Source organism: Prenolepis imparis, unplaced genomic scaffold (assembly GCF_030444845.1).
Source record: "Prenolepis imparis isolate NDT839.2.m4 unplaced genomic scaffold, iyPreImpa1.0 SCAF_14, whole genome shotgun sequence".
In the NCBI taxonomy this organism is placed as follows: Eukaryota; Metazoa; Arthropoda; class Insecta; order Hymenoptera; family Formicidae; genus Prenolepis; species Prenolepis imparis.
In genome coordinates, this window is record NW_028141172.1 from 6,121,026 (window position 1) to 6,238,574 (window position 117,549).

Genomic DNA, 117,549 nt, shown 5'->3' on the forward strand with positions numbered 1-117,549 from the left:
TTTTAATAAATTTATTGTTAAATTAATTACACATATTCAAAAGATTAACTCATCATTAATCATTATTGCATAGTTGTTGAGCTGAACTCAATATAAATGAGAAAAAAAAGATTTCTTTAAAAAAAATTGAATTCTGTACATATTAGAAAGGATAAATGGCATTTTTATCGTTCCTTTTACGTCGGAATGTACAGCCACCGTGTTTATTATTTTGCTCGTATTGGAACAAAACCCAATTTTGGGGGTATCTACGTGTGAGGCAAAATCGGATACAAAAAATATAAAATTAAAAAATTAGATAATAAAATAAGCAAGAAGACATTTTTAGAAGAAAAAAGGATGTAGCATTTTTTGCAATAATTTGTACTCAATATCAATTAAAAGCTAGATACAATGCATTAAATGCCAAAAGTAGGCCCACAAATCCTGCAATAATGTAGAGCAAAAGATTTGTTTCTGTTTGTGATTTTTGTTCATAGAATACATTTTTTATTATATTATCATTTAAATAAATCAAGATTTGTAATTATACGGTGTTTTACATGCTTTTAAATTGATACCCGGTTATACCCTACATATAGGGTAAAAACCGAATATTTTGACTGCTTCAAAAAATCTTGTTCTTGATAAGCAAATATTTTTTTCAGCAACTATAGCCTCATTTTCTCATAGTTTAAGGTTCACTGAACACTACTAACGATTAGTAGATTTTTTTGTCTTGTGATCTTTGGTAGGAAGATGACAAATCCAAAAAAGTACCCGGTTTTGCCCCACTTTCCTCTATATCAGCTACTTGGTGTATGAAATATTTATAGAATTAACAATTTTCTTGCCTGCATCTTAACAATTATATTTTTTTAAATGTTACATAAATTTTTAAATAAATCAATTTTTAAATGAATTACACGTAATCGAAAGATTAACTCATCATTAATTATTATTGCGTAGTTATCGAGCTGAACAGTATTAAATGAGCAAAAGGGAATATACAGATTTTTTTAAAAACAAATGTGTCGCTTAGCAAAATTGACTTCGTATTTTAAAACTGTATTTATTTTCCTAACACAATACAATACTCGAAACCTTAAATTTAATCCATATCTGGCATTGTGCTTCAATTATCATTTATATACAACCAGATCTATTACATCCTTTTTATCGTGAGGAAAAATTTATTTAGAAATATTTGCTTCTTATTTTATTTTGTAAGTACATTATCGTTCTAATTTCCTTCTTTTTTAATTAAAGATTTTTTTTACTTCAAATGATGCAAATTTTAGCATAATTTAGCTATTATTATTGAGTTTCTATGAGTATATGTATAGTATATAGTTCTTAGAAAAGGTACACAAAAAATTGAGCAATCGCAAGATGAATGTTGCTAAAAGTCGACTTTCCAATCTTGCAACTTTTACATAATTGCGCAACATGCATTTATTTTTTGTTTCTTGCTTTTCTTCGTAGGTCATTTTACTTGCAAATATGGAAGTGTATATGATAAAAGAACAGTAATAGCGGAACATCTCGCATTAAGTAATAATCTCGGAATAGCAGCGAGAGAAGTTGAGCGAACAGACTTACCTGTGAACAGTGTTTGCTGTTATCTAAATAAAATTATATAGATGATCATCTAGATGAAATTTTGGCGTTATCTTATCTTTATATAGATAATTAAAAAATGTATTATCTATATCTGCATCTTATTGTTACATAAAAAAAAGTGTTATCTTTACTAAATGATCTAAAATAATATTCAGATAATTTGATTTAGAGTTTCATAGCACATGAAAATATTTTAAGTAGTAGAACTTGAGCAGTAAACGATAAAAACTTATAAATAAAAAACTATGAATATATTTTTATATCTCTTTTATAATTTCCATTTTTTTTATTTTACATTACATTTTTATTTATTTACATTTTTTAACTGTTTACATAAGCGATTTAAAAAATAATATTATCTGGAAGTTATCTAGATGAATCGTCATATAATTTTATCTTTTATCTAGATATGTTTAAAACAAAATCATCTTCATCTTATCTAAGATGAATTTACATATTTTTATTTCATCTTTATCTAGCTAATTTTAAAATCATCTAAGCACAACACTGCCTGTGAAATACGTGGCAGAAAAATATAAACTCGACTGCGCAATTTTAAATCTAAAAATCTATAAATATTAGAAAACAAAAATAAAAGTTTGACGATGAAAGGCCCAAAATTCATGTTGCAGTAAGAGATGTTATTGAAAGAGGTTTAAGGCTCCTGGCTCCTTTCTGACCATGTCGAAATCGTGACATCAGAGGCGAGAAAACACACGCTAAAATTTCTTAGATGCCATTTCGAAATAAAAAAATATTTCGATGAAACAGCACTTCAGATGGCTTTAGCACACTCTTAAAAAACCCCGAAAACTATCCTTTCCCCTTTATAATCAATCAACAGCTGTAAAATGTAATATAATGAAGCCCAGTCCGTCTGGTCTTTGCACATGCGCAGTCATTCCGCATGTCAAAGTCTGATATCTCGATCATTTTACAGATGTTGATTGATTATAAAGGGAAAAGGATAGTTTTCGGGGGGTTTTAAGAGTGTGCTAAAGCCATCTTAAGTGCTGTTTAATCGAAATATCTTGTCATTAAAAAATGGCATCTAAGAATTTTCAGCGTGTGCTTTCTCGCCTCGACGTCACAATCCAATATGGCCGCGGTGAGCACCCAGGAGCCTTAACATATGACAAACTTTCAAAGCATTATGGAATTAGTTTCAAAGCATTATAGCATTATAGAACAGTAAAGTAACTCATAATTGGGGATGTTTCCGCACTAGTGCAGTAAAGTGTAAGTCATAAAGTTACTTTTCTCGCACTAGTGCGGTAAAGTAAGGCCTATATTGAATCGTTGAGAAATATAAGCCACTTTCTGCACGCTTAACAGCAATCGAAAATCGTACAAGGAAAATACGCGTTGTAAAAATTTATTAACATAAAGAATAACAGCTTGTTACTACGTTTTGCATTTATTCAAATATAAACCATCATTTTAATGTTTTATTTGTACTATATAAAAAATCTAAACTTCTAGTTTTCAAACTTGTATGTATATAGCAATATAGTTAATTTAAGAAAATTATTAAGAAAATATAATAATGATATTCCTTTTACATTTAATTTACATTTATTGAATTAACATCGCAACTGACTGAATGTTTCTGAAATCCAAATATTTTTAGTACGTATTTATTTACAGAATTTTCACTTTTGTCATATATATTGTGTCATATACATATACTATGCTAGTTGATATTTACATACTTTTTCTTGAAAACAATTATGTATTCACTCTTTAAACCAATTGATTCTCTTTTATTATTTTGTGTTTAAAAATATTGAGGTAAAATCATCGAAAATTGAATATTTTACACGGGATATTTTATAGTTCATTAAAAAATAAGTAAAAAATTAAAATCACATTAAAAAATATAAAATATCTCAGAAAATATATTTATTTTGTGATCATTCTATCCTTATAAGTTTTTATGCTGAATATGGCGAGAAATTGATTTATGTAAAAAAATTAAGGTGATGTAATTAAAAAAAACCTAGGTTAATCTCTAAATGATCTTGAGAAACGTCTCCCAAAGACAATTCTATTATATCCTCTTCGAAACTTTACAACTTTTGCCTAATACATTTTTTTTCTAAAAACCCCGTTGTTTCGAGATATTTGTCTGATAAGATTAAAATGGAGAACATCCTGTATATACAATAATATATATATTATCTTATATCATCTGTGTCGAAGCTTCAAATCAAAGTGATAAAGTTTCCAGCGTGAAAGCGTGAACTGAAGTAAAACTGGTCAAACATATATATCTTATATTATAAATATATATATAATATTATCTTAATCATATATATATCTTAAAAAGTAAGTCTCAATCTAATAGATGTGATACATTATCACCGATCGCTCTTTATATGTCTGACGATTACGTACTTGACCGCGTCGCTCGATTATTGCGTAAATATATTATTCACTGGGTGGGAAAGACTCAGATAAAAGCGACAATGTTGCTTACACACGAGCTAGTAACATTAGTGCAAAATAACGTGTCGATACGTTCGTTTGTCAGTACCAAGTATATACATAATGGCATTCGAAAGTGTTATGTTAATGACTCTCGCGTGGATCGCCATAATTTATCTCGTCTGTCATTTTCGTCGGTCGGTTTCCGTCAAAATGGTGAAAACCCTGCCCGGTCCAAAAGCATTGCCGCTTGTCGGAAGCGCCTTCTATTTCGTACGGAGAAATCCTGATAGTAATGAGAGACAATATAATTAATTTATACAAAATTTATTAAAAAAGTTAATTTATTTACTTAAAAAAAAAATAACTAAAGAAATCGGCATCTTAAAATTTCTTAAAGTTTTGGTACTTTGGAATAAAAAATTAATTTATATTATATTATAATGAAGTATAGACGAAGCGTATTTGTGCAAATATATTTTTCTAAACTTAAAAAAAATTTTTTTTTTTAGAAATTCTGGGTTCTCTAGTTAAGCTTGTGAAAAATTATTCGTCCCCGTTTCAAGTTTGGATGGGCAACAAGTTATTTATTGTAATATACGAGCCGGATCAAATAAAGGTAGAGAAACAGCTCTTATAAACGTTCAATAATATATACATACATATGTATATAAAAAATTTCTTTTATACATATATGATAATTTTCTATAATTTTACAATTATTACGATTTATAATATTTCTGATTTAACTGAAGTAATTTTTTGTTGGAGGTCTATGTTAAAATAATATCAAAATAAATAGGCAATAGAGATATTAATAAATTTGTATGGTACGTTATAGGCTATCCTACAAAATAGCAATTGCTTGAATAAGAGTGTATTATATAAATTTATTGAACCAGTACTTGGTAAGGCATCATTGCTAACGTCTCCAGGTAAGATACATATATTTTTAAAAGTCGAGCTTAAGTTAAATTATTTTTAATCATTTAATTTACATAATAAAGTAGTTATAAACAATTTATATATATAGGATTTAAAAATCATACATTATTCAAAAAAGAAATAGGGAAAACTTTTCATACCCTAAAAATTGGACTATTTTCAAATCGCTGAAACTTAGCAAAAAATTATCGTATAGAGAAAAAATTAAAAAAGCATTATGAAGCTTGAAGTTTTAACTTTAACGCGCTATTGATGGTTTTAAAAAATTTTGTTATCTTTCTTGTTCTGTGCTTTAAAAAAGGACACATTATTTTGTTTCTTAAAATTACGTATTTTTGACACTTAGCAGCTCGATAAAAAAATTTCTCTCGATAAATCCAACTCAAGTTCCATAAACTACAATGTTTTGCCTACAAATGCTTTTTTTTACTTTCCTATGATTTTTTTGACCGAGTTACGATTTTTTTGAAACTAAACCTATATTTTTCAGAACAAGGAATAAAAATATAGTGTTATATTTTTATTCCTTCTTTATATAATTTTGTTGTAATATTTATTTTAGCATCTATATGGCTTAAGAATCGAAAAATATTAGTCTCAGGCTTCAATTCAAATATGTTACGAAACTTTTTTGATATATTTGTCGAACACTCTTTAATATTTACGGACAAATTGGAAAAAATCGAATTAAATGGAAGTGAGATTGAATTATTTGAACCTATATTCCAGTGCACTATGACAATTGCATGTGGTAAGGCCAAATATAATTTTTAATCTTTTTTTTAATTATTACCGCATATTATAAAAGACATCTTACAAAAAACACAAAATTATAAAAATATAAAAAAAATTAGAAGCTCTAAAAGAGAAAGAAAGATGCAAAATATATGTTAAAGATTAAATAATATTACTATTGAAGAATTAGTTAAAAATTAATATTTTAAAGAAATATTGTATACAAAAATGTGCAATAATTTATCGTAACAGAGTATCATATCTATTAAATTTGTTGATTATAATTGAAAATTCGCACAAAGCTCGAATCTATTTTAGATCATTTAGATGATCTATAATTCGCGACAAAATTTAAAACCAAATATTATTTTACGTGTCGTGTGTAATATAGAAAACATTTGAAGAACTGTTGAAAATTTTACAACATATACAAAATACATATCAGAATACACATATACATTAAGATATGACACATGTGATACATAAAATTATAATTAGAATTTTATCTTAAATCGTGAATTATAGATCGTGGTTTTTTACAGCGTAAAAGTGTTAATTTTTTTATCGCCTCGAAAAATATTGTTTTCTGAAGTTCACTTTACACGGTCGATAATTTGCGATAAAATTCAAAGTAGAATTTTAGGTCACATATCTTAATATACATATACATGTATGTGTATATGTATATTCGAATATAAATTTTGTAATATATTAGTTGAAATGTTTGTTATATTACACGCGATAAAATCATAAATACAATAAAATTCTGTATCAAATTTTATGTAACAAATTAGAGATCTAAAATAAGCTTTAATTATTTAATGATGAGATCCACGAAATATATTGCAAGGAATATATGTGTGTGTGTATGTATACATTTATATTTATAGTAGATATATACATATATACATTGCTAATACAAAGTGTTTCAAGATTAACTTAAAATAAGAATTTAGAATCTTATATATGTATTGAATGCATTAAAAAATATTTCTCGGTAATGTAATATTTGTGGACGGTTTTGTTTGTAATTTTAACATGTACAATTATGGATATAACTCTGTATTAATTTTTTGTAACCAAAAATTTAATTAAGTTTGTTAATTTTCTTTTATATTATATATATTATTTTATTTTCTATTATTTATATATCATTTTTAGCTATAATTTTAGATGTTAATGGCCGAGAAATAAGTTTATATTATAAATATAATCAAATATAAACATATACATATAATTATATATAAATTAACCATATACCTATAATGCATAGTTAAAATTTGAAATAACAAGTTTGTTTTTTCATGCGGAATTGTAAAGATACTATAATTGGCGTCAAATGGGATTTACGATCAGACAAAATCAGTCAAATCTGTAAAACAATAATAAGGTAAAAATATAGTTTCCTTGTAATTATAATTTTAAAATCTAATAATTGACGTATATACCTATAAATAGATTTATTTAAAAAAAAAGATTTTCTTTTACATATATATTTTCATAAGAAATAGGATTTTTAAGAGAATTTTTTATATATAATTTATTATATATTAAATTATATAAAATTATTTTAAAAAATTATATAAAAATTATATATTATTATATTTATATATTTTTGCGTTTGTGAGTCATATATTCTCGCAGAGATGAAAGACAAAGGGCGCAACAATGTATAATTATTATTAATTTATTATATATTATTAAATTATATATATAATTTTTATAATTATTAAACTTTTAAATATATGTATTATACTTTTAAATATATCAATCTTAATGTCTATATTAATCTTAATATATTTTAAATTAAAGTTTTTATTATAAATAAATATTTTGGATTAAACATTATAAAGAAAAGGAGAAAATATCTCTTTTCTGAATTATATGCGAGAAACTTAATTATTGCAATTAGTTTAATACACATTTTTATATATGATAAATTTCAAATTTAAAAGAAGAACATTTCAGATGCAAAAGAAGTTTAAGCCGCAGATTAAAGAATATATTCTTGTATCCTAATGTTATATATAATCTCACTGGTTTCGGACGTGAACAGCAAAAGGATTTGAACTTCATATATTCTTTCGTGAATGAGGTATTCTGTACATATATTTAATATTTAAATTTACATATTAGCCCCCATGAAAAACACATGAAAAAGTTTTTTATTTTATAACTAATTGTTATACAGATGATACAGCAGCGACAATATGCATTAAATAAATCGGAGACTGATGAGAATAAAATAACTCGTAAGTTCGTTAATATTTTTTTCTTCGCACATTTCGGTCTCTTTGTGTGATATTATATATTATTACGATATTATTTATCAATACTTGCCATGTGGCAGTAAAATAAATTTTATCTAAAGCTATAGTTATAAAACGTGCTAAAGCAACCTTCATTTACTGATAATTTTTTCTTTCTTTTTTTACCTTGAATATTAATCTTTTTAAAAATAAAAAGTATAGTTATATAGTTTTTTTTGCACACACACACATCTTCTAGGGAAGTAATTGATATACTATATTATATTCTTTTCTGTAAATATAGACAGGACAATTTGCGATATGCTCTTGGAAAAATTTCACGAAGAAACATTCACGCAAGAGAATATTTACGATAACGTGCTTACGATGTTAGTAGGGGTATGTACGATGTCTCTATACGTATGTTTATATTCATAAGTAAAAAATAAAATTTGTATTAAAAATTTGTATTAAATTTATTTTTAGGCCAGCGACACAATCGCCATTACGATGAATTTTGCGACCTTTATGTTAGCGAACTTCCCGGAGATACAAGTATGTATACATATATGTATATACATTCGATAAATTCATTCAAAGGTGATTAATTTATCGCTCGCTTCATAAATCATGTATTCTATAAACTGATAGAGTTTTAAAATATTGAAGATTTATTTTAAGTATTAATAAAAAAAAGAATTTGACACAAATTATTCAGGTAAATAACTTGCTCAAATAAATAGCATATAGAACTTAAATATTTAATATGGTTTATGTATATGTAATTATTACATAATTATTACATGTATAAAAGAGATAAGAAAAATTACTTTATAAAAATAAAACGAGTTACAATTTTTATTATTTTTTAAAACGCTACACACACACAAAGCCAAATTATATACAATTTAATATTTTTAAATATTTTTTATATTAAAATATAACAAAAGTAAATAAAATTTTGATATTAATATCACTTATTGACATAAAGTGTACAATAATTATGAATCTTAATATTTTAATCAGAAAAAAAATTGTAAAGAAATTTTTAAAAATTCTTTTTAAATTTTTTTTTTAATGAATTCGTAAATATGGCCAAAATTAATTTTTTTTACGTACATAAGTGATGTTGAAAAGAAAATTTTCCTTAGACCATATATATGATAGTTCATTATTTCGTTCTTCGAAAAAATTATGCTTGAAATATTTTTTGATCTCGTCAAAATGAGAAGATATAATTACATGCCTTTGTTTTGAGGCTCTATTCTATTATATATTGCGTACATTTATTGGCACTTATTTCCATAAAAAGGAAAAAGCATATAAGGAATTGTTGGGGATTTACGGCGTGGAAAATCCCAGGTCCGCACCAATAAAAAATGAGGATCTACAGCAGATGGATTATTTGGATCGCGTTATTAAGGAAACGATGCGATTATTCCCTGTGGTACCTATAATCGCACGACGACTAACAGAAGATTTAAAAATGGGTTTGTTCATAAATAATGCACATACACAATTCATGTATATAATTTGCAATACATTATTTACTAAAAATCGCAATTTCCTCGTAATTAAACCAATATATAATTAAACCAAGAAAAACGAAAACAGAAAAAACGTAATAGGTGCAGGATTACTAAAAAAGAACTATATTTTTTTTATCAATTTTTCCTAATCGTGAATTACAAGCAAATTAAAAGAATATTGATAATAAAACATCTTATTGTCAGTTTTAATTTTAAATAGATATTTAACAGAACCTATATATATTCGAGTATTTTATAGAGAAAAAAATATACTTAATATCAAAGCTTTTTCCAGAATTGTGCAAGTTCGAATTAATTCGGGCAGAGCTTTTATATTTTATTATAAAAAATAATTTTTTTGCAATTTTGTTGCAAGAAAATGTGCATTAAACTAATTGTAAGAAAAATAGAACGAAAAACAGAAAAAACATCCTATAACAGATGCATTTAGTAAACAGGACGATATTTTTTATCAATTTTCCTAATCATGAATTATTACAAGCAAATTAAAGTGAAACATCTTAGTTTGAATTTTGAATAGATATTTAACAGAAACTATAGTCGAGTATTTTATAGAAAAAAAAACACCAAAATAAAAAATGCTTTAAAGATATAGCAAAAGAAATGGATTAAATGGATTTAAAAATGTCATTACAATTTCTGCCAAGAAATATCATTTTGTAGACCAAATACGTTTGTCTTGTAGAATTAAACATAGATTATTAATCTGGATTCTATTGCTATTATATGTATATTATTACATTAAAAACGCCTAATTACACAAAGAGATTTATGTTTTATAGGAGAGATTATTTTGCCGAAAGATGCTGATATTATCATAGCACTGGGAAAAGTGCTCCGAAATAAAAAGTATTGGCCAAATCCATTAACGTTTGATCCGGATAGATTTCTTCCAGAAAGATTGAAAAATTCTTATTCGGATTATTTTATACCTTTTAGTAATGGGCCTAGAAGTTGCATAGGTAGGCACGAATAAATTATATATAATACATTTTTTATAAAATTTCTCTATTTTACCTCTAATTATGACAAATTCTTTCAGGTATGAAGTATGCGATGATTTCCATGAAAGTTATACTAGCGACTTTGATACGAACATTTGTGTTTAAAGTGGATAAAAGTATCACGATTGATAAGATAAATTTAAAGTTTGAAGTTCTACTGTCTCCTACTGAGCCTCTGAAAGTCAAAATTGAAAGGCGGAATTTTATATCATAAAGAATATAATATGTACGAATATATTACAAAATACACTCCGCCCAATAATTAAGGGATAAAAAAAAATTGTCTAAAAAATAGGTAAATTTTAAATAGCTGTAACTTTGTTTTAAAAAATGAGAATTTAAATTTAAAAAAAGGGATTCAAACCTTGTGAAATCTCTACTTTCGAAAAGTCACAGCTGTTTTTCATTTTCTTCAATTCTGATATTTTTTACATACAGAAAACAATGAATTTAACGAAATAAAAAATTTTCTTCTTATTTTGTAGACGTGTCGCATGCACAAAAAGATTTGAAAACATTTTTTGATATTTTCGCATTAAAGTCTGAAGTTTTCCCTGCAAAATCGTTTTTAAAAATTTAAATTTCGATTTTTCTTTACCAAAAAAAATTTTATCGAGAATTGAAGAGACAATGGTAATTTTCACTTTCACAATTTTCACAATTGATCGTTCATAACTCCGTTAAAAATTATCGTATAACAATTTTAAAACTGGATTCTTTAAAGCTGAATCTTCGCTCTATCTCTATATAGTATATGATATATAGTGGGCAAATTTTTTTTAACTCGTGAATTTTTTTACAAATAGATGAAAATAACGAAAAAATTCGCGAGTTTTCTCTTTTTTGTTTGTTGAAACTTCGAAAAAAATACGCGAGGTAACTAAAAAAATTTTATCGACTGTAATTTTTTTGTCTCTTAGTACCCCAACCTTGACAAAAAAAACACAGACTTGCTGTAATAATTTCTTTAAAGTGACCCGTGTTCAAAATGATCGATGCGTACAATATGTTAAAAGAACTTGATTTACTTTGACAAAAAAAATAAAATCTGACAGAAAAATCTCTTCTCCACTTTCTAACATAATCTTTTAACTGCTTTAATATAAAAATGAGAAAATGTAAAGTTGCATATCATTTCTAAAATTACCACCGACGTCAGCTTCACCCAGAGCTCACCATGTGGAAGTTGTACGATTGGATTTACATAAAAAAAAATGCAATGACTTTTTGGCCAACCTAATAGTATAATGTTCTTAATTAACTATATATATTAATGTAATATAAAAAATGTAAAATAAAATAAATATATATAATTGTAAATTACATTAATCTATGCCTTTAAAAATTTTGTAATAAAATTTTGAATGATAAACAAGATTAAAGTGTTTTCAAGAATTTAAGCATTTTTCGTCTGGATTTTAGTTAAAAATTATCTAAAATCTTATAAATAATAATTTTTTTCAAATCTTTAACAAAGCATACACATAATAAACCTGGTTTTTTTTCTTTTTTCTTTCTTTTTATTTCTTTTCAATTAACGGAGGTGTTAATATAGCAACAAAGTACATATCATATACACTTTATTATGAATATAATTAATATACGGAACTAAAATAAGTGCTCATCGTTTCTTAATTCTTATTTAATTCGAATATCATAATAAAGCACTAGCAATATAAAAACAAACAAACAAATCAGTCATTTTCTCAGCTATCAACAATATGTAATTAAATAGCTATCTATAAAATGTGTTTATATCATACAATTGGAAGGCGTAATTATAAATATGCGTTGACTCGGATAGCAGGCTGAGTAAACAATGTATTTTTTTCATATTGCTATTATGATTGTCATTATGATATTCAAATTCAATATTTCAATAAGAATTAAGACATAATAAACGCTCGAATTAATTTAGTATATTAGTATTATCATAATAAAATGTATATAATATGTATTTTGTTACTGAATATCACAATAACGATTCTACGAGTAATATAAAAAAAAAAAGATATCCATCGTTTTCTCACTTGCTATTCGTCAATAAAATATAAAATTATTAATTACTATCTAATTGAAGTGTCTGTATCTCATAATAGAGAGCAGAAAGCATTGTACAGAAACACAGTGCATTGCTTAATGCTTCATACTTAGGCATGCTGTATATTATACATGGGCGCCCATGGGGGGGGGGGGGCAAAGAGGGGCGTATGCTCCCCCTTGGATTTTAATATTTTAATTTTTTCAATTTGGAATGATTTTATAATTGTCAACCAAATAATTTTTTGTTTGAAATTTATATAAATATATATCGAAATAGTGAATAGTGCCTGTACGAGCCAACAATAGGTGTTATGTATCTTATTTTTTAATCCTTTGTCCTTCACAACTTGAACAAAAATGGTGTGTGTGTATCACACGTGTACACCATGTACACACACACACACACACACACACACGCACGCACACGCACACCTGAGTATATGTACACCCTGCCCCCCCTAGAAAAGTTATAAGGGCGCTTATGATATTATATATCAGACGGATATACATCGACTGTTTATCTGTACTGCATGTTACATATGTTAATAAATATAGTGTAATATGCTATGATGTGTACTATATGTATTTATACATGTGATGAACTAATAATCATCATTGCTAAAACATAAGCTTCGCCTTCCAGAAATCGTCTTTCCGGCACGGCCTGCGGAGACATTTCGCTATTCGTCAATGCCACAGCATAGAAGCTTTCAAGTCGCCTCAACGCATCGGTTTTGGTCACGTGGTGGTCTCCGATACTTTCCTAGAACGACCGCCCTTCTTGTGCTTGACGGACTCGCCATCGTTGTCCGACAGAGACGAGTCCCTGAGCGACTTGCGGCCGCGACCGACGTTCCTCTCTTCGTTTTCCGAACCTAACGACTCCCGATTCGACTTGCGACGCTGACGCTGCGGTGGCTGATTGTACGCATCCATCGTTTCGCGCAGGTGCTTTCGCTTCGCGTCCCAGACCATCTCCTGCCGTTGGGCAATATCGGGATATCTAGGATACAAATAAGAACGATGAGCGTGAACACTTCTAGCTATGTCGAGAAACGTTTAAGATATTTTAGGAGAAAATATTAAGGAGTCAATGAGATAATTACGTGTTGCAAAAGTTCAAGTTAGGTGGCTGTTTCAATCGCCAACCCTTCTTCGGCTCGTGTATCCCGATTTCCGCAAAGATTTGATTGATTTCATCTGATGGCAACTTAATAAAGGATAAGACGGCGTTTCGCTTGAGATACTGGTGCTCCGTAAATAATAATAACTGCAAAATAAGTATAATTAATCTTTTCTCTTCTTGAAGTCTCTATTGCATTTCATTAAAAGCATCTTCTGTTTTTAGACACTCACAATGTAATCGCGAGCTTTGCACATGAGCTCGGAACTTTGCACAGAGACGCTATCCTTAGGATATATTAATTCACTGTTGACGACCCAATTACCCTGCACCAGCACAGCCACTTGTTGCATATATTTCAGCACTGTTCTCGGATCATGTTCCGCTGATAAAAACTCGCATAACATCGTGAAGGATATAACCTTTACTGCAAAAGAAAAAACCAACTCTTCTTATTCTATCAAATTTTCGTATGTCATAAAAATCTATTTATTAATCAAAAATTAATAGTTATGCTGAAATAAAGTAGAAAAAATTACATTCAATATATATTAGTAATATTTGAAAAATTGTATACTAAATATAAATTAATATATTACAATAAATTATTGTTTAACATATATATACATGGATCTTTATATATACATGTATGGATATTAAATATACAGGGTGTCCGGTAATAGTCACGTCAATCGTCGTGTGCAGATTCCTGGGATCATTTGGAGACGATTTTTCCTCAGCAAAAATGTCGAGACACCAATAATTTTCGAGTTATAAGCAATTGAAAATAAAGGGTTTTTCGCAAACTAAGCCTTGTGGAAATAAAATAATAATAAATTCACATTCTTCAGTTAATTTTAGGTAGAGTTTACTTTAATAGAATTTTAATTTAAGGCTTAGTTACAAAGATACATGATGGCAAAAATTGAAAACATGCAAAAAATAATGACCTTCCTCGACATTTTCGCTGAGGAAAAATCGTCTCCAAATGATCCCAGGAATCTGCACACGACGGTTGGCGTGACTATTACCGGACACCCTGTATATACATGTATTGTAAATATATATTTTATATATAAAATGTAAGAGTTAGTTGTAAAAAAAATATCTCTTCATTTAAAAGGAATTATATTTATTCTTTTCTTTAAATTTGATAGAAAAAAAAGGAAGAAAGTGTTTTCCTCACCATGTTTCATGATTATCCCGAGTTGGTCCAGCAGAGACCAGGTTGTGATGGTGTGAAAATCTGCTTGATTATCATACTCTCGCGAGTTACATTCCTCAGGTACCAATAGAGACAGATAATTCTTCGACACTAAATTCAGGTTCACAGTTTCGTCTGACGGACAAAACATCTCCAGCCGCGTCAACTATAAAAATTAAATGTAAACAAACTTAAATATCATTTCGATTTAATAAATTTTTGATTTTATGAATACCATTAAAGAAAACAATTTTGTATTATCTAAAAAAAAATAAATAAAAAGAAAAAGAAAATTTTTCATCAAAATTTGAGCATAGTAATAGATGTATTAATTTCTTGTATACTAGAATTTTATAAAGTACACGTTACAATGCTTTATTTATTTCTTTGCACTATACATTATTTACTAAATTTCTATAAATTAAAAAGAACATGTCTTTGTTAATGCATAAATAAAATATATTATATAAAATTATATGTAAAATTATATACAATCTCATATATAAAATTCTAGTATACAAAAAAAAGTATAACAATATATTATAGTGTCATTATATATTAATATTTACCTCAGTTTGCGTATGGTAAAACGGTATGTAATTCGTGTGTATCCAAGGCTCCTCCTGACTCTTCTTGGTGTGATGTTGAAAAGACTGTTCTTGCATCCTCTTCAGATTATCTGGCAAATGTTTGGCGAATGTCACTTGTACCGGCGCGTCGTCCTCGTCCTTATCACCGTCTGTATTTTTTGACAATTAAATTTATTAAAATTAAATTTATATTTCTCGTTCGTTTGTACCGTGTTCTAGAGATTTAACACAGATTATATAGATACACATAAATTCTAGCTTATGAATTCACAGAGGCAGATTTTCATTTACCTTCTCCTGTACCTTTTGCCCCATCTTTGCCCCACTTGTCGTTCTCATGCAGGTGATCACACTGTAATTTCATATGCAGCATCCCGTTCAATGGTGTGATATGTAGCTCATCGTCCTGAAAGACTCCAATTGTTAAATTCGAGCAGTCGGACATTGTTCGTTCTGAAGTCAATACGATCTTGTCCATCAATTCGCTACAAAAAAAGGATAATTTTAATAAATTTAAAATTAATACAATTTATTTAGATATAGATATATCAAACTCTATCAGTTTCTCAATATATCAAGTACAGCTTTAAAATATCATAAAAAAGAAATATTAAATTATATTTTTATGTAAAAATATCCAATTATAATTTTTTCAAAAATATACATTTAAAAAATTTTAAAAGCTTTTTAATTTAAAAATTTTTCACGTATATAACTATCTCTTTTTAAAACAGACAATTCTCTGTTATAAAACAATTTATAACAGAAAAATTTCTTTCAATTTTAAACAATAAGTTAGTTACAAACATAATATTTTAAAGTAAATTTTTTAAGGCCGGTATTCATAGTCCGATCTTATATTTAAGATCGTCTTAAGTCCGAGCTTGAGATGCTACGCAGCCATTTGATTGGTTGAATGGGATCTTAAGTCATCCTCTGACTAGACTTAAGACTAATGACTAATCTTAAATATAAGATCGGCCTATGAATACCGGCCTTAGTTTTTTTCTTATTTTAATGACAGAATTATGTGGCAACCAACTATAGATTTAAGTTTATTATATTTGGCTTTTAGTTTTAGAAAAGTGAAAAAATTACTAGCTGCAAATTATAAATTCTTCTTCCACCAGTTAATCAAAATCTTTTAATCCTGTAAATACCTATCAAATATTTTATCTTCATCCTTTTTAGATTTATCAGCAATAAGAGCCAATTGTTTCCCCATGCTGCTATCGTAAGACTGTTCATTCAGCGTGTCTATTGCAAACTCCATGTTGATCTTCTTATTTTTAGGCTTGATAGAGGTTTTTAAGATGCTAGCATTAGCGTAGCCATCAGTGACATACGCAGGATACTGCACAAGATACAGTTTATCCGCCAGAGTCTTCGACAAAAACACAGGTATCTGAAAAAAATTGCTTTTATTATTTACGCATAAACAAAAAAATTAGATGCATGATATCTCATGCGAGGAGCGTGCTAAGATAAAAAATCTTAATTAAATTTTAATCAGAATAAAGATGAGACTGAGAAATAAATAAAGTAAACAATATAACGTCGTAAACAATAAAATAGAGCGTAGAAAAGAGAAATAAGAAAAAAAAAAAAAAAAACATTAAATATGCGCGTCAAATATGTCATATATGAAAAGTATGTATAAATATTTTTAAGAATGTTATGCATGTAGATTTGTGATCTCTATCGCATATAATATGATAAGAGATAATTAATAAAAATTAAATTTAAACTACTCACGCGAGAGCAGCGAAACCCTAACCCAAAAGATTCGAAGATTAATGTCGATGTTGAAAATAAGATAAACTAAATATTTACCAAATAAACTGACCTCTTTGACGACAGGATCGTTTTCCATCTTCGCAGAATTCATCTTCGTCGTTTTTCATTAAATTATTTTTTCGAAAAAATTTTAACACACCTCACACCGTCATGTACGAATGCACGCCGGAATCTTTCGAATAATCTAACCTAACTCGAAATTATCTACAGCGACACTAGCGATCGGTGGTAGAAATTTTTTCACCGGACCAACCAATCGGACGACTCCGTGTTAAAATTGACCAATTGACGACGTGGACAAACTGTCGCTCCTTTTGCGCGCACGCGCAAAGCGACTTCGATAGATTCTCGCTAAAGCGCATATCTTCATGTCTGAAGCATATCTAGCCTAGCTTCATGCTGTCGCTTCATTCGCAAGATTTTCCGTTATCCGTGTGCATGAAGAATCTATTCTTCATGTCCGCGTGCAAGATTTCTCATATTCCGCGTGCAAGATTTTCCGTTTTCCGCGTGCAAGATTTTCCGTTTTCCGCGAGCAAGATTTTCCGTGATTCGCGAGCAAGATTTTCCGTGATTCGCGAGCAAGATTTTCCGTTTTTCGCGAGCAAGATTTTCCGTGATTCGCGAGCAAGATTTTCCGTTTTCCGCGAGCAAGATTTTCCGTGATTCGCGAGCAAGATTTTCCGTTTTCCGCGAGCAAGATTTTCCGTGATTCGCGAGCAAGATTTTCCGTAATTCGCGAGCAAGATTTTTCGTGATTCGCGAGCAAGATTTTCCGTTTTCCGCGAGCAAGATTTTCCGTGATTCGCGAGTAAGATTTTCCGTTTTTCGCGTGCAAGATTTTCCGTTTTCCGCGAGCAAGATTTTCCGTTTTCCGCGAGCAGGATTCTCCGTTTTTCGCGTGCAAAATTGTCCGTTCTACCCTTTCAATATTGTACGGCGCGTCATCCTTATTAGAGTTTTAGGACTCTAGTCCTTATATTATCGTTGTCGCGCGAGCAAGTTTATCTGTAGCCGGATGATTCATCATTCGTCATTTTACTCAAATGCGATTTAAGCTCCGAGCGATATTTAATTAACATTTATATATATATATATATATATATATATATATATATTTCAAATGTAAGAAAACCAGCACCAAATTGAGAAATAATGGGTGGACAATAATTTGCCAAAAAAAAAAAAAAAAAAAAAAGAATTGAAAGAGGACAAAAAAATTAAATTCCATAAGCAAACAACTGACAAAATGTTAATCATATATATATATTTTTTTTTTCTTGTTAATATATATTACTTTTCTCGTTCAACATTTTTAAAATCACAAATTTGCTCCTTCAACATATTTGTCAAAATTAATATTAATTTCTTCAAGAGTCTTTTTTCTTCTTTTTCTATTTGGTTGCTACCGAGTGGTTATATAGTTATTATTTGTTTTACTCAAATAGTTATAAACAGCTCTGTATAACCTAACTATATTTAATTAAGTTAAATTGAATATAAATAATTAAATTTGATAAATGTTATACTAAAGAGAAATTTTGTAGTTGTCCGTTTAATATAATATAATATATATATAGATTTATTTCATTAATATAGCGTAGGTTGAAATATTGAATTAGTAAATATTCGAGAGATATTAAATCTTCGATAAGTTCCAAAAACAAAAGTTGATCAAGTACTTGAGGATTTAATATACATATATGCACTCAAAAAAATTAGTCTAAATAAAAGACACGCACGTTAACGCGTTTAAAGTTTGAAAAAGTATACATATATGTATACGCAAATATATTTGTATTTATACATATATAAATAAGTTCTTTTTATTAAAAATGATTATTAATACGTGATAATTAATTAATTATCCTGTACACAAAAATATAATATGTAAAAATAGTTTTATATATCAATAATAGAATTTATCGCCCCTTTATTTTCACATAGTTATGTTAAAATATATATAGTAGAGTGGAAGAGTGTGCAATATACAAGAAAAAAAGTTATTTTACAGAAAAACACACTTGTTTCAGAATAAAAAAGATTCAGAATACAGAGATCTATCTTACAAAGTAATTAAAAAAATTTTTTTATTGAAAAATTTAGTATATAACATACAATACATATGTATATTATATATATTTTTTATAATCAAATTTTGAATACAAATTTTATCTATAAGTACAATCTACATATAAAATTTTAAAATATAATTATATGTATAATTAAAAATAATAATAATTAAATATAATTTTATTTTTTCTTTAGATTTTTATTTTCGACACTATTAGATATTAATCAATTTATAACTTCAAACTAGAATCGAGAAGGAATCAAGAAGGAAACAAAGGAATTTTTAAATACTTTGTATATTAAAATTGATATCACAATTCCTTTTTTATTTGTAACATCTTTTTATTTTCCTTATTTGAATTCAGACAGAAGAGAGAAAGCTGCACCGATTATTGGTTTTCATTGTTACAACTACAACATTTCAACGAAATATTAATCGAATGAGTGACTAGGCGACGGGAAGTCGCAGTTCCCGTCTTGATATACTGATTATTTACAAAAAGACGGAGAAAGAACAAAAACGGTGTGCTGTACAAATCACTGTACAATCAGGTGCGTTATTGATAATCGATATATTCGCATTCACAACATCATACACTTTACATGACATCGCGACTTAAATATATATTGATGAAGAATTTTTTATTTAATATATTTTAATTTTTTATTTAACACAATTTTTTTATATTAATACATATTAATATTTTATCAATTCTGTATTCAGATAAATCTCATATTTATTTTAAAAATTGAGGAGAAATTATAATAAAATATTTGGATCGATGTGTTTCATGTCACTTTTGATTCAAATTATATTGAAAATTGATATATATATATATATATATATATATATATATATATTCGGCAATTGATTACTTTAATCACCTAGCTTTAGCTAGTAAAGATTATTCCTTTGAATCTTTCTTTTTCAAAACTTATAAATTAACAAATTAATCATTGATTTATCATAAATCTACTTACAATACACACAAAAATTTAATTAAATATTTTGTGTCTATCATGTAAAAACGAATGTATTTTTTATAACTTTTTTTCTCATATTTTTATAATACTTAAAAAATTAAAGTCGCGAGTCAATATTACAGCATCTTATTAAATCACCGTTGCAAGAGAAATCTCATCGATTACGCTCGTAAAAGTATAATTCTAAAAATCGATAGATTTCCTGTTATCCTAACTATTTACATTCTGCAACATAATAACGAAGATTATGATCCTCTAAATTTTCGATCATTCGCAAAGTACTGCGAACTTTTGCAGAAATTAACAAAAAAAAAAAAATATCTTCAACAATACCAAAATATATAAAAAATAATTAAAATGCTAAAAATAATTATCTATACAGAGTGCTATCTATACACATTGCTATTTTTCGAAAACCAAGGCTTTCATCCATCGAAAAATGTTTTATATAAAAGTTGTAGGATTTCAAGGGGGATGTCTTGTTGTAAGCATATAGTTTTATTCCTAGTTTTATTATTTATTAATAACAAAATATATAGTTATTTTTTTTAATGCAGTTACACATTGCAAATTCTTTTAATTACAAGAGCATGGTTTTCTTACACCAATCGATTTATCTCTATTATTCTTATAAAGAAAATTATTAAGGCAAAATTATCGAAAAATGAGCATATTACGAGATAACTTCATATCTTTTGTCAATATATCAATATGAATAATAAAATATTTCGTAAACAATTCAATTTTTGATTATTTCACTCTAATAATTTTTTACGAGAAATATAATGAGTAATGAATTTATGTAAGAAATTATAGTAATTCCAATTAAAAAAGTAATGATGATCTCAAAAATGTTTCCACTTGGAATAAAACTATCCTTATGACCCTCGAAATCTTACAACTTTTGAAACATTTTTCGATAGAAACTTTGGTTTTCAAAAACAATGTGATATATGAAATGGAACATCTTGTATAGTATATAAAATAATGGAAAAAACATTTAAAATCACTATCATATATATGTCAATTTATATAAATCTCTATTAAAATTATATAAATAATTTAAATAGCTTGTAATGTAGAATATTTGATATTTTTTATACATATAAAAATAATTTTCAAAATAAAATTTTATAAATTTTGATAATATAAAAAGATGTAATCAATTTCTCATTTTTTTACACTTTTGAAGCAAAATTATAAAAATATTTACGTTTTTAAGTATATCTTAAGTTTCACGGTAACTTTAACAAAATCTGCAGAACTTCTCGAACGATCAAATATCATCTCCGTCAATCACTATAAATTAATTAATCGCTGACACAAAAAACTTCTTTCATGGCATCACTACGCAGTTCAACCCTTCAATCGACAATTTAATCATCATCCAAATTATATTCAATTTATTTATTAAATAAAAACCTCTTTTATAAACTGAATAATTTTCATTATTTGTTAAACTTCTGAACTTTATTCAATTCACAATTCTTAAAATTGTTATCATTTATCAAATTACTATATTAAGTATTAAGCCTAATCTACAATGGCAGTAAGCAGTATAGAGTAAGCAGTAAGCAGTAAGCAGTATGAAATGGGAATTGCCCATTTCGTTACTCCCGATCTTTACATCCACTAAAAACAGTATACTCTCTATTCCTACAGCCTTGTTATTGCCATTGTATACTGTTTTTAGTGGATGTAAAGACCGGGAGTAACGAAATGGGCAATTCCCATTTCATACTGCTTACTGCTTACTGCTTACTCTATACTGCTTACTGCCATTGTAGATTAGGCTTTACAGAAATTAAATATATATTGTTAAGATAAATTTAATAATTATCCAATTAATTTATTACATAAACAATTTTCGTGATTTTCTTTTCTAATAACATGATAATTCTTAAATATTATTTTGTTATAATCATTTTTAAATAGCATATTTATTAGAATGCTTTATTCATTAAATATATATTAAATTGTGATTAAATAACGATTGATTGAAGGGCTAACGCGAGCGTACAAATGAAATATCACGTCAGCGTTACAATAATATGCGAGCTCAATATGAGCCGTCGTAATAATTCGACTCTCAATCTTATAAATTGGCTATCTTATTATTATTATGCCGTATTCTGTTCGAAGCGGGAGGAACTTTTGGATTTTTAATCCCAAAATGCTCTTCAGGTGTCTCCCTGAAGATTTTAGAAATATCAAAATCCATTCGTTGATTAAATCAATCCCGCAGACATAAAAAAAATCGCTATTTTTTATTTATACATGTTTAGGTCAGCGGCTACGAACATTAGTTATGGGAGCGAGCAAGCGGACGATCGATTTTGTTTATACAAGGTAGATTGAAAATCAACCCAAGCCCAAGAGGAAATTCACGGGATAAAGCCAAAGTGGATCAAATCTACTCTATTTTTAAATTTCGCTTTAAATACATGAAATCATATTTAAAAAAAAAACCTTCTAAAATATATCTTTGATCCACTTTAGCTCTACCTATACCTATATAAATTGGATAAAGAACGGATTGTTGCTGGTTTCGTTGTGTTGTTTCATCAGAAAGAGAGAGTAATATAGATAACGCACGATGACACACAGCAGCTGCGTCTTCTCATCCATCACATACGACTAGTTTGCACTTTAGGAAAATTGTATAACTACTGTTCCTCTTAATAAATAATACTTAAAGATTTACAATTGAATTTCCTCTCGGGATCGCGCGATTTCTGACCTACTAGAAAACTGTAAATCGAGATTCGATTCGGGACTGATCATGAATATAGATTTAGTAGTTGAAGTCAAGTTGTTGAAGAAGTATTGGGAAAAACTCGCTGAATAATCGATCGCAGGCTGGCTCGTACCTTTCGTAAATCAAGCCGACGTACTAATACTAGTTAATTACTCGAAATACGGCGATCTATCGACTATATTAAGTGCGCAGAAACGTACAAGGCAGAAGCTACGAGATAACTCGCTTTGTCGCACCCATGTAATCGCGGTTTCTTCGCGGTATATCAGTCTCGTGAGAAAGGCGCTCGTGGAATAAAAGAAGGCACTTCGTTCAGGCATCTTCTTCAGGCACTTTCTGATATGTCAGCTATATCAATTAAATTCCGACCCCTGTACTCTGTTCTTCTTCCCTGAACATATTTTCTTCAATCCTTCGCCAGCTCTAAATGGATTTTGCTCGCACTCGTGTTTTTATCACTCTCGTCTTAGCGTACATCAATTCTCTTCACATCTTTCTTTTCGCTTCTGTTAATCTCTCTTTCATATTTTTTCTCCTTTTTCTCCTTTTGACTAGAGTCTCTTGTTTTTATCAATCATTTTTTGACAGATTTTTATTATTGATAATTGTCGGAGACTCTTTCTCAAGACAGGCTTTTGGCTGTTAATAAACGTAGATGGTCTTCAGCTGATCCTTCAGTTCGGGGGGAATGGCACAGGTATCCGACTCGGTTTTTCGTTTTACCAACCGACGCCAGCGTCCGCCGAGGTTCTTGCGGAAGCCCTTCGCGAATCCAGGCCGATGTGACGGCAAGGCGTGTACAAGAGTATCCTGTAAAACCGGAAAGAAGATCCCGTTTTACATTTGTGCCATTAATCTTTATTATATAATTTGATCAATATAATATCGTGTGGGATATGTCATATGTCATCAATGTTTGCTGTTATTTAAATAAAATTATATAGATGATCATCTAGATGAAGGTTTAGCGTCATCTTATCTTTATATAGGTAATAAAAATATGTATTATCTATATCTGCATCTTAGATGAAAAAAAATGTTATCTTTACTAAATTATCTAGAATAATGTTCAAATTATTTGGTTTAGGGCCATAGCACATAAAAAATACTTAAGCAGTAAAAGTGATAAAAACTTATAAATAAAAGTATAAATATATTTTTATATCTCTCTTTTATAATTAAAATTTTTTTTATAACTGTGTTTACATAAGCGATCTTAAAAATGATATCTGGAAATTATATCTAGATAAATCGTCATATAATTTTATCTTTTATCTAGATATATTTAAAACAAAATCATCTTTATCTTATCTAAAATGAATTTACATATTTTCATTTCATCTTTATCTAGCTAAAGCACAACATTGCATATCATTTATATCATATGTACAAAATTTGAACATAAATGTATAATATTTGGAAAATAGAACATCCTTCTTCTTAAAACTAAAAAAATTACTAAGTAGTATATTTTTGCCGTTTTATATTAAATACGCACTGTTAATTATTATATATTATATTTATATTGAAATTGTCATAATATTAGTTTTCTCCATTAATGATTTGATCTCGATCGAGTCAATTATAAATTTAAACTAAAGCACGTGTATGTTACTGCGCTATATTTCGTTATGCAAAATTTTAATTTTATGTATCTATTGTAGTTATACTTCTTTGTCATATCTTAAATAAAACGACACGTACTTTAAAAAAAAAATCCAAGCTTAAGTCAAGATTCTACTCGAGTAAAATCCATTTAAAATCGAACGAAGAATAAAAGATTTCGTTATTTCCAAGTCTTTCTCTTTTGTAATTATTGAAAGATTATAAGATTAAATATTTAGCGGTTGTAATAGTTAATTGTCGTTTAAACAGAGTGTCTATACTCAAATCTTGTAAAAATATTCCCCGAGAATTCTCTAATCTTCTTAGGTATTTTTGTTTAAAATTCTAGATAAAGTAAGAAAATTTGTAGATGCAGCTTAGTAAAATAAATTTCTTTATTATATGCGCTTTCTAATTTCTATTCATACTCTTACAAAGGATTATATACGATTGCTAACTTGACAATCAGCAGATTATCGACCACTTGTAATATAAGAGTAAGATTATCAGACACCCAATTTTTGAAAAAAAAATTCCTTGTCTTAAAGTCTTAAATTCCATGAGAATTCCCGGATTTTTGAAGGTAAAAAAATAATTCTCTAAAAAAATCTCTGAAAAAGTTTTCCAAGGGATGGTACACTCTGCCTGATTTGCATTGTTAGCTAAAATTGCGACGATTCTAATCCTGCCAATATCGCAAACGAAGGATATTTTTTGAAGAATGTCTCGACAGCTGCAACCTATTCGGGACTCGGCTGGTAAGCAGGGATACTTATATAGACGCCCACCGGCGATGCTAAATTTAGCGTCAGGTCGGAGAAGCGTCAAGAGTTGCACCCATTTCACCGATGTATTTATAGATACATTTTATCGCTCTTTATTATATCTAATGAAATAATATTATCGCGAAACTACGTAAGGTTAATTACAGTTATTATACTGAGAATTTACGATACAGTGTTATCAAACTTATTATTAATTTCGTTTGATGATATAATAAGATTATATTCCTGTTAAAATATAATAAGATTATTTTCTTGAATTTGACGATTATTTCAAGTGTCTAAATTATAATGATTCTCAACTTTTTTTGCTCCGTGCACCTCTTTCATCATTCATCAGAATGTCATTCCCCCTCCTCTCCCCTAAATTGACTCCAAAATAATATGCATATAAAATTGAAAATATTATATTTGTTTTATATTAGTACATATACATTTATTACTTACATTATTTTTATAGTCGATTTTACTTTAATAAACAAAAAGTTCAATAAAATGTCAGTATTGTAAAATTTTAGGACTTGTAAAACCTTACAATTTCCTCTACAATTTCAAGAACCTCTGGTCTAAAACCTACTGTTTTAATTTTCCGTTTCTAAATTATTTTATCTAATCGTTAACTCTACATGTAAATTTTCTCATTGCAGAATCAAAATAAATTATGTGACAACTTTTGTGCAATAAGGATAAGCTCTTTAAAGAATTTTGTTATTTTTTACGTTTACGTAATAATATCAAAAGAAACGAATAAATTAGGAAAAAAACAATATCATTCCATTCGTCGCGATCGAATCGGCTTTCCACGGTAGGTTAGGTTAAAATAGTAAACAGCACTCTACAGCCAATCAGTGATCGCGGCTCGAACAGCGGGAATAATCGATCGTCTACGATGTAGCATGAAACTATGATGGCCGCAGGTCACTGTTCTGACTATCGATTGACAAACAGACTTTTCTATTTTTAGTATTATGAAAGATATATCAGAAATAATTGAAATTAATAAAATATATTTTATATAAGTTTGTGTTACTAATTTTTTTCAGAAAAAGATTTAAACTTTGGTACAAAATCACAAATTATATATTAAATACAATGTTGCAAATTCTACATTTTAATTAATTTCAAGTTAATAATGGTCTTCATTTAAAGATTAAAATTTAATATTGAAGATCAAAGTTTTGGATTGTTAAGTTAAAACATCGACATCGGTGCGTGCACATAAAGAAGCTTGTAAGACACATTATTGTGTGTGTCTTTGTCATAAGAAAGTCACCCTTATAGAATTTCAGCCGCGACTGCGTTTCTACCGCTTTCTACGCTTGTGAATCTTTTTTGGATATCTCCAATCGACATCGCATGTGCTCGAGTCATTGAACAGTGTAGCAGGGACAAACCAGTAAAATCTGGTAATACTGGCTCCACCGGTTAGTCGGTTAGCCGTTGCGACGGTTAGATCAACCGATAGATCGCGAGAAAGAATGATCAACTATTGTCTATAGCCGTTTTGATATCATCGATTCCTGGATTTATGATTAGCGATCCGGTAAAACAATCGAGTTAGGGAATTTAAAAATGTTTTAAAAATCTCGATATATTTTTAGATAAGTTAAAAAACTTAGAAATTTGAAAAAAATTAGATTTTTATCTTTCATTGCATTGTGTTTTACTTTTAAGCAAATAATTATAACATCAATAAATAGACAATTTGAAAAGAACGATGGAAAGAATGATGTTAAATTTCCAGATTTTGAGAACCACTGAACTGAGATGATAAATACACTATATTTAAAGTTAACGCCACTGACCTAAGTTAATATTACCGCGTAAATGGCTCAAAACACAGAAAATACCTTAAAACGATATTCTCTTTTATTGTTATATCTCACAGAAAAACATATAAAAATATATTAAAACAATTTTAGCATATATAATTGTATACATATTAGAATGTACGAAAGACCATATATATCTTATCCATTATATCTTCTACATTTATATACATATAATCAATTTTACGACAATTATAAAATATTAATATTATAATTTCGGTAAATTTTCAATTTTTAATGCTTTCTTGTTATGAATGAATATAAGAATATCATTTTCGTCTTTTTATGGTATTAAAATTGGAAATCAAATTAAATATTAAATTTAATAAAATCTGAACAGTATTTATATATAATTATACTATAAGATTACAACAAAAAGAAAACAAAAGATATTTGAATTTCTAAATAAACGATTAAAAATTTAATGTTTTTCTGTTAGGTTGGATTAGGTTATTATTTTGAGTTCTTTTATTAATATTTATAAAAAAATTCTATCAAAAAACTTTATAAATATTTACAAGACTGATTTATACGATTATTTAAATATAATTGCAGAATAAATTAAAATATAAAAAATTTTAAACATGGCGAATAAATCTAGGAAAAAGGAAATGTATAAATCAAAATAATTTAAATACCGATTATATAAATAGCAACTTAAAGTTTCCAATGTTGTATTTTTCAAAAATATATAAATATTGCTCTTAATAAAAAGTTGGAAATTTCGAAAATAAATTGAAAAGACTCTGATATATAAATATAAAACCAAGTATGAAAAATACTAATAAGAGCCAGATACAGATGCTATTAGGCGCAACTAAATACCCTCATTAACCTGGCACCCCCACCATAAAAAATCGGGTTCAGCTATAGTGCATAATTAAGTGCTAATTTGTTGCTAATTAATTGCCCTAAGCGCGAATTTTTTGCTCCTACCGATTAGCAGGAAAACGTAATTAAAGATGGGGGTGCTAGCTTGCCATTAAGCTAGCACCCCCACTTCCGGAAAACACTTATAGCGAATCAAAAATAAAAAAACCAATACATCAGAATTAATTGCTAATTAATTGCTCAAAGATACTGCAAACAGATTTTGAAAATTTAGAATTTTTAATTATGAACCATTATGCACCAATATGACATACTATGAGAGTAAAGTACACTAACGCAATTAATTGCTGCTATGATTTTGGTCTCAAAATGTTTCTTTAATTAAGTGCTCTTAAGATATGCAGCGTCGAATTAATTGCTCTACATTTTACTTAGAAAAATCGACCCGAAAGAGTGGCGGTGCTAGCATGCCCTCAAGAGTAAAGTACATTAATGCAATTAATTGCTGCTATGATTTTGGTCTCTAAATGTTTCCCTAATTAATTGCTGTTAAGATATGCAGTATCGAATTAATTGCTCCACGTTTTACTTAGAAAAATCGACCCGAAAGAGTGGCGGTGCTAGCATGCCCTCAAGAGTAAAGTACATTAACGCAATTAATTGCTGCTATGATTTTGGTCTCAAAATGTTTCTTTAATTAAGTGCTCTTAAGATATGCAGCGTCGAATTAATTGCTCTACATTTTACTTAGAAAAATCGACCCGAAAGAGTGGCGGTGCTAGCATGCCCTCAAGAGTAAAGTACATTAACGCAATTAATTGCTGCTATGATTTTGGTCTCTAAATGTTTCCCTAATTAATTGCTGTTAAGATATGCAGTATCGAATTAATTGCTCCACGTTTTACTTAGAAAAATCGACCCGAACAAGTTATTGAATGTGTTCCTCAACGTTAGACATGTATTATAAAATATAACGACAAAAGACAAGTCATTATCCTTAAGACGAATTATGCCGTACAGTTTTTAAGAGTGTTATAAACAATTGAGGTCAGATTCAAGACTAATGGATTATTTAAATTTTGGAGAAGAATGATTGGAATTTACATGTAGATTTTACAGGATTTGATAAATGCAAACAGGGTTGAGAACCATCAACCGCGGGTATAAAATACAAGATATACAAGGTGCACCAACCTGATCGTTGTACAACGTGTATTGCGGCATGTGGGGGGGTGGATACGGGGGCGGGAATTGCCACGCGAACGGCTCGACGGGATTGGCGGACGGCGTCACCGTTGTCGCAGCATAGACGTGTTCATTACAAACACTGTTGAAATCGGTCGATATAGTGGTTGTGGATATCTGGGTGCAGCAATCGTCGGGGTGTGCCGGCGCCGTTCCAATTGTCGCAGGCGAAGTCGCTGTCTGCACTACCGTAGCTTCAGGGTGCACCGCATCCGTACTCGAATGATCCTCGCGTTTCCGCAGCTTGCTGCGGACAAGGCGGATCGCGATCATGGTTCCGTTGCTGCCGACCATCTTTCTTATATATATTTCTGGTACAGCCTCGCGAATTTAGTCCCGCAACAGGAAGTTCTTATGATTTTTCAATTCTCCAGAATAAACGAATTCCCAAAGTTTCGGAGGATCAAAGTTATAGAGACTCCGAAATTGGGGAAAGACAAAAAATGGATTCTTTTTTAAGTCTGGATCTTGGACATTTTTTTTTTTTCTATAATATCGAGCTTCTCTGAGGGGAATTTGAGGTTTTAAGATAAGATATTTATCTTTTTAAAGTAAGATTAAGAATTCTTAGAAAAATTGCAAACTTAGAACTTATACGTATCGCGATAGAGTTCTGCGAAGTGTAAGTTCTATGTATATTCAAGTTGCTAAGGATTTCCAAGATGCGCTCTGAGTTTTCTCTGATGAGCAATTCGGGAATTCTATAAGGAACGAGGAGAAACGTGTGCGTCAATGCTTCGTGCCTCTCAGTCTATCGTGTCTTTTTCTCTCTCTCTCTCTCTCTCTTATGTTTTTACATTGGACATAGCACGCGGAGCTGTCGTTATAAGTTTAGCCGTGTCTTTCTGTTCGTGTCGGGAAACGAGATCTTTTCTCGGTTTTTATTCTCTTTGATATGGCTCTCTACGGCTGATTTCAAAGTTTAGGAATGCCGTGCGACCTTCTTTTTCTCCGATACTTTCGCATTCATGTTTTTCTCATAGATAAATGCAGATTTTTACCTTGAAGTTTCTCTCTCTTTCTCTCTCTATCTCTATCTCTCTCTTTCTATCCGTCAGAGTTTTAGGAACGCAGCAAGATTTTTTCTAGGTTATTTTTCTCACACACGCTATTTCCTACTTCCGTCTTGTTCTATCAAATAACCTTTACCAATGCACTTGCAATGCTCTTTTTCTCGACCTTCCGCTTCACTATACGACAAGGATATCACACTATTTACACTTGCGCGATACTCGCACTGACTAGGTTTATGAATCCTTGGCACTTGATCATCCGGAAGGATGTATCGACTTTTTTCCCCCCGTTTCTCCTTATATTACGCACGTGTGAACGCGGAATTGAAGAGGAACGGTACCACACGGCGTCGTCTCTCTGACTGCTAAGGAGGTACGCGGTAACGACGCGGAAAACTCCACGCTACCTTCCTTCGCTCATCGCCCGAAGCTAGCTAGCGCGCATCTGAGTCGAAAAACGACGCGTGCCTGTCTCTTATACGGCTCTGTGACGTCACGCTTGGAACGCGATCGCGATTGGTGCGTGTTCAATCGAATGGCCAATCGCGATTCCAAAGAAATTCAAACGGTACAACACGGCGTTTGCCCCCTTACCCTCTCCCTCCCGCTGTCCTCCGACCATCGCATCGCTTTACCATATATTTCGCGTGCGTCGTCATAGTTGTCGCGCCGGTCGCGCGACGAAAAGCTGACTGTAGTGGACTTGCATCTTTACGTCACATAATCATGATGCGTAACCGAATGACGGCGGGCTGTAAGCCTTTCATTTCACCACTTTTACTCAGTCAATCTTTTTATAATGTATTGTACGTTATTGCGATATTGCAATTTTATTAGCAATTGTTATTTAAAGTGTATTTTTAATTTAATATAAATTGCATATTCTGAAAACAATTTTTTATCAAAAAGAATTATGATACAATTTTTAATGTATAGGCTTTGAATTGTGGATTAAAATCTGGTTTTATTGATTATTTAATATTTATACGCAATTAATTTAACGCTCTGCTATATATTAAACAAAATAAAATTAAATGTGAAGACTGACTGAGCTAAAATTACTTTTAATTAAAATTCGAATTAAATAAAATTATACAGAGAGAGGAAGAGAATGATCAGATAAAGAGAGAAGAATATGTAGTATAAATCGTAATATTTTTAATTTAATTAATTATAAGAGAAGCGTGTTCAATTTAATTAAAAAAAAAACAAGTAAAATAATAAATAAATTTATCAAACGAAATAAAATTTAATTTATTAAATTAAATTTTATCAGAACAAAATAAGGGAATAATTGAATTATATAAATTTAATTTATAATTAATTATGTCAAAATGTTAAAAGAATGTGTAATAAGAAATAATAATTATTTTTTTAAAACTAATTTTTGTATCCATGATTATGCAACGGCAACTGTAAGAACGCTTTTATTACTTCACAATACACAAACAGCTTCTCGGTGTTATTCGCGCAGCGTTTACGCTGATCTAACAATAATAGCAAGGTCCTCATCTTTATATGTTTTTGCTATCACATAGATTCTCAAATTAAATTACATTGTATATGTGTATGTATCGGGCGGAAAAAAGAACAAAATAAATAAAAGAAAAGATTTACTTGAATCATGTGGTCACAAAACGCAATCTAATTATATTATAAATGAAAAAGAACAATACAACAAAAATAGATGTAAAAAACAAAAAATATATAAGCCTTTTTATTCTCAAACTTTTAAGATATATTGAATTAAATAAAATAGAGTAAAAGAAGATTATCAAAACTTCTATTTAATCTTGGCAATCTCTCCACTTATTTGAAATCTATTCTTACACATGACGATATAGGAGATTGATTCTCTGTCGTTGTGTCTGTTGATCTGAATCAGTTAGTCAAGATGGTTTTTCAACGACTATCCGAGATGCAGATACGCGAGAATCTATATATTAATCAGTTATCAATGTCTCTCACACAAATACGAGATAACATGTGCGAATCATGATCGGATTTAGCGCAAAACAATATGAAGAAACATTGAACTTCATTAAAAAAAAATTGCAAAATCTAAATTTCTTCTTTTTCATCGGATTTTTTTTTTCATTAATTGCAACTATTGTTGTTGTGTCTCCATCAACATTATATATAAATGCGGGAAGTCATTTACACTATAAATCACATATAATTCTTTTATTTGTCAAATTGATTCGTAAACAAAATATCGAACTGTGTATATTGTGTGTTTTTCAATATCTTTAAGTCAAAAATAAAAATTCTGTTAAAATTTATTCATCGCTATAAATCTGTTAAAATTTATTTATCGCTATAAGAAAGATATTCCATTTTAATTGATATATTCGAATATTTTCGAAATATGAAGAAATATATAATATTTTGTAAACAGTGTACATTTTCTGTTAATTTTATTTTAATATCTAAACACGTCAGAATCATGAGAAGAATTAATTGATACAAGAAATATGTAATTGTGCACTTATAAAAAGATGTGCAATTGCATCTTGCTGTGTGTGTGTGTGTGTGTGTGTGTGTTGTTTGTATAATGTAATACTTATGCAAAAATACAATCATCAATCGACGGATCATAATCCATACAAAATTTAGCAAATATTTTAATGAAAGAATGAGTTGATTATGAGAATCAATATCTGTTAAGAAAAATTACATAATTCTATTAAAAAAAAATAAAGATTATTTTCAAATCTCAGAACCATACTTCCAGTTGGAGAAAAAGAGAGAGGAAGAGAGAGAACAAAACTATATATATATATATATATATATATATTAACTATAAAGACTTCTTCACACACAAAATCCTACTTTTCTCAAACATTGTTTCAATGTTACTTAATTTTTGATTATATTTATAATTTTGGTACGATTCACTTGTGTGTGTATACAATATAATTTAATATAATATAATATATAATTTATTTTTATACAATTTATAATTTTTATATAATTTATGTGAATTTATTTTAAATCTCTTCTAAGCAAAATATTGTGTTTAAGAAAGGATGACGTTGCTTTGATATATTAATGAAGGAAAAACGGCGTCTTGACGATGCCTCGTGATGACGCGCGCGCATGCGTGCGCAAGAGCGTTCTGGGAAAGACACATCTGAAAGGGAAACTACGCCACGCATACACTACACAAATATATTGCTGTTATCTCTATTTCTGTCCGACGCACACCAGACGTATGTCCGTTTTGCCATTTTCAGCCACGCGTCTTTTGATATCTTGTGACACTACCAGATAGACGGAGATAGATAGATGCTCTCGAGTTTCGAGCTCTTGTTTTTTATTTTGTCTCCATTTTTTTTTATCTCTTTAAAAAAATATATTTATTTCTATACATTTTTCATATCACTATAAAACACGTGTTCACTGTACTATATTAAAAGCTATAAAAAAGAAAAAAAAAAAAAACTAATAAATCGAATCGAACACATATAAACACATTTTTTTGTAAATGATATTTTAGGGTAAAAAAAATAATAAGAACTGCATTAATGTGGCTTTTTGAGTGGATCCTTAGAAAAACCAGGCAGCAATGCCTACTTTCGAGTTTGAATCGTAGTCTTTTTCATAAGAGGAACCTCATGTGTGAATGACTCCAGCATGTGTTGAAGTGCATCCCTATTTCATAGACTTCTGTGCTTCTGGAATACTCGAAAAGATTAATTTGAGGAGTCGTGAGAAGGATTGTTTGGAATACTCCGAAGTGATCAATCTCAAAACTGCGAAAAGGACTTTTTGATACAACAAATCAACCGCGCGAATTAACAACCTTAATAAAATACATATTCAAAAGATGTCCATAAGACATCCAGAAGATACGTTTGGATGATAGTGACCGAAGATTTCAGGATGAAACGAGCGGAAATTGAAGATTCCAATTGTCATTTTATGGACAATTCACACATGACGATATTCTTATGAAAAATACTACATTTCTTAGGGCATTTTCTGGTTTTGCCAAAAATCTACTGAAAAATCCACATTGTTATTAATGCAATTCTTAATATTTAGCCCTATATTACATCTGTGTTACATCAAATTTTCTTAAGATTGGTTTTAGAAAAAATAATACCCATTTTATGCATATTCCTTTTAATAATAACTAGTATTTTATTAAACATAATATTTTTCTTAAGCAAAGTATCTGCACGTTCTCCAATATTTACCCCAATTTATTACTCCAATAAATATGAGAGAACAAGGAGATGGAGAGAGAAAAAACAAAAGAAGAGAGAGGGAGGATTGCTTTTGATAAATAGCGATTTTCAGCGAGCAATTCGTCGATGTGAGTTTAAAAGTAATTATTCGCAATTAGCGCGTATTTGCTTTGCGAAAAATTATTCTTATCACTATTTTTCACTTACATCCATTTTTTTCTCCGCGTGCATCTTAATACTGTATTTAACGTTGGTAACGAGGCTGTACCGTCATATACATATTTTTTTCATATTGTATAATTTTAAAAAATTTATAGCTAAAAAATTATTATAAATCTAATCAAACTAATATAGCTCTTTCTCACCTGATCGTTACGGCGAGTAGGACGATCAAAATGCCGACCAGAACCATAGCAATCAGCACCCCACATATCATGTAGATACTGTCAGTGGGTGGATCTGCAACAAAGATACTTTTTTGAAACAAAAGTGAAATGTTTTTTCACACTCAAAAAAAGTGATCTTTCAATTAATTTTTTATTAGTTATTGCGAAGATCGCCAAATGATAGAGGACTTTTCTACGTGATTTAACCCCTTTTATCTGCACATGAAAAATGGGGTGATTATTACCAGACGTTCTACATATATCCACAAATATTCCAAATATTGTAGCATTTTCAAAGACTCAAAAAGATTTTCTAGGAAACAAGAATCTAAGCGTCTATATATGTATAAAAATTGAAGTACCTATGTATATATATTCAAATATTCAACTAATTTAAATATCAAAAAATCAAAGAGTGTACCAAAGTCTAAGAAATTCAAAGCCCAATATTCACAAATATTTGAGAATTCAAGAATTTTTAGAAAATGATTTGTTAGTAATTAATCTAATAGAGCTGGTATTAATTTAATAGAGGAAATAATATAAATGATTTATAAACCATTTCGTTGGAATCATTTAAACTTGAATAGAGAAGGTTAGCGAGGAGTCGGGAATAATAAACCGATTGAGCGAACTCATCCGGTTAAGGAGGCTGGTTATTTAGTAAAGATCATTTTCCTCATTTTTTATCGCGAAAGCAAAAGAATCCGTCGTTCTTTCAAGTTCAATATTATCTTTGAATGAGTGCCAAAAAAAATTGCGTCGAAAAGAGCTGGGTATTCCCCGCTTCGCAAAATCGGCTAAATCTTCTAAGTAAATCAAACTGCAACGTTTTGTTGAATTATTTCTGAACTGCTTCAAAACAAATCGTGAATCACTTCATACTACTAATTCGTAAACGCGAACAATGCCTGTAAATATTCTTTTGTTTTGGACATAACAAAATAAAACACATTTTCAGAAATAAAGAAGTTTTGATAATTTTTAACGGAGAAATATAAAATTTATTTTGAACATAACGAAATCAAATAAAAGAAATTTCCATAAATAAAAAATTTTCTGATTTAAAAAAACAATTTTTTTAAAATCTTCATCATTCTTCTTTTCTATAGGACATATCATTTCAAAGATGTTTCAAATATATATTATTTTAAAGATTTTTTAAGGATATTTTTAGAATAATACACGTATATCTATAATTTTCAAACTAATGTATCTTATAAAAAATACTTTTATTTCTTATAAAGATCAGAAAATTGTGTTATTTATGGAATCTTTGAAACCATAAAATTCTATAACTTCATAAAATTCTATAGTTTCTTTTTTTTATTATTTAAAGTAGCAGAGATATTTTGGGTGGATAAAATTAATCGGCAACATATATTCACACATATACTATATTTATAATTATCTTTTTTAAGATTATTATAATTAAAATTGTAGAGGTCAAGTCATAGAGATCCAACGGATCTCTTATAAGTATATAGTAGAGTGATTTCCTTTGTGTATACATGGTAAGAATACATGTATTCCATGAATCAGCGTAAAATTCCAACAGTGCCAGACGTTCTGCGTCGTGTCTACGGATAATTTGGAACTCGTTCATTCGCGACGTAACAACATTGTCGTAAACAGTCCACAGGTTGCCGTCAGCTGACGCCGTTGGCAAACTTTTCGTGCTTCGCTTTACGCCGCATTTCGCCGAAATGGATATATAATTGTTAAAACATTTAAGAAAATCTCCTTTTTTACGGAGACTCCACTTATAATAAATAAAATTGTCAATTTTATAATAAATAAAATCATTAAAATATATTAGCATATCTGATCAATTTGAGCAAATATTTTAAAGAATTTCTGAACATTTTCACAAAAAATTAAGTTTGTATATGTTTGATTAATTTTAGTGAGAGAGTAAAATTGTGGAAACATTTCAGAAAATCTGAACAAGCGCGTCGTTGAAAGTTCACTTTGCAGATATACATATGTCCGATATTAAATTAGAAGTTGAAGAGTGACGTCTTAAAATGTTGGCTAGCTCTCTCTCTCTCTCTCTCTCTCTCTCTCTCTTTCTCTTCCTAAAGACAGACCTTTCATTGTATGTATATATCTTTCACATATATACACATACATACAATATGTACACGTGGGTAAATTCCACAATCATATTACTCTAAATATATGCAAATACTTAAGTAAAATATCAAATTATATTATAATTTACTAAATATATTATATATATAACACACTTTTTTATATATTAAATTATTTTATTTTATTTGTAACATTAATTTAAGATAATTTAAGATGATGTAACAATAATTTAAGAATATTAAATTTTCTATTAGCTTTATTAAATAATATTTATTTCAAAACTAGATGTCTTAATGAATTGAGACGAATGCTGGATCATTTTAAAGGCCATATTACACTTACGAATTGCAAGCTCGATTGCAATTGGGATTACAGTCGACGATTGCGGATTGACCAATCTGAGATAACTAACCTGTAATGTAATTGGTCAATTCGAAACCGTCCACCGTAATTCCAACTACCACCGAGCCGCAATATTAAGCAGAACCGACTAATCTAAAACAAAAGCGGAAAACTAAAGACTGTGTTACCCTTGGTCCACAATAGGAAATTTTAAGCCCTAAGCCTTAAGAAATTGACAAATCACAGTCGAGTATTCTCCTCATACTTGACTGTGATTGATTATTTCTTAAGGCTTAGAGCTTAAATTACCTATTGTGGGCCAGGGATTACACTACGGACTTGGTTGCAATTGGGATTATAGTTGATGGTTGCGGATTGACCAATCGGAGCAAACTAATCTGTAGTGTAACTGGTTAATCAATCATCAACCCTTAATCCTCAACTGGAATTGATTGTGAGCTGCAACACTAAGCAGAACCGACTAGCCTAAAACGAAAGAGGAAAATTAAAGACCGTACATTATGGGTTGTGGGTTTAGTTGCAATTGGGGTTACAGTTGACAATTGCAGATTGACCAATCAGAGCAAACTAATCTGTAATGTAATTGTCCAATCCACAACTGTCAACTGTCATCCCAATTGCATTGAGCTTGCAGTCCGTAGTGTAATACGGCCTTTAGTTTTCCTCTTTCGTTCTAGGCTAGTCGGTTCTGCTTAATGTTGCGGTAACGTAAATCGCCGCAACGTGACACGAACAGAAAATTCGGTTCACACAACTCGGCTGCGCAAACAATGTTGTTCCGCGATTCATGTTTTTCAGCACTAATGATGATGACGCAAGGAATTTGTGAGAAAAATTGAAAAAAAATGTCGTCGCGTCACTATCGTCATTATTATCCATTGTCGTATATTCTGGAAACGCATTCTCGTATTCTCGCATAACGTCAGAGCGTTAGTGTAATTTAATGCAAGAGTTATTGTGCGAAGGACGTTTAAAATGAGAAATGTTGGGAATAAAATTTCGCAATTTTTGAACCGAATAATCATTGCACCGTGCAATTTATCATCCAGTTGTCGCATAATCCGACTTATGACAGTACAATTGAGAAGCTGGATTATCCCCCTAAAAATAGCAGCATCGCTATTCTTATCATGAATAAGACGCTTATAATAAATGAAGAGCGATTAGTAACATAATAAATTGACTTAATATATCGCAACAAGAGACGGTTCGGTAAATGGCCTTCAGATATCTTATCAAAATCCTGCCCAAAAAGCTTCAAAGCTAGCTAAGCATACTAACAAAGAAAAATTTTTCAATATAAAAAACCATCTTCTCTGAAAATAAGAGAGGCAAGATGTCTCACTAAATCATGTTTTCGCTACTTCTTTTCGTTATATAAACCGATCTGGAGTTGATTTAAAAAATGTGATAGTTCCATGACACGTTCTATGTAGATAACTGTAAAATTTGTTTCCTAGTAAGAGCAACAGGTGACTCGTTGATTCGATCTATACGCTTTGTGTCATTAATCAATGACTAGATGACTTTAATCTCATTCTTCATGATTCACGCGTATCCGCCGTGATAGTCACATTCTCTCTTACCGTTTAGCTTCTATAATTACTTATATTATAAAACTATTTTATGTTGCGCTTTGATCACTTCGTCACGTGATCTTTTGATATCGAAAAATCAATCGACAATTTCTGTAATCTTTTGAAAAAATGTGAAATTTTATTTCCGGGAATTCGATATTATGAGAGATCTTTAAATGTTTAGATAAGCATTCAAATACATATAGAGATTGCTCGAGGCTTTCACATTTTTTAACAATATTTGAAATATTTTTTCAAACTAAAAGTTTTTCTCGAAAACTCTTGATTGAAATTCGACATATTTTTTAATTCAGAAACTTTTTATTTAGATTTCGCTGATCTTTAGTTTTCGAGAATTATTTCTAAAAATATTTTTAGAAATGTTCAAGAGTTTATCTTCTCTTTTAACAACGAAATTGAATTAATGTAGAAAAAAAAAAGATAATTAGAGTTATTTTGAAGAGGCGTTATTGAAAGAATACAAATTGTAACTGCAAGGAAAATTTCCATATCTTTGACAACATGAACATTTTTTTTAAAGATATTTTAAATACTGACAACAATGATAAAAAATGAAAAGTTGCTAAACTTGTTTTTGAATTACTGACAAAAATAAAGCAATATAATATGAGAAAGAGATAATAATGTCAAAAATATTAATATTATTCATTATTCAATTTATATTATATGAAATTAACATACACAGAATTATATTTAATGTTAGCAAGAATTATATAATATTAACTACCTATACGTGTATATGTGCATGTGTATAGATTCATCGTTACTGGCAATTTGCATCAGTATCTTCACTGAATATCGCATGACATTAAAAAAACATGATTTCCACGATCTTGAAAACAATTTTATTATTCATATGTAACGTACCTCTTTAAAACAAATAACTTTTTCTTTTTAAATCTTTTTTTATATTATTCAGATTAACGAAAATATGTGTTTAGGTGGGCTATCTTATATTTGCATGTGTGACATTAATCTTGTGAATGTAAATAATGCTGGAATCTGTAAATTAAAAAAAAAGACTTTTAATAGCCGACATTAATACGGAAACTGTAAGACAAAGATTTCAGCTGTCCGCATATCACAAGTTTATCGCGACCGCGTCATAAATTTAGACCGTATAATTCAGCGCTTTGCACACTATTCGTCTAATTGCTTACTATTATTAACTGATTGTACGAGTTACGGAAATAATATATGAACACACATGACGACGAATCCGTGGAACCGATCGAAGTATTCGATAACTCGATCAATAATATTCAAAAGACGAGAAACTTTGACTTTATTTGTAAACTATATTAAATAAGGAAATTTGCATAATGTAATATAACAACGGGTTGAATATATACAATAAACATATTAAATTAAAATAATGTTAAGTAAAAATTAATATTTTTAATATTTTTGGATTAAATAAATTTTTATGTTAAAGTGTTTTATTTAGAATCTATATATTTTTTTACTTTTTATAGATGATCTTTTAATATGTTATTTTTTTTAAAAATTATTCTCAAAACTTTTTGTTCTGTTGTTCTAATATAGTATGTATAAGATTTTTTAAATTTTAAAGCAACATACATAATTATTCGTTTCGTCTGATTTTAGCATAAATGTGACATGAATAGCGTAACTCGGTAACCTAAAAATTCAAAAAATTTTAAATTTTACAAAAATGTAACAACAAATAGACTTAATAAGTTATTTTTCATTATTTTAACTTAACAGTTATTTTTATTTAAAAAAAGCTGTTTCAAAAATTAAAATAAGAGAAAATAAGTTAAAGTAAATGAATATAAGTCAAATTCTCTTTAAAATTTTTTCACATATTAGATATCTAAAAAATAGCTTAAGATTCCATATATAGGATTAAACAAGTTACAATCAACTTATAATTTATGTTGATATTTATTTAAAAACTTTCTATTAAATACACTATTAAATGATTCGTTAATGTGTAATAATGTAATAGTAATTAGTAATATTAATATTTAATAATTACTATCATAGGAATAATTAGTACATATATCACTAATAAATTATTCTGAATTTCTTGTTAAAATTGTATGAGAAATTAATAACTGATAGAAAAAACTTTGAATCTTATGACATCAACATCTAATCTAATTAATCGATTATATTATCCATTATAAATCAATTATAAATCGATTATAAATCGATTATGAATCAAATCAATCAATTTAAAATTGAGTAAATTTGTTAGCGGAAATTTTCGTAGTAACTAACATTTTGTTACATCCAGACGACTTGAATGTGATACTAGCGTGAATTTTCATAATTATGCTGGGTTTACGTCAATGTAAATGTACGGATAAACAGTCATTCTTGTGCCAAGTCTTATGATATTTTGTATACGTACAATTGGAGTTCCAGAATTATCGTCAAGGCGCCATTTTACGTTATTTGTACCTGCTTTTTTTCTAAACTCTGTTACATATCGATAGTATATAGCTATTATTAAAATGTGACTGTATAGTTTAACATAACAATATTTATTGTACGCAGAACAAACTCACGTAATTTGATGACCCTGATTATTTCCGCATAAAAAACTATGGATAGATAAGGTGCATAAGTATTTTGAAGAGACGTTAACAAAGAAAAGAGACTAGTTTAATTTTTTTTAGAATTCGTTATGTAACATTTATTTTTACGCTATAATCGCCAACATTTAAACACATATCCTACATATCTAATTCTATATATATTCTATAATATAATTAGTCATTAATCTCGTCAACATATTTTTTGATCGACGAGAACATATTTTAAATACAAGAACAAATTGAAAGGTGTCTTAAATATTTTGGTATTTGTCCAAATGCGAGCAATTGAAGGGAAATGCTTTGTTAAAGCAATTGGATACTTCTGTAGTCTATTTTCGTGATGCTTTCGTTCGATAATGATTGTGCCATGACCTTCCCGATCGCGAATTACTGTCGTCTGACCTTCACCGCGACCTAAATCTAATGGCACCGATCAATGCCGAAAATGCTCTCGATCTCAAACACTCTAATTGATACTTAATATGTATATTTCCAATTAATTCGTAACTACGTATGAAATTGTGCCGCAAATCAGTAGATGACAGTCTGTAACCAACGATCATAATTAATTCTGTACGGTGAGAGATGATGTAACATTGTAGAGTGTCAATTTTTCAACTATCAATTGCAAATCACTATAGAAAAAATTTAAACAAAACTCTCTTCCTCTTTGTGTTGTTAATAGTTTTAAAATATTATGAGAATTTTTTCTATATTCATTAATCAAGTTTTTTTCATCGAACATAATATTTGAAATAGTAATTTGGTTTGTCATTTAATTTATTGAATTTTTTAAATTCAACGTCATGGAATTTTCCATTTTGCAAAGATTCACGTTTTTACACGAGACTAAGTTATACTAATCCATCAAATTTTATTGAGCTTTAACAGATAAGTAATAGATGATTCGCGCACAACAGTATTTTTTTTATTGCAGTTGTGCAAATAATCTTCTCACTTTATCAATTAGTATACGATCAACTGTCACAGTTAATTTATACTTACGTGTATATACTTATAAAGAATTAAACAAAGAATTGCAGGAACGCGTTTACACAAATTCAACTGTAAGATTTTCGAACAAGAAAATTATAAATTTATATATTTGATCTTAAAAAACGAATTGATTGCGCTAGTCAGAATTTATGAAAAAGGAGTTTATGTTATTTTTTTATCTGTTATTGTTACATTATTATAGAGATAATAAAATATGCTGATAATATCATAACAAATTCTCTGATATGTTTTGGTTTTTAAATTTTGTTTTTAAAACCCCAATCTTCTATTATTTATTTTCTTAGATTACTATATTTAAAATTATTAGTAATATAATTAAACTATTAAATAATTAAATTATTATTATTAGTATATAATTAAATTATTATTATCGCAGTATATAAATATATTAATATAATTAGTATATTTAATAGAAAAGATTCATATTATATACATATAATATGTAAAATTAATTCTCATTCATATATAATACATAAAATTAATATAATCATAAAAATAATGTAAATTATAAATAAAATTAATGAAAATATAAATTAATATACGATGACAGAATGGAAATGAAATGTGTACGTTTGTGTGTGAAAGAAAAAACATAAAATAAATGAGAAACAAATATTTAAGATACAATTTCATGATAATAAAAAATACCTCGAGATTTAATTTATACGTATTAATAAATAAAATAAAAAATAATATATAAAATGTATGAATTAAATAAAGTTGAATTATATATAAATTTAATTAAATAAAGATGCAAGTTAACAGAAGTTATATTTTGTTACGCATGCAATGAGAGAGAAGACTTACCAAGATGTGACAACGAATATGAATCTGAAACAATAAAAAAGAAACAAACACGATTAAATTTTATGTGAATTTAAATGGCCATGCAACTTGTGAAAGTTCAATTAATTAACATACGCATCTCTATCAATAATGATTATGATAACAAATACAACGTGATAACAAAGTGAGAAAGCCGCAACTTATTCCGAAATAATGCAGAATAAAAATAACCTAACTTAACCTGCAATCAATTTTTTCTCAGTAAAAATGTTGGGATAAAAAATTAAATTATAAATAAAAACTCTTTGTCATGATAAGCTCTTTAGATATATCCATGCTGTATTAATTAATGAATGCGATAAATAATTCTTTGATCATAATATATATATCAGATTATGGAACAACTCTTTTTATAATTAATTTTAATTATCAAAAAATCGCCACACGATTTCGACGAAGTCCTCTTTTGTTCCCTCTTTCTCGATTTTTTACTCTTTATCGAGGATTATTATAGAACGTATCGTCTGCGTTCAAGGCTTACTGTATCGACGTAGATGAAGTAGTAAGGGAAAACTTGCTTATAGATTAAAGCCGCTTTATGTATAATATCGCCTTTTTTCGAGGAGACATAATCGAAATAATCAAAAGACTTTACTCAAATTGCTTGACACTTCGGCGAAATTGATCGAGAGAATGATAATTAATTTCAAGTATAATTTCAAAGATAATCGTTTCTGGATCTAATACTTACTATAGTAAAATAATTATTTATAACATTAATCCTGCATAAAAAGTGCTGTGAGTTACACTGATTCATTCTGTACAATATTTCAATAATACATTATTTAATTATCTATCAGAATTGAGATTTTTCTGTGATTCTCTTCTCTTTAAAAATAATTAAATATTTTAATTAATATTTTAAATTTATAAAAAAATAAAATTAAAAAAAAATGATACGACTTATTCAACACAAAATTCAATTATTCATTGCGTCTGAAATCGAATTCTTTTGAAAGTGTTAATTTATCTTATGTAATGCAATTTTTTGGACTGACATTTCACAGGTGATACTCAACCAGCTGGTGATGATTTTCCTGATCTAATGAACGAAATTGTTTTTACACGTGGCAACAGATGTGTCTCGTCAATAACATATTCATGTTTTGACCTCGGATCAATGAAATATGAAACAAATGTCGATTATATAGATAAAGTTATTGTAAAATATTATCGCATTACGTAATAGCATCTAAACGTTTCCAGATCTTATTTTTTACGATCGCTTTCGCAAAACAATTAATATTGATAGGAAACAATTCTTTTTGTCTCCTTTAAAAATTTTTTACAATCACCGACAAAGACATTTTTTTATAAAAATCGATTTTGTGTGGGTGTCTTCCGAAATTTTCAGTGAAGCAAAAATAAAAAAGCAATAGCACTATTTTTTCGATTTTAAGTTCCTACCTCAAGTTATTCAATGCAATTTTTTTGAGAAGAACCACGTTGTATTGAATTATGTGAAATTAAAGATCGCATTACACTACGGATTATAGTTAAAATATTGACCAATTAGAATAGCTTATCTGATTCGTCAATCTATGATTGGTCAATCCGTAACCATCAATCATAACCTCAATCGTAACTTAATTCGCAATTCGTAGTGTAACATGGCTTTAAAGAAGAGAAAAAGAAGAAAAAGAGATTCTCATGCGTCATAACATGTACAGGCATCGCTCTAAGAGCCATTGTTTGCCACTCTAAATGCTGTGACTATTTTCGAGCCACGACCTGGCAAAGCGCGGAGTTTATATTCGAATGCACGAGGGTGAAAGCGGCAATATTTTCAGCCGCACGAGATTTGATTTAAAAAATCTGAGTTTCTCTCGTCGGTCCAAAGAGGATCGCGAAAGAAATACTACAAATGGAAACTGCTTACTCAAAAATCGAATCACGAACTCTTACCACAATTTATATTTTTTTTTTTTCAATTTTAGACAAAAACTGTAATACAAAACACTTGTAAATTATTGTAACAATATGGCAGCAAAGGAATCACTAATAGTTTGTAACTGGTTTTAAATGTCAATACGTTATTACGTGTTGTTTTGTCATAATATTATAAAAATATTGTTATGAACTTCCTTGTTGTTGCTGTTTAAAAGCGGATTTTCTCGGAATTAAGCATCACGAGTTTTATAATTGACATATAAACAAGTTTATACTAGAAGATATTTTTCTTTGTCAGTCGGCATTAATTGTTTCAAATATATTAATATTATCATGATGACACAATTAATACCCTAATTCTCAATCATTTATTAAAAATGAAAAGCGTATCTTAATTAATTGATGCAATGTTTGAAAATAATGTTAACATATATATAATACATAATATATATAAAAATATACATGTATAATATATATAAAACTGTATAAAAAAATGTATGAAAATGTATAATATATATAATATATATAATTATTATAATCTTTCTTTATTTCTCCTCTCACGACAAGTTAATATTATTATACAATACTATAATTAGAAACACACAAATAATTAACTAACGTTATATTAATAATGTGTAATATGATATATTTGCATGATTATGCAATATGATATACAATTGTTAATAAGACACGATTTTTATCGAAATACCTAATTTTATTTAAATATTGAGGCTATTTAAATATTGAGAAATACGATAATAGAAATACATTTTGTTTGTAATCAAAATATGACGTTACATAAAAACAACATTAAAATCGCGATATTATTAATGAGCTGAAACTTCAGATAACATTAATAAGTCTAATTGTAAGAAGATCAAATTTATGTAGATAAATCAGTTAAGTATTTTTTTATTCCCAAGAAACGTGGTGATCTAATAATGCAATTAATTCTTGTTTATCGTGTTATCGCGTTTATCACTGTATTACAATAGATACAGAAACATACAAGTAAGCTTTCCACATAATCGATCTGATTGTGCAAATGACTGATCCTATATAAATAAATGTTTGTCAAGTGTTTATAAATTGTCGTCATTTTCGCAATTTGCGAAATTAGATTTTTTTTCATTTACCTAATTACACCTCCAGTGGAAAATAATTATATCGTGTAAAGCCATTATCAAGTAAAACGAGAGAAAATAATTAAATTAAATGCAATATTAATAATTTAATTAATTAATTAATTAAAATAATAATTAAATTAAATTAATTAAAATAATAATTAAATTAAATTAATTAAAATAATAATTAAATTAAATTAATTAAAATAATAATTAAATGCAATTTTTAAAAATGTGTAATTTAATTCGATAAATGTTTTACAAGATAATGTTTTATTGTAGCGCGAAAAAGTAACACGGTCTTAACATATTAATGTTAATAAAAATAAAACAATATCAAATGTGACTTTTGACGCGACCATAAAAATGATCCTTCGTGTGTACTTTTTCGTTAAACTTATAGATTTTAAAGCAAATATGCCACCAAATCCGGCACGATTCATTAAAATTAGCACATATATATATTCACTACATATATATTCCTTCCAGCATGTGGGAAACATATGTAGCTTATGACTTTAAAAGATGTAATAGTCTCAAAGCTAAATATTGGATAATTATTGAGTCAGTCAAACAACTTGCAGAGCCCGAGTTTTTCGTGTTTGACTGGCTGTAAATTATAGTAACCGTCTATTATTTAGCTTTGAGTCCATTATATTTTTTGTTCAGCAGATCATAAGCTATAATATATGAGCAAACTCCCCAGCTGATTCTATCAAGATTCAATATTCAATTTCATCTAAGATTTTATCTAGGATTTTATATATCAAAAACCTCACACTAATCTCTCTCTCTCTCCTGTATAAAATTGAATCTTGGTAAGATCAGCTGGTTTTCTCATCCTCAATCCTATGTATTTGGTGTGAGGTCCTTTTATATAAGAGATATGACAAGTGAGCGTACGAAAAAAGACAGTCTGTAAATAATCCGTGGACAATAATTGCGGACATCATCTATAGGCTGAGTCCTTAGACAGAGTTGATGTGTACTAGGCTTTACGTTGACATAAAGCGAAATAAATCGCGTTTATGAGTGTATATTAGTATATTGACAATCTGAACAAAGATTAATGCTCTTTTTGTCTAGTACCGTTGTGACGAATAAACTGAGGATTTTCATATATTCGGTGAAAAAAATCTGTACATTTTGACATAAACGCGGTACAATAATTTTGTCGTGTTGAATTCAATGGAATATCCGCTTTAGAACTGACAAACGGAAAAAAGTGGATGCAGCGAAATCACGTTTTCCACTGACGTAACAGCGTGATCGTTCGAACGAGCGTTTCATTCTTCATAATTAAGCGGCAGGCAAGGTAGAAGTTATCGATGGCGGCGCATTAAAGGTTTCGCGAACAATTTCTGCAATGCTTTTGCAACTTGGCGTCGGCACGTGCGGTTGGAAAATCACAGGATTGCCGATTTTGTAAACCACATCGGAGTGACGTAAATATGTAAATTTGTTCGTATAACAAATATATTAAAAGAGCATATAAGAAATATAATTATGTTAAATTATACGAAACAGAGATAAATTGCAAGAAACTAGTCTAAGAAGCGAATCTACGATAAGATAAATATTATGTACTTTTATTCGTACAAGGTAAATATTTATCTTTACACCGCGTCTGGCGCTAATGATTTCCGATTGACATATATTGTCAAGGTTATGACTCTATATAATCTACAAAAAGTGTAAACTGTCACTTATTGTTTATTAATAAATAAAAACTCGAATGTTCAACTATTGTACTAAAAAATAAATTTACTTATTTAAACACCCTATATAATCTGGCTCGCATCGCCTGGCACTTTTGGTATACTGGTATACACATATGAGAAAGTATATAATTATACGGTTCACATCTATATGGGTTTGCATGCGCGAAGCGAGATTTATAATAGATATACAAAAAAATTTTTACATACACAAAAAAAAGTTGGAAACCTATATGGAACCATATAATTATAGACCTTATATCACACACACTGAAGACATCGGGCAATATAAATTTATTTCGTACAGATTTTGTGTTAAGAAAAACCTTTATTTTACGCATGTAAAATCTTTCTTTCACGCATTTTAAATCTTTGATTCTTTGAACATCTTATATAAAGACTTGCGTGTTTGCTAAACGTATGAGTAATAATACTTAATTATATACAATGTGTCCAGTGTTTGCTGTTATCTAAATAAAATTATATAGATGATTATCTAGATAAAATTTTTGCAGCATCTTATCTTTCTATAGATAATAAAAATATGTATTATCTATATCTGCATCTTAGATGAAAAAATGTGTTATCTTTATTAAATTATCTAGAATAATGTTCAGATAATTTGATTTAGAGTCATAGCACATAAAAATATTTAAATAGTAAACTTAAATAGTAAGCGATAAAAACTTACAAATATAAAAGTATGAATATATTTTTATATCCCTTTTAAAATTTACATTTTTTTGTTTACATAATCAGTCAAAAAATAATATTATCTGGAAGTTATCTAGATGAATCGCCATATAATTTTATCTTTTATCTAGATACATTTAAAACAAAATCATCTTTATCTTATATAAGATAAATTTACATATTTTTATCTCATCTTTATCTAGCTAATTTTAAAATCATCTAAGCACAACACTGAATGTGTCTAATACTAAATTTATCATTATTTTATGTATAATTTTGATTTGCATTAATCTTTTTGTTAATAACTTTTTAATAAACAATGAGCAATGGTTAAAACCTCTTGAAAGCCATTCACGGACATGACCTTGACAACATGTGTCAATCGAAAGATATTATTTGGACCTAACAGTGTAAAAGTAAATATTTACTATGATAACATATACGCTTTAAATTAAAATTTTTCTAAAATAAGAATCTTTTAAATTAGATAAAATAGATAAATTTCTTTCTTATCAATGAATATTAATAGCTGTCCTTTTTTTGTCTACAGAAATTTATATTTAGTTTTGAATCCGTAACATACACAATTCAAAGGTTTTGTATCCCAAGCTCTGTGACATACTTAAAAATATCAGATTTCAGGACAATCAAAGATGTAGATAGTGTTTGCAAGCTCATCCAAATCGTTGAAATATCTGCCAGGTAGATTGCGCACGTGGTGCATCGATGTTGCACATGCGACGGTTACACGCGTCTCGGATTATAACATACACATTTAAATTCGAAGTATCCTTACGTTCAGTCACGTACGCGGGTCGGAAATATTACACCGCTCGCGAAAATTAAGCATAATTATCGTTAGCGGACGATTCTGTAAATGACGATCTAGAATATAAAATTCCAGAGATCTAAAAAAATAATTAAAACAAATATAGGTTATATTTGTATAACCTATATTTATCCTGCAGTTGGAATTCTTGAGATTTTTCTTCTTCCTAACCTAACCCTAACCTAACCCTAACCCTAACCCTAACCTAAGTTTTAGCCATTGTTAGTCATCTAAAAAAAAGAATTCTTTTTCTTTAAATAATGTTAATATTCTCTTTTAACGATTTATTATCCGATTGTATACTTCACGCAATGTAAGATGTAAGACTCTGGACGTCTTGTAGAAAAGAATAGAGGGATCACATCTCTCGAGAGGACATTGCCCATATGCGTGACTTTTGTTGCTAGGCGCTCCGAGGTCAACCGTTATAATTTCCGCCGACTCTGTTCGGCGATTAGATATCCCGATCTAAATGTCCAAATTACATTCCGTATAGAATTAAATATTCACGGGATATACATATAAAAAAAAATCTTACTCTTCTATTACGTGTGTACAAAATGTTTTGCTTGAACAGAATTTTCATTTAATTGAATTGGATATTTAAAAGAATTTGTTCTCCCCCGATGTATTAGTTTCTACAAAGAAAGGAAGCTGAATTGGCTGCACTAGTTCAGAGTTTATCTTTTTTACTCCACATTGGAAGGAAAGAGATAAACTCTGAACTAGCCAGTTTAGTTGAAAAGAACAAACCTATTATCTATAAAACAAAACACGATTATAGTTGCCAGATGCTTCTTATAATTTGAACATCATGATTGATTTTATCCTAATCTAACCCTAATCTAAATTAGTTAAGAGATACAAACTATTATGTCTTAATTATAATTTATAATTTATTATAAATCTATACAAACCTATAAATCTTATTATAAACTTATATGTATAAACAGTATTATAAACCTTTATATATTATAATTTATAACTTTACAATCTATAATGTCGCTATTTTCTTAAGTTGAGAGTTATCCTGTAGGATTACAAATGAAATGTATTTATTCTTTTGCTTATACTTCACTTTCATTCGCATGATCCATTGTTTGCACAAACAGTTTCAATGCTCGTTTAAAATCTAATAGACTAGCTTTCCATCGGCCAATTGGTCGCAGCAATTGGTTAACCAATTAGAGCCAATTACATGCGTCACATCCTTTCCCGAGTGGACGCACGCGCGCGAAAAAGAGTCACGATTGTCGAACGTGAAATCTAAACTTCTCGCGGGAGCGCACGTGGCATGCTCGTGCATCACACACGGCCACTTCCTTCTGTTCCTCTCTCTATAACTAAGCATGCGATACCATTGTCTCGTTGCAGCAGCGCTTAATGATCGAATTAAGATGAGGACATGCGAATTAGATAACAACAAATTTTATACAATTAAAGTACGACATATATATATATATATATATATATATCGTGTAATTAACTATTATCATGTGCAATTAATTTGACGGACTGCAGCAATTTTCTAACATAAAATATGAGAATCATATCTCTAGTCAATATATTGACGTTTTCATTACCTAACACGATAAAAGTTAATTTTGGTAAAAAAAATTCTGAGATTGCGTTTAGAAAAAACAATGCAGTTACATCCTGCAGATGCATCATTGAAGAAAATATAATTATAAAAAAGTTAATTCAAACAATGAAATATTTCTCTATCATTTATTTCTATTTTTATATATATATTTAGAAAAAAGTTGTAACTTATTTCACAGAAAGAAGGGAGAGAGAAAAGAGACATGAGAGGGAGATAAAGGGAGAAAGAGAAGAAGAGAGAAAAAGACAAAAGAAAAGAGAGGAAAAAGAAGAGAAAACAAGAAAAAGAGAGAAAGAGAGAAGGAAAGGGAAGAGAGAGGAAGGGGCGAAAAGAAAGAAGGGGGAAGGGAGGAAGAAAAAAAGGGAAGAAACGAGAGAGGGAGAAAGAAACATTCTTTACTTTAGAATTCCTCTTCCCCTATATCTATAGGGTGCGAAAAAAGTAGTGAAATGCCTTGACATATATTTCGAAAATTTTATGAAAATATTTTAGAAAAATATTTTAAACAAAAATTGTAAGGCTTCAATTGATACATTGAATGGTAATATTATTTTCAAAGATCTTGAGTTACTTTGTGAAGGTCAGGTGAAGATCATCTTAATTTTTTAGTAAGAACTTTTATTGTTTATTAAATGTTCTTTTATATGTATATATAGTTAATCTCTCGAGATATTTATAAAATAATATGATTAAATCATTATGATCATTGATGGTAATTATCATAATCATCATCAACGATCATTAAATTCCATTGAGAGTTTTTTGAGTTATGAACCGTCAAATTTATGATAACATTGGCACTAGCATGACCTAAGATGTGCTACGTATAGATGCTACACAATCAGATTTTTGATATCATGTAAAAATCAGGACTCCGTAATTTGTTACTGCTACGATGACTAATGACACACTTTGGATTACGCTAATGCTGACTGTAAGTTTGATGATTTTTATGACTCAGGAAGTTCTTAACGAAAGAGAGTTTAATCGTACATTTTTTTGAAAACATCTCGATATTAGCTACAAGAATAAAAATTCAAGATGACTCTTACATAACTTTCAGTCATCCAATTCAGTCATAAAATGATCCAAGCTATTTGTTATATTATCACAAATATGCATATGATTTTAATGTTTCTATTTTATTATCGGTCGAAAATTTGATATCACAAATTTGATGACTTAATTTATTTTGAAACTTTCTAATGATTCCAGTGGATTTAACCGTATATGAAAATCGCAATTTTTAGTATCCTTTTAAATGTCGTAAAGCCATCTGTTAAAATTAAAAATTTGTGTTCTTCATTTTGTTGTCTGTATAAGTACTTATTATTATATTAATAGATCTTGGATCTTTACAAATATATTTGGCTGTTTTTACAACTATATAGACATATTCATATATCCATGTATATACTTACGTATATACACATATATATGTGTGTATGTGTGTATTTAACATTACTTAAGAAATTCGTTAATTTTTTATGTGATTCCTATTTTAATGAAAATATATAAAATATTAATAATTATTTTTTATCAAATTGAAATAATGCGAGAAAAATATCGTGATTATCGTATCACATAGAATTATTTGCTTTCAAAAACAATTAAACTTTCCGACACAACTGCACCTCATGTAACAATATTTAAACTGTTGATTAGACGATAATAATTAAAGATTAAACCAATGACAATAAAAAAAAGATTAAAGGTTATTAACCAATGATGTTGTAAATATTTTCGCAATGTTTATTTGTGATCGTCATTTATGTACTTCTGAGGCTCGTCTTCTTCTTTTTAAATGATTGAACATGAATTTCCATTAATGCGCACATGATTGGTGATGACGTAAATAGCGTAATCCATAATTCTTTAACGATTTGACATATCGAATTGCCGACTACACATGACTTGAGTAAATATTGATTGAATACAGGCAGAAGAGAGAGAAAGACAAAATGTAAACTCGATCAAACGAAAGAGCTTGATTAACGGAAAATCAACATGATTATTTACGCGATAGATCTTTGGTGGAATATGGTATTTTCAATGTCATTGTTACGATATGTGCAATAACAAATGTCTTCTAGAATAAAATTATTTCCATAGAACATATCTTTAACTCCATATTCTTAATCTGACAATTTTTTTAGGTCTAATTTTTTTCTCTTATTAATATTTGCGAAAATTTTATTTCTCTTGGCAAGTTTTTGAATGCTTTGAAAGTCTCTTTAAAAAGGAAATCTCATTAATGTGCTTTTATTGGACTATATATATATAAATATTTTATATATATTTTTCAGTCAGAATCGAATGTAATCACTCTTTCTGCCTTCTCGATTGAAAAATGTCAGCATTGGAAAACGCAGTTGGCGTTATTTGTTCTCCCGTCTCGTTAAGATCGGAGGTTAAGCGACAATTGAACCGCAGGAGGCGGCTTTAACAAGGCAGATAACCGAAACAGTAAGTATTGTTTAAAAATGTGCGAATATTTGTGTATTTATTGTATTTAAGTTTGAAATATTTTAATATTCGCAATTCTCCATAATAGTCATTGTGACAAAATATTAAAACATATACACACTTATATAATGTATACTTGTGTGTGAGTAATATATTATTTTTATTTTATATTTTCTCTTTAGAAAATATCATTATATCACTTAATTCTTTAATAATTTATGTATTATGACTATTATATTGCTACATTCCTATAATCAATAATTATTATATTCCTATTTCAGTTACTTCTATAGAAATGTATGCACAAAACCAATCTTATAAAAAAAGATTGCTTATTGTACAAAGTATGAAGTATATATAACTTTTTGTAACAAAATAAAAAAGATATTTTGCTTATGCGGCTTGAAATGTTTTTTTAGTTGAAAATCCGAGAATTCTTTTTAAATCTGTGCTAAGACCACTAAAAGTAACACTTAAAAAGTGAGTAAGTAAAATTTTAGCTATACATTTATTTTAAATTTAAATTTAAAAACAAACTATTTTACTATTTTAGAAATTTATATCAGATTTTAAAAGAAGAGAAAAGATGAAAGATTTTATATAAGAAACGCAAAATCATGTAGGCTTTTCTATCTCTTTCTTAGCATTCTAAATATTAATGCTTCTATTTTAGCTATACACATATATAATTGAAATATTATTGATAATGCTGTTAAAGATATAATCGTGAATTTTCTTGACGTATTTTTAATATCTGATTAAGTTAATTTTTGTTAAATATTTATCTGATTAATTATTTGTCTGATTAACTCATAAGATTGCAATCTTACGCAATATTGTGACGTGTGCAACGTTAACTGCGTTTCTTGAAATAATTTTGATATCTGATTTACGCATTTATTTGCGCAGCTTTTATGTCGAACGTTAAATGTGTATTACATACGTGTATACATCTATTTTATTGTAACAATTACAAATTTTTTATTTTTTTGTATTGTGTCTGTGATAGGTCTAATACGTTAAAAACATTTAAATAATATTGATTTGAGGCATAATGAATAATATCATTTAGTTCAAAAAGACGATATCAAATCAAAGCTGAAAAGTTGGAAAACATACCATAAGTATCTAATTACCATAAGTCAATAAATTATAAATTAAGAAATATTTATAATTTTAAAAATTAAATTAAAAAAATTAATAAATTCAATAAATTATATAGATATGATAAAAGTTACATTATCAATTGACGAATAGAAGGATCTCTGCTTTACCTACAGCAGATTCACATAGTAAAGTATGAAACAACACATACTTAATACTTGAATACTCCGCTAGAGGACTTTACAATTACTGATGCTGATTTTCACTTGTCTCTTTTCAAGAAGTTTCTTTGCATAATTTTATGTTTTTTTAAATATAATTATAGCAAATAAGAAACCTTATTATTTTAAATAATAAGATTAATTGTATATCAAAAAGTTACGCAATTAAAAATAATTACAATTTATTAAAGAAGTATTTTTTTACCATATGGTTTTTATGTAATAAAACCATAGGATAATTAATGATATGCAAAACAAAGCAACTACTGTGCCGAGTACATATACATATATACAGGTACATGTATATTATTGTAGTCGATTTTTCTAACAAAAATTTGTTACAAAAATCAAGCTGTTATATAATATTGAGTTGGGAGAGAAGTAATATATTTTCTCAATAGATGGCTTATATTTAGTGTTTCATTAGAAATAAACTTCACAATCTAAAGAGCAAAAGAAGAGCAAAAGAAGTTGTATTCTCGCTGTTTAATGCTTTTTTACTTCCAAAAAAGGAAAAACGCGAACGAAAAAAATATGTGCTGTATATGAAGAAGATGTCGTAACCGAACGTGTCAGAGATAATTTTTTACGAAATTTCGTGCTGGTGATACGACACTTAAAGATGAGAAATACTCTGATCGACCGGCTGTCGCTCATGACGACAAGATCAAGACGACTTTAATCAAGAATAATCAGCCGTACTCGTGTACGCGTCGTCGCGGGAGGTTGCAGAGACACTCCATTAATCACATACAACCGTCATCGAGCATTTGCATAAGCTGGGATACGTGAATTGTCTTGATGTATGGATGTCATATGATTTGTCTGAAAAAAATTTAATCAATCGCATTTCCATCTGCGATTGATTACTCAACGAAAACGATTCATTTTTTAAACAAATTGTGATGGGCGATGAGAAATAGGTTATCTACAACAACATATAGTGCACAAATAGTTCTGGGAAAAGCATTCAGAAAAGCTGTTGATCACTCCAAAGCCTGGACTTCATTTGAAGAAGGTTATGCTGCGTATTTAATGGGACTGGAAGAATGTCATTATGAGTTGCTTTCAAAAATGCCCAGAAGTGGTGAAAGAAAGGTTTTATTGTAAATGTTTTATTCCATCAGGACAAGACCTTTTACTTCTTTGGTTATTTGGGAAAAAATATTGCAATTTGATATGTTCTATCGTATCCAACATAATCATCAGTTATTGCTTCTTCGGATTACTTGTTCGGGTCTTTGCAAAACTTCCATAATAACGCGTTCTTCGCTGTGTTTGTCTTTAATTATTTAGAAAGAAAGATAAAGATAAACACATATTCAAGTCCCGCTTAAAGCCAAAATAACTTTGGTACAATCGGGTCTAAGATTTCTTTGGAGGATTGTGAAAACCATCTTCAACAGTTCTTCGCTGAGAAAACATCCGACTTCTACGCACGAAGAATTATGCAGCTACCCGAAAGATGGCAAAATATTATAGAAAATAATAGTCGTTATATTATTCGTTATATTATATATGTTGATTGAAGTTATTTAAATAACAATAAATTTGCTCCAATTTTGAGTTAAAAAAAAACGCGACGTTACTTTCCTTCTAATCTAATACCTGAACCTGAGATTTTTTCACTTTCCAGAATTTTTTATCCTTATAAAATAGTATATTCCCGCAATTTTTTCTCACTTTCCGAGGCTTTTTGTCTATAAAATAATATATGATTGTACAGAATTATATTTATTTATACTTTGCGACCGGCGACGAGGCATTTGCGACGTATTGTGTAATGGTTCTAGAACATTTTGTATAAAATATGCATAAATTATAAGAAGCATTATATATAATTATACATAATCATATATAATGCTTTTGATAATTTGTGCGTATTTTATACAAAATGTTCTAGAACCATTACACAATACGTCGCAAATGCCTCGTCGCCAGTCGCAAAGTATGGCAACTAGTTAAAAAGTGTTATTTCCAATTGCACTTGGCAGTTGTGGTTGTTAAAAAAAGTTAAAAATTAACCAATTCTCTTTTGGCAATCACAACTAGTCAAGCATAATCGGAAAGAACATTTTTCAATTAGTATAACTGCGACATATTGTAGAATATCCCTGTATGTATATTGTCTCTTTTTGTTAACGTGCTTATATTCGCGTGGATTGATCGATTTTTTAAAATTAATTTTTTATTAATTATTGCAAAGATTGCAAAATGTTAAAGAACTTTCCTGCTCGTCCGCGCATAAAACCTGCTCTATTTGCGCATAAAAGCTTCACCGATTATTATCGGATACCCTATATGTATACAGGTCTGATAATGAACGCATGAGCAAATATAAAGATGCAGTAAAATTTTTTAAGTAAAAATAATATTGTGGGAAATGTCTCTGTAACTATTCTCTAATGTCTAAATTATTTACACGTTATGTAATACGTTACGTATTGTGCATGCATGCAATTGTATGGAATATGAAATAGAATAAACTGTTATTAAGTGTGGCACAAACGCGATTGTAAATAGATGTAATTTACATTGCGCGACGCATATAACAAGATGTTTAAACCTCATTTCCCATAAAATTGTGATTTTAGGAAGCAATATTATCATATATGACTGGATTTTACATTAAACGCTCTTTAATTTTTTATTCTTACAAAATATTCAAAATTTGTAAAATTACTAAAGGAACTTGAAAAGCTTATGCTTTTCAAAAAATCTAAATACATAATCATAAAGAGTATTAAAAATTATAAAACTTTTTTCTGAAATAGCTTCTCATAAACCTCATGACTTCGATGTTATTTACTCGAAATCAAATATATTGAATCATGTTTAAGAGGTTGTATCAACCTTTAAACGTGCGAAAAAGAATTTATAAAAAAAAGACATGTCTCTTATTTTGAGCTTCTTCATATTTATAAAGTTTTTCAAAATTGCAAAGGGACTTTTATATGTTTTTTCTATCAGTAAATTAAGCCTAGTAGATTATGCTATAGTATTTAGTAGATTAAATTATAATATTTTTGTATAACATCAGTTATGTGTATGATTATAAAAATTTTAAAGATATACATATAAACTTATTTATTATAAAAATAAAGCGAGAAATTAGTTTTTATGTAAATTTTGATGTGACTCATTTCATGAACGCAACGCAAAAACTTGCATGCTTATATTATATTACTATGACAGCTGGTTTGTCACAGAAACATAAACTATATTTACAGCCAATCCTTTATTCACGTGAGATTAGACAGACATATTCGCGCTTGCGTATTCTCGGAAAGAATTACTGTCTCGTATAAGCATTAATTAATCACTCACTGTCGCGAGTTAATAACAAAACTTCTCGAGATATGTGTAGGTATCTGCGTTGGTTGCGAAAACAATGAGCCACCAAATATATATCCTTAATAATGTTAAAATTTGGATATAGTATTATATATTGGAATATACTAAAGCATTACAATAAATCTTACATTTTAATAATAATCTAACTCCTAACCCTAATTTTAATAATCATGATTTAATTGGCGGTGGTGTTCGATCAGCCGAGTGCATCAATTATGTGTATTATTAGTCTAGCATTAATCTATTCGCTCACTGGAAAATTAAACCAGTCGACCCTGGGCCAAATCTCAATAAACATGGTCGTCTTCTTACAAATTCTAAATTCTTTTGTCAATGCAATTCTTTTGTTCTTTCTTTTATTTAACACATTTTTTAAAAATTTTTTGTCTTCAATGGATCTTTACGATCTTGTGACTAGAAGAATCGCATCATGAAAAAACTTGTTAATGCATGTGAGTGTGGGAAATTCCTGGAGATACTTGTGGTTAAATGCGACATTAAATTATGATTTGAATCATTGAGACTTTATCAAATAGTTTCCAATTATGTTTAATTTAACTTAAAAGTTTTAATTCAAATACGAATCAGTGTCAAAATTGATAAATTTAAATTGTATTCATTTACATGTATATATGTAAATTTTTGCAAAAATCTAAACAAAATCGAATGTCTCTTATCAACTGAGAATTCAACAGCGGAAGAAAACCATAGACACCATTTCCTCAATTAAAGGACATATTTGATAAAAGAAATCTTATAATAATAAGAAATAAGTTACAAAATCATTGATTTCTCTATCAGATTCAAATTCAATGAAATATAACGTGATTATTGCATTTTCGCTGTAGGACGCCTAAAAAAGCTTAAAAATACGCATTTGTGGTCTTAAAATAAGACCAATGTAATAGAGGGAGTCAAGAGAAATAAAATTTACCGATTAAGGCTCTTGGCTCCTCACCGACCATGTTAGAATTGTGTGACGTCAGAGGCGAGAAAACACACGCTAAAAATTCTTAGATGCCATTTCGAAATAAAAAGATATTATATAGCACTTCGTTGACTTTTTTTTCCTTTATAATCAATCAACAGCTGTAAAATAACTGTAATATGAGACCCAGTCTGTCTCATCTTTGCACATGCGCAGTCATTCCGCATGACAAAGTCTGATATCATCTGATAACATTTTACGGTTGTTGATTGACTGTCACAGAAAAATAATAGTTTGCGAGGTATTTTAAAAGTGTGCTAAAGCCATCTTAAGTAGTGTTTCATCGAAATATATTTTTATTTAAAAAAGGCATCTAAGAATTTTCAGCGTGTGCTTTCTCGCTTCTGACGTCACAATCTAATATGGCCGCGGCGAGGATTCAGGAGCCTTTTAACTCTTTTTCTTTCGTAAATTTAACGACTTTCATAAAATCTTTTAATTTATCAGTTCCGAATTCGTGCGAAAAAACAAAAGATTGAAAAAAAGAAAATATAATTTTTTTTTAATTTGAGAAATTCACTCACCGGTGTCGTTTTCGTGTCCTTGAGGCCCGTCTCCCACATCCTCAGTGGCCGTAGAGAGTGCTGGAACAGAGATAAGGAAGGAACAAAATAAGATCAGAATAAGTGACTATCATTTTATATTAGGGGACATTGGTGGCAGGGACACACGGAGAGGGAAGGGGGAGGGGAACGAGGGGGAGGGGGAAGGGCGCGAATTATTAATGCGAGTTGCATCGTGAAGTTATGCGTCCTTGAGACAATCGCGATAACTTCCACGTTGACGGACATTGACGGGCATTAAACAATAAACATTAATATATTTGTAATATAATTTAATGTAATATAATTAATATACTTGTAATATAATTATATAGTCAGTGTTCTGGTTTCGACAATTAACTCTTTTCTTTGTTCAAAGTTATTTATGCGACGTGATTTTTGACTGGACCCTGAATAAAACCCTGGATGGAAATTAAGAGGTCGTTTGCCTACTCGATTATTAGGATTTCAGTGTAATAAAATTATTAACACCATTCGCGTCATACATAAGAGCGTCATCTTCGCGATTGAGAAAAGAAATATTGTTTAAAAAAAAGCCACACAAATGAAGATTACAAATATAAATACAATTATCATAATACACTTAAATCAAATTCTATTATCGATTTAATGTAACATTTTTTGCGTTTCTTCGCTACGAGAGATTTGATATAATTTTAAAGTAATAAGCAATTTACTATGTAAATGCGTAATAAAATATATTTTGAATTCTCGTTTAGATTTTAAAATAACAGCTTTTCTTTTATGTATAGAATATATTGGAAATTGTGATACAAGCAAAATAGAAATGATTCTACATACAAATGTATATCGAAATGTAGAATAATTTTTTTCGTAGCTTGTGTTAAAAATAGTCAGAATTTTCTTCGAGGTAATAAAAATAATAAAATATATATTATTATATATATTATATCATGTAAAATAAGACATTAATATTAATTATATATATATGTATTTATTATATATAATTATATATATATAATTATTATATATATATATATAATATATATTATATGTATATACATTTTATATATTATTATAAATTGTTATTATAATGTTTTTTTGCGCGTTAAGGAATTAATGAAATAAATTATTAAAACTTGTTTTGTATTATTTTAATCTATATTAAATTATATAATATTATTTACAAATACAAACTCAATAAATAGCGAGATTCGTCGAGTCAATTCTCATTGTCTCATTGTCAGACAAGTATACTGTATATTTTCTCTCGACAAAGTTGATTTATAGATTTTCAAAGTTGTTTTTCTCGAAAACAAAGCTTTATATGAAAGAAAAAATTATTCTACTATTCGATCTGTATTTGCATAAGAAATCAATTATTTTGCATATACACGATTTCCAATATGACTCTAATATATGACTGATATACATGGATAAGGTTTTATGTGAAATTGTATGATGATAAATGATTAATATCTTGAATATTCAATCAATTCGTCATTCAATCAATTCGTCATTAAAAGCTATTGGATCATAAATTTATTATTAGCAATTGTAATCATTTGTATATTAAAGAGATCTCTTTTCCAGTTAATAAATAAAGAAGTTTATATAAATAAATAAAAAAATAAATAAGTAAATAATTTTGTAAGCAAAAAGACATTGCTACATAAATTGTCGCATAAGTATTTAATTGTAACTGATATGTGCGTAATATTGTATATTTATATCGCGATACTTTACTATGTATGATATAACAAGATTAAACGAATAATAAACTGAAAATGTATAAGAAATATTAATGAATAAACATTTTGTGATACAAAATTTTTTATTTGTCAAGTGTTTTGTTTCAGAGTTACAGTATCTTAAAATCTTAAAAGATGTTTATCAAACACCTTTCTTGATAAGCATAAATATAATCAACATGTCTATGTTGTATTATATGAGTAATTGCATTCTTTTTATCGATACGAAAGCTTTTTGGCCAAATAATTATCATCTCCAAAAAAAAGATAATTCACTGATATTTATAATGTTTCATACAATCTGATTTTTTAAAATTTGTTTTGTTCACCATCACAATTATTTTTCGTCTGAATTCAGAAGTAAACAATAACAGCAAAGTAAAAATAACATAAAGGTACTCATGCATATATATGTGTTAAAACTATCAAATGTGTGTTTCTAACAATAAGTAGATTCTCTGGCCAATTTGAGATAATTTTTCTTTTCAATCAATTAATTTTAGGTGGAATTTACTTTGACCAAACTTTAATTTAAGACTTAGAATTAATTATAATGATTTATGATAAAAGATATATGTGATGAAAAAAATTGGGAACTTGTGTGTACAAAAAATGATTGATATTTCCCTTAAGATTTTCGCTAAGAAAAAATTAATTCCAAATTATGGAAAAAAATTATTAATAAATAAATAATAATAATAATAATAAATATTATTATTAAATTATTTATCAACGCATTTCGCACGCCTTCATGCGTATCATTTATTTCGATTAGTATCGGATGTGAAAAGCGCGCGCGTTAAAATCGACTGCGATATCAAAGAAAATCAATGTTAAGCGTCAAACTTTCACTATGATATAACGAGAACACGAAGTATACGGTACATCTGTTAAGTGGATCTCGATGTCCCTGAAGATGTTTGATTGTTAAGAAGCGACGTATGTGTGTTTATAAATTAATTAAAAATAGAAATTATTTTTAAGAAAGTTTTTTAAGAGAAATTAATAACAAATGTAAATTAAGCCAATTTTTTATTATTTAAAAATTTTTGAATTTGATAAATAAATTTCGTTAAATAGCGGGGGAAAAAAATATATATATATATTCTAAAAAATATATGTCAAAAATATATACTAATATATATATATATATATATATATATATGAATGTAGAATCGGAGGATCTATATTTTAAGACCTTTTTTTTGACTTTTATTATTTCCAGATTTGTCGTTGTAGCTACATTTTGTTCTATTGTCTTTTAACATATGAACTCGTATCAAAAAAAAAAGAAAAGAGAGAACGCCAACTACTAAGGGAAATTTACGACGTCCGCGTTTTTCATGCCTGGCCGTCATACAGAGGACTGACCGTCATATGGAGAACGCGAAGGGTTCGGTCTAGCCTGCGTAGACAATGACGGTCAGCAGTAAGGTCTTCCTCGTAAGGAAGAAATAGAGGCAGTCGAAAATTAGCTACGAGATGCGTAGGACGATCGACTCGAGTAGAGCTGTTCTCTCACATGTCATTTTTAAAGTCAATTTTTGTTATTTTACTTTCTAGTTGAATAAAGATTATCTTATACTATCATTCCACATCAATTTCATGTCCGCCGTAATTCCCATTCTACAAATTTTGGGGGCTCGTCCGGGATACGGTACAGAATACAGGAACAAACTGAAGTGAAGTGATAGTGAACGGGGTGCACCATGAGCAGCAACTCGCGAAGCAACTCGCCCTTGTCATCACCCCCGAGATCTCAAAAAAACGACGCAAAGTTGGCAGCAATGAAGACGGCTGAACTTAAAGAAGAATTGAGCTCGAGGAAATTAGAGACGACGGGCAAGAAAACCGAATTGCTGTTACGACTGAAAGAGGCGTTAGACTTAGAGCGCAAACGCGGTGCATCGACGAGCAATGATGGTGATCCTGCCAATGAAAATGAAAGCGACGAAGATAGCAACACTGCTGACGAGTATAGCGAGGACGACGAGACTGAGAATGAACACGAGGCAATCCGGAAAACTAAGAAGAAGAGCCGGAAAGAGTACAAGCGCATGTTTTCATTCAAGGATGTAGAAGAATCACTTGAAACGTTTAGCGGAGACGACAACGCGAGCGTAATAAAGTGGGTAGACGACTTTGAAGAATTCGCTGAGATGTGCAATTGGTCCGGCGTGTACAAAGTTGCATATGCAAGACGTCTACTTCGCGGTTCGGCAAAGATATTCGCCAATTTCGAGAAATGTACAAAGACGTGGGAAAAACTAAAGAGTGCATTGATAGAAGAATTCGGTGAAACAGTGGACAGCTATAAGATCCACCAGCAACTTTCACGACGAAAGAAGAAACCAGACGAATCGTTCCAGACATATGTATATAAAATGATGGAGTTAGCGACACAAGCTCAAGTTGAAACTCGTGCCACAATTAAATATATTATCACAGGGATTCAAGATGAACCAATCAATAAAACCGTGCTGTACGGAGCGAAAACTATTCGCGAGCTTAAGGAAAGATTCGTTCAATACGAATGCATGAAAGAGGAAACGAAAGGAAAGAACAAGCCGTCGAAGAATGAAGAGAAAAAAAAATATTTCAAACAAGAAGGAAACAAGACGACTGCCAAAGTCTGCTTCAACTGCGGAGAGAAGAACCACATCAGTAGAGATTGTCCAGATAAGGACAAAGGAGTAAAGTGTTTCAAATGCAATCAGCACGGCCATATCGCATCGAAATGTTTCGCCAAATCTACGGAGAAGCCTACTTCAGCATACGCAACATTTCAACAGCCGCGAGGGAAGCAGCTTAAAGAAGTAGAAATAGCGAACCAGAAGTATTCAGCGGTCATCGACACCGGTAGCGACTTAAGCTTAATGTGCAAAGGTATTTATACAAAGATAGGTGCGCCAAGGCTTTGCGGAAAGACGAAGTTCGATGGGTTAGGCGCGAGTAATAATTGTACCATGGGGTCCTTTGAGATAGATATGATTGTAGACGGCGGGATTTATAAAATAAAATTTCATGTAGTAGACGACTCGTTAATGAAACACTACGTATTAATTGGTGCAGATTTTCTAAATCAGGTAGAATTGCATTCTGTCGCGGGCCGAGTTACAATAGCCAAAATTGCGAGAACGATTCCGCGAGACGAGGTCGAAGTTCCTGAAATATTGAAAATTGATATTGACGATAGCGAGAGTTCGATAGATCTATCATACGTCACGGACGTTAGCGCGCGTGAAGAAATAAAAAAAAATCGTGCATAACTATCGGCCAAGCAAAACGCGAGAAGTAGGGGTAAGCCTAAGACTCGTCTTATACGATGAAATTCCTATTTTTCAAAGACCTCGAAGATTATCCCAATCAGAAAGGCAGGAAGTTGAGCGACAGATAGAATCCTGGTTAACAGACGGAATAATTTGCCCGTCCAATTCCGAATACGCGAGTCCGATCGTGTTAGTACCGAAAAAAAACGGTGAAATTAGAATTTGTGTAGACTTTCGAAAATTAAATCAGAAAATTGTTAAAGATCGGTATCCGTTGCCATTAATTGAAGATCAATTGGATCGGTTGCAGGGAGCAAAAGTTTTTACAGCACTTGATTTAAAAAATGGGTTTTTCCATGTTAACGTCGCAGAAGAAAGCCGAAAGTATACCTCCTTTGTGACTCCTACGGGACAATACGAATTTAGGAAGATGCCGTTTGGATTGTGTAATTCGCCGTCTGTTTTTCAAAAATACATTAACGCTGTTTTTAAAGATCTAATTGCCAAGAACGTAGTGCTTACATATATGGACGATCTAATCGTTCCGTCACAGGATATTGAAGAAGGCTCAAAGAATCTAAAGCTCGTGCTCGAAGTCGCAGAGCAGGCCGGTCTTAACATTAATTGGGCCAAGTGTAAATTTTTACAGTCGCGAATAGGATACCTCGGGCATATTATTGAAAACGGTACTGTTAAGCCGTCGGAGAATAAAGTTAAAGCTGTCGTGAAGTTTGCGGAGCCGAAGTGCGTTCGGGACATTCAGAGTTTTCTCGGTTTAACGGGATATTTTAGAAAATTTATCCCGCAGTATGCCCAAATCGCGAAACCACTGTCAAATCTACTCAGGGCAAATGTACGATTCACATTTGATGACAGAGAGAAGAGCGCGTTTAATAAATTAAAAAACATTTTGAGTAGTGGCCCAGTCCTACGATTATACAAAATAGGAGCCGAGACGGAGTTACACACAGACGCGTCCAAGTATGGTTATGGAGCTATTATGTTGCAAAGAGATTCGGAAAGTAACGCGTTCCACCCGATTTATTATGCAAGCGGAAAGACGTCGCCCGCTGAAGAGAAATATTCTAGCTACGAGTTAGAAGTATTAGCGATAGTGAAAGCATTAAGAAGATTCCGCGTCTATCTGCTAGGTATCTCTTTTAAAATCGTAACCGATTGTCAAGCGTTTACGATGACTATGAACAAGAAAGATTTGTGCGTGCGTGTAGCTCGTTGGGCCTTGCAACTCGAGGAATACGATTATAAAATTCAGCATCGCCCAGGCAAGAGTATGTTGCATGTAGACGCATTAAGTAGAAACCCACTACCCGAAGCGTTATTGATTGAAGAAAATGATGACGGACTTCTCGCCAGACTTAAGAAGTGTCAAAACGACGATCAAGAAATTCGGAGTGTGATTGAGCGCGTGGAAAGGGGAGAGTGTACTGAGTATTTGATAAAAAATAAATTACTGTACAAGGATGTAAACGACGATATTTTGCTAGTAGTTCCAAAAGCGATGCAGACCCAAATTATTCGGCAGGCGCATGAGCGTGGTCATTTCGGTATCAATAAAACAGAGGCAATAATGCGTAGCGAATATTGGTTCTCTGGTATGCGTGAGAAAGTTGAAAGAATGGTAAGAAATTGTATAAACTGTATTGTAGCTGAGCGTAAGCAAGGGAAGCAGGAGGGATTTCTAAATGTAATAGACAAAGGGGATATCCCGCTAGATACCTACCATGTAGACCATCTAGGGCCGATGTCGCTCACTGGCAAAAAGTACAAATATATATTCATTGTAATAGACGCGTTTAGTAAGTTCGTATGGCTATATCCCACAAAATCGGTAGATGCGGCTGAAGTAGTTAATCGTTTGCGTAAGCAGTCCGCGACGTTCGGTAATCCGAAAAGAATTATTTCGGATCGCGGTACGGCGTTCACATCTAGCGCGTTTCAAGAGTATTGTAAAGAAGAAAGAATTCAACATTTGCTGATTTCTACGGGAGTACCAAGAGGAAATGGTCAGGTAGAGAGGGTAAATAGGACAGTTATACCTCTTCTAACAAAGCTGGCGGCGCCGAAGTCGCATGAATGGTATCGACACATGGATGTGGCTCAAAAATACCTCAATGCTACCCCGAGTCGGAGTACCGGAAGGACGCCATTCATTTTACTTTTCGGATCTAATATGCGAATTAAAGAGGATCTCAAGATTCGTGAATTGATTGAGAACGAATGGATCGAAATGTTTGAAGAAGAACGTGACGAAATCCGACAGCGCGCAAAAGAGAAAATACGTAAGGTACAGGCAGATAATTGTAGAAATTATAATAAGAGGCGTAAGAAGGCCACAGATTATCGTGTGGGAGACCTCGTGGCAATCAAAAGAACACAGCTAGGACCGGGACAAAAGCTTCTCCCAAAGTTTCTCGCTCCATATCGGGTCACCGTGGTCATGCGCCACGATCGATATATAGTAGAAAAGGTTGGTGATCACGAAGGTCCGCAAAAGACCTCAACGTCTGCGGATCATATGAAGTTGTGGTCGCCAAATGATCAAGAAGATTCTGAAGATGAATAAGAACATCTGAGGGCAGATGTTAGACCAGGATGGCCGAATGTAGAATCGGAGGATCTATATTTTAAGACCTTTTTTTTGACTTTTATTATTTCCAGATTTGTCGTTGTAGCTACATTTTGTTCTATTGTCTTTTAACATATGAACTCGTATCAAAAAAAAAAGAAAAGAGAGAACGCCAACTACTAAGGGAAATTTACGACGTCCGCGTTTTTCATGCCTGGCCGTCATACAGAGGACTGACCGTCATATGGAGAACGCGAAGGGTTCGGTCTAGCCTGCGTAGACAATGACGGTCAGCAGTAAGGTCTTCCTCGTAAGGAAGAAATAGAGGCAGTCGAAAATTAGCTACGAGATGCGTAGGACGATCGACTCGAGTAGAGCTGTTCTCTCACATGTCATTTTTAAAGTCAATTTTTGTTATTTTACTTTCTAGTTGAATAAAGATTATCTTATACTATCATTCCACATCAATTTCATGTCCGCCGTAATTCCCATTCTACATATATATATATACTAATATATACTAATATATATACCAATATATACTAAAGAATATATACATACATACATATATATATTCAAAGATTTTGAAAATACAAATCTACATTTTGTCCTCCATATAATTTTTTAAAATGCGTTTTAACAGAGTTTCGATTATTTAAAAAAATTGCAAATTTTGATATTTCTCACAAAATATAATTGATTTTTTAAAATCAAAGAAAAAGGTAAACAAGAAAATTTGAAGGAAAACGACTATGTGGAGAATAACATTTATTTTTCTATATTTCAAGAATTTTTGAATATTTTTTTTATTTATAATAACTACTTTTTTAACGAAATCCTATCGATAACAATAAAGGACACAGCCTGCCATCATGTTTATTATTAAAATATACTTAAAAAAATTATTCTATTTTATTTGATTAATTTTTTTCATAAGATTTTTTAAATAAATCTTATTTTAATTGGCTAAAAAAAATCAACTTCTGAATAATCGCCGGAACTCGGTACGATTACACCTATTATGGATTGCACTTGATTGCGCATTATAGCTAGTACGTGCACATAATCACTATGATGCGTCAATGAATCGCACGTTACTGCGTGTTAATTAGCGAATCCCGGCATTAAATGCAGATGCAGACAACTGTATGCGTGACTGTGCATTTCAAACGGCGAAATAATTACACCGTTGCATAAAATGAATTGATATTATAGTAATATATTTATGTAAATGTATAATATATATAGTCACATATTTTTTTATGCTACAATAATAATTCTTCAATTGCAACTGACTGAAAATTCATGAAAATTTTTCGAAAATCAAATTTGAAACAAATTTTTATTTTATTAATAACAGTCTTATTGTTTATTGTATTTTTATATATTGTTTATGTTATATATAAACAAAATTAATTTTATAATAATAAATTAATATTAATTATTATAACAAATTATAGAGATACTAATAATATAATAATAATATATATATGTATATATATTATATATAATATGTACATATAAAGTGTCCCATTTTAATGAAAACAATTGTACATTTTCTAAACTTGACGTCATACAAAAAAAAATTAAAATTGAAGCAGAAGGCTCCGATATTGAATATTCACAAGTAAAAGGAGGAAGATATATTATGTATATATATATATATTTCAATACAAATTGTCATTACTCGTGTTGTTATAAAACAGTTTGCGTAACGAACATTTTGTTTATTTACATATGTATATATATATACATATGTATATATGTATATATATTTATTTACATATGTGTATAAATATCTTCCAGTTATAATTTTGTTTTAAGTTCAAGAATCATAAGAGTAAAAGCGCCTATTCCTATCATTATTTGTACGGACGACAAGTTTGGTAAACAAATGTTATTGTTCGGTTGCTCGCGTGAAAATGCATATTATACGCAAATTGCGCGAATGTGATCGAACTCGGCGGTGTTCTTGAATCAAAACAACGGCCAGTTCAAGGATCATCTCGATCTCGGCGATCAGATGTCCTCAATGAATCGAGCCAGGCGTTTCCTCAAGGCGAGCCTCTCTTTTATTGCCTGCATTCGAACAATCCGTAATTTGTGTAGTAACGGATCGAATGAAGCGAACACACTTGTTCCTTTCTTCATTTGTTCAGTTCTCCTCGAAGAGTTCTCTTCTTGAAAAGCATTTTAGAATTTTTACAATGAATAACTAATATGCATATATAGGTAAACCTTTACGTTATTGTACTCTTCCTCCTTTTGACCTTGATGTTGGCGTGTACACATATGTATGTTTTCAAGCTCATCGCGAGACTAAGTAATCTTTAAAAAATATTAACTGTCCTTTTTTTGCATTGTTTGTAAAACTCTTTTGCTTCCGACATTTTTTAATAGCTCGACATTTTTTAATATCTCTTGTAAAGATCCGTATGAGTGTTCATTTAAGTATATATATGTATGTATAGTAATACCAGAGATGTGCATGATTTGAAATAGATGCATGTAAAATGGAAATTCAAAATGTAAAATGTTTATTTGTAAAATTTGTATTTTGCATTTAAAATACATTTTTTTCAAAAATTATTTTACATTTCCATTTAAATGGTTTTCATTATCCATTTTCTATTTCAAATGCATTTTTCTTGCAAACTCACAATTAATCGAGATATCAATAATATGTATGTAGAACGCAATGATGCCACTGATATCATATCCTCATTTTAGAATCACTGATTCTAATTAAAACATTGTAGAAGGAAAATGGGAAATTCCCTTTTTGTTTTTCTGAAAGCACGTTTTAATTTTCAAAGAACGTTACAATTAAAATGTCATTTTAAAAGAATAAAATCGAATGCCTGTGAATAATAGAGACAAACATTTTATATAATCCCATATATGTATAAATATTTATGTATTATAATTCAAGTTTATATATATTAAAAGAAATGAGATTTATGTATGAGTAATAATAGTGAGAAATATAAATAATAAAGAATAAGAATTTAAATATAAAAATAAATATAAAATTATAAATATTATAAAAAATTATTTTTATTTTAAAAATATTCATTATTTTCTATTTTCCAAATTCATTTGAAATAGAAAATAAAAAATAGTTAGAATCTTTTCATTTAAAAATGCAAAATGCGAAATGCTATTAGACATCCATTTAAAATAGGAAATGAAAAAAACGTATTTTTTAAATAATTCAAATAATTTTTTTTAAATATCACTACTTTTATATTTATTTATTTATATTAAAATTTTTATTTTTTATTATTAATTTCTTACTAATATTTCTTATATTTAAATTATTATTTTTTTTATAAATTCTTATATATATCTGAATTACAAAAATTGAATTACATAAACATTTACATACACAATATGAGATTACATAAAATGTTGTATTGTTTACAGACATCCAGGTGTTCTTTTAAAATGACATTTTAATTGCAATGCTCTTTGAAAGTGGAACGTGCTTTCAGAAAAACAAGTCTTTCAAAGAGGGAATTCCCTACTTTCCTGATGCTATGAGGTTTCATAATTAGAACTAGTAATACCAGACTGAGTCGTCATTATGTTCTATATACATATTATTAATATCTTTTAATGATATCGATTAATTGTGAATTTGCAAGAAAAATGCATTTGAAAATAGAAAATGGATAATGAAAACCATTTAAATGGAAATGTAAAACAGTTTTCGAAAAAATACATATATTTTAAATGCAAAATACAAAATGGAGGCATTTTACATTTTATATTTCCATTTTAAATGCATCTATTTCAAATAATGCAATTCTCTGAAAAAGGCATTTTCTTCTCTATTATGAGCGGTATCTAATTAAGCGGTTATCTAATTAATGTCCATAAATACTAATCATTGATCATCATATCGACTCGCTCGAGATTCAGGAATTCTGCAAACATTATCGGATTGCGTGTGCCGGATTTCTGTAGGAATTTAGAATAATGTGTCGATTACGTGACGGCGATGTGAAATGTCTCTCTTGCATTCCAATGGAAATGCTGTTAGGAGCCGTGTTATGAAACAATATTATTTAATATAAATGTAAACATACAAGGTAAACGCAATAATAATAAATCGTAATGATACTCGAAGAATATTTTATTATTATTTTTTATTCTTGAATAAAAAATTGTAGTAAAATATGTTTAATAATTCACACACTATAATATGAGTCAATATTGAAGTTATATTAAAATTCACCGAATGGTCAATTATGATGATTGAGAGTATTAGAGTTAATTTACTGACATACACCCTTGAACTTTTTAATCGCTCGACTCTTTTGAAGCTATTTTGATGCTTCGAGATGCCTCATTATCATACTGGAAATCGGCACGAGCGGTTCTACGATTTATTTAAACAAGTCTCGTGCGTTAATTTCGAAAGGATGTTGCAATCCAGACATGTTATTCAGCGGATCGATTGCATTTGGAAATCCATACAGGGGCGCACACAAAACAATAACTTTTGTCTCATTTGTATCATTTTGATCGTAGTGTTGTATGAACGTAAAATTGACAGCGAAATATTATTTATTTTATTGTGACGAAAAAAACAATATTCCTGATAATGTTATAAACGATGTGAATTGTGTCTAATGCATTTCTAGCATTTATATAATATATGAAATATATGTCATTATAATAAAATGGAAATAATATATATCTATATATATAATTGTGTATTATTTACTAAATACAGATTATACAATATAATATATAATTTAATATATAATTTATATATTTAATTATATTAATTATACATATATATATAATTAATATTATATAAATATATAAATTATTAAATGTATATAATTATATATATATATATAATTAAATTTTTAAGTGTAAATATAAATATAAGAAATTATGTAGTATTTTTTGATTGTGAGAGATAAGATTTCAAGTTTCTGTTTTTTATAAAAAATTTTTGCCTGCGCTCCTGTCGAGATTATTTGCGTGTTTGAATGGAACTGTAAGCGATGCCACAAGCGAAAGATGGTGAGAGGCGATCTCGGGATTATAGAAAGTCTTCAAAACAATTTTTAACGTGCATTTCGCATCATCGGAATAAAGTGGAGCGAATTGGTTTCTTATAAGAGAAGTAACTTTTGGTAATTTATTAAAAATGTATCTTTCGATATGTCTTACGACTTTATAAAAAAAATCTAGAAATATCTCTAGGAAATATTCAAGTATGTTATATTGTTCGAATAGCCCCAAATAATCTAATATTTAAACGTCAAATGTCGGATTGTAATTTTAATATCTAAATATTTGATTGTTTAACTGTCAAGATTTATAATACTCGTTAAATGTTTACATGCATAAATGTGCAGATATTTAGATATGCCATTCAAGTATATGATAATGTATCAATTTTTAAGTATGTATAATGTATATATATTCTTGCTTATGACAATATTTGAGTATTTAAATGTCCATCACGGGTATCCGAGCGATCTTTGTTATTTGGGCTACGTACTTGGATGCCAAGTATCATCAGTAAACAAGAAGAGAGGTGGACAAAAGATGAAATATCAAGTGAATAGTAGGAAGTCAATGGAAACATCGTGTGGTTACAGCCGGCTTTCATTTGCATACGTTATAATATAATTGGTTACTTTTGCAACACGCATTCATAATTCAAATATTGCAAGTGATAGTTTCTGACCTCGAAAAGAAGAGAAAACACAAGAGGATTCAAAATATACTCCAATGACAAACATTAAGAATTTTAAATATACCTATTACACACTTTGTGAAGCAGAAAATAACTTTGTATTTAATTTTTAAATTAAAGTTTTATTAAATTAAAGTTTATTTTAATTTTTAATGTACATAATATATTTTTTTTTCCTTAAGGCTCCTGGTATCTTGCCGACCATGTCGGAATCGTGACGTCAGAGGCGAGAAAATACACGCTATTTTTTTTTAAATGCCATTTCTAAATAAAAACATATTTGCATAAAATAACACTTAAGATCTCTTTAATACACTTCTAAAAAACGCCGAAAACTATCCTTTTCTCTTTATAATCAATAAACAACTGTAAAATGTAATATTATGAGGTCCTTCTGGTCTTTGCACATGCGCAGTCATTCCGCATGTCAAAGTCTGATATCTCGATCATTTTAGGGTTGTTGATTGACTGTCAAGGGAAAAGAATAGTTTTCGGCGTTTTTTAGAAGTGTATTAAAGAGATCTTAAGTGTTATTTTATGCAAATATGTTTTTATTTAGAAATGGCATCTAAAAAAAAATAGCGTGTGTTTTCTCGCCTCTGACGTCACGATTCCAATATGGCCGCGGTGAGCACCCAGGAGCCTTAAAAAGTACGTACTTTTCCTTAAAAAAATATATATGTTATAATTCTACATTTTACATTTTTTCGTACATTCTGTATATATGTATATCTCATGTTATATATTTCATTTTTTATTATATATATTATATAGGTACATATATAATAAAAAAATTTATATATACAGGGTGATTCATTTTAACCTTAACAGGCAAATATCGAAAAATATGGGAGATACGAAAAAATGTTTCATACAAAAGTTGTAGGATTTCGAGGGGGACATCTGATGGTGACCTTGACTTTGACCTTGAGGTCAAATCCTACAACTTTTGTATGAAACATTTTTTCGAGATATTTGCTTGTTAAAATTAAAATGAATCACCCTGTATATACACAGTATGTACATATATAATGTATGTATCAAATGTTATATATAATTTACATATAATTAGCTAGTTTGTGAGCTCTTTCATATTTACGTTTTAATCACGAGAATTATATGAAGCTTGCAAAAAGCGGCTAATAAGATTAAAAATGTAACAACTATGTGTATCAGTTTAATTTCTGACATAATCCCAATGGAATTCAGGTATTTCAGATATTGAACGGATTGTTGAGAAGTCAAACACAGATAAGTGTCGGAATGAAAATCACCCGTTTATCGATCTACTCAAGATATAAAATAAAATCTAATTTCCAACAAATATAAAATTAAATAAATGACATTGATTAATAAAATTCTGAATTATTTTATATTATTTTATCATTTATTTAATTAAGGTGGGTCAAGTATATTTGTCATAAATATATAGCATCATCTTATAAGAAAACTGATTCTGCTTTTTCTTTAATAATAATATTTTTATACAAATTAAACATTTTACGACGTTAAAATCATTCTATTTAAATGTTTACAATGATACATTTATATTTGTTCTCTAGTCATCAATCTTGACTGAGCAAGCGAATGAACGAACGTAAATATACCAAACGTAAACAAGGCTCGAAAGCTAAGGTAAAGTCAAGTATGAAAAGCCAAGCATAAAGGCTATCATATATATTATAATTACAAAATAAACATATTAATAAATGTAAAAAAATCTCATTACTTTGCAACCTTCTAAGATTTCAAATAACTTTTAAATAGGTTATTGACCTCGTCGTTATCAGAGTAGATTATTGATCTCAATCTATCGTAGAATGAAAAAATGTAATGCCATATGCCATTTAAAATAATATAAAGACGATTTTGAAATTTTCTCTACATTTTAGAGCCTATTAAAAAAAATTAATCACATTACATAACATTAGCTTTCGAAACAACTTGTTTGAACAACTTTTTCATATCTTTAATTGCTTATAAAATAATTATAATAATAATAACTTAATAATATTTAATATTATTAAATTGTATATTGCATAAATAAATTAAATAATATAAATATGCTGAGAAAAGTTATAAAAATGTGTCTGTTTCATGCAAGATACAACTTGTTAAAATTCAAGATTATCTTGAATCTTTTAAAAGAGAGAGAGAGAGAGAGAGAGAGAGAGAGAGAGCAATATATGATTTTTTAAACTTGTAAAAATTTAATTGAATTGAAAATATTATTTTCTTCTCACATATGTATTCGATTGTATAATAAATATCAATTTAATAATATTCAACATCTTCGAGAGAAAAGAATTAGAATTTTGGGGACTGAAATAATTTCGTAACCACTACCTATAATAATAATTTAAAAAGAACCGAACTTTGTGAGCAAGAAGAAGTTGTATACGATTTGAATATTTAGGTATGTAACATAAATGGCAAATGTCAGAAAAGAAAAAGACTAAGAATTGATCGCGTCTTGCTGATAACGACGGCTTTATAAAGTGGAAATTACATTCTAGAAAATATAGACAGACTGTATCTCGAAGGCAAAGAGTGATGAAGTCACTTAAGGTTAACAAGATAACATCGCGATCATTCAATTGAGAGAACCCCTATTGACAGAGCATATACGCACGTGTGTATTCATTGTCGATATTGTGCAAGCGTGGCATTCAAAAGGGTTTACAACGGGTCGTTGCACACACATTCACAAGAATTCCACACTGCGTTCTATAATTAGGCTAATTATGACCTGTGATGTTTTCAAACTTGAATACCGGAACAGTGATTCTCGTACGTTGCACTGTTTAAGCTTTCTCTATAAATTGCTCTTTCTTCTATTCGCGATTGTTTACAATTACTACAGTTAAAAAAAAAAACAAAATAATAGTTACAAAATAATAGTATATAAATAAATTGTAATAATTTATAGAAAAATTATATGTAATAAAAATTTTATTTTAATCAGAGAGAAAAGAAGATATACATATACAGATATATCTTCTTTTATATGTGTATACATATATCTTCTTTTATATTTATATATGCATCTTCTTTTCTCCCTTATTAAAATATAATAAAAAAAAATATATGGTATATATATAACAATTCAAGAATTATTATTATTATTATTATTATTGAGTAAATAAAGATTCATTTTTTAAACTCAATTTGTCAAAATTATATTAATAAGCATATGCAATTTAAACAAATAGAATTAAAAAATTAATCTTGATTTACTCAATGAAAATAAAAATAAAAATAAAAATAATAATTTAATAATTTCATCTCTATAGTTATATATGTATATTTGATTAAGATATAAGTTTTTATGCTATTAATAATAATTGTGGTTAATGTAGCAAGGCAATTTGAGGAAAACACGTGATTTTGGTACGCTTGGTATATTGATGTAATAACAGGAAGAAAGCAAATAACAAAAGAAATGCAGGCGATTGCAAAAGTACGTTCGAGAAAGTGTTTTCTTGCCGTTATTCTGCGCACGCATCGAGTGGAATCGAGTGTATACGTACCGACTTCAGCATGTTGCACGGAGAATTCCAACATGGTCCACTGAAGATTATAGGCGAGCAATGACGAGACGCCGACGATTATCAATTTTTATTGTTTTAGACGATATAAAATGGAGATTCTGGGAAAATCTCGGCAAGTCGCTTCGATCGCGATCAATCGATCATTCTTCTATTACTGGTGCACTTTTAGGCACAAAGAGGATCCAACATGAAGATATGATATGGATTTCGAGTAAATCTTAGCGGATATAGTCGTTAAGCATAATTCAATTGTGTGAAACTAAAGATAAATTGACAACGTGCTTGAAAACAAAATGGCTTCTAAGATTGTACGATTTTACAAGGAAGTTTAAGTGACAAAAGGACCGAAGATTCAAAAGAGCTTCAAAATTTAAGATTCTGTTAAATTCAAATGAGATTTCGAGAATGTTGAAATAAGAATTTCAAAATTTATGATTATGTCGGAAAAATGTCAGAAAATCTTAAGGAAGTATCAAGATTTAAGAATTGTAAAAGAAATTTGAGGATTTGAGGAATCGATGATGCTAGAAGAAATGCAAGCATCTGGAGGACTAATGAAATTTGAAGTTGCAAAGAAAAAAAAAAAAATTCGGAAAGAGTGGAAGATTTGTAACAATGTTGTAATGAGTTTCGATGAATCGAAAAAGAGTTTCGAAGAAAACTTCTTCCGTCAAGTTTCGCAACAACTCTGGATCGATCACAACGTCGCACTTTCTTCACCAGTTAAAGAGTGTCTTCCGTCATAGGAGATTTCATTCTATTTCTTCTTCTTCCTTATTAAAGCGCAATCTCTAATCTTCCGTGAAGATAAACACTATCAAGGTACTATACTATATAGAAGATACGAGAGGAATCGTAATAATTTTCCGTTGATAAACCCAGACAGCACCATGTCCAAAATTGGGACATAAGACATCTTTAAAAAGTCTTATGATATAATATCTAAAAGACACGTTGAAGACGTCTTAAAGACCCGATTTTGGACATGTTTCGATTTTGATGTTGTCTGGGAAGCTTCAATCGACAGTAATTGGTTAATCGTGTCCAAGAAGAAATTGGGTCCAACTGAAAATCTGGTATTTACGCGACACTCACGAATAAGATAAGATCGACGCGGTTATAATAGGTCTTCACACACTTCTTTCGATCCCGTTTGTTCACGCGCACGTCTCTATAGACCAAAATGGCGATGGACCCGAATATCGTGACACGCGGAAGAAGCACAAAAGAAGAAGACACGTTTCAGTAGAAAGCGTTCGAGACGCACTAATACGTTCCAACGTCGCGACGCTGAGCTGAGCCGAGCCGAGCCGAGCCGATCCCACGAGCGTCATTGCGCGATACGCGCCCTGAAGTAAGTAACGGGGCGAGCCAATCGCGTGTGTATGTGTGTGTATTTATATGTGTACATGGTATGACATATATGTGTATGATATATGTGCAAAGAGTGCAACGCAGAGAGAAGAGAGAGGAAGAAAGAAAGAGAAAGGCTGACAGTTAGAAGAGTGGGAGGAGGGGAAGGGGGGAGAGATAGACTTTTCACCTTCGACAAGTGACCGAGTAGAGTAAAGATTGAGAGAAAAGATTTGAAGATAGGAAATTTAAGCAAGAAGTTAATGGCAATTGACATATTCTGTTGGTGAAATTTTGAAAGAAGAGGGGGGGGGAAGGATTGTGATTGCGATTCGAATTATTTCAGATGTTCTTTTTGAGTAACATATTTATTTTATCATTTCTAAATTATTGTTTTTTATTATTTTTTATATAATTTTTTAAACATTATTTTAAGCTTTGTAGATAATTTTTGGATTTTTTAGATATATATCACTTCCAAATTTTTCAAATCTTTTTAAAAGATTTAAAAAATTTTATAAATTTTCTAAAGCATATATTATAAAAACGATAAATATAAAAAAAAGTTTGTAAAATTTTTATAATTTACGACAACGCATGGAAAATAACACAGGTGTTATTATATAAGTATACAAACTTATCGGAGACTAATTTTCAAATATTGAAAGATAAAGAGATATATGTTTTGTTTCAATATCTCATATAAAAATTATTCAATAATGTCATGGAAACTATAAGAATATAAGAAAAAGAATATATAAAAAATAGACTTTATATATTATATTAATTTATATAAAAGAATTATGTGCGGAAAATTCCGAGACTGAGGATATATTTATATGTCTGGAAGTTGCTCAATCAGAATATATTATCGAAGAAGAACGGTTGTTTATTAAAATTCTATCTGCATGATTAATGTAATTCGCGATAAAGACTTTGAAAACAACATGCTATTTTACCACCAGCAAAGATTATTTCCATAATTGTTATTTGCTTTTTTTCAATATCATTATTTTGTGATATACAATTAATCCTCCGCATTTCTCAATGATTATTCATTCGATTATCCATCAATTTATTTGACACACTAAAGACAATTAAAAATGTTTAAAGACAATTAAGGGAAAAGTCTTTTTCAAAAGACTAGTAAAGTGAAAGTGAATAAAAGACTATTAAAAAAACTTCAAAAATTTGAAAATTTTATAAATACAAATTCTATAAAAACATTTCTGGAATCAAATAAAAATTTTTAAGAATATGTTTAGAAATATTTTACAAACTTTTTTTATATTTATCGTTTTTATAATACATAGTTTAGAAAATTTATAAAACTTTCTAAATCTTTCGAAAAAAATTTGAAAAATTCGGAAGAGATATATATATATCTAAAAAAGATCCAAAAACTGTCTACAAAGTTTAAAGTAATATTCAAAAATAAAAAAATAAAAAACTATAATAATTTAGAAATGATAAAATTAATAATAAAATAACTAAAAGATAAAAGAAATAACGTTAATAATAAATGTAAATAAAAGTAATTTGTAAGAATCTTAATAAAAATATCAATGATATTGAAACTGAAAGATACTTCAGAATGACTAAGAGGTTTTTGTTCTTGGAAAAAGTCTGGTGATGTCTCGAAATTCCGCGATTGCAATAATTGAGATAATAATCCAACACATTCGTCATGTTATCGTCAAATAATTATTCTCTGTTCGCGCGATCGACGATAAATTATTTCACCGGATGCGAATTCATATCGGTGACATATTAATTCTATTTGAGTGGCAAAAGCATACATAACGTTTGTTTTGAAGCCAAACGGAAGCAGGAAGAAAAATCGACAGACTAATCAGAATAATAAACGATCATTTTTTTTTATTGCCAAAGAATCAATCGATTCCGGATTATTATGATGACGTCAGGACATCGACAAAGGATATAAACCTGTGTTCTTATCTTGATCTCTTGTTTTTTTTTTTTCATATAGGATATCGCACTAAATCATCAGTCTTTTCGCATATTTTTTCAAGTAAACGTTCTTCAAACATCGTCCTACTAATACATTATTCGTAGTAATGGCACAATTTGCTCTCGAACCTAACCTAACAGCAGAATTACCTTTGACCTTTATTCAAGTTCTCTCTTCAGTCAATAAGGATCAATCTTCGACTAAAGAGAATCTGAAGTCGAAACTAGAAGCTGAGAATATATATTTCTTACGAATAGTGTAATTATTATTTAACTATTATATTATATAAAACTATTATTAACTATTATATTATATAACTATTATATTTAACTATTATTTAACTATTTAATTATTATTCTTATACTGAGAGAAAAATGGTTATAGTTACTATAATTTATATTATAGTTATTTTTGATGCCATTTTTATAATTATTTTAACAATGTAAATTATACCTGGTGACTCAATTTGTAATTTCAATATGTATTCATGTAACCATGTCATAAAAAAATCATACTATAATTGCATTGTTATAACAATCCTAATTTGGAAAAACGAGAAACCATGTCCCGTAATAATAAATAAGTAAATAAATATAATATATAATGACAATTAAAAATATAGTCAAATAAATTATTAATAAATATAATAATGCTTGTTTTTTTTAGTTATCTTTTTACTTATTTTTTGTTTGTAATCGTTGTAAGTAAAGCGAATGTTAAAAACATAAGTTATTATGGGTTATTATTGGTTTGATTTATTTTATTTGCCATTATTTGATAGTTTTTACTACCTAAATATTTATAAAATTATTATATAATTTATAGTAAAATTTTTATAAGATTGACAAACCTATGCATTTATAATTATATAGTTATTATTACCAACATTATAGCAATAATAATTCTAAAAATAGAAATCCTAAGCATAATTATTTTTTACTATGCAATTATAGTCACAAAATACCAAATACTTTTCTCTTAGTGTAATTATTTCATATAATTATATTCCATCGCGCGTAAGAGTGCAATACATGAGTGCATTGTCACATACTAATTCAAGATGTAATGTAACCTTCGTGCGCATTGTTGTAATGACCAAGAGACTGATGAGTTCGGAGTCAACTTGACTTTATTTCCTTAAGTCAAGCGAAGACCTGATTACAAGACTGTTTTCCTTCTTGAAGATTAAAGAATTTCAATGAGAAAAAGTCTGACGAGTATACATAGATAACAGAATTTTCTCAATTTGCTTTACAAGAGAATTGTTTGAATGTTTATTCAGCCGACAATACTAAACTCGAACTAGCTAAATAGAAAAGTTTTCTATTTTCAAAATAATTTTCTACATCGCAAACTCTAAATTTTTAAATTTCCAAGTTTTTAAAATTTCTATGAACGTCGACAATCTCTTAAAAGGTTCCAGATACGCATATTCTATACATACTTTTCGAATACTATCTTACAAGCTCGACCGATCATGAAGCATGTCATATATGCGCTTGCACGTGACGTGATACACGCATATAAGTAACCATATAGCTGCTCGATGTATATATAGAATGTCACACACAATACGTGTTTTCTACTTTATGTACCCTAAGGCGCTCCTCGCTGACGACGTAAGCCATATTTGTACTTGCGATAATAACGACCTCGGGAAGGCCTCGTCGTCGACCTTTTCTCCTCCGATCTCTTGATCTCCGATCTCAGATTTCTTACGTGGCTCGTGACTGTCTGATCTCTTCAAATAATTATTTTCTCAACTATTTGACTACTATGCTTGATTCACTCTTGATATATCAATGACAGCGATTTTGATCTAGCAATGCGCGTTACTATATTAATATTATATCAATAATATATTAGTAAAATTACTATATTAATAGTTATATATAAATATTAGTTGTATAGTTACTATATCAATGACGACGGTTTTATTCAAGCAATACACGTTACTATATTAATAGTATATCAGTAGTATAATTACTATAATAGTAAATATTATGTTATTATAGATATAATATTATATTATTATATTATTATAAGTTTACCATATCAATAATAATAATATAATTACTATATCAATGACGGCGATTTTGCTCTAGCAATGCACGTTATTATATCAATAATATATCAATATATATATATATATATATATATATATATATAGTATACCAGAAATTAATACTACATCAATAATATAATAATTATATCAATAGTTACTATATATTAATATTATATTAATAATTTACCATAGTAGTATAGTTACTATATCAATAATATATCAATAGTGTACCATAAAGCAATACTATATCAATAGTAATATAATTACTATATCAATAGTTACTTTATCAATTAGATTACCTACTATATGGAAAATACAAAATAATTTTTGCTTTAGATTTACGTTTATATAATATCTTGCTTTATAATAATCACTTTGTCTAATCACTTTGTATAATAATCACTTTGTCACTTTTCTAAACATCAATTTTCGTTTTTATTTTAGAAAAATAATTATGCTCTTTGCTCGAGAGTATATTGATCTTTTAAACTTTAAATATTTTAAAGTATTTTGATATTTGGAACTTCTCTCGAATCTTAAAAGTTTGGAGATGCACGAAAAAATAAATACGCATTTTCAGAGTTTCTAATGGCGGCGATAAAAAAAGCGATTGCATAAATAAATCTAAAATGCTTACGTATGCTAAAATATACATATATTAGTATATCAGTATAGTATATTTATAGCGTACATTAAACGATTCTTCGAAACTCATATGTGAGATTATAGCGTTGAAAAGGATATAAAAAATGGTTGTGAATTTCGTAGATATGTATAATAAAATGTAAAGTTAGAAATTTCAAAACTTAATTTTTTAACTTTTTCAGAAGAATATAAATTAAAATGATACTTATCGAGTTTAAGAAACTCTTTATCGGGAGGCGCCTCGTATTTCTAATTGACAATAATAACTTAATTAAAAGGACTCAATTGAGACATCTGTTATCGTAACCAACATCGTAATATATTTTTAATGGACGATGAATTAATTACATTAATTTCTCATCTTGTTACTATCTTCGCGATTTCTGGGAAATCGCTCTCGAGGTTCGCAAGCCGCGATAATAAAACAAAACGCACGTAAGTCAAACATAATTCGTAGGTATGTTGCTGCCAATCAGTACAAGCGAGTGATAACGTGCGAGCAAAGCCGACGAGAGATAAGGAGATATCGCGCGAGTTAGACTAAAAATTGAGCAAACGTCAAGCGAGATACAACACATGAGGTACAGCATAAAACAAACAACTTCAGAATAACAGCCGGAAAAGACCGATATTGACCGAAAAATTCTACTCTGACTTTAATTATTATGGAATTTTTTTTACAATAATCGAGGTTAGAAATTTTTTTCTTTCTCATTATTTAAGAAATAAACAATAAAAATATATAAAGTTTCACAAGCACCTTATTATTTATCTCCCAAAATTTCTGAAAATTTATTATATATAAAATATTTAACTCGTCGAGTTAATATTATTTTTTGCAATCGATTAATCGGTCATTAACGGCGTAGAAAATTGGCCTGAGATTTGATATCTAAACAGAATCAAGGCCGAAATAAATGCGATCAAGGATTATAAACTGTAAATAACTTATGAACGTCGACATTCAATTTAATCATTATTTGCGTCGAAATTCGAATTTAATATTTCTAATAAACATGTTGATTTAATAAAAGAGTATTTCATATATATACACACAAGGCTTATAATATTTTTATCTTTTAAACATTAATATATAATACCTATCTAATAAATAATACTTTTAAGTTGTGATAATTTTTTTCCAAACATCAATTATTGTGTGTATATGAATTTAGTTTTTTATTTGTAACGCAAAAATTCGATCGAGCTAATTTTTGGTGTACACAAATCGTGATAATATAGCGCTAAAAATATCACACATAAGTGACTTTATTTGCACGTGTGTTATTTTAAATCGGTATCGCTCTGTAATCAAAGGAATTTTCGGAGACGTGGGATTGAAACCTCATTTTTTTTTTAAAAGCAAACATTTGTAATATAATTTATCATTGGAAGAACGGTGGCGTTTATTGTTGCTCACGAGCCAAATTGCTTGCTCGTATAATTGTATAGTTTATATCGGAATCTCTATCAGTAGATATGACATCTAAAAGATATGCTATTGTCCAAATGAATCGTGACTCTTATCTTTCTGTCAGATAAATAATAAAACAAAAAATTCCGTTATGATGTTCACGTGTAAGCCTCTTAACTATTGTATAATTAATAGTGTTTTCCGTCGCAACCAAGATTCCGATAAAAAAAAATGAAACTGTAGAAAATAATTTGCAATAATTTTACAAAATAAATATAAAATATAAAACAATTAAGTAAGTGCAATAATCCATATATGAGTGAATTATTAGAAATTATTATCCATAATATGTTCAAAAATATTAGAAGAATGTTTCAGATAAATTTTACAATATTTCATATTATATGTTAATGTGATATAAGTTTATGTCGTGATGTATCAAAATAAATGATATAATATGTATATCTAATATCTGCATATCTAAATTATCTACTATTTTTCCACAAATGTTTCCGTCCTATAGAGTAGAAAGTTTCAAGGTCAAGCACAGTGTAATAACGCAATAAAGTGGGAGGGGGGGGGGGGTAAAAGCGCAAGGTGGGGGTTTCTATCGTGGACAACGTTGATGTAAAAGTAATAAAATCAATACGAGTCTCCTAAACTGACATATTTTTATTTCTCAGCAATTAAATGCTGTATTTTATCAAAATTGATATGAATTTGGTTTTCATTTATTGTTAGTTAATTTATGAGAAGTCTTTAGTTCCTGCATTCGTTACTTATTTTTATATGTTATAACAGCCTTTATGTCAAATTCTTTAAATTAAAAAATTTTCTCCCTATAATCTTCTTTATATAATTTATAAATAACGGTATGTTTTTTTTTGAAATATTATTCTACATGCTTGTATGTTTTTAAAGTTACTTTATAATTATAATAACTAAGTGCACAATTGCAATATACACACATCTGAAAAATGTGTATATTGAAAATATATTAATACAAAATAAACAATCATGTATACATTTTAATAACTATACATGAGACATGAGACACATGATATATGACATGAGAGAGAAAAAATAAATTGTTTGATTACAACCATTAAAAAGAAAACGGCAAAAAAGAGAAAAATTCCAACGATTGCAACATCTGATGAATGATTGTAAATCATTAAAAAAAAAACAGAGAAAAAACTTAAAGAACAACAAGACACATCAGATAGACGCAAAAAAGTATTGAAGCTAGAGAAAAAAAGGCACAAGAGCAGGAACAAGAAAAAACGAATTAAAAAAGAAAAGATAGAAAATAAGAAAAAATCCAAAGAAAAATAAAATATTAAGTAATTTAATTGTTATTTAGTTGAGGTCTCGCCATTATTTGTCTATTATTTCTATTCTTTTATAAATATAAGAAAACTTTTTATTTTTATTTTATTTTATCATTTTTCACTTTTATGACTATAAAAGTATTTCCTGTTAGATCAAATTAAATTAAAAGTTAAAAAGTGTTAATTTAAAAGAAATTTTTATTTAAAAATAATATCAATATTTTCAGCTTATTATGTCTAAACACTAGGACAGCAATATTCAATTATTGGAACAAATGCTTTTCTTTGTTCAAACATTGGACCATTTATATAGTTTTATATTTCAATTTATTTAAAAAAAAATTTTTTTAAAAGCGGTACACTTAAAAAGTAGTAAAAAATTGTGAAAGTTCAAGAATTTATATCTCAGCCAATAATTATGATATCGAGGTGTTTAAAAAACGAAAATAAAGCTTGAAGTCTGTAATTTGAGAAAATTTTAGTGCCGATTACGTGGAATGATTAGTTTTGCAATGACAAATGACAGAGTAAAAACCTGCAAAATTGTTAAATGGAATCCACTTTTCTGAATTGCGTGAATCAGTTGACGTAGCCCAATGGGATGAAAAGCACGTAAAAATTCAAACTTTTCTCTTTAAAATGCGTTTTGGCGGAACTCGATACGATAATTTTTCGCTGAGTTATCTCAATTTGAAAAAAGTCGGTTTTTTAACAATAAATTATTATTTAAAATGTGTATCTGCTACCTCTATTAATTCAAACCATTGCAATTCTAATCAAGAATGTTGCATAGAATGCGGGATGTCCCGAAGCGATGCAAATCGTTCCGGGCATCTCGCATAAACAGAATCGAATAGGATCCGAATAGGATTCGCGGGGTTTTCGCCGATACGAATTCGGCACTACTTCTTCTGAGATCGGAGGGTATTCATAAGGACTTCTTTACGTAAAAAACAAGAAAAAAAAGATAAAAAGGAAAAGAAAAAGAAGAAAAAAGTCACACACACACAGATAAGATTTCAAACAATGTGACATTTTTCCTTTTTTTTTGTCTCTTTGTTTCTTTCTTTTTACGCGGGGAAATCCTTATGAATGCCTTTTGATCTCAGAGGAAGTAATGTCGTACCGGCGAAAACCCAGCGAATATCCTACTGTCAAAGCGTATTTTAAAGAGAAAAGTTTGAATTTTCACGTGTTTTTCATTCCATTGAGCTACGTCAACTGATTAACGCAATTCAGAAAAGTGGATTCCATTTATCAATTTTGCAGGTTTTCACTCTGTCATTTGTCATTGCAAAACTAATTATTCAATACAAAATACAAAAATATATTTTATTGCGCTTTTACGATACTAAATTTTCAAATAAAATATGCTTTTAATTAATTAATTTAATTATTCGACACACTTTTGAATTAAAATTAAGAATTTTTCCGCAAAAAAAAGCGACAATGGATCTCTTGGAAGCTCATTAATTTATTTTTTCGATCTTTGTGTTTTGCATTGAACATAATTTGCAATAAAAAGCCGCGAAGAGGAACTATAATACAACAATTATAATATTCGATGATCGGATCGAATCGGATCATGATCCGCTTAAAATGTAGTATGTTGGATAATCGTTTCAACCTGTATTTAATATATCGTCGCCGTCTCGTCTCGTCTTATTGTTAACGCCGTCAAGGTGAGACGACTATCGTGCGAAGGTCTGAAAATGCGTTCGATGAAGGAATACGCCATTGTACGCTTAATTGCACATAATTAATAACGCCAGGCGATATTAAATATCTCTTTGCATTAATTTATATCTAATTCGTCCAAAAAGTAAATTTTCAAGATACAGAGAATATATAGTCGCTGCGAAAGACATGTTGACAATCTAGAAAATTACGTATTTCATGATTAAATAAAATTTAAACAAAATAATACTGTGTATTTGTAACTTGAAATTATTTATTGATTTGTTTTGAAAAACATTGGTCAGTTATTCGCAAAGTTAATTATTTTTAATATAGATTCACTATAATTATATTAATGTTTTATTACTATAATATATTAAATTGTACTATTTTTCTTTTTTATATTCGTATTTCTTTTATATTTATCTTTGTTTTTTATTTCCTTGTAATTTATTTGTAATTATGAATTAGAAAATATAGAGAATGTTGAAAAACTCATTATCTTACTTCTACAGGAAAAACAACAATTTATAGCAGCATAATAAAGAAGGATACATTTCGAGAAGGAGGGAAAGAAAGAAAAACACTTGCGGTAAATATTCCTCCAAAAAGTTTTTAAAATTTCTAATAAAAGATTCATAACAAAAAGAAAACTGCGGAAAATCTTTCATGCATAGAATGGCCATGAATAACTAATGCAAAACTATGTAATTCATCTGAAAGAGTCACAAAAAATAATTTATTTATTTCGACAAAAAAATTGAAGAGTTACAGATCATATTTTATATATAAAATTTTATAATATTTATATATTTATTTTTATAATATAATGAAATTCTATAATCTGTTAAACTGCTCTTTAACTTATTCTGTTTCTCTTTCTATTTGGAAGAAGTCATTCGTATATATTACCCGTAATAAAAAATAATCTTGCCTCTTCATGATTATTAGTCTGTCTCATTGCTATACGTACTGTATAATCAATTGTCTGACCTTTTATTGACAAATGACAGGTTTGATCCGATGCAATCTTGCTTTCGTAAACGATATAGTACTACACGGATTGCAATGATGAAATCTACCTGATGATATTAGGAAGGCCAGGGATAAATGTCACGACTTTAGCGTTGTTTGATTTCAGCAGATCACACAGTTCGATATTACATAAATTATATAGGCACTGGATTTATCGGAATCTATTGTAGGTGGTTGGTTTGCTTTTAAAGACCGTATTACGATTGAGGTTATGAATTGACGGTTGCGAATTGACCAATCAGCCGGCAAGTTGTTTTGGTTTGATTGGTCAATCCGCAGCCGTCCATAACCTCAACCGCAACCAAGTGTAATGGCGCCTTTATGCAACAATTTTATATGCAATAAATATTCGATTAATAATTAAAAGATTCTTGGTTGCTAATTATGTTGAGAGTTTCGCAGGAAAGCTTAATAAAGGCTCCTGGTTGTAAAATGACTGTAATATGAGGCCCAGTCCGTCTGATCTTTACACATGCGCAGTCATTCCGCATGACAGTCTGATATCATGATCATTTTATGGTTGTTAATTGACTATCAAGAGAAAGGAATAGTTTTCGAGGTATTTTAAAAGTATTCTAAAGTCTGAAGTAGTGTTTCATCGAAATAGCTTCTCGCATTTAAAATGGCATCTAAGAATTTTCAGCGTGTGCTTTCTCGTCTCTGACGTCACAATCCAACATGGCCGCAGCGAAGACCCAGAAACCTTAAATGCTTACTTTTCTCTCTATATGTTAAAGATCTCCCACTTACTCTGAATCACTTCGAAATACTTTTCTTATATTAATGATCTGCAACTTATTATCTTTACTGCTTGCCATCAGATCTGGGTGATTAAATAGTATTGTTGAGATAAAATAAGATACTGTGATGTGATGTTGTCAGAGAATTGATTGCAAACAATAAACTGTTTCTATACAGGGTGTAACTGAACAAACATATACAGAGCACATCATCAAATTCTCTAGTCAATTTATCGATGATTCTTTAGTTAAAATATCGAGACACTAATGATTTTCAAGTTATCAATGATTGAAAAAAGAAGAGCTTCTCACGAACTAAACTTTGTGTAGAGTTAAAAATTAACAAAACTACATTCTTCAGTTAATTTTAGGTAGAGTTTACTTTAAGAATAAGAATTTTAATTTAAGGTTTGCAATTAGTTACAAAGATACAAGATGGCCAAAATTGGGAACATGCAAAAAATGATAACCTCCTTCGACATTTTCGCTGAGGAAAAATCGTCTCTAAATTGGCCACAGAATCTGATGGTGTGCTCCATATGTTTTTTTTTTTTTTCAGTTACACCCCGTATATAAAGCTTTGAAAACTGAAGACTGATAATTATCGGCAATAATCGCTACGTGTCTTCTTTCATTGTCAGCCAATTTCATGCCGGTTGATATGATCATAATTGATCATAATTGATCAGCCTTATTTCCCTTTTTCCTTTGTTTTAAACGTTTTAATTCTATTTAAAAAAAAATGTTTAATAAAACTGTTATAATATGTGTCCATTTATTTTTTGTTTCTCATGAATTCCTATATGGAAAATGAAACAATCCAAGTTTATTTATGCTTAATCAAATAGATTAGCAGATAAAATCTGAGATCTAAGAGAGAATGTGTTGAAAAAAAAGTTTTGTTTCTTATATTGCTATACATATAAAAGAGTCAAACTAAAAACTAGAATGCAAACCGATTGTTACACATCGTTGTTAAAGTAACACTACACTTCAATTGGTAGCCTTGAATAAGGAAACCGATCGGCGTAGCCGATACACGCCATTGTTCAAGGATCTTTTTCACTTAATGCTCAATGAGAAACTTATTCGATGCGGAAGACGCGAAGGCCTTCCAGGCCCACTTTTTTTTTCTTGACGCGCAAACCAGACTCATGTCAGTTTCCATTCACAACAAACCGCAGTCCCGATATTCGACCATTTGCGCTAGTTCCGTTTGCACGACGAATCAGAGCAAATCAGCAGCGGCGAGCGGAAGTTACTTTTTTAATTGTCACGAATAAAATCGCAAACAATGCTTATTTTTTATACAAAGCTTTGTCCCAAAAAAATAACTCTATTCATCAAGTATATCTAATTATATCTGGATATTTTTGGACATAAGAGAGATCGGCATCACATCTGTACTAATTATAAAACAAGTTGATCAATTTGTTGAGAAAATGTATTTTTCTAAATTCAAAGAAATTTTTAATTTTTCAACGCGAGAAAATACCATCGCATTTCAATCGTGAAGTGAGAATTTGTTCTATAAGAGCGATATCATAAATATTAAATCGGTCGCTATGAAACGATAGTTTGCGGCCAAATCTCTAGATTTGATCACTGGATTTTTATTTAAAATCTATCTATCGTGATAATATTCGACGAATGTCGAACAATTGAAAGAAAAAGTTAGTTTAGTGCTTAAAAAATTTAAAGATACAATCACAAATATGAAAAAATTTTATTTTACATTTTAGACTTATTTTTCCATAAAAAACCACTTTCCTTTTTTCGTAAAATTTTTATCTCTATAATAAACTTTTTATCGTAACAATTATAAATTTTTTCTTAAACAAAATTACTTATATCGAACTTGAATATACGTATATGTTTTCATAAATCTACATCTTCCATAATTAATCTTACATTTTGTACAATAAATAAAACTCCGGAAAAGAAGAGACCATTTGACTATTCAATTTGTCTTCACGCTTCGTGATAGGGTTATAGAATGAAACTCTATCTACGTCAAAAATCATGAGTACATACAATGGGCGAATTAATAGGCGCCTTGAGAGAGGCAGCTAATGACTCTATTCGGATACGGATGCATGCCGAATAGTATTCAATACGTGACTCGCATATTTATCGTGAAACGACCGTCAAAACGTTTTTCCTGAACTGACGATCGGACTATAACTCCGTAGACGACCTTCCACGCATAATTGCGCTCGGCATCCTTGTGTGGGCGCCTTAATCTGCCGTACAAAACGTTATTCCGCCGCAGATACTGATGCACTCACATTATTTCGACTCACGGCGCATTTAAAGGGTTCGTAGTAAAAATTTCCCAACTAACGAAACGAACGAAAGAATCACAGTTGAAAATTTGTGTTAAATTTTACAGATATCACATGTCCCAAACAGTCCATAGAAAATTTTGTATTAATTTAACATAATATGGATATGTTAAATGGTGACGCGAATACTGTGTTAATATTTTAACACAACAAAATGCAAACTTCAAGTAATTTGAAATAAATTTTGTGTAAAATTAACAATTTTAATGTAAAAATTAACTAAAAAAAATGTTAATCTTACATTTTATCATCCCTACTTATATTATAGAATAAAATCAACATTTTTTTTTGTAAATTTTAACAGATAAATCTTGTCACTAATATACAAAACATATTTATTATGTAAAATTAAAATTAGATGCATATTGTGTTATTTTTACACTTTTTTCAGTTGTTTAAATAATTTAACATTTAAGTTCAATTAACACAATAGCAATATGTTAAATTAACACATAAATGTGTTAAATATTTAACAGAAAAATTTCAATGGGGACTTTTTTAATCAAGAAAACACAAATTTTCAAACTGTAATAACAAAAAAAAAATAACAAAAAACGAATATGTATAAAATATGTAAAGAAGAATTAATCTCTAGTTTTTGAAAAAAGATTTTGAGAAGAGATTCTTTTAAATTGATGTGATGATTTTAGAAGCTTATATATAAACATGTGTTGCTTTTATTTCTTCTCCTTCTCTCTCCCCACCGATTATGATTCGCATAAAAAGCAAAATTAATCTCTAATTTTTGACAAGATTTCGAAGAAATTTTGAAAAGAGATTCTTCTGTATTGATGTGATTTTAGAAACTTATATAAAATATATGTTGTTTCTATTCTTCTTCCTCTTCTCTCCCATGATTCGCATAAAATTGAAAATTCATAGACTTATAATTAGATGCAATTGAAGTATCAGAATACTTTCCACAAACAGGTTTTCTATTCATAGTTTCATTTAGAATTTTTATTTTAGAGAGTTTTAATAAAAGATATTCGTTTAAATTTTTTTTCATATTTGATAAGAAAGGAAGACACAAAAATATTAAGAAAATTTTTATATTAACAAAAATATAGAAAACAAATCTTTATTATACAAAAATGTATATATTTTGTATATATATATTTTTTTCAAATGCATCTTTTTATGTATTGTTTTTATTTCCCTTCTCTCCTCCATAATTATTATTCGCATAATATTTATAGACATAGATACATATTAAAGTATTAGAATATTTTCCACACACAAAACAGGTTTTCTATTTATAGTTTCACTTAGAATATTTTTTATTGTTAAGAGAGTTTTAATAAAAGATACTCGTTTTTGAATTTTGTTTCATATAAAAGGAGGACAGAAATATTTAAAAAAGACTTTTTTTAATATTTAACAGAAAAATTTCAACGGAGAGTTTTCTTAACCAGAAAACAAATTTTCCAACTGTGTATAGTAATAATAAAAAAAAAAAGTACGAATATGTATAAAATATGTATATATGTATAGAAACAGAATTAATCTCTATAAATTTTTGGAAAGAAGATTTTGAAGAGATTTTAAGAAGAGATTCTTTTGAATTCATATGATGATTTTAAAAGCTTATATAAATATGTGTTGCTTCTTTTCCCCCTCTCCTTGCTTAAAACTCTAATGAAATGCATATTTTCATGCATAGACACGTATATAAGTGTATAGTTGCATATGTTCTTTGCATTTCCTAAAAAAGAAAGACAAGAATAATGAACTCTATTTTAAAAATATTATCGCACAGTTATAAATAAAAATTCTTAATATAGACAAAAATGCTACCATACATGCTAGTACGCGCGCGCACATATATATGTATATAGCTATTTTTAAGCGATAATCAACTATCATCATACTACATTCTGCCGAGCCGCATATTTTTCGATACCTCGTATAATTTGTTATTTGACGAGTCGTCCGGTTTTTATACGGGTTGCGGCGATAAGCGTCGCAGCGAGCGATGAATATGGATGCAGAGAATTCGCGATGGCGGCCGATCGATTACCTAACACAAACAGCACAGGATGGCTTTTCTTCGAGATGATACGTAATACGCAACGGAGACGTAATCGGCCTCGGATCACATCATCATAGTGCGTTCTCATACACCGGAACATGATAATTTTCATGGAAATATCTGCGCATCTGTACATCGCAGATGTGAAATTTGTCTGATTTAGAAGAACGATTAATTGCGTTTACGCAATTAATTATAGATTGTTTCTAAGGTTAATGATTCTGTACGTAATGCTTTTATGTGTATAATTTTATTTTAATATTTTTATTTCTTCTTTTAATATTATATTGTCACGATTTATAAAATAATTTAATTTAATTTAATTTTGTCCATTTAGCGTTTCCAAAATACTGATTATATATGAAACATTATTATACATTTATAATTGTTAATTTTAATAACATAACTTGTAATCAATAAATAATTATAAAAAGAAATAAAATATTATATTAAAATAATAAAAAAAATATATATATAACAAATATAATAAATCCGAAATTTGTCTGATTTAGAAGAATAATTAATATTGCGCTTGCAATAAATTATTATAAGTTGTTGTTAAGATAATGTTTCTATATTATATAATGCTTTTATATGTATATAATTTTATTTTAATATTATATTTTAATATAATATTATTTATCTTTTCGATTTACGTTATTAAAATAATAAATAATGAAAAGTTTTTTATTTTGTATTATTGCATATTGTATTTATTACATATGTGTGTGTGTGTGTGTGCATACATTTACTTCAAAATCAATTTACGTGAGAGAATTTCGATAGCACGATTCTTTCATAATTAGTCAGCTGTTGATTATGACTTTAATTGATGCATTAATTAATATATCACGTTATTATATAATTCATATTTCATATGATTAATTTCATAAAGACCAAAACATCAATATTTTCGAGATCCGTATTTAAATATATGTAGGCAAATCTGTAAAAGAATTTTCGGCATTACAATAATGATCAAAGTTCGTTTATGATTCATATTCTGAAAACACTTTAAATGAACTTTACGAAAAGTCATCGGAGATCTTTTTTGGGTCTCTGGACTTTGAAACAAAATGAGACGAGTGGTTCGTTGCTCTCGGAATTCATGATCCTATATGAGATGACATCATGGCGATTTATTCGGCGAATTATGTTTCCGTTAATGAGCAAGATGCTAAAGGTCCGCCTTGCGTAATCAACGGCTACAAACATTGTTAAACGAGTGAGTAAGTCAGTTGTTATCATCTTTATTGCAATCATTTTAGTAGCTTCCTGCTGTGTGTCGCATCTTGAGGATCATTTACTAACATTTATTAATGTCCGGAAATAATGTCTGGCTATTATAATGACGATTAAGAGCATCAGATCATTCAAGATAAAAATATTTTGTCGTAAAATTAGCATTAAAAAATTTTTGAAAATCTGTGATCAATTCGTGTTTATTGAGAATAAAAATTCTTTCTTAATCTTTTTATTAAATCGATTCTTAGGACTAGCAGTATCTTGAAGATACAAATATTTTGGAAATTATATATTATTATTCTTAACAAGGTATAGTTATTAATTTCTTAATTGAAGAATATAATCTGAATCTAAAGATTTTTTCAAAAGTTTTGAAAAATAATAAGGAAAAAAAATCTCTAAATCGGAAATTAAAAAAGTATTAAGAAAATGTATGTTTCTTTTGATAATATTAACAAGCATTATAAAAATAATTATCAAATATATATACACATATCAAATATAAGATCTCGCTAATATTATTACATCCCAAAGTTTCATAATTTTGTGAATATTTGCATTGGTGATTTTTCTATTCGTATATAAACAACTGATCTTTTATATTATAAAAAAATAACAACACAGTAAATATATTTTTTATTTTTTAAGTCGACTGCTTGTTACAATATTTACACTTTAAGATAATTTATTCTGTAAAAGACAGTTTATCTTGCGTAAACATCGTATATCTTTTTAACGTTTCGCAATAAGATAAAAATCTGCATTCCTTTATATTTATGTGCATTTTTCTTATTCATCAACAATTCTTAGAACCTGAGACTATTGAATATATTAAAGTTCTCTTTGCGATCGACGAAATAAACAGATCTCCTCATTCAAAAAATATTAACATGTGACAAGAAGGATAAAAAAAAAACAAATAAATTTAATTTTTTTTTACCGCGCAATAATTGCTTTCCTAATATTCTGTAATATCGTATTTTTACAGAAAATGTAAAGTATTTAAGAATCTGATTATTTATCATTTTTTTTAAGAATGATATATACAGTTGGAAAATTTGTGTTTTCTTGTTAAAAGAGTCCCCGTTAAAATTTTTCTGTCAAATATTTAACACATTCATGTGTTAAATAATTTAACATATTGCTATTGTGTTAAACTCAAATGTTAAATTATTATTAAAACAACTAAAAAAAAGTGTAAAAATAATACAATGTGTATCTATTTGTAACTTTACATAAAAAATATGTTCCGTATTATTATTAACAAGATTTATGTGTTAAAATTTACAGAAAAAAATGTTGAATGATTTTATTCTATATAAGTAGGGATACAAAAATGTAAAATTAATATTTTTTTACTTACTTTTTACATTAAAACTATGTTAATTTTACACAAAATTTACTTCAAATTACTTGAAACTTTGCATTTTTTTGTGTTAAAATATTAACACAGTATTCGTGTCACCATTTAACATATCCGCAGGATGTTAAATTAACACAAAAAATACTGCGAACCGTTTGGGACATGTGATATCTGTTAAATTTAACACAAATTTTTCAACTGTGTATAGAAAATGTGTTTCGAGGAAAATTCTATATAAGAATTCGCGCGTTCGAGAGCAAAGCAATTTCCGCATCTGATGAAGAGATAAGAGAAGTACGCGTGGATTTGATTTATTTATCATGCTAGACACGTAACACGTGACACGTGGGGACACGGTGTTACTTCCTCGTGTCAGGTAATTCCGAAGTGGAAGCGGCATCGATAGCGTCCGCTGATGGAAATTGCGGAACGTGCTACGGAGCATAACAACCTTGAACTTGGGAGTCGCGGAGAACCGCAACAAATTTCATTAACCACAACGTTGATGACGACGTTCCGCTACTGATTACCGAAATATCTACAGACACGACCTGGATGCGCTATATATATACGAATGACACATTCACTTTTCGCACATTTTTCTAAATCGGAATGTTTTCTACTGTTTGGGACATTACGTTTCAATATGACATAAAGAGTTTTGAAGAGATATAAATATATTTTTAAGATTTTGTTACTGAAATATTTATTTACCGCAATTTAAAAGACGAGTAAATGATTTCACAGACTTTTGAAAATTTTTGATAATATATGTATGAGAAAAAAAATATATTACTTTATTTTAATTAACATAAAATGTTTATTCAGTGCAATATTTAAAAAAATCGATTTTTTTTATAGTTATGAAGAGTTATAAAGAATTATAAAGAGTTATGAAACGTTATAAGGAATTATAAAGAATTAAAAATATAATATAAATATAATATAAATATTTTATCCACAATTCACGTGCAACGCATGCACGTGTAAGGAAAAAAAGATTATCTTATTGTTGTTATATATTAAAATTTTATTTTTAAATATTACATTGAATAAATGTTTATTCAGCGCAACATTAAAAAAAAAAAAAATACTTTTTAAAGTTACAAAGAGTTATAAAGAAGTTATGAAGAAGCTATGAAGAGTTATAAAGAGTTATAAATATTTTAAAGTTTTGTTACAGAAATATTTACTATAATTTAAGTTTAAAAGATCTGTCAAAACTGATTTCATAGATTTTTGAAAATTTTTAATTATGTACGTGTAAGAAAAAGAGATATTATTTTATATTAAATAACAAAATGTTACTCAGCGCATTATTTAAAAATAAATAAAAATTTATTATAAGATCTCTTTTTAAAATATTTATAACTCTTTATAACTTTGTACAACTTTTAACAACTCTTTATAACTCTTTATGATTCTTTATAATTCTTTATAACTCTCGGAATCTCAAAATTCGAGTGCACGAATCGAATGATGTTTTTATTGTTTGTGCGTCGCAGGTAAAAAAAATTTTACAACTCGTATGCTTATAAAGTCTTAAAGGCAATGCGCTTCAATGTCGAGGATAAGTTGTTTTTGCGTTTTCATGAAGGCTGGCGATAAGGAATGCGTGACAGCGAAAGCATAGTTGAAATGAAGAGCGTTATTATATATAGCTAATTGCTTATTATCACGTGCCGATAATGTAATTGTTCGCATATCATCGCCCCCCTCTTCCCTTTATATAGTTCATTGTATACTAGATTAGATTGCTCGAAAAATGTATGCCTCGTCATGCGAAGACGCATTTTATTCTTTGAAGAATTAATGTTTTAGTGACGAATGCTGTTTCGAACATCAGTCAAATCGAACAAAGTTGTAAATAACATTTTCATCATAAACAAAGCAGAGAGAATATAAATTTCAATCAATATATGTAAAATAGTTTAGACTAAAAAAAACAAACTTTTAGACAGTTTAAAATGAGAGACTTAAATGCCGCAGATAAAAGAATTTATTTTATTTATTTAAAAATCTTAATTAAATTTCATTTATTTTATTTTAATTAAATCCTAATTACTTTTATTTAATTTTATCTTAAAATCCTAATCACACAAACCTAATTCTAAACCTTCTATAATAGCAAATGTATAAAAAATTTCAGGATTTTTCAACATGAACTTTAAACTGCTTCGATAATTTCACGTGTTGTTTTTTTTTATTATTTATGCAATTTGCAAAAAACATTGAATTTCCGCAAAAAAAAAATCAGCGCAAACATGTCTATGAGCAAGCAGATGATCGCTCAGGTGTCGGTAGTGCTGATGACAACATAATTACACGGATAAAGTCCATTAAATGAGGCTGAATAATAATATTTGATTGTTAAATTAAATGATAAAATCGATATCTAGATCGAATAAGACGCGTGAATCTGAATATTTTCTGAATATTTTCGAGAAACGTATGACTTATTTATAATATACAGAATAATATAACACTCTTTTATTAAAACTCACGAGATATACTTTGTATATCACACTTATTTTCAATAAAATATTTTCCTTTGTCTTAAAAGATAAACTGTTTTAAAAATTTTAGGAATTTTGAAAACAAATAAGTATATAGTTTTGTATGTTTCTTTAAATAATCAAATAAATTAATGAAAAATTAATTCAAAAAGTATTATTTAAAAATTATTATAAATTTATTAAAAATTAAAAATTTATAATTATAAAATAAAAATTAAAAATATATAAAAAAAATAATATATAACGTATAAAAAATACACTGGTCAAAAAAATTATCGCAACACTTAATTAATATCAAAATTTTGCATAAATTCAAATAAGCATATTTCTGCGAAAAATTGTCGTATTTCAAATTTTTTTTGTTTTAAAGGGTAAAGTCTCTACTTTAAGGAACTTTCGTTAGATTTTGATTTTATCCTCTCCCCCTCCCTCCAACTCTTTAAAAGTATAAGAACGTGTTTTTTTTTCTAAGAAATTGCATAGTTTGACGAACTCTACGGGGTGTAATAAATTTTTTTCGCAAATATCATTATAACTATCGTAAAATATGGACTTTTCTTTACAAATTTAAAAAAAAATTGAAGACAGTACGGTTTTTTTCGCGAAGTTACGGCGTATCAAAGTTATGCATTTTTGTGCATTCAATTTCCGCCATTAGCATTACCCGATGGGCACCACGGGGAGGTTGCTGGTCGGATTTTGTCCATCGTGTGTGTTTTTGGAAAAAAAAACACGTCCTTACTTTTAAAGGGATGGAGGGAGGGGGAGAGGATAAAATCGAACGAAAATTCCTTAAAGTAGAGACTTTACTCTTTAAAACAAAAAAAAAAAAAAAAAAAAAATTTGAAATACGACAATTTTTCGCGGAGATATGCTTATTTGAATTTGTGCAAAATTTTGATATTAATTAAGTGTTGCGATAATTTTTTTGACCAGTGTATATAAATATATAAAAAATATATATAAATATATAAAAAAATTAAAAATATATAAAAATATATTATAAATTATAATTAACAAACTGCTGTCATGCATTTCCTTTATATAATGATTTTAAAAATTTAAATGCTCAATGCCGAAAATAGATTTCAGACGAGTAGTCATATGATTGGCGAGATTGAATCTCGTGATGCGGTCCATTTACAGACCTTATCTGCTGCATGCGAATGAGTCCCGTAAATGACGTGCGGATGTTTATTTGCTAGCGAAGTTAGTAGCGGCGAATCATGCGCACAAACTCGCGTAATTGCATGTATAAACGCACGAGTTCGATATTATATGACTCGATAACGAGCGTATTATTAGTCGAATCAACGTATGTATATGTTTTGGCGAACGCGATCAGACGACTCAAGCGAGACTTTTTCCCTTCTAGTGTCCTTTGAAATTTAAAACAATATGTGTGTACCAACTTAATATATATACGAGAAGTGTTATGCCTCTGTTTTTATATTTATATGTATTTTACTCTTATGTCACAATCTTATGAAAAACCATTCTTAGCAAAAGTCTTAAAAAATCGCAGTCTTTGAATAATTTTAAATTACAAAATAAAAAATAACAATATTATATATATATATATATATATATATAACATTTTTATATAATAAAAATAATTAATTTAATTGCATAATAATAAAATGTAATATATATATTTATAATAATTGTTAATATATAACATTACATTGAATCGATTATATCGTTTGCAGAGTCGATATCGCGAGTAAAAAAATATACAATTAATGGATCGCGCAATTTATGTGGAAGTCATTAGGGTGATATATCTCTCGGATGAGAACGCTCGTTATATATAATCCTGATTTATCTTTATCTTTTTTTATTTGTTTGACAACGTTGCTTTTTACATCGTAAATGTCGTTTACGTAAGTAACAATCGCCTCCATATATTCTCGATTCGAACGAATACTCTATACGTGTGTCTATATAATCCTATTTAAAGATACAGAATGTCTGAACATTGATGCATTTGTTCGCGCATAATTCAAATATTCAAATGTAGTAGTTACAAATAGAAGATGAATATTATTGTGATAACAAGACACACGTGTCGAAGGGATCTTCATTTGTGCGACCAATTGTTTTGCCAAAACACAATTTGAGATCCTTTAATGCACGGTTTTTTTCCAAAAAAATCACTTTATTTTCAGAGTAATATAAAATAAAGAATTGCCCGAGTTAACTCTATTTTGCACGTTAAGGGGTTAATTAAATCTCCTTTTATTTTGCGAAGCGGTACCATTTATCGAATAAAAAGAGAGCTAATTAACCTCTTAACGCGCAAGTCCAAGTTAACTCGGGTACTAGCAAACCCATAAATAAATCTGCCCGAGTTAATTCGGACTTGCGCGTTAAGAAGTTGATTGGATCCCTTTTTATTTTGCGAGACGATATTATTTATCGAATAAATGAATAAAAAGGAAGCTAATTAACCAATTAACCGCTTAACGTGCAAGCCCGAGTTGATTTGAGCAAGCAAGGTACTTATAGAATTGTGTAAACCCAAAATAACTCTGCCAGTATCTAAGTTAATTTGGGTTTGCGCGTTGAGGGGTTAAGTGGATCCCTTTTTATTCATTTTTGCGGAACGATATCATTTATCGAATTTGAAGAAAAGACTCACCAATGCCTTCGACGAAATAGCGATCCTTGGCGTCCATATTGGTAAGCTCGGTGACACTCACAACTATTCTAACACTCATCGTCCTATCTGCTCTTGTCAAGTCCCGCGCAGCGTCGCGACGTTAGGCATCCGGCGTCCTTCGCCGTTACGTGCACCTGATTGGCAAATATAAATGTTGTTTTTTGTGACACTTAGACGTTGTTAATTTTCCTTAGCGAATATGATGTACATAAAAAGATCGTTACAATTTTTTTAACATTCACAATATCTCAATCACGAGTACCAGTTCCAATTCCATTGTAATTTCGTTTTTAATTAAAAAAATGAATCTGATATGTATATTATAGGTCAATAGGGAAGATTTTTTAGCCTATTTGATGTTTTATTCTGATATTTTAAGTTTAAGAATTGATTCTTTGATTTATAAAATGTTTCTCATAATTAAGATATATGTATATATATATATATATATATATATATATATATATATATTAAATTAATGTGTTTCTCATAATTGTGCAATACAATTAGAAAGAGAGCAAAAATAAATGGAAAAGACAGAATAATTAATAAAAATAAAATATTCTTTTATGCATAATTTTTGTTTTCGAAAAATACGTTTGAAGTAAAAAAATTATCTCTCTTTGCACTTTTCTAAACTTGAATGATCTTACATCCCTCATATATCAAGCTCTTAAAATGATGATGATATAATAGATATTAACAAAATATTAAATATTAAATATATTAATATTAAAAAAAAAATGTTCGATGTAACAATCCAAATAAAATAATTCAAATTATTGAACAATTAACGTGTAAAATGTCAAGATCACTTTCATTTTTTCTCTAGAAATGTATTTTCATAGTTGTTAAATTTAAAAACGCAAAAATATTTTCAATTATTCAATTTTCAAAATCGAAAATAAAACCTTGTGTAAAATCATTCATTTTTGCGTGAAGAATTATTTACTTTCCGTTTGTACCATAAGTTATGAGAGAAATGTTAAATTTTGGAGATTTACAAAATACACATGATGATTTTTTGCTTGAACATTTTTGTTGGTAAAAATTCAGACTCAAATCCATAAAAAAATCTGTGATTCGCAACATTTACAGATTATCTTCGTAAATTATCTTAAAAGTGAAAATCTAAGTTAATTTTGAAACCTAACATAACTAGATGTTAATAAGCGACAAATTCAATTCAAATCACAGAAATAAAATTGTTCGAATTTACAATTTACCAAACCTGAGATGATTTATGGATGTAAAAGTGTCTGATACGATAGGAAAACACTCGATTCGCGAGTACTGATAATTCGCGTCCGCGCCGGCTGAGAGTCGCGACGAATCTGCGAGCGAGAACCTGAGAGGGATCGTGACGTTATATATGCTCGAACAATAGGGGGAGAATGTTATTTCCGGCATCTTTTAATTTGACAGGTGTGTTCGATAAATTTTTTACCGAGAAAAGAAATGTCGCAAACTACGATGCGCTGCTATTATTGGTTTTCGAGATATATCGGGATGTTTCGAAATTTATTATTATTATTATTTTTTTTTTTTGAAAAATATATTGAGATTTCAAAATTTTTTAGCAAGAGATCCTTTTCGTAGAGATTTTTCTCATCAAATTTTTTAAAATAACAGATCTAATATCAATTTAATATTAGAAATGGGTTTGGATTAGGTCAGAATTTTTTGTGGTAGAGATGCAGAGGACATCTTTGCGATTTTTAAAAATCGATATCTCTAAAACACGCATTGTGATATTCGCGGTATTCTTCTTTTGATAAAAAATTCTGTCAAAATGACTTATCAAATTGAGGAGTTCCGGAAATAACATTCTTCCCAATAATAGCAACAACAACAGCGCAAAACAAATGCAAAATTTCAAAGTTCTCATGAATTTTCGCGACGCTACTTCTGAAGGTCATTCAAACGCGAATCGAAAAGACTCCACGAGGAGAGCCTGATGATATCTAGACAGGAAAAGGCACTTACGACGTCTTCCGCAAGCAAAGTCCAAGTATCGCCTTCGAGCTTATATCGTCTTCTTCGAGAGAATGTCTGATAATATCTTTTCCTTCAGCTTTTCTTCGATTTCTTTTTCAGAAACGCACGATATCTTCTTATAATTATCTCAGCTTTATTTCCGTAAAGATTTAAGAGAACCAATGTTCGGTGTCCGTTTGAATTGAAAGCAGAAGATTAAAATATCGATAATCAGTAGAAGAAGAGAGAAGAAAAGAATCGAGAAAACGTGTTTGCTTCCTTTTCAATATTTGAAAAGTTCGGACCGGGAATTTAAAAAAAGAATCATCCTATGTCTCGATATTCAATTAACATTTTTCAATTTCTCAATTTCTTCAATTTTTATATTTTATTTTCCTTCTTCATTCCTCCGCATGCCATCTCTTGATTCAATATATCATCGACTTTCTCACTTCTCATTTGTTTTCTAACCTCTCGGATTTCCTTATTTCCTAATGTCTTAAGACTCATCGATTTCCTAACTTTCCTAATGTCTCAAAAGTTTCTTTCGTTTCTCTTTTCTTTATTTCTATTAGTTTTCTTCGCAATCCCTTAAATCTCATTAAATAGCGAATTTGGTGATTAGGTTTTTACTTTCTTCGATTTCTTCAAGGGTCTTCGTTCGACTTGCGAAACACTTGGTTTTTTGCTAGACTGGTGTGTCAATCAATGGTAGGTAGCTTCAGACACTACGGCGTCTCGTTACGGGCCTGTAGTGCGTTTTCTGCGACCCGTGACCTTGACAAGTCCCCCCAACTTGGTGTTGGTGAGCAGCAACGTTGGCCAGCAGCAAATCGGCATTACGTAAAACCAAAGTCGCGACGACGCTTGATTCGTCGACCCAGCGTCGCGACGTCTCGCGGTGTTCGCGCGAACAACTTCTCGAGTGTCATTCTCGTGTCATCTGTCAGCGATTACAAAGAAGAGGTATCCAATCTTCATTCCAATCCAGAAATAGAAAGCGATCAAGAAGGAACGATCAATCGAGATGCAAAGAGTAGGATAGCTTTTCGGAAGCTATATAGGATAAATTGACTTCTCGGAGCTCCTCAAAAAAAGGTTGTTTTCTCAAGAGAATCTAGGAAATGAGGTAATTGTTAATCGAAAAAGAAAGAGAGAATGTGTATCTTCTTCTTTGATGTAGACTCTTCACTCTGATAGTTCTTCAAAATATTCTTAGAATCTCTTCAACAGACTTCTTTAAAATAGTCTCTTCGTAAATAATTAATTCCTCGATGTTCTTCATCCAAACATATGTTTCCAGCAAGTATTTTTTACAAAATTATTTCTTCAGAAGCTTCGTTTTTTGTGACTTATTTTGTCAAGTATCTTTTCAAGAGTGCGTCTTTCATAAAAAATATGTATGTCTTATAAACATTTCTGTTTCATTTTTATGTATTTCAATTTTAATGAAACTTTTTTCATGAATTTCTTCTATTTTCCACAAAGCCTCCTCGATCATCACTTTTTCCCAGAAGTCGAGAAATCACGCCGTCTCGATATTACAATTCGATATATCGATCTGCCTAAATTTCTTCTCCAAGTTGTACATCAGCTGTTTTTCGTGTGCACGCCTAAGTTATTTCAAATAATTCGTTGAAGAACCAATTATTATTACCGGTAAAAACACTAACTCTTACGCGCTATTAAATCGTTCTACTATAATAAATTATATCGTTTTCCTTATTATTCGAGATGTCGAAGAGAAGAAAACAGCGCTTATTCAAGAGAACATTATCTCTTCAAATATTGATCCAATAAGAGATAATATTCTCTTAGATCGTCGATGATCGCCGGTGAAATAAGTATGTTTACATGATTGCGATCGACCACGTGGTGGATGTAGAATTACAGGTATGACTGGTCTCGAAGTAGCACGTCAATGTGCGTATCACGTGATTCGAAGGGAAATACACAATGCGCACTTTTCTGCGATCGATCGATCAATCTCTAATTTACAATCTTCAAAATTCTGCAATAAATTAATTTTTCCGTAATAATTAAAATTATTTGTGTAATCTTTTATTTTTATACGACAACTTGATGAAACTTTCAAAAACGCGTAACAGAAAGAGATATATTATATATATATATTGTACACAAACAAAGATTGTTGGGGGTCGATCAATCAAGTCCCTAAAGAGAGTAAGTTAAATATTTGAAAATGTAAATATATATATGCGGAAATTTAGTTCAACCTTATTAGATTCGTATAATATAAATTGGTTATTATTTAGGATCTATTAAAATAAATCTGTAATGAAAAAAGTCACGCGGCGATCATCTGTCACGCTTGATTCATCTTATCCGACAAACAAATTTCTTGCACCCGCACATGATTTTAAGACGATCACATCAATCTTAAATTTTTGAGAGAAATTGTCTTTTTAAGATTCTGTGATTTGTGATCATAAATTCACTTTTATTTCCTCTTTCGAAACTTTCTTCCACACAACGAGCCCTTATTTTTCCACACTATCACTGATGGGACATTCGCTCGGATCGAAAGTGTCTTCGTGATTTTCGGACACAATTTTCCGTACAAAAAAAAAAAATAGATAAATAAATAAAAGAAAATATAAAAAAATCCACGAGAACAATAACGCACCCGGCTGACAGCTTTGTCGCGAGGAATAGATAAATCGCGCTAGAAAAAGGAGAACGCGATGCACAATGAATGCAGATGACAGGACTCACTGTGCACGCGACAAGAATCTCGGGAGAACCTGCGACAGCCGTATATACGTCAGACTAGCGGAAAGCCAGACGTTCGCCGTCGTAACGACAGGTGCTGTGTTGGAGAACCTAAGGTGGGGTGAGTACGAGCAACGAGAGCGTAGGTAGAGGGGACCATCGTATCATATACGGAAAGTGGGGTGAAAACCTTCGCCGAGAGGAGTTGACCTCAGTTGTTACTGTGCGCGCAGCATCTATATATCACGGATCCTTGATACGACTCGGCGATCTCAGATATAGAGATATTTTGTACCGAATTATATGAGAAAAGGAAATGGAAATTAAGAGAGATGATTGAGAACAGAAAATTGCACATTTCTATATGTACGTGCGTTATTGTCCTTTGATCTTCGCGATTTCTTTTTTTTTTACTATTTCAATTTTTTAATTTAACTTTATCTCGTATTGTTCAGGTGTTGATTATTAAATATATCATGGAAAGATACTAACAATCTAACGTATTAAAAAAATATTTATAATTAATATTAATTAATTAATATAACATATTAATTAATTAATATAATAATATAACATATTAATTAATTAATATAATAATATAACATATTAATTAATTAATATAATAATATTAACATAATAATAACATTATCATTTATTCATTAATTAATTAATATTAATTATTATTAATATTTATAAATTATATATATAAATTATATGTATTTAAAGATTATATTTAAAATTAAATTACACCCACGTACACAAATACGTATATATATATGAGAGACTCCATGGATCCTTGATAAAGGATCTGAGAGATAGAGATATTTTGTGTAAATATCAGAAAAGGGGCAAAAGAAAAATTAAAAGAGATTTGAGAACAGAAAATTGCATTCCTATGTGCATTATTATCTTTTAATCTTCTTTTTCGATTCTTTTTTACTTTTTTAATTCTTTTTCCTTTTCTTTTAAATTTAACTTTATCTCGTATTTGTTCAGATATCGATTATTAAGAATCATCACGTCACAATAATAACAATATATTGCTTCCTCATAGAGAAAGCTTTGTGAAAATTGTTTCTTTTTCAGATTTCAATACCAAAATGTGAAAATGTTTCAAAACGCTCAAAATCACATGTTTTAAAAATGTAACCACTTTCAAACATCTATAACTCAAAAATTATTTAAACAGAGCTCCAATTTGGCATACAAGTAAAGTAGTACAACACTTTTATTTACTGTCATTTTTATAAAAATTCATGTTTTAAATTTTAATGTAGTTTTAATTTTTCACAAAAATGTCTGTGATTGCTCTATAACTCTTCCGTAAATTTTGAGATCACAGCAAAATTTTATATGAATAGAGTATCATAAGATGGTTAGTATTGAATTTGACGAGGCTCGATAAAAGGGTTCATTTTTAATTATAAATTTTTTTGAGGAAGATTGCTCTTCCATAATAAACTTCCATAAATTTTGACATATCGAATTAAATTTTTTATATGAATAGGGTATTATTAAAGAATGGTTGGTATTAAATTTGATGAGGATCGGTGAAAGGGTTCATTTTCTATGGAATATTGAATTTTTCAAAAAAATATCTGTACATGCTCTAACTTTCGTAAATTTTAAGATATCGAGCTAATTTTTTTCTTTTTATAAATAAAATATCATTAAAAAATGATTGATATTGAATTTGGTGAGAATTAATTAAATGGTTTTTTATAAAATTTTGAATTTTTTTAAAATGTAAATTTCCGAATTTTGGAACATTTTGAATACATTGACATATAATTTAAATGTCGAATTAAAAAAAAAAATATTTTATGTGCAAATTAGAAACTTGCATATTGTTTCCTCACCATTTTATTTCGCTCATAAAACTTCCTCTATAAGCAATTAGCTTTCTCATAGAAGAAGCCTTATGATTTATGATTGTGGAGCTTTATTATATATATATCGCTAAAAATGGATAGAAAGAGTTTCAAGTGGCGGATATCATAGTTGAAGATCATCAATAATAAAAAAAAAAAAAAAAAATAATTGATTGTCAATCATTAAGAAGTCGATAAGGATTGTATATTGTTATGAACATAAAACGTGATAAAAGGCGATAAAAAATTATTGATTATGTTTGATTTTTTAACACTTTGGAATTTAAATGTTTGAGAGATGATGTGTTATAACTAATAAAATTATATAACGAAGAAAATTAATACTGTAGTAATAATAAAGCAAAAATAAAATTATAAATCCGTTAAAATATAAAATGGCATTCATCGAACTAACAATAAGTAAAGAGTAATAAATCTTATATAAATTAATTTATGTTAATTAATGTATAAGTTTTATAAATTAAAGTAGAAATTTATCAAAAAATCTGAGAGATGTAATTAAAATTAATTGATTAATTGTTTAGAATATACAACTACTATACAGGGTGAGTCAGTTAAAGTATTATATCTTATAATAAGCGTTATATCAAACTTATATCTCGGAAACAAAGCATTTTAAAGAAACATGTTTCGTATAAAAAATTTTATAATTTTGAGGGGGAAAAAGTTGGCGCCTCTGATTTTCAAAGTTATTTAAAGGTCACTTATGTTTTTTAAATAAAACTATCTTAATTTTTTTATATAAATATAAAAAATTATAAGGATAAGATTTATATATTTTTTTATTTATTAATAACACTTTATATGTGGGACACTCCGTATACTATAATATATTATATTTATATTAAACACACATATTCAAAATTTATTTTAATTTAATTAAATTTAATTATTTATTAAAAAAGAAATAAAACTCATTGAAATTAATGCCTTTAAAATACCAGAAAGAGATTTGTTATCTAATCAGATGGAAATGTGAATTAAAAAATGCGCGATGTAATAATTTCGTAAATTTATCACAATATTTATATATATAATATATACACGTATAGAAAATCGTAGCATTGGTTAATAATATAAGAATCCAACACAAGTAAAACAAGTATTTCAAGGTAAGCTATATGCTTAGGAATTGGAAAACCAGAGATACATTTATAATTAGTTGCGCACAATCGCGAGGTATATCGTTTATTAAAAATACTATTATAATACATTCAGCGAAAAATACTAATGATTCAGCGAAAGTGTTCTGGCCGCAGTAAGGATCCAAAAACAGAGCTAAAGATTTTATTATTTTATTTAACATTTCTCTTTCTCTTCACTGCAACGCGATATATAGGTATATAACATTGCTGCCCAAATTGAAGTCCCAATTAAAGTCAAATGTCAAAAACCGAAGGGTCCAATTCTGACTAACATTCAATTTTTGACTTTTTGGGTCATGTTGAATATCATTCCACACACACACACACACACAGCTTCATAATTTATATATATATTTTTTAACTCTCTTAACACAAGCTATATATGCGCGCAAAAGTGCTGAAAATTTTTGTTTAAAATGTTGAATAATTTTTGACATTTGACCTCATATTGACAATGATATATATTGTACTTAAAAATAATAGGACCTTTCAATAATATCTACACATTTGTAAGTAATAGAATTCACTATTTCAAAGAGATTTAAAATTTTTCATGCATTTTAGAAAGTTTTTTTTATGATAAACACTAATGACTATAATACCTTTTTGATGATTAATACTCATCGAAATGATCGACATGATAACATTCGAAAACTTGTGACGATTTATCATTGGAGGAAATATTGACAGAGATTGCTATGACTTCATCACATTTGTTAGTTCGGCTAGTTAAATGTTTTTTAAATAAACCCATCAAAAATATAGAAAAGAAAGCATAGTTGTTATTAGAAATAAATGTAAACTATCCAAGCATTCCTTTAATTTTCCATATCTCTATCTCTTTATCTTTTGGAGAAACAAAAGTCTTTTGTTTCTACTGAACAAATTTTTATTGATATTTGTATTTACGTTTTTTTTAGATTGCTGATTACGAAATTAAAAGTCAAATTTTATAATCACAAAATAGTGGATATAATATGGCAAACAAATTTTTATAAAATGTTTTATTTTTATTTAAGTTTTTGGTCACTTTTTGGGATATTTATTAAAAATCTAATAAAAATTAAAATAATGGAATTTTTTATGGCGGATTTTTTTTTAAATACAAATTTTATTATTTTTTCTCAAATTTTGTAGGTTCTTTGTTTTTCTTTTTACTAATTAAAAAATAAGTATATAGGTAAAAAATTTTCCATAAATTATATGTATATTGTATAATAAGATATGCTTAAATTATTTCTTTAAATATTTAGTCTCCTAGCTGTATTTTTACCATGAAATCCTTAAGCATGTGAACGGTTTAGAAGTCTGTGATTATCAATAATTACAGCAGTTTGTTTTCAATTTTCGCTTATTACTTTCTTATTAACCAAGCTTTTATTTAGAGAATACCATTATTATTGATTACTTTGTTAATAAAAACGAAAAAACAATATTTTTTGTCTATACGTTCCCTCATTAGCTGTCAAGTAAATCTAACGTTAAGCAACAATTCATCGATGAGATTCGTTGTAAGCAAGAAATTTTTCCTATCCATATATCCAGTAATCAGTAATTCATATTTGAACTTAATGACGAGCAGTGTAAGAGAATAAGATACAAGATATTAATTTGACACATTAAATGATGATAATGCTTGATATTGAGCAATATTATTAACATGACGAATAAATTTTTAAAAGATGAATGAAAATTTTATTACAGTTATTTACAATTATTATACAACGTACATTAGCATTCGTAACTTATCCACTTATCCTGACTCAATCGAACAACAATAAAAAAATAGCTAATTTTGATCGCGTACCTTGATTAAGACATTGACTCGACATCCAGTATTTCTGACAGCATTTCAGCGTTTACTTATATAATATATGTAATTTTTAAATTATAATCTCGGAGAGATCAGATTCTGATGCTGCGGACGAGAATGATTTCTACATCACATTTTGTTTGCGGCGATAACAATGAGGAGAGTCTCTATGCTGTTTCTTGAGAAGCACAAAGCGGACGTTCCTCATCTTGCTGGCGTCATTCGTGAATACTGAGACCTGGGACAGAAATTCAAATGTATTTAAATAATAACACTTTATAATTGTGTATTCATACACGAAAATTAACACGAAAATAGACTAAAAAATTAGTTAAAAATTAAAGAGCCGATATAGGTTAATGATTGTTATGTAAAATTGCGAGTAAAATTGGTGCACCTTAAGGCCATCATAAGTATTCACAAAAGCCTTGCATTCCATTGCGTTATTCAGTAGAATATACGCCTCTTTGGTAATCATTGAGGTGTCCCTATGAAGATCCGAGATCTGGGTTAAGAGCTGAAATGTAAACAAAATAAAATTAAAATATAAACAAAATTAAAACAAGTGTGCAAATTGGAAACTTGCACATTGCTTCCTCACCATTCTATTTCGCTCATTAATCTTTCTCTATGAGCAAGCTAGTTTTTCAATTTTGGCTTCCTCATAGAGGAAGCTTAATGAGCGAAATAGAATGGTGAGGAAGCAATGTGCAAGTTTCCAATTTACACACTTGTTTCATATAAAATAACATTTTTTGTCACGTATATATATGTGTGTATGTATGTATGTATGTATGTACTTCCTTTTGTATGTTTCTTTCGTAAAATTTTCATTTTTTGAAACATTTAAAATTTCATAAAAAATAAATCCCTTTACCGATTTTCGACAAATTCAATACCAACCAACCTTTAATGATAATCTATTCATGTAAAAAAATTTAACCCGATATCTCAAAATTTACGGAAGTTAGAGAAATCACGCCATTTAAAAAAAAAATTAAAATTAGATTAAAATCTAAAACACTTTATGAATTTTTCTAAAAATTACAGTAAATAAAAGTGTTGTACTACTTTACTTGTGTGCAAAATTAAAGCGCTGTAGCTCAAGCAGTTCTTGAGTTATGGACGTTTGAAAAATCCGTAGATGGATACATACATACATACATGCAGACATTTTGTAAAAATTTTTCGATGGTTTGGAACATTCTAAACACATTGGCATAGAAATCCGAAAAAAAAATTTTTTCACGAAAACAAAGCTTCCTCTATGAGGAAGCAATATTGATTATTAATTGTAAGTCTTCTCTTAGGTGAGAGAAAGAGATAAAGGTAATAAAAATAAAAAAAAAGAAGGAAGGAAACTAAAAAGAGAGATTATAATATCAAAACCTTAATAAAAAAAAAGCATATTCTTTGAATAATGAAGATATTAATGCCTACATGTGTGTTTCATAAAATATTAAATTACTTAAAAATGTTTTGTTGAAATATTTTGAAGAAAACTGTCTTTTTAACTAGTTCTTTATCTATTTTAATACTTACAGCACCACTCAAGTTAATCCAACCAAGGTAGTATCATCGCTTCGTTCCTTTACTCTGCTTTTAATTGCTTGCCAAGTGGTCTCTTCTACTTCATCAACAATCCAAGGATACATGATTGAAGTTCCATCTTTTAGCAGGTTCTTTATTCCATCAATTTCTGTAACAACCAATGCTTTAGGCATCGCAAATGGATCCAATATAGTGATGTTACGATCAGCGTTCTTCTATAAAGCATGTTAAAGATCTTCAAATATATATATATTTATATTTGAAACAATAATATTTAAAACATAAAATAATTTAGAGACTTTACGTTTCAAAGATGGAACTTTGAAAGATTTAGGTTTTTTCCCCTTATTTATTAGATGAAGAAAAAATGGAAAACTTTTTAAATGTTTCTCATATTTTTAAAGCTCTGTAGCTCATCCAAGAATTTATATATGGTCAAGTAGTTCCACAGAGACTAATGATTAATTATATACCTGCTTCCAAGTATAACCAACAGCTGCAGATAAGATTTTCTTGAGACTGCTTTGCTCGATCTCTCCATTCACAGTGAATTTTACACTATCAGGTGAATGAAGAACGATGAATTCGCCATTGGCACAAACTAAAAGCAAAGAAACACTAGGATGATCAAAGTGTAAGAACTAGTACGTATGAAATAAACAAAAGCTAATTTTTAACAAATGTAAATTTTAGAATATTTGTAAAATCAATGAAAAAAAAGCTGAAAAAAATTTTTTTATAGTAAATTAATTGATTTTCGCAACCAGAAATTTAATCGCAAACTTGAAGCAGCATTTCAAAATTGTTCTTCGAAAAGTTCTATTAAAAGTAAAGAAAGAATTACCTATGACAAAGATGGCGAAAAGAAGTGACGGTTGTTGAAACATTGTTGAGGGTGAGATAATTTGAAAGATACTCTCTCGACACCATTCAATTTCGGACATGATCATGTGGTCACAACAAGATTACTTCTTCTTCTTCTTCTTCTTCTTCTTCTGTGTGACTAATTATAACGGCTTCCATACAGAATACACCTATGCGCCTGTGGATAATAACAAATAAAGAAATAAGCTGCAGGTTATAAGATTAGTTAGATATTTAGATTAGCCTTGTTTACAAAAGCATGCAATGCTCCAAATGCAGGATGCTTAATATTTATTCTTATTTCTAATATTTTTCCTATTGTGTGCAGGGCCTTAGGCCCTATTCCATTAGGAATAAGAATTATTTTAAAATAATAAAATTGGAAAAACTCTAATATAAAAATACAAATTCGGGTATAAAGGACTCTTAATAGTTTATTAGCCCTTACTAGTCCTTTATACTTGAATTTGTATTTTTATATCAGAGTTTTTTCGATTTTATTATTTTAAAATAATTCTTATTCCTAATAAATATGTTTTTTATTTTTATATCGCTAGTAAATTAATCAACAGGATAGTTAAATTAATCGACCACACTAGCCAATGAATTTGTCTAAGTTATTACTTTATCGACCATATGGTTGTGGTCTTTATAAAGTATAACTTGAAATTATTAATTACAAATTTTTCATAAGTCTTATTCCTAATATTTAATATTTGTTCCTAATATTTTCTCTATTGTGCGCAGGGCCTTAATCACACGAAAACATGGAAAAGAAAACATCCGATTCGATTATTTTCTCGGACTCTCGTAGTGTTCTGTACAATTTGCTGTCATGGAAAGATTCGAAGAATATATACTCCTAATACTATTTTCAAAATTAAATTTGTTCTTTATTGCTGAACTTTCTGCACTAGTGTACACTAGTGACACCAAAGCGTTCTTTATTGCAGTGCAAGATAGCACTGGTCCGTTCTTTATTGCAGTGCAACGAAATTTAGTGCAACAGTTCACTGTACTCGTTGCACTGGGTCTTGAGGAAGAACAAGCAGTGCAGGAACTGATAAGTCCAATAATGGTGGCGAATTAAATTTTATAAATAGTAATAGAAAGTAAAGTTCTGCGCAAAATAGGGAAATCATTGGAAATAAATATTAAATATTAAAAATAGAAATTATTTAAAAATAAAAGCTAATTTTGTGTATATAAATTTTTTGAAGAAATATAATTAAGAAATAAAGAAAAATTGAAAATTAATGTATTATATTGACTTTTTAGGAGGGGGACAGAATTTCAAGTTCTTTACAAAGAGATTGATTTTAATTGTGATACTGTAAATTGTACTGTGTAGTCAAATAAATCAATATTTATTAAATTACATGAAGATACAAATATGATGAATAACATTGAAAACAATATAGAAGAAAATATACAAGAAAATATACAAGAAAATAAAAATGATAAAGAAAATACAGAAATATTTGCATGGACGAATGCTGGTACCAAATTATTTTTATGTTTATATAAAGAAAAAATTAATTAAGTTATAACTAGAAAAATTAAAAATAAAAAAGTCTTATGGCATAAAATATCAGGCATTAGATTTAGGCCCTGCGCACAATAGGAAAAATATTAGGAATAAATATTAAATATTAGGAATAAGAATTATTTTAAAATAATAAAATCGGAGAAACTCTAATATAAAAATACAAATTCGGGTATAAAGGACTCTTAATAGTTTATTAGCCCTTACTAGTCCTTTATACTCGAATTTGTATTTTTATATCAGAGTTTTCTCGATTTTATTATTTTAAAATAATTCTTATTCCTAATATTTAATATTTGTTCCTAATATTTTCTCTATTGTGCGCAGGGCCTTAGATCTTCTTCATCTGAAGAATCTAACAATTCATTTATTATTACGTGATGCGCCATGTTGATCACTGCACTAAATGGCACTGAAACGTTCTTTATACTTGCTTACACCAGCTTGTCCCCGCTTGCACTAATTCAGTTCAGTGCAGTGCACTGTGAACTCAGTGCAGCAATAAAGAACAAACTTATTATAAACATCTTATACCAGTGTAACAAAATGGAATTATTAGTTAAACTTGTATGGATCCCCGGTCATTGTGGAATTCCGGGGAACGAGCTTGCGGACTCTATGGCCAAGCAATCCCTACATCTACCAGATCCTTTTCTTTCTAGCAAATGTCACTACACTAATCTTTATTCAGAAAGACAACAACACAAACCCACCCTGTATTGTTCATCCACACCTGAATGCGAGCCATCTGATTCTGGTTAAAGGATTGTGACCCTACACGACTTTTGGCCATCAATTGATAGACTTTCGTCGATAAATTATAAACTATTCTCAGATCGCAGATCTGAGGATACTTTCCAAAAAATATACTTTACACGTAAAAACGCGGTCCGCACACGTCAACGGACTCAATGCGAGCCATTCGCCATTCACAACAGATCACATGTGAGATGCTGAGATGTGAGTGACCATAAACAATACATCAGTATAGATTGTCTTCACTAATATATACCACATACCACATGATATTTTTGATTATTTTGCGCAAGCGCAGTGGCGGTTCATTTGAAAAGTAGAAATCAATTACTCAAAAATTTGATATCCTAATGTTTCGTTTTTAACACATTTGATCTATTTTTAAAAATAAAACTCTGATTTTATTCACAATTTAATTGAGATTCATGGAAAAACGTACACACGATTTATTTGATTAATAATCTGATTAATTAATAAATGATACTGAAGATGGTTTAAAAATAAGATCGAAATGTAACTAAATAAATATTAATTTACAAAGAAAGAATAATTTGCATCCTAATTAGCGAGGCAGGCTCTTAATTAGGCCTATCATTACTAGTTACTTACAATTTTAAATTTATATACAGGGTGTTCTAACAATTCTCAACAGTACCAAGTTCACATATAGGTGTAAAAAATGTGTCATTTGAAAAATAAATTAGTAACAGTACGTAGTATCTCTTTCTTATCAGTAATTTTGCCACTATATACATTCAATAGTTCTATCTCGGAAATCGTTCGGAATAGGACACTCGTTCATATAAACTGTTTTGCTTAAAATAACCGATATACTATCACCTCCTACAGTAGTGACCTTTCCTCCCGGGACACCCTGTATATGTATAAACATATATAATAATAAGATATAAAGCCGTTTCATTTTCCGTATTTTATGCTTATGCGATTTTTCACTTTCTAATATGATTGTAAAACAAATACGAGTAGTGCAAAAAGAAATATTAAAGAAAAAGGAATTAAATTAAAATAAATAAATAACTAGCTTTCTAAAAAAATTTTTTAATATAAAAATTTTATATGCATATATAACAGAAAAAATTAATATTATTCAATAATATTTATTTTATTTTAGCCGATACAAGAAATTTTCTTAGAAGATATGAAAAAGAAAAAACATACAAAAAATATATTTTTAATATTGAAATTATTAATACATTAAAACTCATTATGTTGTCATTATTTTATAATGGAAATAAAAAATAAATAATTAATATACAATATTAAAAATACATTATGAATGAAATTATTATAAAAATTAATATATAAAATAATAATGCTAATTATATTCATATTAATATTAATTATATTAATATGAATTATTGTATTAAGTTGTACATTTATTAATTATATTAATATTAGACTATTACAAAATATTAAAATATTAAAATGTTTATATCTTATATACAGGGTGCTTCTAAAGTGGAAGATCAATTGCTCGGAAAATGATTGGAAATACAAAAATAAGAAAAATAGTTGATATGAAAATAGTTGATACAAGTCTGGAAGTACGTTGATTTTGCGGTAATGATGTCATTTTTATATTGAAATTTTAAATTGCTTTACTTTCGATTTTTTGTCAAAACTTTGTCAAAATTGAAAGAATAAGGCCCTGCGCACAATAGGAAAAATATTAGGAATAGAAATAAATATTAAGCATTAAGCTTCCTGCACAAAATACAAAAATACAAGCAATAGGAACAGAAAATAGAAAATATTCATCAATAGAAGCAAAGAATATCTATTGTTATCCCCTAATCTATCTACTTCTGTTGATGCATGGATATTTTTATTTTCTCTTCTTATTGTCTATATAGTCTATACTTTTATATTGTGCAGTAGGCCTAATGCTTAATATATATTTATTCCTATTCCTAATATTTTTTGTATTGTGCGCAGGGCCTAAAGGCTGGTTTATAGAGGCCGTAAACTTTTTCCGTAACCGTAAATTTAAGGATTCAACCAATCGCGTT

At 29.0% G+C, this 117,549-nt stretch overlaps 3 protein-coding genes and 1 long non-coding RNA gene across 20 annotated transcripts; 1 reads left to right on the plus strand and 3 right to left on the minus strand.

Moving 5' to 3' along the window:
* The first annotated feature begins 4,073 nt into the window (after positions 1-4,073).
* Positions 4,074-11,789, plus strand: LOC145945193 (cytochrome P450 4C1-like). 2 transcript variants are annotated; one of them, XM_083054027.1, is made up of 12 exons: positions 4,074-4,321; positions 4,542-4,648; positions 4,871-4,964; positions 5,537-5,725; positions 7,030-7,099; positions 7,678-7,804; positions 7,901-7,961; positions 8,263-8,357; positions 8,445-8,513; positions 9,271-9,448; positions 10,291-10,470; positions 10,551-11,788. In XM_083054027.1, exons 1-12 carry the CDS (start codon positions 4,153-4,155, stop codon positions 10,724-10,726), a joined length of 1,515 nt encoding a protein of 504 aa, XP_082910153.1. In that variant the 5' UTR covers positions 4,074-4,152; the 3' UTR covers positions 10,727-11,788. The 2 variants fall into 2 exon arrangements, with proteins under 2 accessions (XP_082910153.1, XP_082910156.1); XM_083054030.1 differs by lacking the exon at positions 5,537-5,725 and having other exon boundaries at positions 10,551-11,789.
* A 1,098-nt stretch (positions 11,790-12,887) lies between these two features.
* Polr3e (RNA polymerase III subunit E) lies at positions 12,888-17,473 on the minus strand. 2 transcript variants are annotated; one of them, XM_083054253.1, is made up of 8 exons: positions 17,319-17,473; positions 16,633-16,877; positions 15,764-15,957; positions 15,452-15,621; positions 14,865-15,048; positions 13,912-14,105; positions 13,662-13,825; positions 12,888-13,558 (listed from the first exon to the last, which is right to left on the minus strand). In XM_083054253.1, exons 1-8 carry the CDS (start codon positions 17,358-17,360, stop codon positions 13,294-13,296), a joined length of 1,458 nt encoding a protein of 485 aa, XP_082910379.1. In that variant the 5' UTR covers positions 17,361-17,473; the 3' UTR covers positions 12,888-13,293. The 2 variants fall into 2 exon arrangements, with proteins under 2 accessions (XP_082910379.1, XP_082910380.1); XM_083054254.1 differs by having other exon boundaries at positions 17,306-17,443.
* Positions 17,474-19,663: 2,190 nt separating this feature from the next.
* Positions 19,664-106,044, minus strand: LOC145945732 (uncharacterized). 15 transcript variants are annotated; one of them, XM_083054906.1, is made up of 8 exons: positions 105,956-106,044; positions 103,229-104,832; positions 101,222-101,376; positions 59,968-60,027; positions 43,415-43,438; positions 34,948-35,041; positions 29,326-29,623; positions 19,664-23,894 (listed from the first exon to the last, which is right to left on the minus strand). In XM_083054906.1, the coding sequence occupies exons 3-8, from the start codon at positions 101,298-101,300 to the stop codon at positions 23,727-23,729; spliced, it is 723 nt and encodes a 240-aa protein (XP_082911032.1). In that variant the 5' UTR covers positions 101,301-101,376; positions 103,229-104,832; positions 105,956-106,044; the 3' UTR covers positions 19,664-23,726. The 15 variants fall into 15 exon arrangements, with proteins under 15 accessions (XP_082911032.1, XP_082911029.1, XP_082911027.1 ...); XM_083054903.1 differs by having other exon boundaries at positions 105,679-106,029; XM_083054901.1 differs by having other exon boundaries at positions 103,229-104,917; positions 105,679-106,029.
* Positions 106,045-110,757: 4,713 nt separating this feature from the next.
* LOC145945455 (uncharacterized) lies at positions 110,758-115,711 on the minus strand. The gene is made up of 6 exons (XR_014426857.1): positions 115,477-115,711; positions 113,198-113,395; positions 112,827-112,954; positions 112,345-112,501; positions 111,200-111,319; positions 110,758-111,040 (listed from the first exon to the last, which is right to left on the minus strand). It is a non-coding gene; the product is annotated as an uncharacterized LOC145945455 (long non-coding RNA).
* Between the last annotated feature and the right edge of the window lie 1,838 nt (positions 115,712-117,549).

What these genes read in the sequence shown, in the direction of transcription:
- Polr3e (XM_083054253.1), bottom strand. Translation starts at nt 17,360, where the DNA reads ATGAATTCTGCGAAGATGGAAAACGATCCTGTCGTCAAAGAG. An exon ending in GAAGATAAAATATTTGATAG is followed by an intron (nt 15,958 to 16,632) that starts GTATTTACAGGA and finishes CTTTTTTTGTAG; the next exon opens with CGAATTGATGGACAAGATCG. An exon ending in GCAAAGCTCGCGATTACATT is followed by an intron (nt 13,826 to 13,911) that starts GTGAGTGTCTAA and finishes CTTATTTTGCAG; the next exon opens with TTATTATTATTTACGGAGCA.
- LOC145945732 (XM_083054906.1), bottom strand. Translation starts at nt 101,300, where the DNA reads ATGAGTGTTAGAATAGTTGTGAGTGTCACCGAGCTTACCAATATGGAC. An exon ending in AGGACACGAAAACGACACCG is followed by an intron (nt 43,439 to 59,967) that starts GTGAGTGAATTT and finishes TTATTGTTTCAG; the next exon opens with ATTCATATTCGTTGTCACAT. An exon ending in ATATTCGTTGTCACATCTTG is followed by an intron (nt 35,042 to 43,414) that starts GTAAGTCTTCTC and finishes TCTTTGTTGCAG; the next exon opens with ATCCACCCACTGACAGTATC.
- LOC145945193 (XM_083054027.1), top strand. Translation starts at nt 4,153, where the DNA reads ATGGCATTCGAAAGTGTTATGTTAATGACTCTCGCGTGGATCGCCATA. An exon ending in ATCATTGCTAACGTCTCCAG is followed by an intron (nt 4,965 to 5,536) that starts GTAAGATACATA and finishes TATTTATTTTAG; the next exon opens with CATCTATATGGCTTAAGAAT. An exon ending in TGCTTACGATGTTAGTAGGG is followed by an intron (nt 8,358 to 8,444) that starts GTATGTACGATG and finishes ATTTATTTTTAG; the next exon opens with GCCAGCGACACAATCGCCAT.